The sequence below is a fragment of the Notamacropus eugenii genome, chromosome 1 (genome assembly GCF_028372415.1).
Source record: "Notamacropus eugenii isolate mMacEug1 chromosome 1, mMacEug1.pri_v2, whole genome shotgun sequence".
Lineage (NCBI taxonomy): Eukaryota > Metazoa > Chordata > Mammalia > Diprotodontia > Macropodidae > Notamacropus > Notamacropus eugenii.
In genome coordinates, this window is record NC_092872.1 from 229551800 (window position 1) to 229673695 (window position 121896).

General features: G+C 42.2%; 2 protein-coding genes and 1 long non-coding RNA gene across 13 annotated transcripts; 2 read left to right on the forward strand and 1 right to left on the reverse strand.

Moving 5' to 3' along the window:
* The first annotated feature begins 5643 nt into the window (after positions 1-5643).
* On the forward strand, positions 5644-34581 carry PLAC9 (placenta associated 9). 3 transcript variants are annotated; one of them, XM_072628033.1, is made up of 5 exons: positions 5646-5942; positions 29188-29288; positions 31764-31887; positions 33496-33601; positions 34461-34581. In XM_072628033.1, coding segments are annotated over exons 1-5 (387 nt in total). In that variant the 5' UTR covers positions 5646-5887; the 3' UTR covers positions 34462-34581. The 3 variants fall into 3 exon arrangements, with proteins under 3 accessions (XP_072484136.1, XP_072484134.1, XP_072484135.1); XM_072628034.1 differs by lacking the exon at positions 5646-5942 and adding an exon at positions 28526-28631; XM_072628035.1 differs by lacking the exon at positions 33496-33601 and having other exon boundaries at positions 5644-5942.
* An 11428-nt stretch (positions 34582-46009) lies between these two features.
* On the reverse strand, positions 46010-92992 carry ANXA11 (annexin A11). Of its 5 annotated transcripts, none has more exons than XM_072628028.1 (15): positions 92680-92992; positions 67860-67923; positions 63933-64045; positions 62232-62639; positions 61724-61811; positions 61310-61404; positions 59814-59927; positions 58316-58406; positions 57839-57918; positions 57633-57689; positions 56353-56446; positions 52278-52373; positions 50645-50703; positions 49859-49981; positions 46010-46798 (listed from the first exon to the last, which is right to left on the reverse strand). In XM_072628028.1, exons 2-15 carry the CDS (start codon positions 67912-67914, stop codon positions 46739-46741), a joined length of 1533 nt encoding a protein of 510 aa, XP_072484129.1. In that variant the 5' UTR covers positions 67915-67923; positions 92680-92992; the 3' UTR covers positions 46010-46738. The 5 variants fall into 5 exon arrangements, with proteins under 5 accessions (XP_072484129.1, XP_072484130.1, XP_072484131.1 ...); XM_072628029.1 differs by lacking the exon at positions 92680-92992 and adding an exon at positions 92540-92622; XM_072628030.1 differs by lacking the exon at positions 92680-92992 and adding an exon at positions 91930-92341.
* Positions 92993-106466: 13474 nt separating this feature from the next.
* Positions 106467-120534, forward strand: LOC140517119 (uncharacterized). Of its 5 annotated transcripts, none has more exons than XR_011971479.1 (3): positions 106467-106534; positions 106703-106773; positions 111502-120534. It is a non-coding gene; the product is annotated as an uncharacterized lncRNA (long non-coding RNA). The 5 variants fall into 5 exon arrangements; XR_011971480.1 differs by having other exon boundaries at positions 106510-106594; XR_011971478.1 differs by lacking the exon at positions 106467-106534 and having other exon boundaries at positions 106550-106773; positions 111502-116783; positions 117834-120534.
* Positions 120535-121896: the final 1362 nt, after the last annotated feature.

Genomic DNA, 121896 nt, shown 5'->3' on the forward strand with positions numbered 1-121896 from the left:
TTGTTCTGATTCTTCTTTCATAACATGACCAATGTGGGAATATTTTTAATATGATTGTACATATGTAACCTATATTGTTGCCTTGAGGAGGAAGGAAGAAAGGGAGGGAGGGAGAACAATTTGGAACTCAAAATCTTACCAAAATGAATGTTGAAAACTATCTTTACATGTAATTGGGAAAAAAATACTATTAAGAGAAAAAAAAAGCAATCCCCCAAAAAGCTTTCACAAAAAACAAATATTAAAATTTATTTTACCATATAATGGGAGGGGAAATAAAAAAACATTTTTAAGAAGCAAAAAAAGAAAGAAAGAAAATGGTATAAAAGTCAAAAATGTCAATATTGGTACATTGGACCTATGGCAAATAGGGAATTAGGTTTCCTGAACACCAAAAATTATAATCTTTTGCTACAGGTTGCTGAAAATGCACTTTGCACATATAATTCTTTCTAACAAAGCATTAATTCTGATAATATGTACTTTTCATAACACATGAAATAACCCTTACAATGCAATACATAAAATAAAATTGGTAACATGAAAACATTTTCTCACTAATAATTCCCTAAAATTCTGTGACCTTTTGTGCTAACATCTCCATAAAAAACATCAATTTCAAATAATATTCCTTTTTCCTAACACATGAAATCTATAGTACTATAAATGCTGTACAGAATGGGGTGGAGCCAAGATGGCAGAGTAGAAAGAACTGTTTACACTCCCACGTGGAAAGATCATATTTGTTGTTCTTGAAACTTTTCTCAGTACTTGGGTAGTTGGAGAGGTTATACACACACACACACACACACACACACACACACACACACATACATATATAGACAGAGGGCACAGGGTGAGTTGAATAGGAAGGGATGATATCTAAAAAAATAAAATTAAGGAGTGAGAGAGGAATATATTGGGAGGAGAAAGGGAAAAATGGAATGGGGCAAATTACCTCTCATAAAAGAGGCAAGAAGGGGAAAAGTGGGGAGGTGAGAGGGAAAAAGTGAAGCTTACTCACATCACATTTGGCTTAAGGAGGGAATAACATGCTCACTCAATTTGGTATGAAAATCTGTCTTACACTACAGGAAAGTAGGGGAGAAGGGGATAAGTGGGATTTTGGGGGGGATGATAGAAGGGAGGTCAAATAGGAGGAGGGGGTAATTAGAAATAAACACTTTTGGGGAAGGACAAGGTCAAAAGAGAATAGAATAAATGGGGGAGGAGGATCGAATGGAAGGTAATACAGTTAGTCTTTCACAACATGACTTTTATGGAAGTCTTTTGCATAACTACACATATATGGCCTATATTGAATTGCTTGCCTTCTCAATGGGGATGGGTGGGGAGGGAAGAAGGGAGAGAAGCCGGAACTCAAAGTTTTAGGAACAAATGTTGAGAATTGTTTTTGCATGCAACTGGGAAATAACAAACACAAGGTAATGGGGTATAGAAATCTATCTTGCCCTACAAGAAAAGAGAGAATATGGGGATAAGGGAAAGGAGGGGTATGATAGAAGGGAGGGCAGATTGGGGGAATGGGGAAATCAGAATGCACGGTGTCTTGGGGGTCGGGGGAGGGGAGAGATGGGGAGAAAATTTGCAATTCAAAATCTTGTGGAAATGAATGTTGAAAGCTAAAAATAAATAAATAAATTTTTAAAAAATAAATAAAAATAAAATGAACACACACACACAAAATAAATAAATACCGTACACCAAATAAAATTCTTAAGACCAAAACTTTTTTTAACCCAAATCTTACTTTCCACTGTGTCAGATGGTGGTGTGAGGGTGTTGTACTATAAACCTCTCTACCATCTCCATCCTCTGAAAACCAACGGCTGAGTCCTGTCAGCCAGCACTGCAGCATGGTTAGTTCCATGTACTCCATCTCCAGCCCCTTCTATATTCCAATAGTTCTGGGAACAGAGCCAGTACTCACCAAGAAAGGAGTGACCTCCCTCTCCTAGCTAAGCACCCCAGGCCACGCAGCTGTGTTCTTTCTCTCATTGCCTCTCTTTCCCTTCTTCAGTGTTTGGCTCCAAGCTGAGCTGGAAGGAGCCAAAGGAGGCAGACAACTTTTGCTCCACACTCCTTCCCCATTTGCTCAAAAGACTGGTGGTCTCGGATATCACCTCCAACACTCATCACTGTCTATACTGCACATAACCATGAATATGCCTGCTATCACATCAATGCTTGAAGTTTCAAAAACTGAACTCCAGGAATGTTGAGAATTGGCTGTAGTTAGGTGTAATGAGTATCATTCCATGGATTGTGTGCAGATATACCCAGCCTAGTTCTTGTCAGATGCATAGGGCTCTGGCCATATAAGTTGTTATTGTTGAGTTGTTTCAGTTATGTCTGACTCTTCATAACTCTATTTGGTGCTTTCTTGGCAAAGATACTGGAAGCCATTTCCTTCTCCAGCTCCTTTTACAGATGAGGAAACTGAGGCTTGCCCAGGGTCACATAGCTAATAAGTTTCCGAGGTCAGATTTGAATTCAGGTTTTCCTGACTCCAGGCTTGACACTCAATCCACTGTGCCACCTAGCTGGCCACATAAGACTCAGGGCTAAAGGTTCCTACTCTGAAATGTTGACGTCTTCTAACTGGCTTCCAAAGAAGAGGAAGTGATGATGGTGACTAAGCAACTAAGCCTCTGCCCTCTTTCTTCCTTTCTAGCCAAAAATACTGTAGTAAATAATGTGAGCACTCCTTCATCTATTCTATTTCCTTTCTTAAGTAGATGGCCTTATGAATTAAAAAAAGTTCAAAGATCTATAGGCACTATAGCAACAGTGTGCATGGGATGTCGTTGTAGCAGGTGGAGGAACAGGTGACTTTGGAATTGCCTAGACCCTGAGTTCAGAGGGTAGAGTTCCTTCCCAACAGAGGCTCTCCCTGAGCTAAAAAAAATAGCCACATATCTTGAAGATCCAGAAGAGAAAACATTTGCCATCAAAGTCCTTGCCATTGTTAGATGATTTAACATCAGAAACAGATAGGATTTTATCAGTGAAAATGACATTTAAAAAGAGGCATCACCTTCCACTTTGTTGATGCACCCTACCTTCCCTCTGTTTTGGCCTCTGAACCCTTCCATTTGTGTATTCTCCATTAGAATGTGAGTTCCTCGAGAGCAAGGATTGTCTTACTTTTCTGTTTGTATCCTAGCATTGAGCACAATGATTAAATATAGAAAGCATCTAATACATGCTTTATTCATTCATCATTCACTCACTCACGGTAGGCTCCCTGTGTCAGTGAACATTTCATTTTTTTATGCCTTTTGTCTTTTTACCCCAGAGATCCTCACCCAGGTTGAACCATTTCTTGTGACAAAGAAATATAATTAAGGAATAAAAAGACCATATTTAGCAATCTAAGTGATATTCTATCCTTATAGTCCCCTCCTCCTCCACTATCATGTTTCAGGATTGCTTCTCTGGGACTCTCCTTGGTTTTTTGATTACTCAGAATCCTACCTCTTTTAAATAACCTTTTCACTTACACATGCCCATCTTAAGGTAGGCTGAAATATCCTTGCTGGCCACTAGAGGGAAACTAAAGCCTGAAAAAGCTGGCATTATTCTCTACAGCGACCCCTTTCCCTTTGGAAAAATGTCTTCTATCACTTGTGTGACCTCCTTCCTCAGGTCCGGTCTAGGAGATGCTAAGGGCGCTTCTGTCCCCACCTCCTGGGAGAGCTCACTCTTAGTTCCTCTTCACTCTGTACTAGTTGATTCAAATACACAACATATTGATTCAAACACACACACTGCAATTTTAATGTAAATGTCTAGTTCTCTTATTTATCCTGAGTTAAACACTGTTATTTATTTCTTCCTTTTCTGCCCTCAATTTTCTGTACAGGGAAATCCCCACACCTAAAGAAGGCTCCTAGAAATAGAGAGACTGGAAGAATTATGTCCATTAGACAAAAGATTCTAAATGAAGAGGAAAGGGAAAGGCATTCGGCCCCAGGTATTTGCTGTAGAAAAGTAAAAGAAAGCTGAGGGCAGACTACAGACGTGTTAGCAAGACGTTAACACCCTTTACTAAATATGAACACTTTATTGGATTGGAAGGGGTGTCTGCCACTGGCTGGGCTCAGAGTGGGGGCCATGGCATGCAGGGCTTTAAATTGCTAAACCCAGGAAATAGTTGGATTGCCAGGAAGTTCTAGTCGATCCAGTCTATGCTCCCTTTGTGCTTGGAGGGGTGGGAGAAGGGGGGAATTTCTCTCTCCTCCTCTTCCTTCCCATTGATTATATCACCTAGCAGTAGAGATATTCACTCAGACAAAGACATTCAGTGATAGAACTGTCAGATGTAAAGTGAGTCTCTGCTCATTCAATTATGTTTTTTAAACACCACCTCCAGACTATTCTCCCTAGTTTGCACTTCAATCAATCAATCAAAATTTATTAGGCACCTACTATGTGCCAGGTACTGTGTTAAGCCTTGGAGATACAAAAAAAAAAAAAAAGGAGGAGGAGGAGGAGGCAAAAGAAGGTGTCTGGTCTTAAGGAGTTTACAATCTAATGAAGGAATTTATAATCTAACGATACTTGTACCTGTACTCAAATCTGGGTTGTGTCTTCAGAAGTTGGCTGCTTTTCTTAGGTTCTACGATGTAGTCTGAGGATCCAGGCTTCTGTTGCTGTAGATCAGGAGCCCCCACCCTTATGCTTCCTATGAACAATCAGTAGATACAATTAAAGAAGTCATTTACTAAGATGCTGTAGTGAGAATAGTATCTCCAAAATATCTCCCCTTCCCCGTAAACCTTCCCCGCACACTCTCTCAAATACAAACAGCATCAATGAGTAGGCTCAGACTTATAGGGGGAGAGTAACAAGGCACAGCGCACACCTAAGGAAAACTTGTGGCCAACCAAGGTTAAGTCATAGCTCTGATACCAAAGGGCCTTACTACTGCTTCTTTCTCTTTTTGTGGGATCATCATAAAACATCTCTTTGAACTCACTTCTGGTCCCTCTGAATCATCCAGGGGTCCATGGGAATTTCAAAAGGCAGAGAAAGCAAAACAAAATTCCCATGAGTTACAGATGATTCCCATAGCTGGAGTTCATTTTTTTCTTTTGTAAAATAAGAATGTCAGACTAGATGACATCTAAGCTAAGTATTTTATTAATTCCCCTTAGAGGGGATGCTCTGAAGTCCCAGAGGATTTCCTAGGATCAGGGATGAGAAGCAATGGTGAGTACATGACAGAGATCAGTCACATCTATGTAAATTGTCCCATTAAAACCAACAGTAAAGAGGCCACTGAACACTGATGTAAGTGAGCTAGAGTCAGCAGAGAAGTTGTTTTTAATTAATTAAAGAGTTTTTCAAGGACCTGGAGGATCAATGCCTTCAGGTCAGAAAGTTTAAAAACTATTTAAGTGAAAGGGAGAAAATGCCATACTCTCTGTCTTAACCACTGTTTCCTCCTCCCCACTTGTACAACTGACTTAGACAGGGCACTCCATTCTCTCTGAGGCCCCTTAGTATCACTCAGGCTGGGTCCAGATGGACAAAAGCCTTCCAAGTTTGAGCAACTTTGGCTCTCTGACAGCCCGCCTGCCTTGCTGGAACTTAAAGGGCGTGTGTGAATGTGTGTATGTGTTCGTGCATGCGTGAGTTTGCCCTGGGAACAAGGAAAGGAGGAGGTACAGAACAACATCAGAATGTTGGCTGGACTGTGGAGCATTTTCTCCCTGTGCTTTGGCTCAACCTCTTCATAAAAGCCCAGGGAGAAGGAGGTGGAGATTCCCACAGTTGAAGGGGGAGGGTTTCCTGCGCCTCTCTGACAGGGGCGCACCTCTGCTTTAGAGAGTGGGAGCCTGATCGGGAAGACTGGGAAATCATGCTCTTCATCTGGGCTCTGCAATTGGCCATAGTGCTCCAGGGGGGCTTCTCTGGTAAGTGTACCCAGTGTGGGGAGGGTGGGCTGAGATGTGGAAAGAGAACCCTGAGGAGGAAGGGTATCAGGAGGGGCGGGGTGCCTGGGGAAAAGACGAGAAGAGGTGGTTGTTGAGGATGGTTTGGAAAATGTGGTCATTTTGAACTCTGTGTGTGTGTCTCTGTGTGTGTGTGTGTGTGTGTGTGTGTGTCTATGTGTGTGTCTGTGTGTGTGTGTGTGTCTGTGTGTGTGTGTGACACAAAAGCCCTGCTGGGGGGAAAACCTCAAACTGGGTCCTGTTTTGAAATGCAATGACAAAAAAGAATTTGAGAGCTTGCTGATGTTGCCTGCATTGTATAAACAGCGGTGCAATGGAAGGAGAGCTGACTTTGGAGTCAGAGGGCCTGGGTTCAAATTCTGCCTCTGCCTGGGCCACCCCAGGCAAGGCACTGAACCTTGATGGTCCTTAGCTTCTGTAAAATGAGAAGTTTGAACCAGAGGGTCTCTTCCAATCCTAGATCTAGGATTCCATAGCTTATTGCAGTTCCAAACATTCATTTTGTGGCCCCCAAAGAGAAAATTCCCTTTGTAATTTAAAGGATAAGGTGATCGTTTCCTCACCCACCCATTCCTTGCTGCCAAACCTGTGGTCAGTCATACCAGGGCTTAGACAAGTCACTCTCCTATTTGCTGTCCTCTGGATGCTATGCAGCCTATCAGGGTCCTTCCTAATTTGTGGTACCCACAACGAACGAAATGCAGTCTGACCAGGGTGCACAGAGAAGACTGTTACCTTGTACCTGGACACTGAGCCTCATTTTGCGTTGGCTTCCTTGGCTGTCATGGCATGCTGTTGAGCCAACCATATTAAGCTAGCAGTTCACTAAAATCCTCAGATCCTTTCAAACCAACTAATGTCTAGTTACATTTCCTCTGATTTTGTGCTTGTGAAAGTGAATTTTTGAACCCACACATGACTTTACAATTTTTCCAACTAAATTTCATTTTATTCAATTAGTCCCAATACCAAAATCTTTTAGCCTCTCAGACTGTTTTTTAATGTTGACTCAGTTTGTGAATCTGAACCTCAGTTTTATCATCTGAAAATAGAGATTATATCTTGTATCATTATTGTTGTCAGGAACAAATGGGATTATATATGTGTGTGTACATGTGTATATATATAAAGTATGTATATATGTGTATATGTACACATACACACATATTTTATGTGTATACACACATAAATACACATATTACAGATATATTATACAGATAACATGTCTGTATAATTAATTATATATGTGGTATAAACATGTGTACACACACATGTATATGTGCATGGTTGTGTGTATATGCATACACATACAAAGAAAATGAGAGAGAGAGAGAATTGGGAACCTGAAAACCCTATGTGTGTCAACTATTGTTAACAGAACCCCAGATTTGGGGAGTTAGAAGAGACTTCAGTGACTTCCCCCTAGTCCAACTCTTACACAAAAAATTCTTATCACAGGATACCTAACAAGCAATCATCTGACCTCTCTTCGATGACCATCAAGGAGAGGGAACTTGAGGAGGAACCCTCTTGAGGTAGCTCATTCAATTTGCAGGCAGCTGAAGTTGTTCAGAAGTTTCTCTTGACAACAAACCTAAACAGGCTTTTTTACAACATCCATTCATTGCTTCCAGTTCTGCCCTCTGGGGCCAAATGGAAAAAGTCTCCTCTCCCTTCCACATGACAGCTTTTCAGAAACAGTTGTGTCTCCCAGAGTCTTCTTATCTCCACACTAAACATGTCCAGTTTTTTCAGCTGATCCTTCTAATGTCATGAACTCCAGGTCCTTCACCTTCATGGCTGTCCTCCTCTAGACATTCTCTAGCTTAACAATGAGCTTTTTAACCTTACTGCCTAGACCAAGCAGAAGACAGTGGGATGCCTGCTTTCCTTCTCCCATACTAATGCAGCCCCCAATTGCATTGACAGTTTGGGCTATCACATCAAACTCCCTTCTTCCATTGAGCTTGCTCTCTACTAAGAGCCCCTATTTCAAGTGAGATGGTGTTTATAAAGCACTTAGCACAGTGCCTGGTACATAGTTGGCACTGCATAAATGTTGCCTATCATCATTATTATTATTTAAATGGGAAGGGATTAACTGCTTTCTAACCACACTTCCACCATCTAATATTTGTGAAGCCAAGTTTTCGGTATCCAAGTGCAATACTTTACATTTATCTAAAAATAGAGCAGGGTGCCCTGGGTAGTAATTATCTTCTAGCTAAAACCCTGGGAGCCACACTGGAAATACTAATCCCACCTATCAGAGATACTTAGCAGGATTTGTGCTTTAGGCTGGGTTTGTAGTAGATTCCTTCTGATTCTTGAGATTCCACTGTTCTGAGATTTTGATCATCCAATTGATCAATCAACAACTATGTGCCAGTGTGCCCAGCATGGTGCCAGGCACCAAGGATGCAAATTCAAGAATATAATGTTCCCTGCTCTCAGTGAGCTTGTGTTCAAATGGGAAAGACAGAAGATGGAGGATTTCATCAAGTTATCATAAGTCCCATGACTCATTCATTTGTGTCCCATCCCAAACACAGAACCCATTTTCTCTCCAGAGATGTTACATCAGTCTTGCTTCCCGCCAAGAATCTCAGTTGTGCTGAACTGTGGCTTGGACCCAGATAACGATTTTTACAAGTTCAGCTGTGACTCTCTTGCCTTTTCTCGCAATAGCAAAGAACTAACACATGCTTTCCATTTGACTGGCTTGGGTTATATATTCCTGTCGCTCTTTGAGTCACAGTTTATAACCTGGTTGTGGATTTTATTTTGTCCGACATCTTTTCAAAGTAAAACCTTTTAAAGCTTCCCTATCCCTCCTAGGACACTCAGGTCAGGCTTTGATCATCTAGTCCTCCTATTATTCAAACTCACTTGTCACAGGTTAGAGTTTAGGAAAGCTGGTTCAGAGAGAATCCTCTAAATAATATACTCCTCCATTTTGAACTCCTTGTTTTTCCATAAAGAAAACATTCTATCTCTGGGCATTTTCTCTGACTGTCCCACATGTCTGGAATGCTCTCCCTCCTCAACTCTGTCTTCTGGCTTCCTTCAAGTTCCAACTAAAATCCTATTTTCTGTAGTAAGCCTTCCCCAACTCCTCTTAATTCTAGTGCCTTCTCTCGGTTGATTATGTCCTGTTTAGCCTGTATATAACTTCATTGCACATAGTTGTTGTAGTTGGTGTGTGTGTGTGTGTGTGTGTGTGTGTGTGTGTGTTTCCCCCACTAAACTGTAAGCTCCTTGAAGTCAGGCACTGTCTTTTGTCTCTTTTTGTATCCCTGACGCTTAGCACAGTGCCCGGCACTTAGTAGTTTAATAAACAGTTGATTTACTGACTGACTCCGGCACCTAACAGCATATAGCTCATAGCACAGAAATCACAGGATCATAGCTTTAGAGCTGGAAAGGACCTCCAAGGCATCTAGTCCAATATTTTACTGATGAGGACACAAAGACCAGAGAAATTAAGCGATTTGCACAAGGTCACACTGTCAATAAGCATTTACTAAATAAAATGCTTGTTAAGTTCTAGGCGGGCAGTGCTAATAGGAACACAAACAAAACAGTCCTTGCCCAGAAGAAGCTTACCTTCTAATGGGGGAAGGGAACCCATAAAAGAGAGTTGAAAAGAGGAGGGGAAGTGTTCATGCGGGCATAGCAGAGAAAGTCCTAAGAGTCAGGAGCAGAGCCTGGAGAGGAGTAAAGACTACTTTCTCCTATTGAGCTTGCGGTCAACTAAAACCCCCAGATCAAGTGAGATAATATTTATAAAGCAGGTAGGTGGCACTTCCTGAGTTCAGATCTGGTCTCAGACACTTAGTAGCTGTGTGACTCTGGGCAAGTCACTTAACCCTGTTTGCCTCATTTCCTCAGAGGGAAATGGCAAGCCACTCCAGTATCTTTGCTAAGAAAACCCCTAAATGGGGTCACACAGAGTTTTTCCTAACATCAAGCCTAACATGGCCTCTTGGTAACTTTTGTCCATTGCTCCTAGTCCTTCCCTCTAGGGTCAGGCAGAACAAGGTTCATTAATCTATTCCCTGTGGCAGCCCTTTAAATAGGTCCTTGAACTCTAAATCCAGGCCTCTTTCCATTTTGCCACTCAAATAGGTATATGCTAAATTTAGCAATAAGGATACATTGGTACCATTAGGTAGCCCCTTTATGCTTCTCAACATACTTTCATATTAGTTCTCCCATTTAATCTTTTCTTTATCCCCAGGCAATCTGGGTTAAGTGATGTGCCCAGGGTCATACAGCTAAAAAGTGTCAAATGTCTGAGGCCAGATTTAAACTCAGGTCCTTCTGACTCCAGGGCTGGTGCTCTCTCCACTGTGTCACTAGCTGCTCCTCCCATTTAATCTTTACTACACCCGTCTGTGAGGCAGGTAGGACAGGGATCCTTATTTGACAATTGAGGAAACTGAGGGCAAGGGAAATTGAATGACTGGTCCAACGTGTCGCCAATGGCAGACCTGGAATTGAACCCTTGATCAAATGTGATTCTTCTTTATGTCAATATACTCTGACTTAGAATGAGTAAACCTCAGTTTCCTCATCTGTTAAAGGCAAGTAATGATATTTATACTATCTGGTTTGGTTAAGTTGTGAGTAGTAGTAGAAGCTGGGATTACATGAAGAAAGTGTTCCTTCTCTGGTATGTATTATGTTTACACTTATATATATACATGCGGTTTCTTCATTAAAATGTAAGCTCTTTGAGGCAGAGGGTCTTTTGTCTGTATTTCTAACACTTTTGTCTTTGTATTTCTAACACTTATAATACAAGACAGAGTACATAACAAACACTTAACAAATGTTCTTTGATTAATGGAAAAGTGCCTATAGTTCTACACTAAATGGAAAGCTTTTATTGTTAACGATATTTAGATGAAGACAGACAGACCTTTCTAGACTAAATCCACAAGGGGTCAAACAGGCCATTCAAAATGAAGGGAGGTTGTGCAAATAGGTGTCTGTGAAAAGTGGGGCACTTGCCAAAATGATACCCATCAGGAACACTCAAATTGCTCGTTCTTGAAGTCCCCAGACTGTTACTTTTGTACTCCACCCTGTTTATCTTAGCAGAGATCAGCAGGAATGCCTCTAGCCTTTAGAAGGCAAAAGGGAGCAGACAGCTGAATGGAGCTGTCTGTGTGGTTTGGTTTTTTTTTTTTTTTGGAAAGTTTTTATTGCTATCTTTTATCTTAGATCATCTATATTTTCCAATGTGGTCCTTCCCCTTTCCCCTAACCCTCCAAGAGAACAATACTTCAGCCAAATTCACCAGTCTATCAAAAAAAAATATGCCAGCATATGTGATGTTCCACATGGGTGATCTTACTTCTCTGCAAAGAAGTGGTGGAGGGGCTTTATAGGAGCCTAGATTTAGAGTTGGAAGACACAACAGAGATCATCAAATCCTTGCCCCTCATTGTGAAGAAAAGGAAACTGAGGCACAGGGAGTTTAAGGAACTTGCCCTTCATCACACAGTGTATCTGAATTCAGATTTGAACTCAGATCTTCCTGCCTCAGGGTCCAGAGAACTGTTCTATGCTGCCTTCTTAACATCTCTTCTTTGGAGCCAAGCTGATTGTTAAAATTCTACAGTATTTACCTTCTATTGTTTTGCTCTTGTGTTTTACAATTACACTGTTAGAAACGTTTTAGCAGATCTCTTATTTCACTTGATGTTAATTTGTGAAAATCTTCCCTGTGCTTCTCAGTATTCATCAAATGCTTCATTTCTTACTGCAGAGTGATATTCATGTGCCACTCCTTGTTTGGCCATTCCCCAGTTAGTGAGTATCATTTTGATTCCAGTTCCTTGGGCTTACAAAAAGGACCTTGACAAATGCTGTGATGTAGATCCCTCCATGTGCATTTAACTGAAGGCCACTCAGATTCTACAGCTGGAACAGAATGGTTTTTCAAATTCAGCCTTCTATATTTCTTACTGCAAGTTAGATTTCCAAGTGGTTAGAGTGTTACATATGGAATTAGAAAGAACTGAGTTCAAATTTGGCCTCAGACATTTACTAGCCATACAACCTTGAAATAGTCATTTAACCATTTTTAGCCTCAGTTTCCTCATCTGTAAAATGGGAATAGTAATAGCAGCCACCTCAAAGCGTGATTGTGAGGATAAAATGAGAAAATACATGTAAAGCACTGGGCAATTCTTAAAGCCCTCTACAAATGCTAGCTATTATTATTAAGATCCTTTGTAGACTGTGCCAGCTTTCCAATTCCAGACCCTGCTGGAGTCTATGTTTCTGATGGCATAGTTCTCAGTCTCCGGGATGTGGCTTCTATTACATCTCAAGCATTGGGGTCTGCTTCCCATCAGGATGTGGCTTTCATTTCTTTTGGTTTCCATTAGAGCCCTACTCTGGTGCCACATCATGTCATAGAAGGCATGGTGGGTTCTGGAAGTCTAGGTCAGGGGAACACAACTTTTGGCAGGTTCTGCTCAGCCAAAGTGTTCCCATGCTAGCCTGGCAGAGACTACTCTTGGCTCTCTGGTTGTAAAGCAGCATAACTATGTTCAGAGCTCATCAACAGTGGTTTGACCACCAGGGGACTCATTTTTCTGATCATAGTAACTCATGAAGACCATGCACTAATATAAGATGTGGAAGAATCTGAGGACTAGTTGGGCAATAGAAATTCCTATGCCACAGGACACCATGAGCCCTTAAAATACTAAAGAAGGAGGGACTCAAAGAGAAAAGGTAGGGTATGGGAGTTCAGACATTTACAGCATGGAGTGATGCCTTTCATCGAGTCTCTTGAATTACAGAAAGGTCCTAAAGGCTGGAAATTTGATCATTTCTTTTTTGTTTTTAAGCCAAGAGCAATAATAGCAGGAACATTTTTTCAAATTTAAAGATTTTACAGATATATTTTATCTTTATATAAACTACATTTCTGAATATATCCTTTTCCTTGCCCCTCTCAAGGCAGCCATCTCTTGTAGAGGGCTATGGACTAGACTGAGGACTTCATTGGTATGGGGAATTCCCAGATGAGGAAACTCACTCTACCAATAGAGGTTGGCATTTACTCTGCAATTTATATACTCAAAGTTGCCTGGAACACTGAGAGTGAATATCTTGCCCAGGATCACAGTCAGTATGTATCAGAGGAGAGATTCAGACCCAAGACTTCTTAGACTATTCCATACTACATCTTTGCATCCCTTGAGTCAAAGAAGAAAAAGGAAAGGAAAAAAAAGGTTCATCAAAACTGACAAATATATTAAAAGACTCTGATAATGTCCCATACTCATAGTTCCCAACCTCTGCATAGAAGAAAGGAAGGAGAGAGGGAGGAGCGTTTTTGAATCCCTTATTTGAACTCAAGATTGGTCCTTCTAATTACACTGTATAAATTTAAATTTAAGTTAAATTTTAATTTATATTATATAAGTATAAATTTAATTCATACTTAAATTAATTTAAACAACCTAATTACAGTGCCTTTAAAATTACAGAGATTTCTTTTTCCCGTATTTACATGATATATGTTAGTTTTCTGGTTCCACTGATTTCATTCTTCATCAGTTCATATAAATCTCATGCTTCTCTGAATTCTTCCTATTTCTAATGGAGCAATACTATTTCAAAATGTTCACGTGTTTAGTTATTCCCCACTTGTTGCGGGGGGGGGGGGTTCTTAATTTTCATTTTCTTGGCTACCACAAAAGGTTCTGAGCAGTTTACATTCTCTTTCAGGTTTATAGAGCTTGCCTTTCCATGGCTCTGGAAGGTAGGCAGTATAACTGTAACTATCTCCATTTTAGAGATGAGCAAATACAGTCACAGAGAGGTTAAGTGACTGATCCAAGGTTACCCAGTAAACATCAGAGCTGAGATCTGAGCTCAAGTCTCCTGGGTCTAAATCTGACACGCTTTTCTGTACGCCAAGATTCAAAACGATTTCATTTGTTAGAATCAAAGCTATCCAATGGTTGCAAACCTGGAGATTCCAGAGGGAGTCATCCTCACTCTTCACAGGCTCTCTCACAATTTTTGGTTCTGTTTGCAAGCAACTGAGCTGGAATGGATAAATGTGTACATATACATACATAGTATACATATAGACATATATATATACTTCTAACATGAATATATATGCTAAATATAGATATATACAAAAATATATATTCAAATACAACAAAGATACTTTTTTAAAAAGGGAGCACGTTGTAGACTTTTAAAAGTGACATAAATATGTATTCATTATTATTAAATACTTATAAAATAAATACTTATATGGTGTTTTTAAGGTTTGCAAAGCACTCTGTATGCATATATGTGTGTGTGTATATATATGTATATACAAAATCTCATCTGACATTATACTTAACCATAAGACTATAATTATACTGAATATATTCTAAGGCAGGAGGATCTAGGGAAAAGGATTTGGGAAGGAGGGTGCTTTCTACCCTTACGGTTGAGCCCAGTGTCTTGCAGTTGGCAATAAATGCATTATTAAAGGAGCATAAATGATGGTTGAAAATACTTTTTAAAAAGATTGTTAAAGCAAGAATTGGATAATTTTCTTCTCCTAGAATGCTTTATTGCAGTTTTGTGGGATGGGTTAACATTGATCTTCAGAGATTTCATAACAGATCATGTAGTTAGAGACTACTTCTTAAACAGGCCTATTCACTGAATAGCTGTTACCTCACCCTAAATGAGTACCTGAATAGCCCTTAGTCTAAAGGGGCCAAGGTCTCCCATTGCATCCTGGACCATCTCCAGTCATGCAGATGAATCCAGACGGCTCAGGAGCAGAAAGTGAGGCTGGTGATCTTGTACAGCCCTCAGTCACTCAAAACAAAGTCAAGTGCAAGTCATGTCATCATTTCTTTGATGTCATGGTCTTCTTTGAAAATGAGGGATGAACACAATAACAACAGCTATGTGATCTTGGCCAATTTCCTTAACTGCTACGCCTCAGTTTTGTCATATGCAAAAGTGAGCCAGTCAAAGTGTGCTGGGAGTGGAACTGCCAAAAGTCTAAAAAAATGGCTTTGCATTTTCATTTAATTATCTCATGCTTTAGTTTTAAGCTAAAAATATCATGTTAAGCATAAGCATTGTACTTAAATCTAGTAAAGGTGTTCTTTCTTTGGTTAGATGAGTTCAGAATAATTTCCCGGACCATTGGCTGCTCTATTGAGTTTGCCTTTAAAAATCGATAAATAAAACTTTCCAGTTACTCATCCTGATGAAATGTTCTGTCCATGCCTGCGGTCCTGTTATAAACAGGGATGTTGCTAGGATGAGGTGGCCTGGGCCATCTCTAAGCTTCCAAAGAGCTCCTCTTCCACTTAAGTTCTAATTGTCTCCTTCCTACTCTCAGGGGTATTGTCAGTATCAAATGACATAATATGCACAGAAGCACTTTGTCAAGTACTGGACACGTATGAGGTATAATTACTAGTGAATTTTTCTTTGATGATTCAAAATGCATTTCGGAATCCCAACCCCCCAAGGGTCATCATTTTCAAAATCTTTTCTATTTATGCAGGGCTTCAAAAAGCATTTTGATTGTTGGAGGATGATTTAATTCTGGTTAAAGGAGACTTGGAGGCATCTAGATGGTACAACAGATAGAATGTTGGCCCCGGAGTCAGCAAGACCTGACCTCGGACGCTAGCTGTGTCAAGTCACTTAACCCTGTTTGCCTCAGTTTCCTCATGTATATAATGAGTTGGAGAAGGAAACGGTAAACCACTCCAATATTTTTGCCAATAAAACCCCAAAATAGAGTCACACAGAGCTGGATATGACTAATTGACTAAACCACAACAAAGGGGACTTACTAGAGGTTGTTTTTGTTATTTTTGGTTTTGGGTTTTGGTTTTGGTTTTTTTTTGCTGATAGGAGTAGAGATGATTCTGGGAATATCAGAGAGGATTCTTTCTGACTGACCTAAGGTCTCCCTTTCCAGGAGATCTTGTCCAGCAAGCAAAGGAGAGCAGGAGTAGAAATTTGTTTCTTTAACAGGATGCAGCCAATGAGAGAAAGATGGGAGTCTGCAGTTCTGCTTCATTCCCTCCCTTTTGCTGGAACAACAAGGTTGCCCCACCCATGGCAGCTATCCAATAGGAATGTCTGGCAAGATATGGGAAACTGAGAAATTAGCCTATGGAGCCCAGAATAGGCAATTTCTCAAATGACCAGGAAGCTGGAAAGGAAAGGAAAAAGAAGAGAGAGGCAGCTTTGACTGAAAGCAATTGGGACAGGAAGGAACTCTGACCTGGTCAACAACTGTCATCTCTGCTCGAAGTCCAGTGGCATACGTGCTGTGCAAATCATTGAGAAAGGGACTGAGCTCCTTTTCTCTTAGATTGTCCAAGGGGCAGAAATTGACCTCCAATCCTAACTCTGAATTTTGTAGTGAATTTCCCTGGTTTTCCCTGGGTTCTTCACACACAAGCAAAATAAATTCCCTCAATGAGTGTATGTAAGTGTGTGTGTGTGTGTGTGTGTGTATGTGTGTGTGTGTATGTGTGTGTGAATCCATATATATCACACACAAAACACATGTAGATACAACATACACACATGCATGTACATATATACACGAACATATTCCACACTCAAAATCCATCATGTGTCTGTCGTGGTGCCATGTTTCATCATCGGTCCTCTGGAATCACGAATGGTCATTGTGCTGATAAGTGTTTTCACACTTCTCCTAATTTAAAGATTCATATGAAGCACATGATGCCTTTCTTGATCCCCCCCCCAACTGCTAATTACCTGTATCTAATTTGTATTTATTTGGGATATATTTACATATGTCCATGTCCTCCCCAGTAGAATCACAGCTCCTTGAAAGTAGGAATTGTTTTTTTCTTTATATTCTCAGCACCTTCAGGCATAGCTAGGTGTCCCAGTGGGTCGAGCACTAGGCCTGGGTTCACATCTGTCCAGACACTTGCTAGCTGTATGACCCTGAGCAAGTCATTTAACCTCTGTTTGCCTCGGTTTCCTCATCTGCAAAATGGGGATAATCATAGTACCTACCTCACAAAGTCGTTGTGAGGATCAAACGAGACAATTTTTGTATAACTCTCTTAGCACAGTGCCTGTCACATAATAGATACTATAGAAATGCTAGCCATAAACTATTACTATTATTGCCAGGTACATAGGCATTAATAAATTTTTAAATACATAATTAGTGAAAAAAATAAAATTTTTAATTGACTTTTCGGAGTCAGAAGGTACCATTGAGGTCACCCAGGACAGTGTTTTCCTTCCATGGGTCTATATTTCTTTTTTTCTTTTGTCAACCTCATTGATAACATTCCTTTCCCTTAAAGCTTTACCCATCTTCCCCTGGAAAAAGAAAAACAAAACTCTTGTAACAAAAAAGCATAATTAGCAAAACAATTTCTGTGCGTCTATTGTTTTAGAAGATATATGTTTGTGGGGCAGCTAAGTGGTGAAGTGAATAAAATAAGGGTGGGGAATCTGTAGCCTCGAGGCCACATGTGGCCCTCTAGGTCCTCAAGCGCAGCCCTTTGACTGAATCCAAACTTCACACAACAAATCCCTCTGATAAAAGAATTTCTACTGTAAAACTGAACTCAATCAAAAGGCCCTCACCCAAGGACCTAGAAGGCCTCATGTGACCTCAAGATCACAGGTTCCCCACCAATGAAATAGAGCATTGGCCCTGGAATTAGAAGGACCTGAGTTCAAATCTAGCCTCAGACATTAGCTATGCGATCATGGGCAACTCATTTAACCCTGACTGCCTTCTCTCCCCCCCCCCCCCAAAAAAGAAAATATATCTTTCCTTCTATACCTTGAGCCCTTCATCTCTTCATCAAGAGTCCTCTGGCACTGTGGCTAGGCACTGTATTGTTTTATATCTTTCACAGCTGCTTTTCTTTGCAGTGGTGGTATTGCTGTACGAAGTATTGTCCTGGTTCTGCTCATTTCATTCCAAATCAGTTCATATACATCTTTTCAAGTTTCTCTGAACTTACAGCCCAATAATATTCTACAACATTCATATAACAAAGTTGGCTAAACCTTTCCCCTGTTGAAGAGCACTTCATAGTTTCTAGTTCTTTGCTACTACAAAAAGAATTGCTATCATATTTTTTTATTTGTTTGCTTGTTTTAAATACACATGGGTCCTTTTTTTTCTTTCTTTGATTCCTTTGGGGGTATAAGTCTAATAGTGGTATGACTGGGTCAAAAAAGTAGTGACTTGGAGCACAGTTACAAACTTGCCTTGTTCTAATTCACAGCTCCACTAACAGTGCACTAATCTTGCCTGTTTTCTTTTAGCCCTTCCAATAACTGTGATTTTCCTTTTTTATCATCTTTTCCAATCTAAAGGATATGAGGTACAATCTTGGAGTTGTTTTGATTAGTGATCTGAATCACTTTTTTTCATGTTTATTGTAATTTGGATTTCTTCCTCTATGAACTGCCTGTTCATATCCTTTGGTAATTGATACTGGAGAATGGATCTTCTTCTTATAGGTTTGAATCAATTCCCTACATATCTTAGAAATGAGAACTTCATCTACCTTTTCCACCTCTAGCCCTGGGATCCATAACCAAATCAATATCACCATTGTTTCTGGAAAGGGTAGATCAATTAATTCTCCTAGAGTTCACTTGAGATAAAAATAGTCAGTATTTGTAGCTTGCAGAAGCTTTTGTATACTGTCTCAGTTTATCCTCACAACAACCCCAGGAGGCAGGTGCTCTTATTATCGTTCTCATTTTACAGGTAAAGAAACTAAAGTTAAGTGATATGTTCAAGGTCACAGGGATAGTAAGTGTCTGAGGCTGAATTTGAACTCAGATCTTTGAAGCTAATACTCAGTCCACTGGGCCACCCAGCTGCCTCTAGTCCCAAACAATTTTTTTTTACTACTATTACCCTTATGTGTTATGTCTTCCTATTAAAATGTAAACCCCTTTAAGGGCAGGGACCAACTTGATTTTGTATTTTATTAGCACAGTGCTTAGCACAAAGTAAGCTCTTTCCTTCCTTCCTTCCTTCCTTCCTTCCTTCCTTCCTTCCTTCCTTCCTTCCTTCCTTCCTTCCTTCCTCTCTCCCTCCCTTCCTCTCTCCTTCCCTTCCTTTCTCCCTCCTTTCCTTCCTTTCTTCTTTCTTTAATTGGTAGCATGGATATCACATCCCTCTTCTAGAGATTGATGGATCCATCTGCTGCCTGTATCACAGACCTCAGCTGGACCATTCCTGCCCCCTCCCAGAGTCAAAGGAGATGACAGCTTTCACACCTTCCCCTACTCCATTGCTACACCCTTATCCCCACTCCCTTTGGCTGTCTCCTTGTCTTTCTCAGACTGCTGTTAAGGGTTAGGAGTCAGAGAGTTGGGAGACATCAGAAGCAAGGAATGGGCTACTGTTTCCCCAGTATTACTGTACTTGCACCATCCTCAGGGAGTACTGACAACTTTGAGACTATTTATATCACATCTTCAGTGGAAGCCCCCAGGGAATCAGGGATGCAGGCTGCGCTTCTGGAAACCTCCCCGGAAAGGCAGCCTGGTGCATGGAGAAGGTACTGGATTTGGACTCTGAGGACCTCAGTTTGAATTCCTACCTGTGTGACATTAATTTCTCTGGGTTTCAGTCTCCCCATTTGTAAAATGAGAAGATTGGGCCAGATGACTGAGAAGGTCCCTTCCTTCTCTAAATCTAGGTTCTTGTGATCGATTATAAATCTAAGCTGAATTTAAGAATGAAATCAGAAGAAAGCAGTTGTGACTCTGGAGGCAGAGAACTCTGGTTCAAATCTTATTTCTGACAGTACAGCTAGTGATAGCATGCTCATAATAACAGCTAATATTCATGCAGTTTTCTTTTCCTTTCTCTTCCCCTTCCCTCCCCTCCCATCCTCTTTCTATTCCTTCCCTTCCTTCCTATTCCTTCCCCCTCTCTTTTCATCCCCTCCCCTCTCTTCTCCTCCCTGCCCTTCCCTCCCCACCTCCTCTACCCTCCCCTCTTCTTTTTCCCCATTCCTTCCCCTCTCCTATCTTCTCTTATGCTGCCCTGCCTTCTCCTCCCTTCCCCTCCTCTCTTCTCCCTTCCCCTCCCCTCCCTCCTCTCCTTTTCTTTTCCCTTCCCTTCCCTCCCCTTTCCAATGAGATGATAATATGTGAAAATGTTTTGAGAAGGATGAAGAACATTGAAAGCTGAGGGATTAGTGTTGTTAGTATGAAGAGAGAAGCTCTCTAGCCACAACTTTTCCCCTTAAGGAGGATTTGAGCTAAGCTAGATGCGGTCTCAGACATACAAAGAACAGGGCGTTTTTGGCAAGCTGAGGGGGTCAGAAACAACTTGAAAAACAAACCCAAACCCTACTTGGCATGTCTGCTTTCGTTCTTTGCCCATTTGTGTAGTCTTGGGGAGGGGGGAGCAGCAGGGGGATGGGAAAAGCAAAAGAAGGAGAGAATCAAGGAGGAATGGGAGCAGAGGTCCAGGAAAATGAGCTGTCCCAAATCTGGTCTTTTTTTCTGCTTTGTCTAGCTCCCTGGGCCCCTTCATCAGTGACTCATCCAGACCTTCCAGGGCCAGGGGCACTTGTGAGAGTTGGATGAGATGTGGGGGTTGGAGGGGTGGGGGTGAGGGGAAAGGTCAACTGTAGCATCTATGCAAGCCAGATGCTAGAAGCAACTTGCAACCAACACTCCTATCTGCTGGGCAGAAGTTTGGTCTAGGAATAGAGGAAAAAGCAAGTTATTGTGAGAGGGCCTCTCCTTGCTCTGAGTTCATTTGATTAGAGAAACTTTGGCAGTCCAGTTCTGGGAACAAGCTACAATTAATTGCATCACAGACCAAGCCAAACACTATTTCTCCTGTTCTCCCTTCCCTCTCCCTTCCTCTCTCATCCCCACTTCTTCCTAAACTCCAAGTTGCCCCCAGAGGGATTGGGTCAACAATTTAAGAGGCAGGTATCAATGGCTAGGTGCTAGTGATCCAAAGAGAAAAATTCAACTCTGCCTTCAAGGAGTTTGCATTTAACTAGAGAGAAACACACAGACAAGTAAATACTAGGTATGTGGAAGAAGGATGTTAATGTAGGGAGAGGGGCAAGTGGTTGGTGGGAGGGAGGAGATTCAGGAAGGATATAGCATCTGAGCTAAGCCTTGAAAGAACATGGGGACAAAAAAGAGGAGAAGAGGAGAGAGTCTAGTCCAAGTCCAGGAGCAGCTAGTGTTTCTGCACAGAGATGAAAGAAGGAACATTGCTCCAGTTTGAAAGGGATGTAAAATACATAATGTGAGACAAGAATGAAAGATGGTAAAAGCTAGATTGCAGAAGTCCTAAGATACCACATAAAAAGTTTTTGTTTTTGTCTTAGAGGCAACAGTCATTGTTTTTGAACATTCATTTTTAAAAAAATTTTTGAGTTCCAAATTCTCTCTCTCTCTTCAACCCTTTCCCCACCCACTGAGAGAGAAAACAATGTGATACTTGTTATAAATGTGAAATCAGGCAAAATATATTTCCATATTAACCATGTTGCAAAAACAAAATAAAATAAGAGCGAGAAAAATAAATCTTTTTTTTTAACAGTATGCTTTAATCTGCATTCAGACTTCATCAATTTTCTCTCTGGAGTTGGACTGCACTTTTCATCATGGGTCCTTTTAAATTGTCTTAGACCATCATATTAATCAGAGTAGTTAAGTCTTTCACAGTTAATCATCACACAATATTGCTTTTACTGTGGGCAATGATCTCTTAGCTCTGCTTGCTTCACTCTGCATCAATTCATATAGATCTTCCCAGGTTTCTCTGAAACCATCCCCTTCATCATTTCTTATACCTCAGTATTAAATAGTACTCCATCCCAATCCCAATCCCAATCCCAATCCTGTGCCATAACTTGTTTGACCATTCCCCAATTAATAGGCACCCCCTCAATTTCTAATTCTTTGCCACCAATAAAAGTGCTACTATAAATATTTTTGTACATGTGGGTCGTTTTCCTTTTCTCTCTTTGGGATACAGACCTGGTAGTGCTATTACTAGGTCAAACTAAGCCCCTTAGGCATAGTTCCAAATTGTTCTTTAGAATGGTTGGACCAGTTTACAATTCCACCCACAGCATGTGTTCCAATATTTCCACCTCCTCTCCAGCATTTGTCATTTTTCTTTTCAGCCATGTTAGTCAATATGATAAATGTGAAGTGGTATCTCAGAGTTTAAGTTGGATTCCTTTAATCAATAGCTATTTAGAGCACTTTTATATGACCAAGGATAACTTTGATTTCTTCTTCTGAAAACTATTTATTCACAGCTTTTGACCATTAATCAATTGGGGAATGACTCACTTCTATAAATTTGACTCAGTTCCCTATGTACTTGAGAATTGAGACCTTTATCAGAGAAACTTGCTGTAAAATTTTTTCCCCAGTTTCCTGCTTTCCTTCTAATTTTCACTTCATTGGCTTTGTGAAAAATCTTTTTAATTTCATATAATCAAAATTATCCATTTTACTTCCTGTGATTCTCTTCCCTTAGCCGTAAATCTGACAGGTAAAATTTTCCATACTCCCCTAATTTACTTATGATGTCAATCTTTATGTCTAAATCATGAACCCTTTTTGACCTTACCTTGGTATATGTGGTGTGAAATGCTGGTCTATGCCTACTTTCTTCCAAATTGCTTTCCAGTTTTTCCAGCAATTTTTGTCAAATGGTAAGCTCTTGCTCTCCAAAAGCTTGGATCTTCTGGTTTGTCAAACACTGGACTACTATGGTCATTTACTATAATTATTGTGGACCTAATCTATTCCATTGATTTACCACTCTATTTCCTAGCTAGTACCAGGTTATCTCGATGATTATCACTTTGTAATATTGTTTGAAATATGGTACTGCTAGGCCTTCTTTCTTCACATTTTATTTTCATTGATTTTAACAGGGAGTCATTGAAGATTGTTTTTATTTTTGGTGGTGGTGGTGGTGATGGTGGGTTTTTGTTTTGGGGAGGCAATCAGGGTTAAGTAACTTGCCCAGGGTGACACAACTCAGGTCAAATGTCCAAGGTTGGATTTGAACTCAGGTCCTCCTGACTCCAGGGCCAGTGCTGTATCCACTGTGCCACCTAGCTGCCCCCATAAAGGTTTTTGACTGTTCAGGTGACACCAGAGCTATGATTTCACTGGTTTAATATAATATAATAATATAGTTATAATATAAACTCCAATGATTATATTCTACTTACCAATAACTTTGAGTCACAGAGAGTTTGTCTGGAGCCCTCGAAGGTTAGGTGACTTGTCCAAGGCCACACAACCAGTATGCCCAAAGGAGAACTGGGTTCTGGTTTCTAACAATCTTGGACAAGTAACCTTACTTCCCTAAGACTCAGTTTCCCCATTTGTAAAACGGAGATGTTAATCATTAGAGCTGGTCACAAGGACCCAAACATATGTATTTATTGGCCTTGCAGGCTCTGGCTATCAAGACCTAGCTGGATTTTACTATTGATATAGAATAAGCCAATTCAGATCCCTGGCTGATAAAAGGAAGGCCTCACTGTGTTCATAGTGGTATTCCATCCCTATGGAGCCCATTCCTAAGAAGCCTGGGACTTGTACAGACACAGAGATCCTGGACGGGGAAGGATGCTGGAAAGGAGGGCAAGGGGATAGAGGATGGTGGTTGTCCATCACTCACTTCTACTTATGTCAACCAGAGCAAAGATTGCTGGGGACCATGATCCCAGAGCTTGCCTTCAGGGTAAAACAAAATTCTTCAGCTTGGGTTTTAAATCTTCCATCGTCTAACCCCAAATTACCATCTCGGATTTATGCTGCATCATTCTCCTTCAAACATTCCACATTTCAGCCAAACTAGTCTATTTTCCAGTTCAGTTCCCAGAGAACGAACTCTGCATTCCATCTCCTGCCCTCATTCTTGGCATGGGCCAAGTGCCTGCAATGTTCTCCATTCTTACCTCCAACTCTTTATATTTTTTTTTTTTTGTGATACAATTACGGTTAAGTGATTTGGCCAGGGTCACACAGCTAGTAAATGTCAAATGTCTGAGGTTAATTTGACCTCAGGTCCTCCTGATTTCAGGGCCAGTGCTGTACTCATTGTGCCACCTAACTGCCTCCTCTCCCCTCCAACTCTTAGCAATATTTAGTCTGAAGTTTCACTTCAGGGATTACTTCCACAGGAATCTTTCTTCAATCCCTCAGTTATCCATTTCTTCCTTCTTGAATGATCTTGGATTTCAGTATCTGTTTTTATGTTCTCTCTAGAGAATAAAAGCCTCTTAAGAAAAAAGGACTGTGTCATGTCTCAGTGTCCCTACTGTCTAGAATTATGTCTAGCACACACTAAGTACTTTATAAACATTTGTTGTATTGGATTCCCTCACAGGAGTGTTATGAGGATCAGAGAAGATGATGGATGTGAAAGTGCTGGAAAAAAACAACCAACTGTCTGATATTCTTTCCACAGCATGGTAGGACAAGGCAGGGTTTTGCTAATAAATCTTTAACCACTGGCTCTGCCCCTAAAGTGGCAAAAGATGTCTTTAAGTTTAAATTGTATTATTAACATTTTCATAAGAAAATCTAGAGAATCAATAAATCAAGGCCTGATTTGTAGCATTTGCAGTTTTCTGAGGCTTGCATGTTCACATTGAGAACTGAATAAGAAGTCTTTGAACTGGATCCTCAGAAGGTATTGTCTCCATGGAAGATCTTTTAGACAATTAACAAAGGGCCCTTTTAGGCAGGTTAGTTGAAATGAAAACTCATTCAGCCTCTAAGGCCCCTTGTACCTAGTGAGATCATGTGTGTAAAAGCACTTTGCAAACTTTAAAGCCTTAGATAGACATCACTCATAATTATGGTTTATGGCAAGGTATGGGGGTAGTAACTGATAAACTGTTCGGTCATTTCTGTCCAGTCAGAGTCCCTGTGACCCTGTTTGGGGTTTTCTCGGCAAACATACTAGATTCTAGAGTGGTTTGCCATTTCCTTCCCCAGCTTATTTTACAGATGAGGAAACTGGGGCAAACAGGGTTAAATGACTTGCCCAGGGTCACATAGCTAGTAAGTGTCTGAGGTCACATTTGAACTCAGGTCTTCCTGACTCCAGGCCTGGTGTTCTAGCCATTGAACGACCTTGCTTCTCATAGAAATGGTTAATGCTTGAGTAATTTGAATGTGAAGTTACTGGAGTTACCAAAAAGATCTATGGTGACAGATAAGTGATGGTAGCCATTTCTTTAGGCCATATAAAAGCTGGACTTTTATGAGAAGTAATTTAGGGTATCCTTTTTAAAGTTGGGGAAGCTAGGTCCGAGTTATGAAGAGTCAGATATGACTGAAATGATTGAATGACAACAACCAAATGCTACAAGCAACATTGACAGATCTCTGGGGCTGATCTTACACTCGCATTATAGGACCTATATGGGCATTAGCCAAGGGTTCCACAGAAGGATAGAATGGAGAAGACAATGAATGAGAAATGAGGAGATATGTGTTCTAGGCCTGCCTCAATCACTGTGAGATATTCAGGTTTCTGATCTATCAAATCAAAGGATAACTTACTCTGCTTCCCTTATAAGATCTACAGAAATAATCATTGTGAAAATTCTAGAGATGTAAGACATCCTAATGATACCAGAAGAGCTAATGCAATCTTTTTTTTTCCTTTTAAACTGCTTTGTTGTTCTTTTTTCTTTTTAAAAAAAAAATACAATTGACACTGTCAAATTAACTTCTCCCACTCTGTCCCCTCCTCCCCTGCAGTAGAATCTTCCCTTTTTAATTTGTTAAAATGCTTTTTCCCAATTACATGTACAGATAATTTTTAACATCTACTTTTTAAAATTTTGAGTTCCAAATTTTCTCGCTCACTCACTCACCTTCCTCTTCCCTGAAACAGTAAATAATTTGATATAGGTTATACGTGTGCAATCATGCGAAACACATTTCTGTATTAGTCATGTTGTGAAAGAAGACACAGACTAAAAGAAAAAAAACACACAAAAAAAGTGAAAAATAGTATACTTTAATCTGCACCCAGAGTCTGTCAGTTCTTTCTCTGGAGGTAGATGGCATTTTTCATCATGAGTCCTTTGGAATGGTGTTGGCTGTTGTATTGCTGAGAAGAGCTAAGTCATTTTCAGTTGCTCATCATACGGTATTGCTGTTACCAGGTACTATGTTCCCCTGGTTCTCTTCACTTCACTTTGCTTTCATTTTATGTGTATTTCCAGGTTTTTCTGAAATCAGCCTGCTCATCATTTCTTATAGCCCAATATTATTCCATTACAATCATATAACCCATCTTGTTCAGTCATTTCTTAATTGATGGGCATTCCCCCAATTGATGGGCAACATTCTTTGCCACCACAAAAAGAGCTGCTATAAATACCCTTGTACAAATTGTGTGCTCTCTCTCTCTCTCTTATATGTGTGTATGTGTATATGTGTGTATGGATATAGACATAGTAATGGTATTGCTGGATCAAAGTGTATGCAGAGTTTTATCTCCCTTTGGGTATCATTTCAAATTGTTCTTCAGTATGGTTGAATCAGTTCACAACTCCACCAACTCCATTAGTGCTCCAATTTTCCTGCATTCCACCCCCCCAAACATTTATCATTTTCCTTTAAAATCTTCCCTTATAACAAATATCAAAAGCCAAAGAAAACAATCAGCACATGGCCATGTCTGGGACACGTCTCACTTACTTGTAATGCACCATCTCTCTGCCAAGAGATAGCAGGCATGTTCCCCAATCAGTCCTCTGAAGTCCTAATTAACCACTGAATTAACATAATTTGAGATTACATTAAGAGAGGTGTAGCTTCAATGAATCGGTAAAGTTTTAGTAAGCACTGTATGCCAGACACAGTGGTAAGCTCTAGGGATATGAAGACAAAGGTAAGTCAGTATCTTACCATAGAGGAGGCATAAGCACACAGAGGTATGCCAAAATATATACCAAACAGGGACAAGATGATTGGATTGAGCCTCATATCGGTGGAGGTACTTGAGTTGAGTGTTGAAGTAGACTAGGAATTATAAAAGGCAAAGGTGAGAAAGGAATACATTCTGGACATGATAGACAGGCAGTACACAAGCAGAGATGGAAGATGGAATGTGCAAGAAATGATAAGGAGGTTGGTATGACTGGACCATAGAGTACGTATGGGGAATAATTTATAGAAAGGATAGAAAGATAGGATGAAACCGGGTTCTAAAGATATTTAATGCTAAATAGAGTAACTTATATTTGATCCCCCAGCCTCCTCTCCCTTCTGGTTGGAGGACTCAGGGATGGAATACTAAATGTCACCCAAAACTTTTCTGTATAGAGAGCAGAACTTGGACTTCACAGCTCACTTGACTTTCCATCTGCAGCTCTGGTTTCAGCTTTCAAGAACAAGTTGCTCCCATGCTGGGTACCCTCTGGTGGCCCCTTGCCTTTTCCCAGATTCCTTCAATATTATGTCTTCCCCCATCAGACTGTCAGTTCCTTGATACCATGGACTCTTTCATTTTCTTAATGTATCCCCAGTGCTTAGCACAGAACTGGGTACCTAGTAGGTACTTAATGGGTGGGGGGTTTTTTAACTGAACATTTGATTTTGAGTAGGGAGGGGACATGGTTAGACCTGCATTCAGGAAAATTATTTTGGTGGCTCTGTGACACATTGGTATGGAGAGAAACTTGGGACAGGTAGACAATGAAATCAGTAGAAGACATAGGTAGTTTTGTGGTGGTGCCTTTGTCCTGGTCACACACGTTCTCTGTGTGTGCATCACTTAACACAGGTGCCCTGACCTGTGTTTCCTATCTATGAATGACCCTGTTGAAGCTGGGTAACATATATTTATAATTGATCCATTTCAAACCAATGGTGGCTTTCTCTAGCTTCTTTCTGTAGCCTGTGAATAGGGGCAGAGGAGGTGGAGAGAGTAATCCAGAGCAGAGGTTTGGCAAGGGATAAGCAGGAACAGGAAAAGGGGTTGAGCAGAGGACAGTGTGGCATTGGACTGGCTAATTATATGGTGGGGATCGGAAAGGAAAAAAAGGAAAGCATAGGCAGAGGCAGTGGCTTAAGAGATGACCTGAGTGGTCAATGGATCGGAGATCTTGATGAGATTAGGGTAAGTTTAGGAGGGTGATGTGGAGAAAGATGGAATGATAGGAGGTTTGGGGGGTCAGATAGAGAAATGGTTCAGCTCCTTACTTCTTACTCTGAAATGAACTACCCTGCCTTCACCTAGCCTTATCAGTTCAACGGTCCCCTGACATGTTCAGAAACTCATCTTTAGACTTATCTTATCCCCTCACTGAAGTAAATACCCCAAGGTCTCCATTTCCTTAAACAGAAAAGGGATTAGAAGTCACTGGTAAGGAAAAATGTTTCCCAGCAGTCCCTGTGTTCTATGCTAAATAGCAATTGTTCTGCTGGCTAAAGAATTCTACAAGCCTGTTCTGTGTAAATAGCAACTGGTTAGAGAATTCTGAATGAAACAGTGACATTTTTATTACATCCTCCAGCGGCAGCTGGCCAAGCCTTTTCCTCTGATCACTCTACACATGAAACAAGTTAAAAATGGTACAAGACCGTCCATGATCAAGTGGAAAATCATGGGGCATTGATTTAAGTAGAAAGTTGGTGTAATTGAAAGGCTAGAGGGATGGACTTGGAGGCGAGGAGTTTGGGGTTCAAATTCCTCCTTCAGTACTTACTGTGTAACACTGACCAAGTCACTGAATGGGTCGCTACTCTCTGTCTCAGATTCCTAATTTGTAAAAGGGTGGTGACAATAGTACCTATTTTACAGGGTTTTTGTGAGGATTGAATGAGATGTAAGTAAAAGTGATTCATTAAACCTCAAAGTACATCAGAAATAAGAGCAATTATTATTCTAAGTGAAGAGGACCTCAGAGAAAGGAGAGATCTTTCAGTCTCCTTGGAGCCAAAGGGTCTTGGGAAGCTTTGAGGAGGAGGTGGGTGGTGAGCTGAGCCTTGAATGTAAAGATCCCAGAGTACATACACATTGATTCACTTTGGTTCTTCCCTCCCTTCAACAAGAACCTTCTTCAAGCCCCAGTGCTGTTCTCGCTTGTGAGGAGAGCCTAACCTTAAACTGTGTTTGTGTTTCCTGCAGGTGCACAACCATTTAGGTCCTCCCCTGGGAATGCAGACCAGTGGATAAAATGGTGTGATGAACACAAAGCTCTCCACAGTCGTCTAGACCTTGTAGAAGAGGTACAGGAGCTGTGGGATGTGGTGGGAGAAAAGGGAGAGGGGATGGGGAGGCAAGTCAGGTATTTGCAACTCTGGGGATGGTGGGGGCAGAGGTGGGAGAGATAGAAAAGGGGCTCATGTGTCCAGCTCTGTGTCAACTGCTGAGAAAAACAAGGAAATGTAGAATGGTGGCCATGTCTCTTCTAGCTAGCCGGGAGATAAGACCAATGCATGTGAAATTAGGAGAAAACAATATAAAGTAACATAGGATCAAGTCCTAAATTGTAGACTAGGCTGCTTTGGGGTATCAGAAAAAGCAAAGGTCATCATGGACTGCAAGGAGCAGCAAAGGTCTCCTAAAGGAAATGAACCTTGAAGGATGAGTAGGATTGGGTAGACCAAGAGGATCAAGGGAGACATTCCAGGTAAGAGGACTGGTTCTGGCACCTCCATTGTGTGCCTTGCTCATGAATGAAAAAGAGGTTCACTATAGACCACTGGTAATGACTAGAAGTCAAGGATCATAGAATTACAGACTGAGAGGGAGCTTAAAGGTCATCCAATTCCCCATCCTCATTTTACACTAACTCAGTGTCAAGCACATAGTAGGTGCTCATTATTTCTTGAATTTTATAGTGATAATAACAAATAATAATGGCATATTATTATTATCATTGCCATTATTTGTTTAGATCTGTGATTTCATTAGTACTGGGAGTTTCTCCTTAAGGAAACTTTCCTATGCAGATTGAAAATCATTCTGAGATTGTCTAGGAGGCTGAAAAGTTCAGTGACTCACCCAAGCTCACACAGCCAGGATGTATCTGAATTGGAATTTGAACTCATGTCACCCTGACTTGTTGGCCAGCTCTCTGTATCACGTTACTTCTAGTGACCACATGATTGATTTTCATCATCCCCATGGTTGTTATTTCTTCTTAGGGGAAGCTACTTGTTTCCAAAATGGCCAAATGTGCCACACATATACATACTTTGTTGCTTAATAAATATTTTATTTAAAAGATTATTATATTAAGTATATTAATTATATGTAATGTATTATCTAGTATAAACAATAGTATAATTAATTATATTGTGATAATTATTAACATTAATTTAAATATATTCTATTATTATAAATATATATATATATAATGTTTTATTAAAACTTGAGAGAGTTTAAAAAACAATGCATTTTTAATGGAAGAAAACATTTCAAACTCTAAACTCGTTATTTTCCTAAAAGGCCACTAGAGGGAAGCATGACAAAAATAAAGTGAACCAGCATCCTGGAACTTTCTTGGGAAGGAGGGAACCAGCACCTAATTTCTTGTTAAGCATTTATCTCATTGTTATTGACACCTTTGGACATCATTTCTGAAAACATCCTTCCATTCTTCCCTACCCAACAAGTCTTCCCTTATAACAAATATGGAAAAAAGCAGCCCAGACAAAGCAACCAGCCCAGCAAGGACATCTGATAGTACATGCTATATAGCTCACAACCACAGAAGAGAACTCCACCTCTTCAAAGAAGGGAGGGAGATCCTGCATCCACTTTATACCAAGTATATTAGTGCAAAATCTGAACCCACAGGTTCTTCCCTTTCTGTACACTCGTCAAAAGGTCGCACCCTTTTTCTTAAGGAAATCAGAGATACCTGGACACAAGTAGATGAGCATGGGTAAGGGAAGAAAGGGAATAAACATTTATAAAGAGCCTTCTGAGTGCCAGGTAGTGTGCAAGTATTTTTTACAAGTATTTACAAGTATTATTTCACTCAAGCTTCACACCAACTCGGTGAACTGGTGGTAGTTCAGCATTTTCAGTCCTGTCCAACTCTTCATGACCCCATTTGGGGCTTTCTTGGCAAAGACAGTAGAATGGTTTGTCATTTCCTTCTTCAACTCATTTTATAGATGAGGAAACTGAGGCAAACAGGGTGAAGTGACTTGTCCAGGGACACACTGCTTGTAAGTGTCTGAGGCCAGATTCGAACTCAAGGAAGATTAGTCTTCCTGACTCCAGGCCCAATGCTCTATCCACTGTGTCACCCTATGAGGTTGATGCTATTATTAGTCCCATTTTACAACTGAAGAAATTGAGGCAGCAGATGTTTAGTGACTTGCCCAGGGTTGCACAGCTAAGTAAGTGTCTGAGGCTAGATTTGAACCCAGGCCTTCCTTAGTCTAGGTCCAGTGTTCCATCCACTGCACCACCTAGCTGCAGGGTAGGGTAGATACAATATGATACATGATATTACTATGATACACGATATTAATATGATGCATCTCTTTATAATATAGGTTTGGTTCCACTAGCAATTACATCTTGGGCCCTGACCCTACATATGGCTCAGTGTGATGAGATCCAGCATCAGCATAGTAGCTAGTCTAATGCAGACTCAATCCCGACCTTAGCCTATGGACATTTCACATTTCTAAGCTCCTCTTTTCTCTCCCTTTGCCTTGACTTTTCCACTGTCTCCTTACCAGACCCTGGACAAGACTGTGGAGCACCTCGAGTCTGAAGTAAAGAACCTGCTTAAGCTGATGGATGGGTTAGCATGGAACTTGCCCCCAGAGCCTGGGAGCCCTGCTGAGAACTTCTTTGGAGATGGTGCGTGTCCCCAAGACGGCCCTGAAAGCCCTGGCTGCAGCTCAGCCTCCCATCTTTGTCCCAAGCACAGCTCCAGATGGAATTTAATGAGTCTCAAGGCTCTAGGGATAAAAAGGAAGAGGGATAAGAAATAATGAATAAGAAATAACAATAATAGCTAGCTTGTATACAGCACCTACTATGTACCAGGCATTGTGCTTTACAAATACCATCTCACTCGATCATCACAACCCTATGATGTCAGTTGTTGTCCTTTGTTCTCGAAGGCAACCAAAATGACATCACTATGTCGAGGTCAATGTACAATGTGTCCAACTGTGGCTGATCAGACTGATATGAGCTCAGAAGGCTCTACCACAGATCAGGAACAAAAAGTCCATATGAACATTTGGAATGGAGAGGTCTCTAAAGTTGAACATCTCATGTTTCTTTGTAGCTACCCCGAGTTAAGTGCTATTATTATACCCATTTTATAGTTGAGGAAACTGAGGCAAACCAAGGTTAAGTGACTTGCTCAGGGTCACACAGCTAGTAAGAGTTTGAGGCAGGTTTTGACCTTGAATTCTCCCAGCGCTTTTATCTACCGCACTACCTCAGGAAGTAGGAATAAGGAAGTTGGACAGTTTGGGTGTCTTTCAATGGGAGAATAAAAGGGGTAGGATCCATGGGTAAGATGAAACCCAAACAAAGCTAAAGCCCAAAGGGACCAGGATGATTTTAGGCCTTCATGATAAAAAAGATAAGATGATACCTTACCTCCCCTGAAGTTTTATCAACATTCTTCTCTCCCCTTCTCATTCTCAGTAGTGATGAATACCAAAGGCAAAAAACAGATCACATGAGAAATTCCAGCTTTTGGAAGAAAATGTGGTTCTCAGAATGTGAGATCTTTAGGGGTCTTAGTGTAAGCCAAAACACCTGGTTTGGCTTTGCTGGTGTCTAGAGAAGATTCCTAACCTGAGGAAGAAAGGTGGGAGCAAAAACTGAGTAGACTTTACTTTGTGTATGTGCCTTTACTTTTGTGTGCACATGTACACAAACACATGTACATTTATGCCATGCACATGTATTACATGGGGCTATAAATGCACATACTTTATATTCATGTAACACATACCTATCTTATATATGAAATTCCTTGTATATATCTTATATACACATATAACACAAATATGCTATGCTATTCTATACATATACAGTATACTCTACATATACATACTATATGCATACATTTCTGTGTCATGTGTGTAGTTTTAGACACATGGCATTGTGTCTATCTTATATATGAATATAAATAAACACATGTATTTGAGCAGAGGGAGTTGGTCAGGCCCTGTGATTTCACAGGGATGGATTATTCACTGGTGTGGAAACTCTTTTAGAAATGCAGAATAGGATCTTTCTTGTAATTTGTAGTCTGGAACTCTGAGAGGATCACATAGATGGCATGGGTCAGAAGCAGGACTTTAATCAGGGTCTTCTCAATACTGAAACCCAGCCTGTACCCACTCTGCCAAATTTCCTGTCATTGCCTTTACTTTTGTAAGCATTAACTCAAGCTCAAGGGTTGGGAGGGCACTGAGACGTTACCATTCCTGCTGTCAACAGGAGGAAAACTAGACATGGCTGGATCGTGCCATCTCTTCAGCTCTACTGATGTGCAAAGGGAACTCCTAGCAGTCAAGGAAGAGGATGCAGGGGGAGGGGAGATATGGTAAGCCTCAGGGGAGGATGAATCAGTCAGCATCATGCTCTGGTCTTGCTCCTACTAAGTGCCTTTCTTCATGCATTACCCCCTTTCCCCAATTCCCTGAAGCCTTAACTACCTTTCTGCCCTTGTATTCCTTCTGTAGCCAAGAGGTCCACTCAAAGACATCTCCCAGAGGAGACTGGGAATTTCTGGGGAAAGGTAGTTACATATGAAAACAGGTAGACAAGATCTGCTGCCCTTCTGACTCGACTTCCTTTTAGCAAACTCAGGTTTCAAACTGTGCCTGAAGAAGAAAGAGCTGGGTTCCCCATGCAGAAGAGCAGAGCAAAGGAGAAGGGCTAGGCAAACCTGGGACATGGGCAATGGATTTGAGCACCACCAGCTTCTTAGTGCTATGGTCATTTCCCATCCTCATGCTAGCCTCTTCTCTCAGACACCAGATTATCTCCTTCTTTCTCTTCCCTCCTTAACAAAAGCCTCCCTTAAGGGAAGATCTCTCATTAGTACCTTATACATTGGCATGAATTTTAAGACTTTTGTGAGTCCTCTCTTAGGAGATTTTGCAACTTAAGTATGATACTGAAATGAAAAGCTTTGAGCCCTAGGAGAAGGGTACCATTTGGGCCCTGGTGGGGGACAAGATTAGGGGGTTAATGGAAAGAAAGTTTCCAGTTTTCTGGCTATTCATCTTAACCCCACAATACACAGGAGTTGGAAGGGGGCCTCCCCAAAAGAGGAGCCTCTCCTTCCTTGCAAATGTAGATCCACCCTCTCATGCTCCCACCCACAGGCATTCTAGTCAGCTTTTCCTTCTGTGCCAGTGCTGCTTCCACCAACCATGAGACCTCCTTGTTTCTTACAGAATCCCTCTGAGGACCAAGAGGACCTGGGGCTGAGGGCAGCAGTGGCTCCACGGCTTTTTGGACAACTCATTCCCTGGGTGGCTGAGGCTGTCACGTAATAAATGTGTCTTGTACTGTGAATGCCAACTTGGAGACTCTTGCACTATTGCGACAAGCTGCATGTGTGATGCTTTCCTCTTTGTCTTTATCTCCATTTGCTTTGCTGGATCAGCCAGATTCACGTTCTCCTTATTGTTCAAGGAAATCATCTTCATCCTGGGAGTCTAGGACCCTGAAAATATAGTCTAAAGACCAAGGTTCAAATCCTGAATCTGCTCTGTACTACTTTTGTGACCTTTGGCACATGAACTTCTCTGGACCCATTTTCCTCAACTATAAAAATTATGGGATGAAGCTAGATATTCTCCAAATATGAATTTAACATCCAAATTCTCCATCCTTGTCATCAGGCATTCGTTGGAAGAGTCCATATTTTGTAGATAAGCAATTAAAAACTTGGAGGCATTAGGGACTCGACCCAGAATTACTTGAGACTTAGAGACTCAAATGCACTGTCCCTCTCCTTCCTAATACAACTAATCCCAAGCTAAATTAAGTCCAGAGTCAAGGGATTCTATATTGTGACTTGAACAGAAGTTGGAAGAGTCAGTAAGAAGGGTAGAGAGGAAATCTTGGAAGCCCCAGGCCCTCAGAAGAAGGGCTAAGAAACATTGGCACAAAGGGCTTCAGTAAGGAAAACTGCCTAGGAAAGGAGAGGAGGCAGGAGACCCTGGTGGGAGGAAAAGAGTGATCTGGGAAACAAACTGGCCCAAAAGAAAGCATTGAGTACCTCCAAGACAAGAAAACTCTGGGCACTTTTTTTTTCTTTTCCTTTTTTAAATGTTTGTTTATTTTTGGTTTTCAACATTCATTTCCACAAAATTTTGAGTTCCAAATTTTCTCCCCATCTCTCCTCTTCTCCCACCCCAAAACATTGTGCATTCTAATTATCCCTTCCCCCAATCTGCCCTCCCTTCTATCATACCCTCCCATCCCTTATCCCCACCTTCTCTCTTTTCTTGTAGGGCAAGATAGATTTCTATACCCCATTACCTGTATTTCTTATTTCCCAGTCGCATGCAAGAACAATTCTCAACATTCATTCCTAAAACTTTGAGTTTCAACTTTTCTCCCTTCCTCCCTCCCCACCCATCCCCACTGAGAAGGCAAGCAATTCAATACAGGCTATGTATGTGTACCTTTGCAAAAGACTTCCATAATTGTCATGTTGTGTAAGACTAAATATATTTCCCTTTATCCTATCCTGCCCCCCATTTATTCTATTCTCTCTTTTGATCTTGTCCCTCCCCAAAAGCGTTTACTTCTGATTACTCCCTCCTTCCATTTGCCCTCCCTTCTATCATCCCCCCAACCCCCACTTATCCCCTTCTCCCCTACTTTCCTGTAGTTTAAGATAGATTTTCATACCAAATTGAGTGTGCATGTTATTCTCTCCTTAAGCCAAATGTGATGAGAGTAAGCTTCACTTTTTCCCTCTCATCTCCCCCCTTTTGCCTCCATTAAAAAAGCTTTTCTTGCCTCTTTTATGAGAGATAGTTTGCCCCATTCCATTTCTCCCTTTCTCCTCCCAATATATTCCTCTCTCACCTCTTAATTTTATTTTTTTAGATATCATCTCTTCCTATTCAACACACCCTGTACCCTCTGTCTATATATGTGTGTATAATCAGTCCAACTACCCAAATACTGTGAAAAGTTTCAAGAGTTACAAATATGATCTTTCCATGTAGGAATGTAAATAGCTCAACTTAATAAAGTCCCTTAGAATTTCTCTTTCCTGTTTACCTTTTCATACTTCTCTTGACTCTTATGTTTGAAAGTCAAATTTTCTATTCAGCTCTGGTCTTTTCATCAAGAATGCTTCAAAGTCCTCTATTTCATTGAATGACCATTTTTCCCCCTGAAGTATTATACTCAGTTTTGCTGGGTAGGTGATTCTTGGTTTTAATTTTAATTCCTTTGACTTCTGGAATATCCTATTCCACTCCCTTCGATCCCTTAATGTAGAAGCTACTAGATCTTGTGTTATCCTGATTGTATTTCCACAGTACTAGAATCGTTTCTAACTGCTTGCAATATTTTCTCCTTGACCTGGGAATTCTGGAATTTGTCTACAATATTTCTAGGAGTTTTTCTTTTTGGATCTCTTTCAGGAGGTGATTAGTGTATTCTTTCAATATTTATTTTACCCTCTGGTTCTCAAATATCAGGGCAGTTTTACTGGATAATTTTATGAAAGATGATGTCTAGGCTCTTTTTTCATCATGAAAAAAAGGTAGCCCCATAATTTTTAAATTATTTCTCCTGGATCAATTTTCCAGGTCAGTTGTTTTTCCAATGAGATATTTCACATTGCCTGCTATTTTTTCATTCTTTTGGTTTTGTTTTGCAATTTCTTGATTTCTCATAAAGTCATCAGCCTCCATCTGCTCCATTCTACATTTTAAAGACCTATTTTCTTCAGTGAGCTTTTGAACTTCCTTTTCCATTTGGCTAATTCTACTTTTTAGGGCATTCTTCTCATTGGCTTTTTGGATCTCCTTTGCCATTTGAATTAGTCTGTTTTTAAAGGTGTTATTTTCCTCAGCATTTTTTGGGGTCTTCTTTAGCAAGATGTTGACTTGCTTTTCATGATTTTCTTGCATTGCTCTCACTTCTCTTCCCAATTTTTTCCTCCACCTGTCTTGATTTTCAAAATGCTTTTTGAGCTCTTCCATGGCCTGAAACCATTGCATATTTATTTTGGAGGTTTTGGATACAAAAGTCTTGACTTTTATGTCTTCCTCTAATAGTATGCATTGTTCTTCCTCATCCAAAAGGACGGAAGAAAATACCTGTTCACCAAGAAAGTAACATTCTATAGTCTTATTTCTTTTTCCTTTTTTGGGCATTTTCCCAGCTAGTTACTTGACTTTAGAGTCCTTTGTCAAGAGGAGGGTATACTCGAGGGACCTGTAAGTTCTCAGTTCCTCCAAGGTGGCACAATCAAGGGAGAGGAGTTCACTCCTCTCCTGGACTGTGCTCTGTTCTGGGAGCTACCACAAGATTTTCTGCCTAGAATCTGCTAGTAGAATTCCCTATCCAGAGCCTCCACCAGCTCCACCACATCAGCAATCTTCCTCACCCCAGAACCGCCACTCAGGGCTGAGATCCAGATCAGAGGCTCTATTCCCCCAGGGTCTTTAGGTGGAGGCCTCCAAAAATGGATGCTACCACTTCAGTGGCTGCTGTCAGTGGGGCCAGACCACGTTCCCTTCTCAGTCAAGCAAAAGAGTTTTCTCACTGGCCTTTGAAGCTGTCTTTGGCATTTGTGGGTTGAGCAATCTGGGAACCACCGGGGATTCTGCCCCCTGAGGCCTGTCCCTGCTGTGTAGCCAGTGCAGCCAAGGCTGGGCTGTGTACTGCTCCACGCCTGGTGTGATAGATCTTTCCTGTCGACCTTCCAGGCTGTCTTAAGCTGGAAATCTCTTTCACTCTGTTGTTTTGTGGCTTCTGCTGCTCTAGAATTTTAGAGTCATTTTTTACAGGTATTTTATAGGGTATGGGGGAGAGCTTTTACAGGTCAGTCCTTCTACTCCTCCTTCTTGGCTCCACCCCACCTTGGGCACTCTTGCTGGTGGATTCTATTTCCTAGAACAAAGGTACTTAATCTGAGTTCCTTGACCTTAAAAAAATTATAACTATATTTTAATATAATTGGTTTCCTTTATAATCACATGTATTGAAACCATTATTCTCGAAAGGGGTTCATAGACTCCACCAGACTGCCAAAAGTGGTCCAAGATACAAAAGCTTAAGAGATTCCTGCACAGAAGGAAGGGAGATTTGGATACACCAAAGATAGTTATTTCTTGGAGATTAGAAAGGGAAAATGGAGAAAGGGAGAGGAAATTGGAGAAGGCAGAAAGGAAAAGCAAAAAAAGGAGAAAAAAGAGGGGGAAAGAATGTTTGAAAAGGCAAAGAGTGACTGGCCTCTGATCTGCCATGGAACTATGTCAGGAGTGGGCCCCACATGTGGTCTCTGGGCCACAGGGTCCCCACCCCTGGTCTATATAGTCTTGGGTAAGTATCTCTCAGCATGTTCCCCATGTATGAAACAGGGTGATTGAATCAGGTGATCATTAAAGTTCCTTAACTATATAGTTCATTTACTATAGTAATCTAGTGGTTTCAAACAGTTTTTTGTTCCTCAATCGTGTTTCAACAACAAAAATGGGTTGTGAGTCCCATGAATAATTTAATGCTTGTAATAATATTCTTTTAGACTTATTCATTAAGTGCTTACAATAACCACAATGATAATTCTTGCCCCCCCCCCAAAGCTCTAAACAAAAATTTGCATTATATAATTCTATAATTATGGAAGTTAAATATAAATTTATTAAGCTATAATTGTATAATTACAAATGTTTTATGAGGCATTCTGTAAGAGTTAAAAATAACCCAGCAAGACCACATGTGCTTACTATTTTCTATAAGACTTCATATTAAATTTCCTTATTTGATAAACTTGGTTGAAAATAAATAACATTTTAATGAGCTAAGTTACAGACTGGAAGATATTTAACTTAACATTATGATCACACATAAACTGAAATTCAGCATTGTACTTTTTTTTTACTTAAACAAAGGTTTGTGATATTCGGCTCAACACCAGACACAATCTTAAATCTGTTTGCACATCAAGTTTGTTTCTGTGTTTTGATTTAAAACAAGAAAACGAAAATGTTCATTCACACAAATATGTAGGGGAAAGGGTAAGAGAATTTTACAAGCTCTCTTGCTGAGAGATGGAAAGTCATTTTTTATTTCTAACCAAAAATGTACAGGGCTGCCATTTTTAAGTGATGTTTGTAGTTCAAGCTCCATTGATAGATATGAATTTAATTTTCTTTTTCATCCATTTTCATTTAATCAGCCAGACATAAAAGACATATCAAATGTGTCATGAGTCCAATTAAATTTATTAGAAATTTCAGGAAATTACTCATTGAAAGTCACTTCTAAAAATTTCTGATGATTGCTACTGACTTTCTTGATAACCTAATTCAAAGGTAGTTCACTTTCTAATAAAATTATGTAATATCACAGAGCTCGGTACTATTCTTAATCATGTGGTTCCAAAATTGTAGTGTCTTAATCATACTTCTTACTTCGTCTTGAACATGAAATGTGTTTCTATTTTCACCCTCTAATGATGTGTTGAGTTCATTCGTTTTTTAAAAGATGTCTGCTAAATATGCTAATTTTTGTAGCTACATACACTCAAATAAGAAGTATGGTAACTGAAGACCATCAACTCTTCTCTCAATTCAAACAGATGAGTAATAATTTAGAAGTGGAAAAGTCACCTCTATATGTGTTAGAAATGTAACATGCTCAGTTTTCAACTCTTTTTATCAAGAAACAATTGAACCTTATCTGCAACGTAATTGGGTAATTATTTATTGCTTATGCTACCATTAAAGAATGTTTAGCATAAACCCTTTGGACCATGGTGGGGTGGGTGGCAGGAGGATGACAGGTGGGTTGTAAAACACTAAATGGGAATCACTGGTGTAATAGTTTAAGTCCTGACTTGAAGTAAAAGAAAACCTATATTCAACTCTTGGTTTTCTTACTGACTAGCCACATGACATTCAGTCTTTCTATACCTCAGTTTTCTCAAGGTTAGCTACTGTACTGATGGTAAGTTCTTCAATTTGAAAAGGCCACAAGCCAAGACCAAAGTGGAGGAAGTGTTGGTGCATGATTTTCTATTTGCAAATGATTGTGCACTCAGTGCAGCCTCTGAAGCTGAGATGCAACAAAGTATGGACCAATTCTCTGCTGCTTGTGCTAATTTCGACCTAATAATTAACATCAAATAAACACAGGTGTTCCATCAGCCACCACCACACCATCCATACGTGGAACCATCAGTTACAACAAATGGAGAAGTTTTGAATGCTGTGGATAAGTTCACTTACCTTGGTGATGTACACAACTGACAATGAGGTTAACACATATATTGCCAGAGCTGGTGTTTGGGACACCCCAAAGAAAAGTTTGGGAGAGAAAAAGTATTAGACTGACTACCAAACTCAAGGTCTATGGAGCCCTTGTGCTGACCTCATTGTTGTATGCCTGTGAAACCTGGGCAGTCTTCCAGCACCATACCAGGAAACTGAATCGCTTCCATTTGAACTGTCTTAGGAAGATTCTGAGGATCACCTGGCAGGATAAGGTACCAGACACTGAAGTCCTTGTTCAAATTGAAGTGCCACGCATTCAAACTATGATTCAGAGAGTGCAACTCCTATGGGCTGGCCACATTGTTAGAATGCAAAATATACACTTGCTCAAAAGACTATTTTATGGAGAACTCACATGGGGCAGGCAGTCACATAGTGGTCAGAAGAAGTGATACAAGGACACTCTCAAGGTCTCTCCCAAGAACTTTGGATTTGATTGTGTGACAGGGGAGACACTGGCACAGGATCCCTCAGCATGGGATGCCCACACCAGAAAGGTTAGTCTATGAGCAAAGCAGAATTGAGACAGCACAAAGTAAATGTAGGATGTAGGATTTGGAGTATCCACCTCAAATATTCACATGGACTATCTGTGTCCAACCTGTGGTAGAGTATTCCAAGCTCATGTTGGTCTGATCAGCCACAGTCAGACACACTGAAACTTCACTTTGTCATGGTGATGTCATTTTGGTCCTCTTCAAGAACCAAAGACAATAACCAACCAACCTCAGTTTTCTCATCTGTAAAATGGAAGTAATTATTCCTTGCATAATGTACCTCATAAGTTTATTTTGAGAAAATGTGCCTTGTAGATTCCTAAGCCACCATAAAGGAGTATTCCAAAGAAAGCTGCCATATCCAGCAACATCATTAATATATTATAACAAAATCTCATTGTAACATAGTTAAGTCCTGTCACAACACCATTTAGTCAATGACTTACATATAATACTGTTTCTATGGAACTGTTTGGTGTGATTTTGTTTTGACCTGACATTGCTGGTTTTAAATAGTTACTTGAATATGCAGGATATACTTGTATGTGAGTGACACTGTATGTGGTGAGAAGCTTCATGGAAGAGAGGAGAAATCTAACCTCAAAGGCAAGATCTGAGTTTGAGTCTTGCCTCTGACTCAGCCTACCTACCTAAACATGGGCAAGTTAGCTAAACCCTCATTACCTCCTCTACAAGTTTAACTAGCAGAGGAGTCTCCTCACTTGCGAGTTCTCCGTACAGATGAAATTATGGGTCTGGAGAAACAATAATAAAAATTCCAACAAAGAGTATGTGTTGGGATAGAGTGGACAAAAGAAAAGTCCCTGTCAGAAAGAGAATCCTTCCAACTCACCCAGAGGTATATTTGAATGATTTCTCATCCCAGACACTGTTCCTTTCTCAAAGAAGGGTTAAGAGGAACTATCAAGTCTGTCTCTGTAACCACAGGAAAGGCAAATTCACTTGCCAGGGGCTTATTAGCATAGCCCTCCCAGAATACACTTCTCAGTACACCGATTGTCCTCTGAACCATTGGGTCTACAAAGAACATTTCTCTCTCTTTTAGGCTTTTAAACAGCAAGAAGGCAAGAAATATCATAGATAGAAGAACCAGGAACAACTAGTGTAAGTTTCAGGGGCAAGTTACTTAGGCATGATATAAGGAAAATATTCCCCAAATCAGAAATATCCCAAAGTAGAACGACTACCTCAATTAGTGGACAAAGAACTGAATATCAAATCAGAAGTTCAGATCCTGTGTCAACTACTTACTACCTTCCTGACCCTGGGCAAGTCTTTAACTTCATTGTGACCCAATTTCCTCATCTGTAAAAGGAGGGAGTTTGCTTCTAAGGTCTCTCGCAGCTCTCATTCTATAAATCTATCATAGATAGACGAACATTTCTCAGGTACAACATAAAGGGAATCGTGTTCAGGTACTCATTGGACCAGATGGCCACTAAATTCCTCTTAAATCTGTGATTTCCATTCCATGCCCTTCCTCCTCCCTCTTCCACTCACTCTGTAGGTGAAGTGTCTTCAGACTGCAAAGGGCATCTGGGTAGACAAAATCAGGAAAAGGGCTGTCACTTGCCCACTTTTTGATGGCCTGGGATCCACTTCTCTTTTCAGAATGCCGATCCTCAAGCTATGGGGTTATTTTTTCTCAAATGAATCTGAACTTTGGTCTCATCAGCCACAAGTTCGTTCCCACTTACCTGCAGCTTGCAGGCTACCTTTGTTCTGGGATTGGGTTAGATTCCAGCAGGTAGGATTTACCAAACTCTTGCCTAGGGCAGGCTATGTCTGCAGCTCTTTATAACAAAGCTGTCTCCAGTAAGGAAGAGACCTTGAAATAGGATACTCCAACCACTGAGCAAAGGAAGTCATCCCTTGGTCATTTACAGGTTTTGTTCTCATTTGTGTTTATTTATTAGGTTTTAGCCCAAGGCTCTGCCACAGTCTTCCAGCAATTTACCTGGTTTAAGACTTGCTGTTTCACATTTAACAGGCATCTGACCTCAAATCCCAAGACTCATGACTTGGAAAACCACATGTTGACTTTATATTCTATTGTATTGTTTATTATTTCCCAATTAATTTAACCTGATCCTGTATCACTAGGGATGTTTTACATCCCTGCCCTATAGGATATGGCCTAGTTCAGTCCCTGGGCCTTCCCTCCTGGTTTTGCAGAATAAAAAGAACTCTCAAGTATAGAGAGCTTTTATTTTAAGACAAGAGCCCTGTAGGACAGATTAATAAAAACATTATTCCCATTTTACAGATGAGAAAACTGAGGGTCAGAGAGTTTAAATGACTTACTAATGGCCACACAACTATTAGTATCAGAACCAAGATTTTAACTGAAATGTCCTGGCTTTGAAACCTATACTGCATTTGGCAGAAAACAGAACGGGATCTCAGTTACGAAGATCTTGTTGCTGGCACCTCCAGATCTTTCTCAAGAGTCACACTCCAAACTAACAAAACATTCCACATGTGGTCTGACCACATGACTCCTTCTGGCCGCTATATGTTTATTAATGAAGACTAGTATCAAATTGGCTGGTTGGGCAGCTACATACTAGTATCATTTTGAATTTGCAACCAATTCAATTTTTATTTTCATTCAACTGCTGTTCATCTAGCTCCATTCTTATCCCTTGGTTCTGTAAGTGATTAAAACCTAAGAATAGGACCATACATTTACTGGCTTCAGATTTTATCCAGTGGGGCCTGACTCTTCCATCCAGTGTACTATTTCTTTCAGTAGTTATATGTAAACTTAATAAGTATATACCATGTATGCCTTCATCCGACCCTCACAAAAATATTCAATAAGATGGTGGAAGGAGGAAAGGGGAATGATCCTTGCAGAATACCTCTTCCCATTCATTGATATCTATTTAACTATACTATTGCCTAGTTCTCATATCGTCCAAAGGAATATTGGGGACCTTCTCTGGTGCCCCCTTAGTGCCCCCCAAAAGATAATGATAGTAGCTTGGTATGAGTTGGGTTTAGTAACGCCTAGATCACCACTTCTCTCCACATGCTCCTAGACATGCTAGAATTATGCCAGAGCTTGACCTCGCATTCCCTCATCTAATCTGCAGAATCTATCTTTTGAAACTTTATGGTTGGATTATTGTAATAGCCTGCTGGCTGGTGTGCCTGCCACGAGTCTCCTGACTCTGCTCCATCCTCTAGTCAGCAGTCTGTGATCTTCCTGAAGTGCAGGTCTATACATCCTGCCTTGTCCCCAGTACTCAATAAATTCCAGTGGCTTCTTACCATCTTCAGGATCAAATATAAAACCCACCAGTATTCAAAGCCTTTTAATCCTGACACCATTTTCTTCCTTTCCCATTTTCTATTACCTTATGAACCAAAGGTTTCCCCCTCCCCACGTCACCCCCAATCTTGTACTCTTCAATCCAGTGACATCGAGCTCTCCTTGCTGCTCCTTACCCATGACTCTCCCATCTCCAGACTCTGGGCATTTCCACCGGCTGTACCCCATGCTGGAATGCTCTCCTCTCTTCATTTCTGCTTCCTACAAGTTCCAGCTAAAATCTCCCTTTCTACAGGAAGCCTCACCCAATCCCTCTTAATGCTAATGCCTTTCCCTCCATTGAGGATTTCCTCTTTATCCTATCTATAGCTTGTTTGTACCTATTTGTTTTCATGTTTCATTCCCCAGTAGACTGTGAGCTCCTTGAGGTCAGCGACTCTTTTTGACCTTTCTTTGCATCCCCAATGCTTAGCACAGTGCCTAGTACACAGGAGAGGCTTAATACTGAGAGAATAACAGTTCTCTTGTCTTCTGGTGTCTGTGCCATCCTCTATGGCTAATAAAAGATGACAGTCAGTGGTTCAGTCTGGGGCCAATCAGCAATTTCTTCAGTATCCGGGATGGTAATTTGATTCAATGAACTTGCAGTAAGCACCTACTACATACATTGTGATACACTCTGGGAGGTATACAAAGGGCCAAAACAAATAAAGATGTCTGCTGGGCCAGATGATTTGAACTCCCTGAGAGAACCTAGGTGATGATTAATTCTTAACCTACCTGGGCTTTCAATTTCATCCAGGCCACGTTTGCTCTAGCCTTGGGAGCCTCAAAATTCTTTCTTAGTCTAATGGTTCTTGACCTGGAGTCTCCTCCTCAGCGATCTAGGGACACACTTCAAGGGCGTTAATGAATTTGGATGGGGAAAAAATGCATCCTTACTTTCACTAATCTCCAAATGAAATTTAAAATTCCCTTTAATTATATAAAAAGATTTTTCTGAGAAGGGATCCACAAGCTTCACCAGACATTTACCAAAGGGGGCAGAGGGGAATATGACACTAAAAAAAGTTAAGAACCCTTAACCTACACAAAAAATTGGAAGCAAAACAAAGCTGAGGAATTCTTTGTTTATTTGCATCACATCCTTAGCCCCAAGCACAGGGTCTAGCAGTCCTGCCCTGTTTCTTGGCATTTTCCCACAGGTCCTGGCTCTTCATGACTTTTGATTGAGTGACTTTTTGATCCTCTTTTTAGAGGAGGTGCCTCTACTACTGGTTTCCAGTTTACTTCCTCTTCCCACACCACCCTTTCTATATTATGCCTCAGTCGTGCTACCTCTGGCCCCCCAGTCTCAGCACCTGGACTGGGATCCACTACCCTGCCCATCCCCATGTTGCTGAGGAACACACAAGTACCACTATATTCATGGCTCCATTAGCGATATTTGATTGCCTGACATGTGAGGAGGCAGATCCTGGATCCCCAGAGGAAGCAAAACTAGGGAATATCCACGGTGTATCCTTCCCACTAAGACAGTAGGTTTCTACCTTAGCTCTGATGTCCACCCTCCAGGCCTCCTTTTTTGAAAGCAGCCTCAGCCCCATGAACAGCAGAATCTGCACCACAAACTAAAAAGCAAACCACACGCTACGGCCGAGTAAGACATTTCTAGAAGGTTTAGAAGAGAGATGGTTTTAATTGGATAACAGCTTTCAGCTACAGGCATTCAGCTTTAAGGCATCTATCAAAACAGAAGGGTATCTGTCACTGGCTAGCAGCTGCTGCTACATTCTCATGATTTGTGCACTAAAGACGCAGCACATAAACAGTCTCTCTAAATGCATATTTTAAAAAGTGTTTGGCAATGACAGTTCTCATGACACATTCCCTCCAGACATACGAAATTACATTTAAAAGCCTTTCCACTCCCTTCTCAAATAGGGCATCCACTCCAGAGAGAACCGGTCATCCCTTGCACCAGAAATGTTTGTGGTTTAAAAAAAAAAAGAGACACATGGCAATGGTTATTTAAAAAAAAAAGTAATCATTGCTTCAAAACATAATGAAAAAGTCTAAATGAAGCCAACAGTTTCTGAATGTGTAACAGGAATATGGGACCACGTGAGACTGCGAGGGAGAAAAGAAAATCAATTACGTACTTCAGCAGCAGGAGGCTTGTGGCCATTGTGATGGATGAAAAAAATATCCTGAGAGAGTTCTAAAACATCTATCAAAAGTCCTTCAGTGTGATATGCCATTAGGGAAGGGAAGGGACAGGACAAAGACAGGAATCTATGATGGATGCTTTGACATCTACAAAAGTCTGGGTTTTCTTTTTTGGGAGGAGGAAAAAAACAAACTTTCCCTCCTTTTCCTCTTCTTGGTCAGAAGGAGAGCACACAGGTTCAGTCATTGCCTCCACATATCTTCAACAGGATCTTCCGGTAATCCCCAGAGGTATCACCCTAGCCACAGAAACCAAAGGACAAGTTAGGCAAGAGAAGAAGAACCTTGTTTCCTGATTTCCTCTTATGACAAGGGCTCCAATTCTGAGGGCCATCCCTCCAAGCTCCAGAAGGATCCTTCATGTGCCAATGGAGCTAAGTGCCATCTCCAGGGGGTCAAAGGGAGAGCATGTACAAAGACAAGATTCTTGAGGGTTTGAAGGCTTCCTGGGCATACAAGCGACAGAATGCAAAATAAGACCAAACTAGCCCCCTGGCTATCCACTACAACTATTCTGTCCATCTATATCTGCCCAAAGTCCAAATCCTTCTGGACCCAAGCAGTAAATCTGAACTCAGTGCTCAGAGAATTTTTTTTAATTATAAACTACATGTTCTCTGATATTTTTCAAGTGCCATCAGAGTAAGCAAATTGTGACAAGTTCCTTAAAACAAAGCATTATCTTACTGAGGAAGATAACTTAGAACAATGATTATTCCCTTTTCTTGTTCAGGATTTCATAGGCTTTTAAAAAGAGCTCTGGCGTATTTTAAACCCCTTTCTCAAAGGAGGATTTGCTTTCAAGGTCAAAATGGACAACCACATAGTAGCATGTGTATTATCAGTCAACACAACAAGAACCTATAATGTAACCAACATGAACATATCCTACATAGCTCATCTATCATTCCTAATTTTAGAGGGTCACCTGCCTAAAAATTGTGGTTTACATCAATGATATCAGGGAAGACAGATATTTACTAGAGGAATTTCAACAAAATCCTTTGCATAATTAGCAGATAGAGAAATGAGTATCATGATTTAGGAAGTTCTTCCATTTTGAGTCTATGTATCTTTTCAAGGTGTTGTTTATCAGCTATGACAGCCCTTAAAACCAAAAATCAAAGTAAGGCAAACCTACAACCAGATCTTTGACTTTTCCCATCACGGTGTTCAATAAATTATGATAAAAGAGTAAAGTACATTGAATCACACTGTCCTCGCTAAAAATGACAAATACTTTAACAATAAACTAAATATTTTAAAATTTAAAACTGTAGTACAGTGACCTAACAGAGTACACTGGATTATAAGAAACGATGAATATGAAGAGTAGTACAGTATGGTAAAACTCACATGAACTTGTACAGAAAAGCGAACAGAAGCAGGAGGACAACACACACCATGACAAGAACACAAAAACCAAAGCCACAACTGAACATGGTGCAATCAGAACGACCACTATAGGGTTCAGGGAAGAACTGAGAAGAATGACTTAGGGGAGAGAGGAGCATCATGGGAAAAGTACAGAGGGGAGTGACAGCGATATAAAAAGAGAAGAAAAAATCCAAGAACAGAAGGAGGTTCAGAGACAAGAAGGGCTGGTACAACAAAACGGTGATTACTACTAGGTTAAAGTTAATGAATACTGAAAAGCACAAGCTATAAATAGCAGAGTCACAGTTTCACAGACAATCCTTTTTTTATCTATGGAAATGGCTCAGTTTTTGGCTGACTTTCAAGTTTGTAACAATAAAACCCAAAAAACAAAAAAAGGATTTTCCTCCCCTCTAGACAGAGGCAGGGGACTGGGAGTGTGGTGTGGCACACCGCATACACTCTTAGACTTGGCTAATCCACCAGTTTTGCTGAACTTTTTTTCTCCACTTTCTTTGTTATGTGCAGAGAGTAGTTATTTATTTGGAAGCGAAGGTGATATGCAAACAATATGTAAAAATTAAAGCAAGTCACCTGAAGTCAAAAGATTAAATAGTTTATTAATTACTATTAATAATTCAAAATTATTAAGTGTCAGAACCGGAATCAAAATGCGGTTCTTTCTAAGCCCAAATTCATCATTCAACCCTTGCTCCAATCAGGCTGCTCTCTCTTCACTGTACACTGTACTCCATACATCCCATAATCATGTCTGCCTCCAATATGTTGTTAGACTTTTTATCCCTCACCTGGAACACCATGGTTCCTCCCCATCTTCTCCACCAAGTCAGATCCTCTCCATCCTTCAAGGCCTACCTGGGATGGCCCTTCCTTGGCTACTTCTAACCTCACTGATCGCTCTGGTACTTACTGCACAAGCAGGCCATACCAGAGTTTAGCTCTTAATTGTTCAAATACTTCATTTGTCTCATCACCTGTTCTGGGCATCATAGAAGAAGCTCCATAAATCCTTGGATTGCTCCTCACAACAATGAGCTCATGAGATTAGCAGGAAAAGGATTACCATCCCATTGGAGGGCAGGATGGCCCAACAGAAAGAGCCAAATTTGGGGCAAGAGGATCAGAGGTCAGCTCCCAGCTCTGTCACTCACTACCTGTAGGATCTCGGTAAATCACTTCGCCTCTCTAGAGTTGGACTAGGGGACCTCAACAGCTGATTCTGTGACTCAAATTCAATCCACTAGCAGACTGAAAAGACAAACTGATCATTAAAGATAAGAATTCTTAGACTGGAACTGGAAAGGTCAGTGAATCTCCTATGAGAGCAATTATTCAACTGACAAACATGGCACAAGGTATGAGTGCTGTTGCTTCCCCTACTTTAGGGGAATGGGGTGGGGATAGGGAGTGGTGCTGTGACTGGAAAAAGGTGACTGACGCAGTTTATCATAGTACAGTATGACTTGCCACAGCAAGGAATAATTTTTCTGTTGACCAATAATTTAAGGGAGGTGTTTTGAGAAGACATGAAAGGCTTTTGAAGTGAGCCCTCCCCCATCATTCCTGATGGTCAATCCCAAAAGATTAGGGATGTTTTCCCAATGGATGATATAAGTATTTAGTGATATGAAGAGTAATTGTTTTGGGAAATACAAAGTATTAGGTAGATACCCTGCTCCCAAGGAATTTATGGCCTTATTTAAAGACAAGATATAAATGACATCTGTATGTGGAAGTGTAGGATACCAGAGTATTGCATATAATAAATAACTAAATGATGAGGTTTAGACCTTGAATGAGTAGACTGAAAGACAGAGTAACAGCGAGCGAGACAGCAAGAGAAAGAGAGAGACAGAGAGCAATCTGCCCAGTTAATTCCCCAACTGAAAACTCCTCCTTACTGTAATGTCATGGTATAGACTTTTGCCATAGAGCCTCTTATACTCAGCTCGGATGTCAAGCAGGTCAGTCTCACTTCGAGACACCAAGATTCGGATAAGAGTCCTGTCTTTTGTTCCTGCTCCCTGCAAAGTCACCAGAAAAACATCAATCAGTATCTTTTATCTCCAGCACTTCAAAGGGGTTAGTACATTTGGAAGGGGAATGACATGATAAGGAATACTCAGACTTCTACTCTCAGCCTGACATTGTGAGATCTGTTGACTTCCCGTTTTCTAAAGATGGCATGATAGCTGCAGGGTGGGGGGCGTGACCATCATGTGGGGAGGATCTGGATTCCGGCCCACAGAGGGGCACCTCCCTCCCAGTTACAACTAATTCTTCCAGGTCCTCTCCGTGGACAACTATTAGGCTAAAAGCAACTTCTGTTCCAAGGCCTAGCTACGGCTGAACCCAACAGGCAGGGTTGTGGTTTCTTTGACATTTCCTAGATGGAGTACTGATTAGTGCTTGATTTGGAGTCTGGAAGACATGGGTTCAAATTCTGCCTCAGATACTTTGTGATTCTGGGCAAGTCACTTAATCTGTTTTATTTTCTTCAGCTGTAAAATGGAGAATAAACAGCACCTACCTCTGAGGGTTATTGTGAATAAATGGTTTTGGAAACTTCAAAGTGTTTTTAAAATTATTATTAGTTTTTAAAATTATTATTTAATAATAATTAAAATTATTATTACAACTATTGTTGTAGTTGTAGCTGGGTGCAAAGGTTCTTAGAGCATACGTACCCTCATTGCCTTGTTGAGTCTTTCTGCAAAGAAAGCTGGAGTGTTTTTGAGGCACTTCACTGTAACAGAGAAAACAGGGCTTAATTAGATTAGCAATACATGCAAAGGCTGAGAAACAGTGATTCAGACCTGTTGGGAGGTCTCAAGCACCTACACCACTGCTTCATCCATCCCAGTTTCTGTGGACATGGCATGAGGCCGTTGGTTTCTCTCCATCTCCAGATTCTGATTTCTCATAACCCACCACAACAACCCCACAATCCCAGCTCCATGGCTTCTTGAAAGAAAGGTCATGCAGATGCCCCAATCTGAGCCCCACCTCTTAGTCAGGAAGGCACTTGGTAACCAACTAATGATGAATGGCAAAGAAAACTGGGCATTTTATGTGTCATTCATTGTAAAGAACATGGATGTTCATGAAAAATCACTGGTGAAAGACAACGTGAAGACACCAACAGCAAATGATGTTCACACAGGAAAAGGCAGCAAAATATGGTAGGGATGTTCCCAGAGATGCTTCCTCACTCAGCAAGCCACAAACACCACAGGAGAAACAGAGAAATTAGTGGGGTTTACCCAGCATGTGATCCAGAAAGCTTTGAAAAAAGCAAATTGAAAAGACAGATGTTATTTTTCCAAGAAGGCTTGAAAGGGCAATTGGCAGTTCCCTGAAGAGATAGTGCAGTGTGGACTGTAAGCGTGGAGGACAGGAGCAGATGCCAGCCTTCTTGAGGACAGCCTACAAGAGACTCACTTTAGGGAAATGGGGTGGGGGTGGGGAGTGGGGCCATGCTAGGAAAAAGTCAATCAACTGAGTTCATTACAGTACAGCATGACTCGCCATCACAGGGAATAATCTTTCTGCTGACCAATAACTTAAGGAAGCTATTTTGAGAAGACTTGGCAGGATGCGTGTGATTTCATTTCCTCTGGGAGATGAGCCCAGTGAGCCCTCCCCCATTCTCACTGCCATTAATACCAAGCATGGACAATAGCTGTGTATCTCCCAGAATGCTGGGTCATCTCCAGTTGTCCTGATCTATATCTGGCCGCTGCACCCTGATGGCTCCAGAGGAGACAGTGAAGCTGGTGACTTTGCACAGCCCTCCCTCACTTAAATCCCATTCACTTGTAAGTCATGGCATCATTTTACTGATGTCATGGTCCTCTTCGAGAACAAAGAAAAAACAGTCTCCCAGAACAAAGCTACAAATACAGTAACTTGGCAGAGAAGGACACAGCGAGACGACATGAACACTCAGCCAAAGACAAGGAACCAAACTTCCCTAACTTGGGTGGCAACATGTTAAGTGATGAAACCCTTAGGATTGGTCATCCTCATCCACCCTCTTTTGTCCCTGACACAAATGAGATCAGTTCAGAAAACTGATTATTACTTTGGGATGCACAGCAGCTACTCTGGACACAGCAAGAAGGAAAAGTGACCTACTCCCTGACCTTTTTTAATGTGCAGGTCGGGCATGAGTCTCCCCCCTCCCCCATTTCTAACCCCTAGGCCTAATGTTTCTTACTTTCGAAAAGGTTCCTCCTGCCTGCTACCATCGCTGAAAATTAAAGTTAGAAAGCTTAGCCTTGAGTGTGGCCACCAGACACAGCAGGGGGGACAACATACCCACAGCCAGCATGCCCTGCTCCAAGTCCCCAGACATCTCCCGGCAGATGCTCTTCTCAATATCCCGGTTTGTCATCCGCTGGTACTCATTGAAAACTAGGGTAAGAGAGAGGATACGCGAGGATGAGCCTTTGCCTGGCAAGGTGGAATGCTGCACAACTCTGACACTGACTCCCAGGGTTTCCTCCACTTTACTATGAGCCCTCAGAAACTGCCTTTGGGAACTATGCCATCCTTCCAGCCTCTGTGCCTGCTCTTCTGCCTGCTGAAGGGCACACTCCTTACTCTCTGATGTTTTTTCAAATCTAACCCAAGCTCAATTCAGTTCAATTTAATGAACATGTAGTGAATGTCTATTCTAGCCCAAGGCATTATGCTAGATGCTTGGTTTACCATGATGGAAAAAATATTCCTAACCTCAAAAAGCTTATCATCTAATAGAAGGGATGATAACCCATGGATCAACCAATTAAGAAGCACTGATTATTAAGCACCTATCAAATACCAAGTATTGAGCTAGATACTATGTATGCATATGCATTTCTGTTTTGGGAAGTCTGCTTCTCTAAGGGGAGTAATCAGCCACAAGTATCCAGAAGGGAATTTTGTTGGGGAGAAGACTTCATGGAGGAGACAGAGCTTCTTTCTGACAGGGACACAAACCATTATAAGACAAGCCAGATTTTGACTAAGTGCGCAAACAGCTTGGAGGTGAAGGGTCACTTCCAGAAGGGATCAGAGAAGGTTTCACTGGCCAGGGAGTGGCTGGGGTGGGCCCTGTAGGGAAGGTCTGCAACAGGCAGAGATGTCTGCATAGGACAGGGCCAGGGGAATGGGGAGAATCTATTTCAAGTCTGGAAAGTTTCTTTTACAAAATGGATGGAGGCAGGGGACGAGAGGAAGACTGGGAAAAGTGAGGAGGAGGGACGGAAACAAGCATTTACTAGGCACCCACTAGGTGCCAGGAACTGTGCTAAGCACTTTACAACTATCTAAACAACTCTAGGAGGTGGAGACTTCTTATAAGCCTTGTTTTAGAGCTGAGGAAAATGAGTCAGACAGAATTTAAGTGACTTGCCCAGGGTCACAAAGCTAGTAATTATCTGAGACTGGATTTGAACTCTGGCCTTCCTGATTCAAGGCCCAGTGCTCCCTCCGTCTAGTCTAGTGGTTTTGGTGGCAAATAAGAAAAATGCAAAATAAGGCTGAAAAGGTGAGCTAGAGTTAAGACTGTGGAAGGTCATGAATGCCAAGCTAGAAAATTTGGATTTTATTTGGTATATAATAGGTAAACAGCTAGGTGGCACAATGGATAGAACACCTGGCGTGGAGTCAGGAAGACCTGAGTTCATGCCTGGCCTCAGATACTTTACCACCTCGGTGACCCTGGCCAAGTCACTTAATCCTTAATTCTTCATCTGTAAAATGAGCTGGAGAAAGAAATGGCAAACAACCCTAGTAACTTTGCCAAGAAAATCCCAAATAGGGTCACAAAGACCCAGACACAGCTGAAACAACTGAACAACAAAAAATAGGTACACAATGAAAGTTTTAAAGCAGGGAAATGACATGATCAGATCTATCACTGCATTGGGCGAGTTTCTGAGTCATTGCTTAAAATATCAGATAGGCTTCTGCCAACATTAGAGTGAATGTAACCAAGCCCACTGCAACTGCAGATGACAGAAAGCTGGGAGGGACAGACAGCAACACAGTGAAGGACAGTTAGGACACAACAGCGTCTTGGAGGGCTGGCAGAGTATTGGGCTGAATCTGATATGATGAAAGGCAACAGGAAGATGTATATATGTATATGAGATGAGTGTGTGTATGTATGTATACATGTGTATATATGCACCACATACATATACACATGTGTATACATCTACATACATACACACACATAATCTTATACTAAGATTCAAGAAATCAATTTCCCAAATACAAGACAAGGACAATTGTCTGAAAAAAAAATTGCAGAGTTTTAAAGGACCCCAAGATCAACACTGCAAAAAAACCCAACAAATAAAAAACTAAGGTTTAGAATCCTATCTCCCAGGAAAGCAAGGTGAAAGTCCCTCTGTCACAGACTGCATCTGAGGAATCGTGTTGCACACTGGGCACCATCACTTAAGGACAGTGAAAAACGAGACTAAGATGGTCAAGGACCAAGTCTATGGCACATGAAGATACAGGAAAGGAATGGAGGACACATTTATCCAGGAGACGTAAGGTGCTTATTTGGAGTCAGCTCAGGAAGACATAAAGCAATCTCATGTAGTTGAAAAGCTGTCATGGAAGACCAAGGAGGGACAAGGTGGTACAAAAAGGACAAAATTAGGTTTGGAAACTGTGAAGAAATGACCCCCAACTTATATACCTCCCAAAATGGAATGTGCTGCTTTGGGACGTAGGGGGTCCCCTTCACCAGGAGTAAAAGCTGGATGACCACTTGTTGGGGGTTTACAGTGGTGATTTTTTTACAGATGTAGGCTGAATTTGGTGGCCACTGAGGTCCCTCTTGACTCTAAGCATCTGCAATTGTGTAAAGATTATTCAGGTCATGGTCTGAGAGAAACACCGGAGACCAGTTAGAAACTGTTACAATGATAAAGTGAGAGGGAATGAGGGGTTGAACATGACAAGACAGTAAGAATGTAAAGAAGAGGAAGGACTAAGGGATAGCACCGAAGGGGGATTAACAATCTAGCAACTGAATGGTTGGGAGTGGAGAGAGAAGGTGATGATCAAGTCTTGACCTCAGAACCCACTTCCTCCAAAGAAGCCTTCTCAGGACTCTGCAGGCCTTAGGAGCCTCCCAGCTCTGAACTCCTTGGTGCTTAGAACCAGTATCATCTGGGTCAGTACTTCTCTGTTTCGTGTGTTAGACCTGCTTCTTCAATCAAATTGTACCCTCAAGGCTAGGGACCTTCCTCACCTTATGTCTCCCATAGAACCTAGCTCAGGACAGAGCACACAGGAAATAGTGACTGGTTGAAGAGGAAGGAGGTGGGGGGGAGGGCGTCCTCTGGGGGCTACTCCTTTTTGGAGCCAAGTCAACTATGCCTCGGATCAACTTCTGCATTCCAGCTGGTACGTGTGTCTTTAAATACGTTTGTGACAACTTCTGGGGCTCCGAATAGAAGACAGAATCAGTGTGGCGTGAAGGGCCAGGAAGTCAGGAGAACTGGGTCCTGGTTTTGTCTACATCCTTAATAAGCTCCACTGATCCTGGGCAGGTTGCTTTACCTTTCAAAAAGAATGTGGCCAGAAAATCTCCCAATTTTTTAGCTTTAACACTTGAAATGATTGTATATATAGCTTTTAGTCAACAAGAGACCCTCCTTCCAGGTCTAGCTGATCCCTTGAATTTGTTTTCTTTTGCTTTTAATTTTTATCTGTTCTATTTTTAATTTATGGGATTTCCATGACACAGCAGAATAGAAAAAAATGCCTGCACATGGAACTGCAAATCTATTACGTACAACTCGCTGTTCCTTTTAAACATAAAATAAAGTTACTGTGTAAGTTTCTTTTCTTTTTTTTCCCTCCCCAGTCCCTTCCCCTTCCCCAGAGATGGCTACCATCAGACACAAACCTACATATTGGATTTGATCCTTCTGAGATGAAAGCTTATTATCTTGGGTGGAAGGTGATGATGCTAACTTGCGTAAGCTGGCCCATTTTAAGTATCATCCGATAACCTTTCACTAGGGTAGGGGTTCTTCACGTGGGGTTTACTTATCTCCAAAAAGAAAAGAGGACAGAGTTTGGGGGGGTGTTCTTTGAACCTGGATGGAAAATGTATATCTTCATTTCAATATAATTAGCTTCCTTTATAATTCTTTGTGTTTTATACACTGAAAAATATTATCCTGAGAAGAGGTTCAGTGGCTTCATCAGACACTATCAAAGAGGTTCATGACCTTTGGTTAAGAACTCCTGAAACAAGGAGAGAAAAACAACCTTGGAAAGGCTTGTACCTGCACTATTCCCTCTCCCCAGATGCATCAGGGAATTCAGCTGTGAAGTAAGAAAATAGACTCTGTCTCCAGATGGCTCTAAGCTTCATTACCTGCTGTCAGGTGAGCTCGGCTCCTTGTGCACAGGATGGCATTGAATTTGGATTCATCCGTCCCCAGACGATTCTCTCCAGCTGCGTACAACTCCTGGCCAGAAGGGAAAAAAGGCAAATGTGAGGCTTTTATACCACAAATCTTCAAGTCATCTCATTTCTAGGGAAGGAGGTCAACCATGAAAGTTCCATGGGTTAGCTATCTGGGTACCTGAGGGACAGATGGAAGTGAAAGGAATGGGCACAGAAATCAAGCAACATCCAGTGCAACCGCTCAGGGCATTGCTTCCTGGAGGCTGTCATCAAAGGGGACACGGGGAGTGTCACGGATTATGAAAAGAGGCAGAAAGTGAGGGGCACCAAACCAAAGTGAGACTGGAGGGGATGCAGCAGGGTCAGTTTGAGATCCAAAGAGTAGAGAGAAGCCAATGAAAAGGCAGGTGCTGGACGATCAAGGCAAGCAGGGAGTCAGGGAATAGGCAGATGAACCCTAACCCAGAAGCCTCTTCTGTGTGTCCAGGATTTCCTGGACAATCAAGGTCTGGAAGTGGGAATGTGGGTATTAGGTGGGGGCGATGGTGAGTAGGCAAACGTGGCTAAGGCAGGGAAGCTGGGCTCTGAGATCAGGTAAACACAGACCCTAAGCTATGCCTGAAGACCACAGACTCTTCCCCATCTGTGCAGCAAAGAGCTCCACGCTAAGGCACAATCTAGGGTAACTTTATACAACACTGACTAGGGAGCTCAAGGTCCTGGGTTCTAATCCCAGACCTGACACTATCTATCAATGAGACTTTGGGCAAGTAATAAATTCAGAGCTCAGTTCTGAACTTAATTCTGAACTTAAAACATCAAATAAAATGAACATTTATATACATACATATACACACACACACACACACACACACACACACACACACACACGTAATATAAAGTGGAGCAGCTATTGAGGGAATTGTACATGAAACTTTGATATTATGAAAAGCTGACTTTCACTCTGTGGTTTTTTTAAAAATTATCCTTTCCCAAATATCACTAAAGCTAGCAAAAACAAAAAAAATTCAGTTCATCCCAACTCCTTGCTTTAAAAAATCAGAACTGTCCCTTGCAAAAATATAAGAAAAAGGATGAGTCCATATGCATTTGCTACAAGGGATTGTTGTTTCTTTTCTCTTCCTCAGGATGGGGCAGGAAGGAGGAGGAAGGCAAAGGTAAAACTCGTTAACTTAAAAAAGGACATGAGTCACTTTGGCTGCCCACAAGCGTGGCTTGATACTAACCTGAGCATCTCTTTGAACCAGGGACATATCCACATTTGTGCTTTCATCTCGGTTTCCCTGGAAGAAAAGTTCCATTTGTTACATCTACAGTGTGATGTGCTCCACCACAGAGGGTCTGGGGAGAGCTCATGATTTCTTTGGAACGAAGTGCCCATGTCATACCTATCCTGCCTTAGAACCCAGAGACGGGACTCCTGAAATGTTACCTGAGCAAGTGAGATCAGAAGTCTCTGGAAATGTCCTGATGTGTCACTTTTAATAGCTTCCTCCAAAGTCTTCTTGAATTCTGAAAGTAAAAAAGATGTTGAGCAAATCTTTCCAGCCTCAGAGCAGGACTGACCTGACAGTGGAAAGAAGGGCCTAGGTGGACACTGCGGCTTTAGGGTGGCTGCTGTGAAATTGTGAAAGCTACCAGCTATGTAACACGTGATGGAAGGATCTTGCAATCACAGTGAATGGCAGGGAGGGAGGGACAGATGGATGGATGGATGGGTGGATGGGTAGATGGGACTGGAGTTAGGAGGAAGGAGTCCTGAAGGGAATAAGAGAAAGAAAAAAGGATTCTATCGGGGGATAAAAGGCTACTGGGGCCAATACACCAAAGGAAACCCCATTACCAAATCCATATGTATTCATGAAAACATTGTGAGCGCCCACAGGAGAACCCTCCAGGTGAGCCTAACCTGCTTTGTAGGCCCTGCTGACTTCTCGAATGTGCTCATTGCTGCGAGAGGCGAGGATCTCAATGAGGCACGCCTCATCCGTGCCAGCGCCCTGTATGGGGGAGGGAGGGAACAAACCACTTATCAAAGGCCCACTTTTTGAGGAGACTACCTGACAGGCACTTACTGTCCCTGGGACATTGAAAAAACAAAACAGCACAGCAACAAATACATCCTCGTTGTTTTAGAAGACCAACTGAAAGGCTTTCCTAAAGACCCTTCACACGTACAATCATTAACTTCTGTTGCCTAGAGTGGGGCAAGCTAAGCTTCCTTTCTATAACCTCAGGACCTGCCTATGAACAAGAGGGACCTAAGACAGAAGGAAGAATGGGATAAAAACTCTGGGTGGGCTGCGGACTCCCCCCCACCTCAAGACGGTTCACAATCACCTCCCCCAGAGGGGTTAGACATACACCTGTCAGGAGGTGGCGGGCTGAGGCAGATTTCTCTCTCACAGTTGCTGCTAAGGTTCAAGAACTCTCTCATTCTGTGATCATTAAAGTTGGCAGGCCCCCTTGACATGACCTAGTCCTCTTTTGGGGTGGGCAAAACTGGGAGGGTTCTAAGTAAGCACTGCTCTACCATCCACAGTGCAGCAGATGTACAAGGTGGAGGTGGGGGAGGAGATGCCAACTTCCTGGTGCCCAACACTCAGCACAGCATCTGCCACAGGTCACTGATCCAGCCAAGTCTTCCTCCTGCTGACCCCATTTGGGGTTTTCCCAGCAAAGGTACTGCAGTGGTCTGCCATTCCCTGCTCCAGCTCATTTTACAGATGAGGAAACTGAGGCAAACAGGGTGAAGTGACTTGCCCAGGGTCGCAGAGTTTTGAGGCCAGACATGACCTGACTCCAGACCCAGCACTATCCACTGCGCATCCCAGCTGCTTCACATGTAGTAGATGATTAATAAAGGTCTGCTGACTCCATAGCAAGTCTAATTCTGTTCTGAGAAGAAGCTGATGAAGGGGGATGAGAGATCAGTTTAGGTCTCCTTATGTCAAAAGTCAGGTGAGTATGATATCACAAAGCATGAAGAACAGCTCCTTCCTGTGTCATTTGGACTCTTCCCATGGAAGAAGGAGGAAAGGTGAGGTCTCCTCTATAAAAGCAGTGGGAGGGTGGAGCTGGCCGTATTCACTTCCAGGCCAAGTGACTGAGGTAAAAGGCAGATAATGCTTATCTAGCCTGACACAGGACTACCCCCTGAACAAGTCCTCTTCTTCAGAGCTTACTTGGGGTTCCTGAATTGGACTGTTCCAGCTTCTGATGGCCCTGGCCTTTTCTTTATCATGACCCATCCTACCTAAATCCTCGTTCTCCATCTCAGCCTGTAGAGGATCTTCAGGACCACAACACTCCCAGGAGAAGATCCAAATCCCACTGTGGAAGGATCCCACTCCAGCCATAGACTCAGATAACCTGATACAGTACTCACTGACTAACCACCCACCAACCTTGATGGCTTCCTTTATTTCATAGACATCATAGAGGACGGGTGTCTTCATCAAAGCCAGGATGGTCTTCTCAAAATTCCCTGAGAGTTCTGATTTGAGATCCTTGATCAGGTCCTGGTTGGACAGGAAGGACAGACAAATGAGAAGTCAGAAACAGAGTATACAACAACATCACAATTGTGGAGTTGGAAGGGGCCCCTCCCAGAAGCTGAGTCCACAGATGGAGAAACTGAGGCCTTGAGAAGTACAGTGGCTTACCCCAAGGTCAAACAGGTAGAAAGCATCACAAGTAGGATTTGAATCCAGAACTTATGACTACAGTCAATGTTTCTCCCATTATAACATACCCTAGCACCCAACTGCCTCAACTTCCAAAACACTGACTCACACCTTCTACTTCTCAAAAGAATTAGTACGAGGTTGAAAGGAAAAATAACTTGAATTTTTGGTGTTCAGAAGCTTTTACATGTTTTGTATTCAGTTGTTACAAAAACTGTATAAGGTCAGTAAGGCAGTAAGTCTTACAAGGTAAGAAAACTGAGGCCCAGAGAAGTTAACAGACCTTAATCTGGGAAGATGGCTAAGTGGGTAAACCATATCCAGTCATCTACCCTGCTTTTCTTCATTATAAGATTTCAGAGAAGATAATATTTGTAGAAGTGCTTAGTACAATGCCTGGAATACAACAGGAATTTAATACGGCAAGTGGCCCCAAATTCACAAAACTTTTCTCATAAAGGTGATAGCTTTAGAGATGTGAGTTAATGTATGTACCTTATTTTTGTCTTTGAGTCACTCCCCCCACACACAGCACAGTGCCTGGCATATAGCAGGCACTTAATAAACCCTTGAATTGAACTGAACTGCTATTAACTACCATAGAGAGTCAAGCTTTCATCTAATCAAGTCAAAGGAGAAGGGGGACCCCTAATTGGGTGGGAAGATGCACTAAATGAATTCTAAAGTTGCTAAACTTTTATGTGCTTATAACTAAGGGAAGAATCACATGTGTATGTGTATGTGTATATACATACACACATATGTATGTATGTATATACACACAAACATATATATGTATGTGTATGTATACATATGTATGTCTCTCTATCCAGTCACCTATCCTTCTATGTCACATCTGAAGAAGAATATCAAAGGAACCGAAATAATGTCTCCAGATTCCTAATCCAATGTCCTTCAGTTCCACCATCATAGTTACCATGAACCCAAGGCTTTCTTGAAGAGGTTCAAGATACCCAATTCAAATAAAGAGCTACTAACTTGAAGACTACTGATACAGCAAGAAAAAGGAATTAAATCTAGAGTCCAAGATGGGGATTATTCCCATAATCATGACCCTAGCCCTTTCCCAGGCCCCAGGAAAAATAGGGATGAGCAGGAAGATGAGCTGGGAATCCATACATTGAGTATGGATATGAGTAATGAGTAATGCTGGGCTTCTGGAAGCCCTGATGCCTTTGTGTTTTCTCCAGACTTGCCTTTCCATATGCTGTTTTGAAGGAAAGTAGGATCTGCTGCCTCTGCTTGTTGGAGCGACTTCCAAGGCAGTCGATGATGGCCTGTTCATCAGTCCCTAGGAGAGAAAGGAAGAGGCTGTGAGTGGTCAGGGGGTGGGTGACATTTGTGCAGGTACAAGTCAACTACCCAGAGCCCAGGTTACTCCTTCACCTCATCATTTTAATTTCTACCTTTCCATCACACATAGCAACCCAAATGCAAACTTTCTCTTTCCTTGTTAACTCCAACTCATGTTTTCATCACCAGAAAGGATAGAAAATGGCCTTTAGGTCACTGAACTCAATACCAAGTCAGCAACAGGGGGTGAGTTTAGAGGTCAATGTCCCCACTTTCCACCTAATGTCCACCCAAGCTGGGTCTTCCAGGACACTCACCAAATCCTTTCATAGCTTTCCGCAAGACTTCCGCATCCCTCAGGGGATCAAAGCAGGGAGCATCCGTGATAGTGCCTCGTTTCCCAAACTAGCCAAAGAGAGAGAAAGAGGTTAAGAGGCTTCTCTGAACTCACAAGGCTGCACACAGACACGAAGTCCCCAGAAGCACCTAAGAGAGCCTTCCCCTCAGTGAATGTTTAAGGCAGTGGAACATGTGTTTGCTTTGGGGTCAGAAGACCTGGGTTACAATTCTGCTGTCAGTGCGTGCTCTCCCAGGGAGAAGTCACACAGAATCAGGGTCTCCTGACTCCATATTCATCTCTCTTTCCATTGCACTGCTGACTCCTCATTTGATATCACATTTTAAGGTGGAATTGGAAAAATGGAATTTAGTAAAGGACAACCAGAATGGTGAATTGTCTGGAAATCTTGTTCTGTGAAGTAAAGTCAAGGAAGCCTGCAGAAAAGACTGGAGGAAGGGTACATGGCTACTGTCTTTGAACATCACCTGTGATGGAGGGACAGCTGGGGTGACTGATCCTGAGAATCCAGGGTAGGTTGGCATTGGTTGCTGCTGCCCAGGTGGCAGCACTGGCTGCTGGGAAGGTGGTGGCATTGGGTGTTGCCCTGGATAGGTCATTGGCGATTGACCAGGATAGGCACCCGGAGCCTGCTGTCCAGGAGGTGGCATGGGTTGGCCTGGCACAGGGCCCCCGGGGTATCCTGGGTAAGCTGGCATTCCTGAGGGTGGGTTTCCTCCAGGAGGTGGGTACATTCCATAAGGGGGCACTGGCTGCTGGGCAGGAGGGGGCTGCCCAAAGCCCCCAGGAGGAATGGGTGGGAAACCTCCTCCAGGTGCTCCAGGATACATATTTGGCATGTTGGCTCCTCCAAAGGACCCTGGCAAGTTAGAAGCCTGAGAAAGCAAAAACAGAATAAAGATGTCTCAACAAAGGAGTGATTTCAAAAAATACACAACTCAAAAAATCACTCCCCATAAAAGCTTAAACTATCACCAAGGAGAGTAAGCTCAGCCTGAGATTTATCAGTAATGATCACAGCGTTCCCCACACCCTTCCCTCTCTTGTGAGGCCGATTCTCATGAGCTGAGCTCACACTTGATAATCAGGAAGAAGTCAGAGTGTTCTTTGCAAAGACCAGCTCTCCTCCCATTCCAGCTGCAAGCTGTTTTCCTTGGGCCAAAGACAGGATCTCAAAGTCAAGGAGGCTTCCTTAGGGTAGCTTCTGGAGCTTTATCAGACAGATAGACAGGGAGACACAGGCATAGAGATACACAGATACACAGACACACAGACACAGACACAGACACAGACACACAGACACACACACACACACACACACACACACACACACACACACACACACACACACACACACACACACACACACACACACACACACACACACACACACACACACACACACACACACACACTGTCTCTCTCTCTTTCTCTCTCTTTCCAAAGCCCTGAAATCTTCCCTCCTTGACTTCTCTGTCCCAGACAAACGTACCCCTCCTGTGAGTCATTAGTGCCATACAGTTTAGCACTTAATTGTTTCTAATCAATATTTCTAGGTAACATTTACATCTCACATTATTCAGACACCTCCCTCCACTGCCTCTTCCTTCTCTCTAGTCTCAGGTGAAAAGGTGTCTTTTCTCCTTGAAGACAAAACTCACCTCTAATCCTGTTCTTTTGTTTCTTCAATCAAGACTAAATTTCTTGAGGGCAGAAACACCTTTTCCTTTTTTTATATCTTCCCCCCCCCCTACAAAAAAACAGCCCAAAGGCTTGTCCATTTCTTTGAAATGCTGTATCTTTCTCTTTTCTCCTCAGAACAAGAGGACAGTCTATTACTGCCTGTGTGACCTTGGATAAGTCACTTAGGATCCCTAGGTCTCAGTTTTCTGATTTGTAAGGAATAGATGCCTTCTGAGGTCTCTTCCAGCTCTAGTTCAAGGACCCTCTAAGATCCCTAGAGGTACAGTACAAAGACGCTTTGACTTATGACAAACATTTCCCCCAAACAGTCCAAATACATACCCCAGAAAAACAGATGTTCAATCAACATTTGCTGACTGAATGACACAGTCAAAATCATGGGCCCAAATGCAAAGAACATTTTCCCCTCTCCTGCCAAGATAAATCAATCCTCTCTCATTTCATCCTGAAGGAGCAAGACTTACCATTCCTGAAAGATAACTCTGGTTATACTGCCCCGCATAGTTGGCCACATTGTCCAGCCCAATTGGGGGCATGTTGGGAGGGGGATAGGCTGTGCCTCCCCAGGCATTACCACCTGAAATACAACAGCAAACACTGTCAAACTAGGCCTAACCCTCTGCTGCTCTTAAAGTTGAAAACTCACCAACAAGACGGACCAAGAAAAGGAAAAGAAGAGAAAAGCCCCAATAATGAGCCCTGCCCTCCCTCCCCAAGTGAAAGGGGCCAGCAACCCTCTGTAGGAGAACAGTATAAAGGAACTGAGGCTCTCAAAGAAACATTTCCCAAACAAAGTTTTAAAAATTCATAATGTGAAAAGAATATTCTTCCAAGTAGAAAAAGAGAGACAAGAGTTTTCTTTCATATAAACAAGGATCTAGGCTGAAAACTGGTCACAGAGAGATGAATGCAGATACAACTGGAGGGGCATCAAAGGGAACTCTAGCTTAGATTAGGCTCAGTCTTGCTATGGTGCAAGTAAAGGAAACCAGATGAGCTCAACTAGGTGGCTTGTTAGCTTGGGCATCCTCTGTTTGAGAGCAAATCCCTCCCCTCATATACCCTCATAGAGTACCAGCATTACAGGCATTACCACTTTACAGTATTGATTATGTACCATGCATTATCCAGCCCCTGAATTTTGCAGACAAGAAGCTGAAGACCCTTGAAGGGAGAGCAACTTGCTCACACGGGTAAGAGAATTTTTTTCCAAATTTTTAAAATTTCCAAAATTTGAACAACTGCTTCCTCCAAGAAGTCTTTCTTGATTTTCTCAAAAAAAAAAAAATTGTATCTGTCCCATACTTAATAATCTGTGAATGTACCAAATCTTTCCAATAAACTGTAAGTTCTTTCAGAGCAAAGACTATTTATTTCATTTTTATATTTGTATCCCTGGTATCAAAAAGAGTACCTGGCACATCATGGCAGCTTGATAAATCCTTGCTGATTGACTGATTATACCCAAGAGTGCTTTGGGGCATAAATTCACCATTCTGCTTTCTGTTCCACTCTTATTTCCCCCACTAATTAACCACTTACATTATAGTTAGGGAGTTCTATCTAAGGAGGAAAACCACGTCTCTGCTTTTGCTCAGCCCTGCTAAAAAGTAGGTGCTTAATAAAGGCACTGTGACTTTTGCCTGTCACAGATGTTAGGCTACAGAAGCTAACTAAAATAAAAATTCATCCATTATGTAAATATTTATACTATGATATAGATATCTTTAAAAACAAACAGAAATTCTCTTCAGAGCACCCCTGGATTAAGATGCTCATTCATTCTAAGGCATTATCTCCCTCTCCTGGCCTTGGGTTTCTGTAACTCTGGAGGCTGCCCACCTGCCAAATGTCCAGCTTCCAAAAATCACATGATTTCCCACACCAAGTCTAGAAATAAAATATTTGGAAGGATGTGGAAGGGGATGGGGGAGAATTTGGACCAGTGATCTAACTGGGAGGGAATTCCCAGTGTAGAGATTCCCTCAACTGGACCAGACTGGCATCAGGTTCTTTTAGGGCAAGATGAAGTACTGTGTATCAGAGAGAAAGTGAGCCCATGTATTCCTGGCTCCAAGGCTGATGCCACACGGTGTACCTCAAATCTAGACTTACAGATATTTGTTAATTTTGAGGCATGTCTGAAAAAAAGCAAACACTTTAGCAAACTGCCAAAGTAAGTGTAAGTTTCTAGTATTCTTCAAGGATTTTAATATCAAGGATTTAACTGTGTAGTTTCTTTTGAACAGAGCATAATAAATTCAGAAAAAATTTAACAAATATCTTGAGGAATACTGTTAATGTTTCTACTACTGCTATTTTTCAGTCATATCTGCCTCTGACCCTGTCTGGGGTTCTCTAGGCAGAGATAGTGGAGTGGTTTGCCATTTCCTTCTCCAGCTCCTTTGACAGGTGAGGAAACTGAGGCAAGCAGGGTTAACTGACTTGCCCAGGGTCACAGAGCTAGTGTCTAAGTGTTTTACCAAACAAAATTTGCTGTTTTCCCCTTTAAAGCAAATCATTTTTAAAGGTTTGCTGTACTCTAAAAAGGGGCATCTAAGGGATATATTTTTCTTCCAGTGGAATCCATATCCAATTTTATGAGGAAAATCAGAAAAGTATCATTTGCTAGAAAGTACACTTTGCTGGAATCCATTCTTTGTAACACTACGTGAAATTCACTATTTACTAAGTGCTTCACCCACGTTTCTGCCAAACCAGCCTATCACAAGATCACGACACTTTCTCTTGAAAACGGCCAGGGTCCAAATCTTTTTTATCTACTCTCATCATGTTGTTTTCTTCTTACATGGAAAAGCAGAAGATCTGGGTTAGATTTAAAAAAAAACAACCCATCAATGGAAGCTTTTAAAGGTGTTACTAATTCTAGCCTACTAACATGGCTGTGTCTCTGTGTTCTTCAGTAATAGGACCTTTATAGGGCTTAGTTATTAGCTCAGTAACTCAGAACACGGTGATTATAAGCCCTTCCTCAGGAAGCTTGTGCTGCTTTCCAGGAGAGGCATTTCTAAACCACATCAGTTGTCAAAGAGCCAAGAAATCTCAGCATTAGAAGAAGACGTGGCTGGTGACCTGGTCCAATCATTTGCCTTGGCAGCCTTTCACCACCCTGCTTACGCTGTTCTGCATGCTCTCCACCTAAAATGTCACAGGGCTCGCCTCTTCCTGAGCATAATGTTGCGGCACAGTTGAGTCACTAAAAGGAGCACTCCTTCATCCATTCCATTAAACAACAAACCCGTTCTGTGCCATTTGTTGTTTAACACCTATAATGGATTCACCTCAGATGGAGGTCCATACATGAAAAAGAGACCCATCATAGGCCATTACTATAGCAAACAGACAAATCTTATCTCCTCATAGGGTCTCAATGTCCTCAACTGGGACAGCAAGGAAATTGGAATGGATGATCTATAAGGTCTCCTTCAATTATGAAATTTCAAGATTTCAAAATTCCAGGCCACTAAATGCTGCCCAGAAAGATGCTCAGAGCTCCATGCTGGGATGGAGGCAGCTGGTGCTGTATCATCTATTTCCTCACCTACCCTAGCAAGCCAATACCACGAGAGGGAGAAGCATAAGGTCACTATCCCTATTTCCCCCCTTTTCACAGGTTCCCTGGTGTTTCCTTTCTGACAAATGACTGAGCTCTATTCCAGGAAAAAACAGTAAAGGGAAAAGACTTAGATCCTGGGAATCTTAACAGGACGAAAGAGTAGTTTTCACCTTACGTGGAGAACTAGAAATGAGGTACCCTGTAATCGATGTTTAGGGATAAGTCAAACCCCTGCAAACTGTTATCAGGTCTGCCCCTGGCCCGTCAGAGTCTGTGTTCTAATCTTTCCCGGGGAGAGTGTGAAAACTCTGGAAGCAGAGGCCTGTGAGCATTTAATAAACGCTCGCTCATTCATTCATCTCTGGACACAGCCCCTGGGAGAACGACTCGGCAGGGCCTCTAGGACTAAAACATCATGTCCCACTTTCCATGGCAAACTCTCCTTGTCACCTCGGGGGTGGTGCAGTCATCCAGCAAACAGCACACTCAGATCTGCGGTGCTTCTGTCTAGGGGACCCAGGGATAGAAAAGGAGCGAAATCTCCTCAGGGCTTCTGTTCCATCCTGCTACCCTGAGTGGGTGAAGAATGTTGCCAAACACCTTTGGGCTGGTCTCCCTTTTTTGTGTGGCTGTTTACAACCCCCCTGCCATGTACTGCTCCCCCACCCCCTCCCTGAAGCTTTATCTTTCTAGGTAGCATTTCCCTGTCTGTTGTGAGTGTGATATCCACTCACTGTGTACGCGGTGGTGCTGGAGGAAAGATGGCAAGGGGAGAAAATACTGAATTGTTACTGAGGAACCCACACTCCCTTACCTGGGGCAGCTGGTGGGTAGCCCCCTGCAGGGGGAGGATAGCCTGGGTAACTCATCACTTAGACCTGAAAGGAAAAGAGAAAAAACAAACGTTGAGTTCACTCTTCTCCAGCTCCTGTGGGGGTTGACACTCCACATACTTTGCCCAGTGACCCTTCAAAGAGGAGAAAAGTCACACTTTTGGCATAGCCACATATATATAAATAGCCTTATTTCATTCATGCTATTGGCCATTTTAAAGAGCATTTGGAAACAGCTAGATGGTGCAACAGATAGACTGCTGGGTCTGGAGTCAGGAAGACCTGAATTCAAATCCTACCTCAGATACTAACCAGCTGTGTGATCTTGGGTAAGTCACTTAACCTCTGCCTGCTTCAGCTTTCTCATCTGTAAGAGGGGGATAATCATAGCCCCTACCCCTCTGGGGTGCTGTCAGGACCAGATAAGTTAACATTTTGTAAAAGGCTTTGCAAATCTTAAAAACAAATTACATCAGTACTTGCTGTTATTATTGTTATCATGTTCCTGGTTGTGGCAAACTACAATGTCCATCTGCTAGGGGTGAGCCTGGAGAGAAAAAGAAACTGACTATGGACTCCTGGGTGCACCCTAATATATAGCATATATTATGTAACATCCCCAGATAGGCTGCCTTCAAACATAATGGCTCGCACCAAAGACGGTATCTTTTTGAAGAAATCAGTCACATAGGTATGTATTGAAAAATAATTATTACATTTAAAATACCACCAAAAATTGTCTTATTTCACTGAATTCAAATAAAAATGTCGATTCATTTTTTTCTATCATCCCCCTCTTCAACCTTTCCACCCTTTCTTGTCATTCTCTTACCTGAACTTAGGTGTTGTACAAGCCAGATTTGGTCTGAAGGTACATTTAAACTAATAGAGTATTAACTTATCAGGCCCTTGAGAAAAGTCTATTTTATAGACCTGACAGTGGCCTTTTACAGAGGTAGTCAATATGGAGATCTGAAAAACCATCCCCTGACCCAAAGGTTTTGACCTCATTATCACTAACCTTTCACCTTCATGTTCACTTTTTGAGTATTCCAGAATAACTTGGTCCTTCCAGGTATTTTTATCTTTAAAGACACGGAGTCCCACTCAAAACACCATAGTGGGATGGGAAAATCTGGCCAACCACTGTAATAGGGCCTGGTGCTTCCAAGATCCTCTTTCTGCCTGGAACACCACAACTGTTCTCAGGGGCCGTCAGGTCATGCCTCCTTCCTCAAGCAAGACCCTGGACAAATGCCCTAGCACTGAGCAGGTAGGAGATGAACCGACCCACGATGATCTAAGGGATGCTGTGCCCAATCAAGTCCATGTGGAGGTCCCTCCAACCCCCAAAGATGAAGCACAAACTCAGATTAGATTTAGGAATTCAGTACTAAGGAGAAGCTGTCCCTTACCAAGGTCAGACTCCCCTTCTCTAATTTTACCATTCCGTAAAGACCAGGCCCCACAGATTCCCAGCTTCCTAGCCCTTAAGGCAGGGCTGACCTGATAACCCTGATTCCTTCAAAAGGCACCTGACAGCAAGCCTTTGCTGGCACAACTGAACTTCTTGGAGAAAATCTGTTGCCTCTAGTCTGCCCAACCTCAGTCTCACCTTCCTCGTGTCTCTAGGCCTAACCTGGTCAGGTGACCACAAACAGACCTATCCTACCAGCTCCCCAGCCTCAGGTTCCACCTCAAAAACCCTGTCCCTTCTCCTCCCCTTCACTCTTGGCCTAGGTTGTCTGCTCCAGTAAAGTTCCCTGGAATTTGCTTCCATTAGGTGGGCACCTACTTGGGATTCTGCTCGGAATACTCATCTCGCCTGACACGGTGCGTGGTCCACGATCAACAAACTCTACAGCTGCACCCTAACCTGACTACCAGCCTGGCTTTTTGAACACTAACTACCCCAGCTGGCCCTGCTAACCCAAACTAGCTTCCCACTCCCCTGGAAAGAGACCTGGCTATCCCTGTGAAATTCAGGTGCCCATGGCCCTTCCAAATGGTGTGCACCAGGGAACGGAATTTGACTGCTCCCTATGAATTCTGGGGGAAAGAAAAACAAATTGCAAGACAATTCCCCCTGGAAAGTTTAATAAGCTGAGTCATCAAGACAGTCACAGGCAGTCAGCTCACACCTACCAAAAGCACAGCTCCATCCAAAGCATTCTATTCATAAAGGTATTTTAAATCTAGCCTGAAGGATCAGGGGCTCCCCACCACTTTGGCAATCTACACACACACTTGGTTTGTTTTTCAGTGTTAAAATTAACTCACACTGGGGTCATCAATCCTGCCTGCAGTATTTTCCTCTGAAGCTTGGACCCTGTTTAAGATGACTGAGAGAGGACTAGCCCTAGAACTTACACAAGCTTTCCAGAGTCCCAAGCACTGCTCAGACCTAGATGAGCCTAGAATCTAGGCCATCATTTCCCCCAATGAAGGATCCCCCATTACAGCACTCCTAAAAGGCCACACCATGTTTGATTGATACCAGTAGCAGTGAACTCACTACTTCAAATGGTTCGTTCAAGTCTAGCTCTATTACAAAAAAGCAATTCTTGTATAAATCCCACGTTGGGCTCCCAGCAACTTCAACCCACACTTCTGGTTCTTCTCAAGGGGGCAACACAGGACAAGACTAAGGCCTCTTCCATTTATTAATTCCCTTCAGAGACAGCAAATGGGTTCTTTCCTCCTCCTTAACCCACTTCTCCACCCCCATCTCCTCAAGGTGTTTTTCTCTTACCCAGGTTAATAATTTCCAGCTGTTTCTCAAAATAATAATAATCACCAACACCTATGTAGTGCCTTAGGCTTTGCCAAGTACTTTACATATATCTGCATATTCCATTTGATCCTTAGGTTTTATTATCCTTATTTTACAAATGAGGAAACTGAGGTTCAGAGATAATAGTTAAGTGACTTGCCCAGAGTCACCCACCTAGTCAGTTCTGGGGGCAGAATCTGAACTCAGGCCTTCCTAATCCCATGCCCAGTACTCACCTGTTAAGCCACCTACTTCCAAGACATGATTTTCGAACCTTTCCTTCATCACTATGGTCAACCTCATTCACACTGTTCATTAATGTCTTTGTCAAAATACAGTATCTGGCCTATTTTTTAGCACCAACGCAATCTGAAAGTTAGCAAAAGGTCACACAAGTAGGCAGTTAGTATCAAGAGTCCTGTGCTTTGTAGTAACATTCTCATCCCCACCAAATGAGTAACCTCTTCTCTGTGGGTCTTAGCAGAGCCTTTTCTTTGTGCCTACTGTTTGAACAGTTTCGAGAGAAAATGTCAAATACAAACATGAAATAATCCTTCACCTTCATGGAAGATCTGGAGCTTTCTTTCTCTTCATGGGGATTTTAAAGCTGCAAGATCCGACTGTACACTCCCAAAGAGACTTTATAAACTGAATCACCTACATGAATATCCCTGCCTAGTCTGTCAACTCCTGCACTGGCCTTCTGCTGAGTCCTGGCCACAGAGTTTCCTTGTTTGAATCTTCGGCAGGACTGAGGGCTCCAGTGGATGAGAAATCAAAAGGCACTGTGCTGTAATGGAAAAGGAGTCAGTAGCCCTAAGGCTGAAATCCTGGTTCTGATCCTTCTCAGCAGACTCTAAGGAATTCAGGGAATCCTGAGAAGACAGGTAATAACAGATGAACAGTAAGGAAGCAGGACTAAAGATCAATATAGATGATGTCAATAAAGTAAATAAAGACACTAAAAAGCTGTCAGATTTTGGTCAACCTTTCAAGCCATAGACGAATCTTGGGAAACCCAACGCCTGAGAAATGGGACATCAGATTCAGGAACGTTACCTACAAGCGCTGTCAGACAAAGTTCCTGTTTCAGCTGGTTTAACTGTTCTTTTCTGTTCCAAGAAGGGTTCACTGGGGATGGAAAGTGAGAACTGGGGGAACATGATTATAGGTATCAACAAAGGCATCAACCCCAACAACAAAGATGAAAGGTGCCGACCACCCCAGAGGGGATGAACAGCCCAATCAAAACTCAGAGCCTTGGTAACAGGAGAGCGGAATGAGATGGAGACATCCCCTCAATCACCACCAAGGTTAGTGAGCCATCCCAACTTGGTTCCCTTGCTGAAAATGCCCTTTAAGGTAAGCAAAGGCATGATGTGGGAAGCTGCTACAGGAGAGAAGCAAACACATGGAGCACCTACTTCAGAGCTCCACCTAACAAGAAAGGTAGGGAGCATCTGAGGAAGTCAGAGTTACAGCGTTTCCAGTTTTTTGCCACCGCAGAAAGAGCAGATAAGAATATTTTTGTATATAGGATTTTTTGCCTATTTCTTTGATCTTGGGGGTGATATGAGCCTAGCAGTGGTATGACTGGATCCAAGGCCATATACTATTTAGTGACCTTTGGTATAGGAGATTCTATGAGGCAGAGGTGAGGAGAGAGTGTGTTCCAGCCACTACTACGGCATGGAAGAGTGCTCTCTGTGGATGGGAATCACAGAAAAGGACAGTCTGGATAGAGCACAAGAAACAAGAAGGGAAGTAATGTATAATGAGGCTGGAAGGATCAGTGGGGGTCAGATTGTAAAGGGCCTTAAAAACAAAAACAGGAATTTATAATTTGTTCATTGAGTAGGGTCATAACATGGTCAGACATGTGCTGAAGAAAAATCATCATTCAGCCTCTGGGAGCCTTGGTTTTCTCACTTGCAAAATGAGGAGACTGAGCTAGATGAGCGATAAGGTTCCAGTTCTAATTCTTTGACCCCACCTTCCTGGAAGCCTCCCAGAAGGTTAAGAAGGGTGGGTAAAGCCTCTTTTTCCCTGCCTTTGACAAGATAACTAAATTATTTGTAGTCTTTTTCTGTTCCACACATCAATGTACTCTGGGTTCCAGAGTCTGCTCTGCCCTTACTAGTGGAGTAACTTTGAGAATGTTCCTTCAACCTCTCAGTCTCAATTTCCTACTCTATAAAATGAGGGGGCTATGCTAGGTATGGTATAGATACCACCTACTTCAACATTATCTCAAAGACTCTAGCTCGGTGCTTCTGCAAAAACCTAAGGAGAATAATAACCCTCTTTTCCCCTGCCCAGTTCTGAGATGGATGGACTTAGAGGTGGGGAAAGGGCCAACTAATCAGGGTGAAATATGTAAAGGGGTGGGGCTTTTTTGGAGAGCAGAAAATTCCACTCTCAAGGAAACATTAAGTCCTTGTTTTTTGGGAAAAGCCACGTGTGTGCGTGTGTATTACATGGAAGGCTTGAAGACTCCGGTGGCCAAGAACACACACAGGTGCAATGTTCAAGGTTTATCTAGAACATCAAGAAAGATCTTAAGATAAAGACTGGGATGGATCTGAGAGGTGGTCTAGTCCAACCCCAATTCCTTTCTTTGAATCATTCTCATTCCCCAATACAGTTTTCCTATACCACATACACCCACATCCCCAACCCAGGCCAAGAAGTTGCTCTACAACACTCCAGACAAATGGTCCATGAACCTTCAAGGGGCAAACCATTCCCTACCATAAGAGCCAAAGCCACTTTTCAGACAGATATGACTATTGGAAAAGTTCTCCTTCCATCTGATCTAAAAATGCTTCTCTTAAGGGTGGTAAACTTTACATACGGATCCCTGCATGTCACGTATTAGAAAACCACTTATTAACATCATCTGTATTTTATTGTGTTTTTACTTAGTCTGTTAAATATTTTCTAATGATATTTTAACCTGGTTCCCAGAAGGGCATCTGATACTTCTGTCATTCCTCTCATTATAGCTTAAGATCAACCATGGTTTTGGGCTGCCATGTTGACGTATTAGACTCATTCTGAACTAGCAAGCCAATAGAACCACTAGGACTTTTCCAATGGCCACCCTTCCCCTACCCAGGAAGTGTGAAGCTGACTTTTTGACACAAAGTTAAGACTTTTTGAGATCTGACCCAGCATTCTAGTCTGTGATGCTGTCATCCCACCAGCTAGCTGTCCCTCCTATCTCTGTGGCAGCTGAAATCAGAGAAGGTTGTGATTGATCTTTATTGGCCATCCAACTTACTGATAAAAACGTTACAGCACAGATCCCCAGGCTTTCCACTGGAAATCTTCCAGAGCCACTACCAAACTAGTTCTGAGGTCCATCTTTTCAATCAGTTCCCAATCCATCTAACTCTACTATGAACTATCTCAGGTCTTTCGACCTGATCTACAAGAAAAAAAATCCCTAAACAACATCTACAACATTCTGCTCATTTATCAGTCTTGTAACCTTTTCAAAAGAAATGAGATTAGTCTGGCATGACTAGTTTTAAGGAAGCCATGCTGGCTTTCCATGACTCTTCCTTTTCTAAATCAATCTATCAATTAACAAGCATTTATTAAGAGCTGTCTACTTAGTGCTAGGCTCTGGACCCAGAAGCAAAAGTAATTCCTACTTGGAAGGTTACAATTCTAGAAGGGAAAACACCTTTGAATAAATCTCTCTCTCTCTCTCCCTCCCTCCTAGAACTTCGCCAGAATCAAGTTCACTGCTCTCTATATAGTTTTACAGATTCTTAACAACTTTTTTGAAAACTGGGACAATACCTGTCCTCTCTGGTCAGGGAAAAGAACAGAAATAAAGACATTTAGACAGGGGATGGTTTTGGCATTTCCTGTGGGTAAGGAAGTTAGAGGGATCTGCACACAGACAAAGTCTATCTAGCTGAGCCAGTCCTGATTACATGACCCAGCCCAGGTATTCCCTTCCAGAGGCCACAGCTGCCCAGAAGGAAAAGAGGAGTCACCAGGAAAGTCCCAGTCACCAATACACACTACTCTACTCACCATTTACGGGAAGAGGCCAAGGCCAGTTTTAAAGCACATAGTATGCCTGTCCCTGTGAACACCCCTGACCTTGCTGCCCACCCTCTAAGTAAGGGAGCAGGTGAAAGGTTAAAGCTGAGAGGAAGTGCGGCAGACCAGCAGAAAGCAAGCACTGCACTGTTTGGAGCATTGTTGAAAATAACCCCACACACCATTTGTGTAGCATTTTAACTTTTCAATCACCTTTACACATGGCAGGGCTCTCATCTGAGGCCATGTGGCACAATGAAAATCATGCTGGCCTTGGGAGTCAGACAGCTGGGTTCAGATGTGCCTTCAGTCACTTATTAAGCTATGTGACTCCAGTCACTGAAACCTCCCAGAGCCCCAGTTTACTCATGTGTAAAACAGGGGTTAACAATGCTATACTGCCTGCCTAGAGAGGCAGCAGGTGTGTGCTGATAGCGTTCGGGCCTAGTGTGATATGAGACAGAGCCGTTGGAGGGAGGGCTTATGTTCCAGTCGGTCCTATGACATCCACTGGGTCCCAGACAACTGTTAAAATTTTAATTTGGAGAAGAGCTGCTGATCTTCACTGGTAAACAGTTTCTACTTAGGAGAGCTAGGACCAGGTTTATTGTGAGGAAAGTACTTTGCAAACCTTAAATGAATGAACTGTTATTATCAGACAGGTAAGAAAGTGACTTAGCAAAAGTGGGAATAAATCCAGGCCCACTTATTCCCAGAGCCTCAAGCACTGATAGCTTTGGTTCTACCCACACTCTGATGAGGACTATTTCCTTAGGGGGGGAAGGGATCATGTCTTCCAGACAAATATTATTGGTTGGTTGTTGTCTTATACTCTTGAAGAGGATCAAAATGACACTGCTATGCCAGAGTTAAGTTCCAGTGTAGACAACTGTGGCTGAGCAGAATGTTCTACCACAGATTGGGCACAAATGGTCCATGTGAACAGTTGGGCAGGGGAGGATTCTCTAAATTTGCACATCTCCTATTTCTTTTGAACTACTGCAGTTCTATTTGGCTCATAAAGCACAGCATCTTTTCTGATGAGGGCACATCATGCTGAACAGTCCTGTGCCAGTGTCTCTCGTGTCACACAATCAATTCCAAAGTTAAGAGAGACCTTGAGTATATCTATGTATCATTTCTTCGGACCTCCAGGTGAGCACTTGTCCTGTATGAGTTCTCCATAAAATACTTTAGGCAACATATATTTGGCATTTGAATTATGTGGCCAGTTCTCTTGTAGTGAGTTTGAATGCTTGGCAGTTTAGTTTGAGAAATATTAGAGGTCTTTCAAAATCTTTAATGCATAAACATGGGCAAAATGGAGATGAAACTTGGGAGGCATTTGATCCAACCTCTTTATTTTACAATTGAGGAAACTGCCTGCCCCAGAGGTGGGGGAAATTTGCCCAGTGTCCCACAGACAGTATCAGAGCAGGATCTGAGCCTAGGAGTTCCACTTCCACAGGCCTTTCTCCTTCCCCTGAACCAACCTCAGGGCCTCTTTAGTGGGGGAGGGGGTCCTATGATGTTCATGTCCAACAAAGTCTCAGAGGTGTTCCTATAAACTAAGAGAGAACTGGACCAAAAACAAGAACAACCTAGGTTCTAGTTGTAGGCCTTATTTTTATTTACTAACCTTGGCAAAGATCATTGAGCACATTCTTGTCAATCATATGGAACTAAGAACACCTGCCCTCCCTACCCCACCTTGTCTTTGGGATCAAAGGAGATTATTTTAGTGGAAGCCTAACCACCTATACAAATGGAAATAAACTGACAAGCAAAACCACTACAGTTGCTTAATCTGTAAAATCAGAGATTTAAAATTAGAAGCAGCTAGATGGCCGGGTAGATAGAGGGTCAGGCTGGTGTCAGAAGACCTAGTTCAATTCAGGCCTCAGACACTAGCTGTATGATCCTGAGCAAGTCACTTACTCTCTGCTTGCCTTAATCCACTGGAGAAGGATGGCAAATTACTCCAGTCTCTCTACCAAGAAAACCCCATGGATAGGACTGGCATAGTACAGTCCACGAGGTCATGAAGACTTAGCCACTACTGAACAACCATCGGCCCTTTCCCCTTCTAACAATTCAATAATTCTAAGCTTGGACCCTGGTTACTTAAGCCTTAAAAGCCTTAGAGCCAGTGATATTTTTGCAGCACTATTAACAACCTCTAGCCCCATTGTAAGACAGGATTTTGCCTCGGTGTCACACAAAGCGCTCACTAATGTCCAGCCTTGTCCTACAGGACAAGATTGGGCTCTACTCCAATGTTTTCATACAGGCCTTTTCATCCTTGGTCATCTCTGCCCATATCTTCCAGTCCATGATCTTGGGAACATCCTCTCGATGGTACACACAGCTTAGCCCACATTCTTGCTAGAGGCTTGGTCCCCACCCCCACTTCTGCTCCCAGATAATCTTCAGCTGCTTCTCCTACATAATGATTTAGCAGTACTATATTCCAGTCAAACTCATCCACTACCAAATCAATGACCATTTATCAAGTGCCTATTATATGCCAAGCACTCTGATTACCTTTGAGTAACCTCAAATTTTAAATCAGCAAGATCTGAATGTTCTATACCTCAGAAGTGATAATCATTTAATATAAATTCTGGACTATAATAAAGGCCCAAGCCTGAATTAATCAATCAGACTACTTTACACTAAAAATGCCCTTTCCTATGTCAGCAATTTCAAAGACCTGTTTATGACAGAAGGCCTGCCACCAGAGTTGTGGGATCTCTCTCCTTATTGTATGTCACAGAGAGGAAATTCACACAGCCTGGAATCATGAATTCCAACTGACACTGCTTTGTTAATTGTCTTGTCTCACTAAATTTACAATTTCTTCAACTAAGAAAGTTCCTTTCTCATGGTAAAATGTATTTAAGCCTAGTGATTTCTGTACTGAGCAGTCAGGTTCTGATCCTGGCTCCATGGAATGCATGTACTGTTACTTTAGAGAGAATTTAAAAGAATAATAAAAATGTATGCATTTAACCTGTTGCCTCTACTTTAACCAAACTTTCAGGTTAACAGAAGTCATACAGTAACAGGGGAAAGGGATACATACATACACGTGTGTGTGTGTGTATATAAATACATGCACACAAACACACATATATATACACATTCACATATGTATTTTAAAGATGGACTCAGCACAGGGCTTTGGCACATCATAAGCCCAATTAATCAATACTTATTGACTGACTGGCTGACTTTTGGGAGAAGTTATGGGCATTTTAAGTACTTGGGGTCAAACTCCAAGATCAAACTAGCTAGGCTTCCAGCCCTCTTTCCATTAATTCAATGCCCACAGCAGTTTATAACAGATACAAGAAGTTAGCCCAACACACAGATAGACTGAAACGCTTTCCCTGAGCATACAAGTCATCTTATTTTCATTAAAAGCCATGGATTATATTTCCCACCTCCACCAGTCACTAAACAAATGGAAAACTACCAAAAGAAGAAATATTAAGGCAAAACTCTTCCTGTTTGTCCTTTGTTCTGAAAGAGAAACAAGACATCAGGAAGATGATGCCAACATTTGCAAGTGAACTGGATTTAAGTGAGAGAGGGCCGTGCAAAGTCACCTGGTCCTGTGGCAAGATACAGATCAGGATAACTGGAGATGGCCCCCCTGGTTAAGGCAAGAAAGTTCCGCAAGAAGAGCCTCGGTCCTTAAAAAGGGGCGAGGGGGGTGGCTATAAAGCCCCCAGGTATAAAAAAAGCTCCTGGGCTACCTTTGCTTCTCCGACCCCACCACTCCAGCCACCAAGGGTTTCTGGGCCCAATTTGAACCCTAAGCTCTTTCTACAACTGGGTGACGCAGGCACAAAATCAGAAGACAGGCTTTTGTAGCCTTCTGGCAATTTTCCAGGTAAGAAACAAAGTGGAAAGGAGTAGAGAGAGAACAGAATAGAAAAATTCAAGACAGTCCGATCTGTTCAGACCAAGGCCCGCCCGGCCCACCACCATGGGGACAGAATGAACAAAGTAGCTGAATGATGCATGATTATAATGAGCAGGCCTGTCCCCTCAGAACACTGGAGAACTTGCATCTCCCTCCTTAGTTGAGTGGGGGATGAGGAATAATTCAAGGAAGAGATGCATTTAAGGAAAAGGAAAGAAACACAAAATCTATGGCACCAGAAGGTGACTGACAGGGAGAGGCCCTAGGGAGGATTTATCACAATGGTCAATGTAAGCCCGAACAAAGCCATGGCTCAAACATAGATCTGACTCTTGTTCATTCACTTTCAGTCGGATCTGACTCTTTGTCAGCCCACATGGGGTTTTCTTGGCAAAGATCCTTCTGCAGATCATTTTACAGAAGAAGAAAGTGAGACAAACAGCGTTAAGTGACTTGCCCAGGGTCACCCAGCTAGTAAGTATCTGAGACTAGATCTGAATTCAGAAAGATTAATTTTCATGACTGAAGGTCCACCTAGCCACCCATGGTACCTTGGTGTCTTCTACGAATATTGGAAAAAACATTATCTCAGTCCCAGCATCTCTTCAAACTCAGGTCCTTGGCCCTCTGAAGGGCAAAGAATTAGGAGGATCACTGTATCAACAAAGAAATATACAGCTGTGTGACCTTGGGCCAGTCACTGATCTCTCCTCCCTAGGCCTGTTTTCTCATCAGCAAAAGATCACTACATGATTTAAAATCACTTTCAATTCAGATGGGAGGTGGTGAGTAGAGGGGAAGGCAGGGTGAAAAAGTAAGGATGGGGCAGTGGATAGAGCACTCAGCCCTGGAGTCAGGAGGAGCTGAGTTCAAGGCCCTGAGCTCAAATCCAGCCTCAGACACTTGATACTTACAACCTATGTGATCCTCGGCAAGTCACTTAAGCCCCAACTGCCTCCAAAAAAAAAAAAACGGAGTGAATGACATCCATACAAAATTAGAAATGAGGGTTTTGACCTGGAAATTCCTACAAAAATCAGCATTGGAGAAAAGGGGTGCAGGGAACAAATAACTAAACATCCCTTGGCTAAAGTGGTCATCACCTCCTAGTTTAGACTGAGGGTGGGGCGGACAGGCTAGGCAGCACAGGAGTGCTGCCTCCAGACTCCATCAGTCATATCCAACCTCAGTCAGCTAAGGGTTCAATAATAAGTCTTTAATAAGACTACAGATTCTAAGGAGTGTTTTAAGCTAGAAATTAGCCCTCCTTTGAGTATTGAAAGCTGTTCTTTCACCTTAATTCCAGCCTCTGTGAAGCTTTCCCTGACCGTTCCTTCTTGTTTGTCTATGACCTATCTGTATTCTTGTACTGTTTATACCCCACACATGGCATTCTGTGTGATATTATGATTAAAAATAATTGATATATGGTCATGTCATTCCCTTGCTCAGAAATCTCCAGTGGCTCTGTTTTATACCAAGTAAAATTCAAGCTTTATTTGGCAGCAGCCCAACATTCAAAGCCCTCCAAAATCAGACACCACAACTCCTTTCCGGTCAAGGTTCACCCTACACACCTTGCCTCCTATTCTGGGCTCTGGGTAAAGGGACTGCCCAAACGTGCCCCACCTTCTCCCACCTCCATACTCTGGTTCACCCTGTTTTCTATGCCGAGAAATTCCCTTCCCATGTTACAACCCAAATGAAATGCCATCTCAGTTGGGAAGCCTCTCTAACCACCCCCACCCCCTTAGTCTCCCACTTTTCTGTGGCTTTTATCATGTAGTGAATTACTGTTATGTCCACGTGCCATAAGAATCATAGTATGTTAGAGATAGGATGTTAGCAGCCATCTAGCTCAAAGTCTTCACTTTGCAGATAAGGAAACTGAGGCTAGAGGGAGGAAATAAGTCTTGATGCTGAGCTGACCCCCAGATATCACAGGACTGTCACAAGTTATGTATTCTGCCTTTCGAGTACTGGGCTCCTGCCCACACAGCATTGACTTCTTCTCAGACTTCACCATGGGAAGACAGACAGGCGAGTGAGGCAGAAAATAACTGGTTTCCTTTTCTCAGCTCCATGATCTGCTTGCCTTGTGACTACATCTCCAGTAGGCCCAGACTATCCTAAGAGCCAGAAAGGGAAAACCTGTGGGAGGAGGGTGAGCAGATGGGGAGGAGAGAAAACCTGGCTGTCAATCAGATAACTAACGCTTACTGTGCAGTTCCAAGTGCCCAGGACAGGAGGAGAGGGGAAGTTACATAGCCTCAATGCCACACAACCTGCTCCATTCCCATCCAGATAAAGCATGCTTATGAGGTGCTCCGAGCATGGAATGTCCTGACCTGGTATTCTCTACCTACCTAAATTTTAGATGTAGCTAGATGGCCAAGTGGAGAGTGCTGGGCCTGGTGTTAGGAAGACCTGAGTTCAAATCTGCCCTCAGACACAATTAGCTGAGTGACCCTGGGAAAGTCACTTAACTTCTAGTCTGTCTCAGCTTCCTCATCTGTAAAATGATAAAAATAATAGCACCTAATTCCATAGTAACTGTATCAAATAAAATATTTGTTTTGTCTTTTGCAAACATCCCAAGTGCTGTGTAAATGCTAGCTGTGATTATCACCTATCCTCCAAGGCCCAGCTCACACTGACTACTCTGAAGCCTTCCAGAATTCACTCTAGTTTACATCCTTTATATCCTTTAGAAATCAGAGCTTTACAGCTGGAAGAGGTGATTATTAGGTGATTATGTGCTCTAATTCCTCCATTTACAGATAAAGGAACTAAGGCTCAAAGGGAAACACCTTGTCCAAGGTCACACAGAGAGTTAGGGATACAACCTGGACAAGACTCCAGCTCTCTAGACTCTCAGTCCCAATCTGTGCCACTGAAGCAATACTGTTGGCGTGGGAGGGTCGAGTCAAGTGTAGTTTCAAGACTTGGATTTGCCAGTTGAGTCACTCACCCACTCTAAACCTCAATTTCCTCATCTATAAAATGGGGATAATAGCAACTACCCACCTATACAGAACAGCTGAAAAACATGGCAATGCAAATATGAAGCAATTCTTAAAAATCATTCCTTGCTTCCTGTGTGCAGGTGTTGTCTAAGAACAGAACGCCTGTTGAATGAATGAGCCTCTTTCCAAAGCACAATGTTAAGCTATGAGATCAGCACAGACAATAATATCCTTGCAAGCATGGCAGTGCTGGACCAGCACTGAAGGGCAGCATCTTGGTATGGTGGAGTTCAGAAGACCTGGATGCCAATCTTTCTCTGACACTATCAGTGTGACCTTGGGTAAGTCACATACCCCAGACCTCAATTTCCTGAAATGTAAAATGAGGGTGTTTGAGGTCCCTTCTGGGTCTAGATGCAATGACCTTAAGATCTTCCTTCAAGCTCCCTCCCATGGCACTCTCTATAACACAGATTAACTTCTTGTCTGTAACAGCCAGAACACTGGAGCTGGAATCAGGAAGCCTTGGGTTTGAAACCTGCCATGTGATGCCTGAGCAAGTCACTCAATCCCTCCCTGTCTCAGTTTCCTCACTAGTGATTGTTGGGGGGTAACTAGATGGCACAGTGGATGGAACGTTGAGCCTGGAGTCAGGAAGATTCCTCTCTGTGAGTTCAAATTTGGTCTCAGATACTCACGAGCTGTGTGACCTTGGGCAAGTTACTTAACCCTTTTGCCTCAGTTTCCTCATCTGTAAAATGAGTTGGAGAAGAAAATGACAGACCACTCCCCTATCTCTACCAAGAAAACCCCAAATGGGATCAGAAAGAATCAGATGCAACTAAATAAACAGACCACAACAAAATGACGGGTTAAACTGGCAATCTCTTAAAGTGCTTTCTAGCTCTAAAGTCTCAGGAATCCGATAATAAAAGAGCCAACCTCATAAAGCAGTTGCAAGAAAATCTGTCTAAAGTACTGCACATCATGAACTTATCCAACCAATCTAGAGAGCAATTTGGAACTCTGCCCAAAGGGCTATAAAACCAACTGCCTGCCCTTTGACCCAGCATTATGACTGTGAGGTCTGTAACCCAAGATATTTTTTAAAATAGGAAAAGGATCTATATGTATAAAAATATTTATGGCTGTTCTTTTAGTGGTGGCAAAAAATTGGAAATTGAGAGGATGACCATGAATTGGGGAATGGCCGAACAAGTTGCTGTGTATGAGTATGATGGCATTGTGTTGTAAGAAATCACAAATGGGATGCTATCAGAAAAACCTGCGAAGACTTACATGAACATTGATGCAAAGTCAAATGAGCAGAACCAGGAGAACATTGTATATAGTACAGAAATATTAATGACAACTGTGAATGACTTAGCTCTTCTCAGCAATACAAAGATGAAAAATGCTCTGCATCTCCAGAGAAAGGGAGTCTGAATGCCTATCAAAGCATATTTTTTCTTTACTTTGCTATTCTTGGGTTTTTTTGTCTGTGTTTTCCTTAACAACGTGACTAACATGGAAACACTTTGCATAGCTGCACATGTATAACCTATATCAAATTGCTTGCTTCTCAATGGGGGGCAGGGATTAAGGAGAGAGTTTGGAACTCAAAAATTTTTTTAAAATGTTAAAAATTGCTTTCACTTGTAATTGGGGGAAATGAAATATTAAATTAAAAACAAAAGATTTCACAAACCTTAACACCCCTTATAAATGTTCGCTACTATTTTCATGACTCATCTTCACCACACTCTTCATTCACTCACCACCAAAGCAGCATTGCCAGGAAGTCTTTTGCGATGTAGAAAAACAAAAAGTGATGACATTTCCTGATGTCACCTCGATTCAAGGTTTACAAAACACTCTCTACAATCCCAGTGAGGTGGGTGGTCCATCTACTCCACAAAAATTTCCTTGCAAATCTGAAATAAATTAGGGTGTTTACAGAGAAGGGGGAAGGAAGAAAGGTGGTCAAAAGGTTACTCCCAGAGAGTGGGACCTAGGCTCATTGTGTATCCTTTAGGGAAGCTGAAAATAAGTCCTCAGTAAATGCTTACTTGCAATGACGAATTATCAGTTAAGTAGTCATCATGAGTCATCACAATGATACCTGAAACATTTCAAGTGGCATATAACCTTGCAGTGGTAGAGGTAATGACATGTAGAGCAAAGACACCAAGAAGACACACCCAGCTCTATCAGATTCTCATGGATGCAAATCCTTTTAAGGCAGGGTCCAATTCTCCATGCCAAGGCATAATACTGCCAAGTCAATCAGAGTAAAGAGTTCACATGGCAACCAAGAGGACAGTCCTGCTCTGCCCAACTAGATTGTATCACTGCAAGGTTATCCTCCAAGTGCTTTATAACTGTTAGCTATTATCAGTAAGAATATGATCTTTATCACTCCTTTAGTATTGGGGGAGGGAAAAGATTGAGGATACTGGGCTCCTAATAGGAGGCAAAGATGAAAAATGTCCCATGGAGGGAAACAAAAATACAGAAGAGGGAGTCTGGCCCTGGAAGGACAGAATGCTTGAATTTTCTTGTTGTTGTTCAAACATGTTATTTTTTGTCATAGAAACCTCCCAGAACTGAGGTAGATCAGAAACTCAGTTATCAGTCTAGGACAGCTTCCTGGGGCAATGATGGTTGCACAGAAGCAGAATTTCAATGGGGCTCTTCCCAATTTCAAGATCTCTGGCATATCCACTAGGACACCCAGCCTCTCACTGGATCTCCAGTAGCAGCTAATTAACAATGGAATGGGCTGCCTGGGGGACAGGAAGGGTATACTCAGACAAGTACCTAAAACCATTTTCCCTCGTGGTGGAAATCTTTCTCCCTGGATCATCACTGACCTTAATTTTCCCATCTGGTCCTGGAATACCCAGGATAGGGAGGAGCAGACCCTAATCGATCCTCCAGGTAGACACCTAGGAGGGTGTGCAAACAACATGCTACAAACAGCCCATGAAGCACTAGCTCTTAAAATAAAGCCCTTCTGTACTAGAGCTCAGTCTCCACCCACAAGGTATGGACGTCATAGGTGCCATATAAAAGCAAAGCCAGAGCTCCCAGGTGGCATTCTACCAGCCTGGTCCCTTTCTCCCCCTAGGCACTTAAACAAAAACTCTATTGAGTGTGCCAGTTAAACTGACATTAAACTTTCCACCCACAGACCACTCATTCAAAATAGCTCTGTCAATCATTAGCCAGGCTAGGCCCTGAGCTCTGGTTTATACGATCCCATTTGCGCCCAGCTTTGCTCAGCAATGGCTGCACCCTGCTAGAGAGAAATTCTGCTTGGGCCCTGGCCAGAAGGTCCCAGAAGCAACATGGAGGAGCTGACCACAGCCTCTGCTATCTAAGTCGGCTATGTCATAGCCAGAAATTCCTGACCAAGGGCATGAAAATAGACCATAGCAGGCAGGCTCTGACATGCACTCTTGGACAGTTCTCCAGTGGAATAGAAACCGTAACAACAAAAATAATCATTAGCATTTAGACAATACTTTAAGACTGGCAAAGCATTTCTTTCGTTTTTGGCATTTATCTGACCCTCACTGTAACCTTGTGAGGTAGGTGCTATTATTATTTCTACTCTAGAGGTGACGAAGCTGAGGCTGACAGCGTCCAAGCAACTCAGCCAGGGTCACCCAGTAAGATTGTCTAAGGCAGGATTTTAACTGAGATCGGCCTTTCCGGACTACCACCATTCACCAAGTCATGAAGGGCTCTAGCCAGCCTTCTTTCTGTCAGGGTACAGACTCTGGGAACCTCCTTGAACTCTCCTCCAATCTTGCTACTTAACCTAGCTCTGCATATCCAAATCTGTTACCCTTAACCTAGCCTGACCCTCCATTACTTGGATTGCCCCACCTGCTTCCTACATCAGCCCTCCATGGTTGCTTATCTCCCGAATGTCTCCAGCTGTTTCCTATCCTTGATCAATCACCCCAGTCCCACCTAGGATTCCTCATCAAGATTCTCTCTAAACCCCTCTCTCCCATCACCCCAGACTACTAGACCACCCCCAGATCCCTCCCACAGTCTTTCTATATATAAGTTCCATCTGGCCTCCATGAAGGCACTCAGATTCAATCTGACTCACCTGGCAATACAAGTGTCATAAATGGTGAGGTTTCTTAAGAGTCAATTCAATATGGCCAATCTTTAATAAACTTTGCTTTATTCTGAAAGAAGGCTTGGGTAGAATTCATTTGGGTAGGACCCAGGGTGTCAGTATTTTGGGGTCCCAAGCACCCCAAACCTCAACCTTAGGGTTCCCTGATCTCAAGGGGGTTCCCAGAGTCTGTACCCTGTTGATTCTTCTCCTGACTTGCCCTACCATAATATAGAAGCTCACGTCATCCCTATGGCCCGTTTCTCTGATTGGCAGCTTTTTCCCACAACCTCCATTTTAAAGAAAGCACCCAAACCAACCATGTTTTCACCATTCCCCTGCAGGCTTTACTCTAGACTCCTCAAACTGTCTCTGGGCAAGGATTCTCACTTTCTGATTCTATTGGAACTTCTGGTGCTTGGAATTGGTGCCCAGCACGTAATAAGTGCTTCATAAATGCTTGTTGATGTCACTAGCAGGTAGCAGAATCAAGAAAGGCCTCAGGTAGAAGCTTTGTCTTGAAAGAGACTAAGGATCTGAAAAACCAAAGGGAAATAACCCCTCGGGATTGGGATTGGGATCCCTGCAGGTTCATTCCAGAATGGACTAACTAGCATTTCTCTAACCAGTCTGGGGAAATCACTCGTTAATTGAATGCTTTAAAAATATTTGTGGGCTTTGTGTCTAGTGCTCTGCAGGTAATTTAGAGAGTAGCCCCTCTTCCAGGGCTTCCAGGTGAGGGGGCACATTGCAGCCAAAAGACAGCTAGGTGGCACCATAATTCACAGAGCCCCAGGCCTGTATTCAAGAAGACTCATCTTCCTGAGTTCAAATATGACTACAGATACTTAACTAGCTGGATGACCCTGGGCAAATCACTTAACTGTTTGCCTCAGTTTCCTCATGTGCAAAATGAGCTACAGAAGGAAATGGCAAACCACGCCAGGATCTTTGCCAAGGAAACCCCAGATGGGGTCATGAAGAGTCAGACACGACTGTAAATAACCAAAACAGGGCTCAAACCAAGGCCTTTGTATTCTAGAGCACAAGATGTTTCCTCTGCCTATTTTGTTTTTTCAATAACTAAGTTTCACTTCTCCAACTAGAATAATTCCTTGAGAAAAGAGGTTGTTTTCTTTTACCATCTATAATTAATAATAATAATAAATTTAATATTTATACAGGGTATCCCAAGGGTCTTGGTGCAGTTTTAAACTTTCATAGCTTAAATAAATAAGCCTGTTATTATTAAAGCTTAAAACTGTACTCAGATGGGTCTTCCTGACTTCAGGTCTAGGGCTCTACCCTCTGTGCCACAGAACTGCCCATTGGCTGGAATGTCCCCCCTCAAAAGCCCTTGAAGGACTTCTCTACTCTTTAAATTACCTTCAGAGTGCTGGAAACAGTCAATAAACATTTTTACAGCATTAAATTAATGAACAAATTCCCCAGACTTGTTAGAGGAAAGCTAGCTAGTCCACACTGGAAGAGTCACATATGATCTCATTTGATCCTCTCAACTCTTCAGAGTAGATGCTATTAGCCCCATTTTAGAGATGAGAAAACTGAGGCTGAGGGAGGCAACTTAAAGAAGTCACACAGCTATTAAATGTCTAGGGCGAACTAAATTCCAAGGTACAGAGCTCTACCCACTAAGCTTTCTCCATAGGCTCCAGCAAAGAACTGTGCACACTCTAGACACTCAATTAAGATTTGTATGAATACAAATACAGGTTGTCTCACCCAGTCTAAAATAGCTATGACCTTTACAGTGGATACCAGAGATTCCTACCTGTTATCCCCCTTTATAATCACCCTTTCTTTCTCTCTGCCAGTTGTCATAGCATCCCATCGGCTGCCCCAACCCAAGACATCTAGAAACACAATTCCCAACAACTTTTTTCTCTGTTCTTACAATCCAGGAACTCCTATGGAGTTTCCCCTTCATTCCCATATATAAATTATGCTCACCTCCCAAATCTGTTTCTCATTTTCACACAATGAGCTCCTCCACCTTGAGGTAAAAGGGACTGGGAGGAAAAGAGGAGGGGATCAATTTGGAGCTGTACTTTTATGTCACTATTGGCAGCAACTCTCTCTCTCTCTCTCTCTCTCTCTCTCTCTCCCTCCCTCTCTGGATTAAGTGACTTGCCCAGGGTCCTCCTAACTCCAGGGCCAATGCTCTATCCACTGTGCCATATAGCTGCCCTGTCTCTTTACACTTAATACCATATTCTATCACTTAACACAGAATCACAGAACCTGGAAGGTAGTTCGGCAACCATCTACCCCAACCAACATGTCAAATGAGTTACTACTCTAAGACACTTGCCAAATGATGATCATCCAGCTCTTTCTTTAAGACTTCCAAGGAAGGGGAAATGACCCCTTTTTGAAGCAGCCCAGGGCACTCTGGGCCTGCTATACCTCAGTTGTCGTTTTTATACCTTCCCTCCATTGCTCTCAATTCTGTCCTCTGACGCCCAAGGGAACAAATGTAATCACTCATCTTTCAAATAATACTTGAACATAGCCATTATGTAACCTCCTCCTGCTCCAAAATGCCCCTAAGTACTTTCTTCTTCAGGCTTAAAACCAATAGTTCCTTCAATGGATTCTCTCAGGCCACAGAGAGAGAGCCCATTCCTCCAGAGGCTCTCTAACCAATCAGTGTTCTATCAGTCAACTGTGATACCTCCAACTGAATATGATATTCCAGAGGAGGGTGGAGGGCAGAGGGTGGAGAGCTATGCCAAAGTAGGAGTTTCCAGGAATTTCAGCTGAAAAGAAGAAAGGGAGGGACACAGTACTGACTTGAGGTTTGGGGATGCAACTGTAGTATAGCAAAAAGAACCTCAGAGGCCCTGGGTTCAAATCTCAGGTCTGCTACTTACAATCTCTACAACCTTTGGGGCAAGTCACATAAATTCAACAGATATTAACCCCTATTTTGTGCAAGTTGGAGAATAGAGATTTTTTTTTTAATTATAGTCTCTATATACTTGAGAAACTTAAAAATTCAGTTGGAAGGGAGATGCAAAGGAGGGAGAAATGATACTTATGCACAGAGGAAGTATAATTACAGGGCAAGGCAAGAAAGGGGCAAAGGAGAAATGTAAAGTAAACACTTTCAGCTAAAAGGTTCACAGGGCAAGCTGAATGCAGTGGGAGCCTGAGCGAAGCCTTGAAAGAAGAGAAGGATTCGTAAAAGCAGAGAGAAGAGTAGATTCCAGGCACGAGGAATGACCTTTTGGACTGGCAGGGCTGGAAGATGGTATGCAGAGTTTAGGAAACAATCCAGTTTGGCTGGAATAAAGACTGCATGAAAGAGGAGTAATAAGAAATAAGGCCCAAAAGGTGAGTTTGGAGCCAGACTGGGGAGGGCAGAAGTGATATGGTCAGAGTCATCCCTCCAGGATGGGTCAGCAGCAATTTGAAGAATGGACTGAAGAAAGGAGAGGCTGGAGGTCCAATGACCAGTTAAGAGACTGTCCCAACCTCTTAGGTGAGGGATAATGAAGGCTTTACACTATGGTAATGGAAGTCTCTTTGACATCAGGAGCTGTTTAGGGTTTATCTTTGTATCTCCAGCTCCCAATACATACCTAGCATACAGTAGGTGCTTGATAAATGCTTACTGATAACAAACTTTCTCTACTTCCCGATACAGCTGAGAGTCCACAAGGACTGGGACTACTTCCCCTGAACTTTCTTCCTTGGCCACCAAATGAATTCCTGATCATCTGAGGTTTAATCCCAAAACACCTAAAGTAGGCAACAGTAAATATTTACTGAATACAAATAAGATATAGCACTTGTTGGAGATAAGACATACACCCATGAACCGCTAACTATCATTTTATGATGATATTTGTTATTGCCTCAGTTGTGTTCAACTCCTTGTGACCCCATTTGGGGTTTTTCTTGACAAAGATACTGGAGAGATTTGCCATTTCCTCCTCCTGCTCATTTTACAGATGAGGAAACTGAGGTAGACAGGGTTAAGTGACTTGCCCAAGGTCACACAGATAGTAACTGTGTGAGGCCAGATTTGAACTCATGAAGATGGGTCTTCCTGATTCCAATTCCAGTGCTCTACCTATTTCGAGACACTACATGGCAAGAGCTTAATGAATGATGCAAATATTAAGAAAAAAATAGGGATTCAGTTGAGAATTCTTACAAGCTGGGGTCATGAAGCTGGCTTCACTGAGCTCCAAGTATTGGTCATAAGACCGAATTTGGAGCTGAGAGGGATCTAATGTCACCCCTTCATTTTATACACTCCCAAAAGTTGCCATGTCAGACTGTTTTTCCTACCCCACCAGATAGAAAGCACCTTGAAGCAAAAATCTTATTCTCCTTGGGATCTTCTAAAAAGCCTTGAGACCAGGGCCCGGCTAGTGACTTTCTGCTGATGTATTTGGTCAGGTAGTTAATGCCTGTTAAATGGTAGATGGTAAAATGTGTCACTGGACTCAAGCATACAAAGTAAGTCCAAACCACAAAGGTCAAAACCAGAAGAGGACCCACAAAGATTTCTGTCCGGGGTCCCATTATGAGCTCCAGACTTTCTAGATTTCTTTTCTCCACCATCCTCCCACTATGGGTAGTTCTTGCCTTCTCCTTCTTGCCCTCCCTTTCAGCTTCCTTTTTCATATGTTTTCTTCCATTAGAATGTAAGCTTTTCTTCTATCAGATTGCATGTGGTCATGGGGAGGGGGGTAAAAGAAGGAAGAGGAGAAAATTTAAAATTCAAAGGCTTTTGTGGAACTGAATGTTCTAAACTAAAAATACATTAATTAAAATTTTAAAAAAATAATGTAAGCTCTTCAAGGGCGGGCAATTCTTTATTTTTGCTTTTCTTTTTATTTCCTTCCAGCAGAGAGTAAGTGCCCAATAAATACTTGGTGACTTAACCTGCCCAACAGTGGGCACCTCTGGAGCTCTTTCTCCCTTGCCCTGCCATTTTGAAAATAGTACCAAAGCTCCTGGTGCCCTTTGAGCATCTTTGCACTCAACTCTGGGTAATCTGGTTCAATAAACAGTAATTATCTACCTTAGTCCTTGACTTTGAGAATAATGATAACAGTAGCTAACACTTACATATGGCTTACCTTGCGTCAAGTCCTGTGCTAAGTGCTTTGAAATGAGGATCTCTTGATCCTCACTAAAAGCCTATAGGGTAGGTGCTTTTATTATCCCCGTTTTACAGATGAGGAAACTGAGGCAAAGAGAAGGTAAGTAACTCGCCTAGGATCCCACAACTAAGTGTCTGAGTCTGGATTTGAATTCTGGTCTCCCAAACTCTAGCCCTCCCTCTCCCCATCCAGTGCTAGTCACCACCTACCTTGGTGGAAGGCGAACAGCTAAATTCTTTCTCCTCTATCCACATGGCCAAGAAGGAACTTTGTAGAGACCTACCTTCTCCCCTCTAGCTATTGATATTTGCCCAGAGAATTCAAGCTCTCTCTTTTTATAAGATATTTTACAGATAAATGTTAAGAGGCCAGGGGTAAACAACAGAAACCAGAGCTCCCAGAAATCTTGAACCGCGGGTTCTTCCCCTTCTTACAGCTAGGACTGAGCAGCTGGCAGCCTATTAACAGGTGTTAAGTAATTCTTTTTTTCAGCAAACCGAGCTGTTCCCAATTGCTTGGAATAACTAACTCTCCAGGGGGGCTCCCTGACATATAGACAACCACACTACCAACAATCCCTTCCCCTCCCCCTCCCCCTCCCAAGGAATAATCTTAATTATTTTTTCCTTCAAATTGGAAGGTCCGGTGGGAAAACAGGGGGCAATTTAACGGTGGGCTAAGACAAAGAAAGTATGGTACCTCAAATGTTTCCCAAACCTAAAACGTCCACAGCAAGTAAAGCCTCGAACGTTACCAGCTCACAAAACTTAGCAGGACCTTGTCTCCTTACTGTGGTGGAAGGCAAAGACAACTGAATCCAGCACGCCTGACCTCTAAGGCCACGCAAGCCTCTCCATCTCTCCTGGATGGCCTTTTCCCGCTCACTTGATGGTGAAACACACCAGGGGGTTGGCCAACGGTCGCGAGTTCTAGTCTCGGTGAGCTTTCACTTTGCTCCCCGGCCCTAATCGTAACTCCCAGCCCCAATCATTCATCTCTCCAATGCCTGGGGGAGTGGGAAAGGCGGAAGACGGTCCCACTACCTCCTCTACAGTGTAGGTGCAGGTGTAGACTCTCCATCCAAACCACCGCGGAAACGGCTCAAAAGCCAGTCTGGGTGCCTTCCATTCCTTCCGCCCGTGGCCACGATCACCAAAGCCCAATAAGCTTTCGTAACGAGCTGGCCTTTAAGAGTCTAACCTTGAACACCCCAGCGGAGAGCCAGCCCAGGATGCCCGTGGTAAGACCCGGCCGGGCGCACCTCGCTCGGGCAGCCTGGGGACCCCGAGGGCCGGCCGCCGGGGGGTCCCGGGAGCGGGCAGTCCGTGCCCAGGCTGGTGCGCAGGAGCGCGTCCGTCCGGCACGGGCGGGGAAAGGGCCACGGCAGACCGGGCACGGAGGCGGCGATTCTCCTCCCGGCCCGAGCAAATCGAGCCCCCGGGCCCCTCGGCCCTTTTGAAAGAAGGAAGTTCCGGCTTAGGGCCAGGGACCTGGGAGGGAAGGAGGCCTGGGGGAGGGGGATAGGGAACCCTGCTCCCCACCGTGCCCTGGCCTCGGTGGACACAGGGCACGGCTGTACCTGGGCAGGGGTGGCAGAAGCGGCAAGGGCTGGGGGCAGAGAGCTACCGCCTCCCCACCCCAGCGGCAGCCTACCTCCGCTGACGGGAGCGCAGAGACTCCCCCAACGCACACACAAGCTGTCTCCCGGGGCTGGGGGGGGGGGGGGGAGGAAGAGGAGGAGGAAGGGCAGAGGAGGGCCGGGGCCCCTCACCTGCCCAGCCCCGCGCACTCACCTCTCAGCCCCGCCGTCTCCGGAGCCGATGTCTGGGTCTGATCGTCCGGCTTCCTCCCGAACCTCGGCTCCCTCCCCCGGGCCGTCCTCCGGTCCGGGCGGGGCCGAGGAGGGAGGAGCCCGGACCGGGAGCCCGCCCCGCCCCTACAGGGCGGAAAACACAGCGGGGAGGGGCCGGGGGGAGTGCGGAACAGGCGGCCCCGCATCCTAGCCCAGAGTCCAACCTAGCCGGGGGTCCCCAGACCCGCAGGGAGGTGGCCGTCAAGGTCCCCGAGCCCAGCGTGGGCCAGAGGTCCGGCGGCGGAAAAGAAAAAGAAGGTGCCCGGATCCGGAGTGGACGTGACCCCCAAAGGCACCCCCCTGGGTTTTACAGATGAGGAAATCGAGGCCCAACGTGGGGAAATGACTTTCCTCCAGTCCCACGGGTTACACTTGGCGGAGGCTACAGTGTGTCCCTAAAAGGAAACAGTAACACTGGAGAGAAAGAGGAAGCCCCTCCCTCATCTCGGCGAGGTCTTCCTAGTCCTCTTAGGGAGGAAGACAGCACGGGCCAGGGGGCTGAGAGCACGGGCCAGGGGGCTCGGACCACGGGGCTACGGCTAGAGATCGCTGACCACGCCGCCACCTCTGTACTCTCCGTAGGGTTTAGGGAAACGTGTAGGACAAGGTCTAGGTCTCCCTGTCCCCCCAATCTTCAGTGCACCCCTCCCCCTGCTTTTTCCATTTGCTCCTTTTGACCTCAGCCCCCTCCAAATAGTAGAGTAACCTAGGGTGTTTGGTTACTTTGTGCCCCTACTCCACAGAGATTTGTATGTTAAAGACTCTGCTCAAGGCCAAAGTGTTTTGAGTTTCTGGAATTCCATGCTTCACAACTAGGTCAAGGAAGGAGAAGATGTTGGGGAGGGGAGGAGACGTCTTTGACTCAAATCACATCTAGTTCCTATTAGTGAAGCTAGCCCTGGTACCCAAACCAGGGCACCAGCCAGCTTCCAGTAGGGACTTTGTGTGGGTTAAAAGCAGCTTAGTGTTCTTGGAATGGAGCCACCCCTGCCAACCGTCCAAACCACAGGGAGGTGGCCTGGTAAAGCAGAGAGACTGTGCTCCCTTCTCTTCCACAATCTCTCCTGCTTAGCCTTGCTCTTGAAGGACCTTAAAATAACATCTTGTTCTGGCTGCCCCCAACTCCCAGAGTCTCAGAGAGAGGAAAGAGCCTGAAGACAAATCTTTCTGGGCTGGGCAGCATTTTTGGAAGATGAGTGAATAAAAAACAGGGAGAACCAGAGGCAGGTCCCAGGCTTAAATTCTCAAGCAGATAGCTGAGGCTCCCTTCTCAAGAAACCATCCCAAAGCAACCATACCCAAAGTCTGTAAGCCTGGGGTCCAGAGGGATATACTAGAAGAAAAATATTTTGCTAGGGGCAGTCAGTGATAAAGATGCTAATTCCTTACATAAATGTGAACCTTATTTCTAGAACAACATGTGATATGACTCATAGCTGAAGGTTATGTAAGATTACATTGCTGTGCCCTCAGATTTTGGGGGCAGAATATTAACTGAGTCTTCTACAGATTTTCAACTCACTTAGAATGGCAAGCATCTGCTAGGTACCCACCCTGTGCTAGGCAAAAGGAAAGAAAAGAAATGAAATGGTGTGGGTCTTTAGGAAGCTTAGAGGCCAATTGACCTGGCACTTATAAATCCATCACAAGGTACAAGATGGGCCCTTAAGTCATTCTCAACACTTCCCTCTACCTGACTCTCCCCTATTATCTAAGTTTCAAATCTTGTCACTCCATCTCCACACTGCCCATCATCTCCCCTTCCATTCATATGACCACCATTCTTACTGAGGTCCTCATGACATCTCAACCAGACCACTGCCAGAGATTCCTAACTGATCTCCCTACCTCTAGTTCTCCTTTTTCCAAACTCTCTACACAGTTGCCAAAATAATGTTAGCAAAAGACAGATTTTATTGAGTTACACCTTGGCTCAAAAAACCTTTCTGTGGCTTCCTATTAACTTTAGGATAAGATATAGTCTCCTTAGCATGGCATTTAAGATCTTGCCCAAGAATGCTTGGCACATAGTAGGCACTTAATAAAAGGTTGTTAAAAGGCATATAGTATGTACTTAAAAGGTTATTCATAAAAGGCACAGAGTAGGCACTTAATAAAAGGTTGACTGTCGACTCATCAGCTGCCTCCAATCACCTCAAGTCTTATTTCACCCATTCTGTGTTTCAGCCAAACTGGGCTCAATATTTCATCTCTTATACCTCTGCAAACTAGATCAGAAGTCTTAAATATTCTGTCCACATGTCAGGTCCACGGAGCTACCGAATGTTGCCAAACCAGATTAAAATGTAACTAATATTTAATAAAATAAATAAAAATACAATAGAGCATAGATAATGTTCATATGTGGTTTTCTAAGTTAATATATAGCCCACAGGAATCCTTATGTATGGTTTAGTGGTCTCTGATTCTAGATGAGTTTGATACCACTGGACTAGATGAACTAGAAGAGAAGAATTCAGATTGGAGAACAGTGAAAAAGTAATAAAGCATGATCATTTTGATAAGTTTTAGGTTAGAGGCTCTTAAACATCCTTATGGACCTGGATACACTTAAGGGGACTTCTCACTTCTCTGCCTTATTGCTTTCAGAGTCTGAGATATTCACCCACCATCTCTTGTCACCAATTCCCTTTATAAGGTTCAAGAAATTAACTAGATTATTTATAGGTTGAAGGATGTCAAATAAGGGTCACACAGAGCTCAGTGGCAGTTACAATACCCACCTACAGACAACCATCATTTACAATCATGCTCAGGTATTCTATTTAGTTGGACTTTGCAGAATGCTTCTGAACTGAGGTCTCTTTTCATGGTTCTGGAAGTCTCTTCAATTGTCAATCTGCTGGCAGTTTCCTTCAGCTCCTAGCAGATGGCAATGTTCCTATTTCCTGAGTCACCAGGTTTCTGCTTTCCAGGTGATGATCTCCATCCTCTTTTGTAGGTCTGACCCTTGAAGCATCCTTTGACATCTATCTCCATATCTCTCCTCAGACACCATCAAATGAATCCAATCTGTCTTTTTCCCCACAACCAACTCTGTATTACAAACTCTATGAAAGAAACTTCAGTATGGCTTGGAAAGATTGTTTCAGTTCTGTCCGACCCTTTGTGACTCCATTTGGAGTTTTCTTGGTAAAGATACTGGAGTGGTTTGCCATTTCCTTCTCCAGTTCATTTTGCACATGAGTAAACCAAAACTAACGGAATTAAATGACTTGTTTAGGGGTCACACAGCTAATAAGTATCTGAGGCTGAATCTGAACTCAGGAAAATGTTTTCCTGATGTTAGGCCCAGCATTTCAATCCACTGTGCCATCTAGTAGCTAACATTTATGCAGGACTAACCATGCTAAGCACTTTTTTACGAAGATTATCTCATTTGATCCTCATAAGGACTTTGTGAGGTAGATGGTATCCTCATTTTATAGAAGAGGAAACTGAGGTAAATAGAGGTAAAGTGACTTGCCCAGGGTCACACAGCTAGTAAGCATATGAGGACAGAATTGAACCCAGATGTTCAGACAGTAGGCCCTGGATCTGTCTGTTTTGTCAGCTTGCTTCCCCTTTTCTGAGACCTTATCATACTTCCAACATCACACAAGAGCTAGGATGAGAAACAGAATTTCCACAAAACATTTTTTTTCCTTTTTCACTATGACTTGACAAACATCTTTAAGCCGAAACATTCTAACATACAAAAAGAACATGAAAAGGACTTACGTATGAAATGGCAAACTTCTCTTAGGTACAATTTGTTTTTTAAGGACAGCTTCCAAATAAGACTCAATTCCCAGTATTGGGTGGGTCTTGGCAACTCCATAGTCTGATGTCCTTTCACCCTCAACATCCAGAGATGTATTTCCCACCCATATCAGCACTTGTAATGGGTTTGGAGCAGGGGTTCTTAACCTTATTCGTCTCATGGACACTTTTGGTAGTTGAATAAAGCTTAGGGACACCCTTTCAGAAAGGACAATATTCTTAAATATATAAAATATATAGGGTTGCAACAAAGAACAATTATTTTGGAAAAAACAAAGAATTTTTTCCTCATCAGAGTACATGCACTCCTTGGAATTCTATTGACCCCCGGTGTAGAGGCTCCACCTACAACCTTCAAATTGTTTCTCGAACCCAGTGTCTCTGGAGCTGATTCACAGGATTATGCTGAATCTGCTTCCTGAGTCATTCAGGGTAAGGGTAAGGAATGTAAATAGCAGTTGTTTCTCTTTTGGCCAGAAATCCTGAGGATCCTCCCCTCCCAGACTGATTTTTTTTTTTAAACTAGATGAAGAAGATATTCTCTGCTTCATTTCTTAAGCCTCAATCACTGAATGGGTGTTGCCTCAGTCAAATAGACCTGTTATAGACCTTATCTTGAAAAATCCCCACTGCACTCTGGATCATCTCCAGTCCTGATGTATATCTGGTCACTGGCTCCAGATGGCTCTGGAGGAGAAAGTGAGACTGGTGACTTTGTACAGCCCTCACTTAAATCACTGAAATCCAAATCACTCACCTGTCATGGCATCACCTCCCTGATGTCATGATCATCTTTGAGAATGAAAGACAAACAACGATATGTAATTTGGGAAGGAGGAAAAAATGAATAAAGAAGAGGCATGGGAAGCAGCCTGGGGGAATCATTGCTTTCAGCCCTTGGAACCTAAGGAAGGAATGAAGCAAAGTACCCAAGAATACTGGGGAAAGAAAAGAAGATGGGAACTGGCCTCTCTGGGATGCTGCCCAAGTCATCCCCCCTTTTGGGGCCGCAGTTTTTTCATTTGTAAAATGAGCAGCTTGGACAAGAGTAATCCCTAAGGTCTCTTCCAGCTCTAAATACAACAATTTTATTCTTCCCTATTTTCAAGTAAGGGCTGCAGCCAAAATTGGACCCTAGAGTCTTAGACTCAAAGCATAAAGCTTTTTCTACTACATTATGCACAGAAAATTCTCAATATGATATCCTTTTCCACTGAAATGCCACAGCCTCCCTAGATGCTACTTGATGCCTCATCTTGGCATGGCATGGCAGCAATATTGGATTCTGGAATATTAATTTAACATTTGGTTCTAAAAACATTTAATCCAATGACCAGAAAGTCAACATACTGTTGCTATGAATCATACCAATTATAGATGCTAATTGTTAATATTTGTATCGTACTGTTAAGGTTTTGCAGAGCTTATGTGTAATATCTCATTAAATCCTCATAATATCCCTATGAAATAGTCATTAATACAATTCTGCTATTTACCAGCTGTATGTATATACTATGTATATAGAGCTTATGTTATCTCATTTGATCTTCACAAATTTAGCCCTTTGTGTTGGGTGCTAATAATATCCCCATTTGACAGATAAGGAAACTGAGACTGACAAGGCTTGTTCAGGGTCACACAGGTAGCATCTAAAACAAGGTTTGAGCTTGGCTCTTCGTGACTCCAAAACCACAGCTCAGGTTACCTAACTGCCTTTACTATGAGAAAATCTAAGGGAGATGCCATTAAGTGAAAGAATAGTCTAGGTGTGCCTTGGAAAGGAAAGTGAAGTTAGAAAAGCTGGTTTTATCCTGTGTCCAAGGCAATCATCATTTCTTGGGGAATTTAGTCATCTCACATTGCAATGCTTAGGATTAATATCCACAAAAAAAAAAAAAAAGACCCATTATGCAAATTTTGTATCTTAATCAATGTCTATTGTTGAATATTAGGAGATGAAGTATCCAATAAGAGTAATCAAATTAAATCAACATATAATTTATTACTCAGCAAATTCAAAGGTGAGTATAAGGAAAGTTGGAGAAAAATATGTTGGAAGATATGGCTCAGGATTAAGAAATGGGGAGACCAAAGCTTGTAGACTACAAGTACAAGGCTTGTATTCCTGCCTGTATATCATTAATACTATCTTCAAGAAGAGATTGGGGGGATGTTGGGCATGGAGAACACTGGATAATGTCTCTCACATATATACAGATTCTAACATAATTTTTTAAAATTCTAAACTTAATCACCAAAAAGAATATGCAAAACAGAAGAAAAAACAATTATGTGGAAAATTAAAAATTTTTTATATACATCTCACATTTTTTTAAAAAGTATATAATAAATTCAATATGTTACTTTTAAAATGGTCTTGCTCATCTGTGTTTCCTTCTGAATTTCCTTCTGTTCTCCTCTATCCATTTTTTAAAAGTGTTTCAAAGACCCTCTTTTCTTTTGTAACAAATCCTGGGAACATATATTTTGGGGGCCCACTTGTAGAAGTGCTTGATGGCACAAAATAAATGAACCCAGCTGTCTGCTTAGAAATGTGTACTGGTTTGACAGTTTCCTTGTCTATTAACCCCATGGTAAAGAAACCAACTTTTGACTGATTGATGAATTGAAATTGGGAGCACCACAAAGGACTCCCTGGGGGCAACTCAGTCCTCTTTCCTTACAGACTGCACCCTAGAGAGGGGGGCCAGGACTGCTGTAACCTTCCAGGAGGGGAGAGAAAACAAGTACTAATGGGCAGCCTTTATACATCTCTCAATCCTAACTCTCACTGACAAGTTGAATCTGTAGAGTTGAAGTAGGTTTCTGATCCCAATCAGTTCTAAGGTTACCACAGAGGGATAAGAGACTTTCGTCTAGTGTTATTAGCCCCCTAATTCTGATGTGTTCTCCCAAAGGCAATAACTAGCCACAGATAGTATCTCCCTTATATCATTGATCCAGAGATTATTACTGCATTATCTTATAATCCCAGTATCATTTAATCAATTAATATTAACCAGTTGATAACCAATAAAATAATTTTACAAAAAAATATTTATTGAGACTATATAGCAAGAACAGAAATGCAAATAAAACATTTCTCCCCAAATTCTCTCCATTATAACACTTTAGTCCCTGGTGAGAGTAAAACTCTTAAAAGTTATTGGCACAAAATATTGGTTCACCTTCATATACTGCACAGTCAATGGACAGAGTCAGTCCCTAGCTTGAAGGACCTGCCATCCTGGCTATGGGGACTACTTTGGTCATGGAAGCTTGGCTGGTTACAAGCTTTGGTCTGAATTCTGGTTCCTGGACCTCCTGGTGGTTCTCCTAATCTTTTAAAGTCCTCAAAGTCAGTGGCTAGTCATTTCCATTTCTAATGCTTCTTCATCTAAAGAGGGAAAAAATTGAGCAGAGACAGACACAGTAATGAGGCCTGGTGCTCATGGCTTCATTATTGACCTGGATGGGGACTGCCGGCCACTGGAGCTAGTATTCTTTCCACAAAGCAAGGCCACGTATTTGTGCTTTATGTGGCTCCAGATGAGAAAGGCCTGAGGCCACCTGGAGCTCCATAGCAGATTGTCCTCTTTGGTAGATATCAAGGAAGCAAAACAAGAGTGGCCCTGAGGAGTCTTTTGAATTCACTACCAATTCAGACTCAGCAGCCAATCAGAAGTCTATTTCTTCTCCATGTGGTTGGTAAACAAGAAAACCATCATACCTATCCATGCTCTGAAATGGAGAATTAGGCCCTTTCATTCTTTGTCATCAGATACATACAGAAGCAAACTCAACAATGTATGTGCTGCCATGACTCATTGGCCGAGACTCCATGACATTTTCTTTTCTTTCTTAGATGAGGGAGACACTATTACTACTTCTCTTCATCCCTTCTATCCCCCAACCAAAAAAAAAAAAAAAAGAAAGAAAAATACCATTTTTGTAAAAAACAAATATAGCCAAGAAAAATGAATCCACACATTTGCCATGTCCAAAAATGTATGTCTCACTCTTCATCTTGAGCCCATTAACCCTAATTGACTCTATCATAACAGAAAAAAGCAAGTGATTAATAATGTGAGTCACTTCTGAATTAGTTGTTTGTATACATAGAGTATATGTAATACAGAGTACAAATGGGACAGGGCTTTTCTATAACTGAGTGGAAGGGGAGGGTGTTCCAGATATTCCTGTTGGCAGATGATATTGTACTGGTTGGCTCAAGTCCTGAAACATGGCAGAGACTACCAAGGACAGCCATAATCACTCAAAAGAGTTTGGCCTAAATCCATATAGGAAAAGCCAAGTCAATAAGGAATGCCCATTGTCCAGAGTATAAACATACACACACACACACACACACACACACACACACACACATACATACCCTTGAATAGATACTTCAAAAGGACAATGAACTAGGCCCAGAACTGGACAAGCATAAGTGAGAAAGCATAGCAATTGACAAATTATGTACTGTTTCTAATAATTACAAGCTTCTCGACAGAACAAAAACTGAACTTTTTAAAACCAACCTTCATCTAGTAATACTACATGATAACACATCATGTAATTCAAACATCTCAAAAGAATCAAAAGTGCAGGTTACCAAAAAGACAATGGAAAGATACACAAAGTGCATGTGAGTGGGCTTCAGTCAGTCATCAATGAAGAATTGTGAGGTATAAGTGAGATATGAAAGGAAAGGTGATCCAATAGTATATTGAAAGAGAATCAATGAACAGCCTGCATGCTATATTATTGGACCATTAAATGTCAAAAGAACTAGAGCTACCCCTGTCCCAGTGGATACACTGGGAGAATCCCCTGTGGAGGATTCGCACGAGAGTCACCTACAGGGAAAGTGGATGGATGGGTGCCATTAAAGGAATACCAACCACATCGATGAGCTCTATTAAGGTGTTAAAGTATGCTAGACCCTGATAAGTAGGAAAACCATCTAGTCAAGGCCCAGGACCCGGGGCCACATAAATCCCAAAGCAAAGGTGACAGGTGATGGGGATGATAAGAGAGAATGAGGGGAAGAGGGCATGGCAAGAAGGAGGCGAGAGACACCCAGACACAAACTGAGAGATAGAGACATACAGAGATCCAGACAGAGACAGAGAGACACAAATAGAGAAAGACATAGAGAGAAGGCAAAATTTGAGAGAACAGAAATAAAAGCAGATACACCCACCCTATCTTCAGGGAATATAACTTATTCTCTTTCCTCTCTGTGCCAGATGCTCCCTCTAATCCTCAAAGGCCTGGTTTCTCTATGGCTGTATAATTTGAAATTAGCACAATGGTTGTTTTTGTAACCAGTAAACCCCAGTCCCCAGGTACACATTCCCAGATACTGCTGTCTCTTACAACAGACTCTCAAACTCAGTTCACCTAACTACTGGATTTCTCATTAGTACATGTATCTCTCTAGGGGTCAGTGTCTACTTAAGATGCATCTGCCCCACCATCTCACTCATTATTGGTTGTGATTCTGAGAAGTGACGTTGCCCTAGGTGGTTTGTTAGGCAACCAGCCTTTCCCAGAACTATATAGATTTATTTTGGATGGCACTGAGTAGGGTGGGGGTGGGTTTGGGGTCTATGGAGTTTTATACTGAATTAGACAAACAGAGTGACTGCCATTGACAAATGCACCATTCCAAAGCAAACAGGGTCCAGTCACCTTTGGGTGCACCAGTCAGGAGCAAGACAAAGTAGATTAACACAGGGATTGGTAGAAATTCACTTGTGCCAGGGGTTGAATTTATGGCTCAATCAGTCATTCTAGCAGTTTCTAGACTTCCATCCTTAGGGACAGGAGCCTAGTCTAGCTAGACTGCAGCAAGTCAAGTGACTGAGAAGCCAGGAGCAAGAAGTGAGGAGGGAGAGAAAGCAAGGCACTGGGTACAGCCAGTGAAAAGACATTGAGTTGGAAGATCAATCATGTTGGAAGGATTAGCAAGGAGGCTCAGATAGCTGAATTGTGGAGGACGCACCAGGGAGGAAAGCATAGGAAGGAGATTATGGAAGGCTTTAAAAGTCACATAGGAGATTTTGTAATTGATCCTTTTAGCAATGGGGAGACCCTGAGGATTATTGAATAGAGAGGTCACATGGTCGGATCTGTGCTTAAGGAAAATCAATTTGATAGCTGAGTCAAGGATGGGCTAGAGTGGGGAGGCACTTGTCACTATATCGCTCTTTTCATCAGATAACATTAGTGCAGGTGGAATGTCTGGACAAAAGCAATATCCTGAACACTAGTAAATGCACTAGATTTGGAGTTAGAAGACCCGAATTCAAATCCTGAATCTGCCACTTGTAGTAGTATGACTTTGGACAAATCACTTAACTTCTCTGAGGCCTCAGTTTCCTTACCTTTCAAATAAAGATGGGCTCAAAGGTTTCTTCCAGCTCAAGGACATAAATAGGAAAACATTTTATACACCAAGCCTACCTTTCCAACTCCAACTCTCACATGTGAAAAGTATTTTTGATAGACAAAAATATGTCATGAGAGGTAGCTACAGTGTGTATAGGTCTAATCTTAAAAGGAAATTTCATATTTAGATCATAAAGTTCTAGAGCTGAAAGGCATCTTAGAAGCCAGTTAATCTAATATCCCCGTACCATGACTGATAGTCATGAGGTTATTTATGTATCAAAAGTAAGTATCACATAGGACAGTTTTATTTATGAAGATATCTAATTTTTTATCTTGCTCCCACATTTCCTTATTGTCCTCCTTCCCCAACCCAAGGGTATTCCCTGGTCCCATTCCTTCAGAACCCTTAGACTACCATTCATAGAGTTTTTCAATATGTTTCATGCTTTAAAGTGTTCTGTGACCAAAGTAGTTTGGGAAATCCTGCACAAGACCTCAAATTTGGGTCTGAGAAAAAGGCAACAGTTGTACTATTCTTTCTGAAGTACATGATAACTATCCAAACTCTTTGAACCAATCTTCTCCTTTTTAATTTATTTTAAACTTAAATATACAATAAGAAAAGAAAAAGAAACATATTATAAATCTAAATACAAAATAAGAAAAGAAAAAAAGCACTGCCATGTGCTCAGCAAAGCATAAGAAGATTCAAAATATACAGCAATAAATTTCCATTTCAAGAAAGCCTATATAATAAATACTGCACATTGGGTTCAGAACTCTCCACCTTTTCTTTGCTTCCTTGTAAGTTTTCTTTTGTTCTCTGTTGTGTACTTTTCCCCTTTCCTCCCTCTCCAAGAAAGCTACAATTAAGCATGTGCATATATATACATATGTGTATATGTATAGTATATACATATATATACCTACATACACAAACATATATACACATACACATACATGCACTTATATACACACATATACTTATATATCTATAATCATACTCATATATAGACATATACATTCATATGCATCTGTGTAAGATTCTACTATACTTGTTTGTCCGCTGTTTCTCTGAGGGTGAATAACAACTTCCTTGATAAGTCCAAGTTTTTCCATTTTTTTCTAAGTCCACCAACTCATCATTTACTACACCGCAGCAATATTCCAATTTTATACTGTCTAGTTCTTTTAAATAATCTAAAACAATATTGATGAATATGACTGACATATCCCTATTTTTCTCTTTTGATTAAATCTATTTTAGCTTTAACTTTGAGACTTCAATTCAGCTTTCAGATCTTTCCACAACTAATTCAAATCTGTCTCTCACTGCTGGCCTGAGTAAACCTTCAAATCCTATCCACTGGTTCAGCTCAACATCTCCTAAATGGGCCCTACCAATTCCTCCTTCCATGCCTTTTGTCAGCAGGATTTCCCTGTTTGGAATACTTTTATTTTTTTTTTCTGGGTCCAAAAGAGGGCTTTATTCAGACTATGGAACCAACAAGCTTCCTTACATCACTTCTGAATCCAAAAAGTTGACATCCTGGTATTCTGTCCAAACCACCCAAAAAGATTCTTGAACTTGGAGGGAATGGGAGAGAAAAGGGTGAAACAGTGGGAGAAGTAACATGAAGTAGAAGGAATTCTTCCAGGGGAGAGCAGGGTGACAGCAGAGTAAATTAAATAATTTCATGGAGACATGGATTCCTGATAAAGCTACAAAATTCTCTGTATTGAGCCTATTCAATTCCACTTACATGGCAGTGGCAGATTGCTTGGCCTGCTGAAGAGATTTCTGAATAAATAGATTTCTTTTATTCTCATATCTCTTTTGGAAGATAAAAGGATACATATATACATATGTATATGTATATATGTGTGTGTATCATTTGGGAGAAAAAGGGATATACACAAATTCCTTTAAGGACATTCTGAACTTTCTTCATCCCCTTATCTGGGGCTGATTTCCCTGGGTACAGAGTACAAACGTCCTGGGCAGAGCAGCCCATAACCTAATGACACAAGGATGGCATGAACCTGTTGGATCAGAGCTTTGAGGATAGAGTACAACCTGGCCACACAAAAGCAGGTGGAGTGATGCCTAGCTCCTCCCAAAGGACTCCTATGGGCTGCTCGCCCATGTTGAGGATGCATCAGGAGTTTCAGGCATTTGGAACTGCCCACGAAATCAGTTTTGATAATCAACACTTTCAGCTTTCTGTAGTGATAGAGAAGAAGCTACTGTCAACCCCACCCCATCCTTCACCTATATGACATGTCTAGCTGTAAAGAGATTGCCAGTCATCCTGATGAATATCCAGTCATTGGACCCAGATGGCTCTGGGAGGAGAAGTGAGGCTGGTGACCTGCATAGCCCTCCCTCCCTCAAAACAAAGTCAAGTGCAAGTCATATCATCATTTCTCTGATGTCATGGTGCTCTTCAAAAACAAAAGATGAACACAGCAACAACAAAGAGGTTGCTAAGGTCTGAATGCAGGCACTGATGGGGCTCTGGGCTCCTGCTCCTATTTCCTGCCCCTCTGTCCCCCACCTCTTCTTCCTGCCTGGATACACATACAAAAGGCCACAAAGGAACTTCCTTGGCACTGAGTTGGATAGGTCCGAAGGCAGCTTCTAAGATACACGTGGGCAGGCCTGTTTGGATGGCTTTGAATCACTTAACCATAACTTCTCCAAGCATCTTGGTGGGTATACCCAAGAGGGTGACAAGTAGGTCATGAATTTCATGGTACCACTGGATCATATAAGCAAGTTCTTCATCATCCACAAAGCGGGTGGGTGCTTTGTATCTGGGGATACCCTATTAACATCAAGAAAGTAGGCATACTCCCAACCAACGAAAGGAGTCCTCTGGTAGGGTCCAGAGTTTGTTCAAGTCCAGGGTCTTGCTCTCTAGCTAGATTTGTGGCTGTTCATGCAGGATCTGGGTACTTTCAGGATCCCTCCTCATCCAGTCCCTGACTCCTGCAAAACTTGGTGCCCTGTGGTCTCACCCAGAATAGCAACCATATCATGGCGGTAGGGGATCATAGAGTGCCATGCAGGTGGCATCGGCAGCCATCAGGGCCTTCTGTAGCAAGCTGGTAGGTCTGTGACCTGGGTAGAGCAGACCCAGATGTGTGGGATAAAAAGACCCTTATTCAAAATTTTAAATAAATAAAATGCTTCTCAATAAGAACAGAAAGAAAAAGATTTATTACAATTCTCTAGAAAGGGATATCTTTCCACCAGGTCGGGGAATCTGATGGAAGGAGGCAACTTACAGAAATTGAAGCACAATTTTTATACCTAACACAGAGAACTCTACCTCCCCACTATCCCACCTCTCCATTAGCTGAGAGGTGGGCTCACAATCTCAACGTGAAAAACTAGGCAAACCCCGGGAAATCTTCACCCATCCCAACAAAATTACCTTATCTAATATCTAACAACTGCTGATGTGGCTTTAGAAAAGAGGGGAGGGGGAGAAGCGGGAACTGGTAGTGTTGATGAGGCAACAGTACAACAAACAAAGGGGAGATTTGAGTGACTTCCAAGTTTCAGCTACAGCCCACAGCACTTTCACAAAGAAAGCTGGTAGCTGGTAAGGGGATGGGGAGGGAACCAACTGACCTTCCATAAGCCCTGGATACCTGAAACTCAGGTATTCAAGGAGAGAGGCCTTATGGAAGAGAAATTTTATTTAGAAAATCCAATATTCCCCATATTTTTATTATGAAAAGTCTTCACAGTCTCCTCATCTCACTCACAGACCTGTATCATGGCTGCCAGGGAGAGCCACCAAGTTCGAAGCTGGGCAATGGACATCAAGCTGGAGTCGAGGTAGTAAGCCACGGAACCAGTCTGGAATACTTCTCAAATGAAATATCTCTCTTCCTCTCTGACTCCCAATCATCTTTCTTTATGGAATCCAACCTTGTCCTTGAATCCTTCCCTAATGATCCCAATCCACCATGTTCTCACTCTCTGTTGATTGTCTGCAGTCTTTACTGTCCCTACCACCCTGCTGGCCTTGATCATATATTCACATATGAATATGTGTTTCTGTTGTTTCTCTCATTAGGAGAGAATTTCCCTGAGAGCAAATGATATTTTACCATTTCCTTTGTATCTCCAGACCTTAGTACAACGTCTGGTACGTAGCATTTAAGAGATGTTTGTTGATTGATCTTCTTGATATTTCAACCTGTATATGAAATAGCAATTGCTTTCTGTTCCAGCCAGAAACTCTGAGGATCTTCCTCTCCCAGACTGATATTTTAGTTTACCATAACTAAAAAGGCCATTTTTTGTTTCAGTAATAACCTAGCCCTTAGTCATTGAATGGGCATTACCTCAGACAAACTGAAACCTGGGAAAGACCTTAATTTGTAAACTTGAAAGCACCCTATAAATGCTAGCCATTATTATTACTATTTCTTGAAAATAAAATGTATTGATACCTTTTGTTTTTCTGTCAAAGAGATTTCTAGATTACTCCCCATATAGGAATAAAACTAGTTTTGTTAAATAGTACAACAGTTAAGAAAAAATAATAGACACCCTGTACCTTTAACCACTACCTCTCCACCAAAAGGTTGGGAGATACATTTCACTCTCTAAATCTATGACCAAGATTGTTAACTATAATAACTAGAGTTTGATATCTTTTTTAGTGTTCTTTTCATTTATATTATCGTACTCATTGTTTGCCTACTTCTATGTACTTCATCCTGACTCCTGGGAATCTTAGCAGTTTGTGTTTCTTTGAATTATTCGTATTTATAATTTCTTGCCTTCCAATAATATTGCATTAAATTCATGTACTACATTTGACTCATCCTTTCCCCAGTGGATGGGAACCCATAGTCTCATAAATATAGAGCTGGAATTTTATGTCTGGTTTTTCACTGGCTCAAAAAACATTGTTCTAAGTATTTTAATACAAATTAGTTATCCATTATAAATATAGAATTATATTATATATAAAAATTATGAAATATAAATTAGTTATAAATTATTAAGTTTTTGAACTTGACTTTGTTAGGGTATATATCATGCTGATGGGGTTCAGACTCTGGGAGCCTCCTTGAGCTCCCCTTGAATCTTCCCACTTCATCTGGCCTTGCTTACTCAAATCTAATCTTCCCATTTGTTCCGGCAGTCTCAGGAAGCCCGTGGGCTTTTCATTATCATTCTGCTCAGGTCTCTCTTTCACCCCCCCCCCCCCCCCTTGATCCCATCAAAACCCCATTCCCCAGGCTGCCGACCACTCCCGTCAAGATCCGTATTCATTCTCATACAGCCCCTATCAAGATCTCTGGATTGCCCCACCTGCTTCCCACTCAAACCCTCGATTGTCTGATATCTCCTGATAGCCTCCAGGTGTTTCCAGCCTTTGACCCTCCTGGGATTCCCTCCTTGGACTTTTCCTCAAGACCCTCCCTAAGCCCCTCCTCCCAACACCCGGGATTACCAGACCACCACCCCCAGATCCCTCCGATACTCTTTTCTGTATTTAGTTCCATCTCGCCTCTTTGAAGTGACTCAGATGGAATCCAACTCAGACTCTGTCTACCTGAGATTCTATCTGGTCCACTTTCTAATACAAGCGTTACAAATGCTTAGGCTCCTTAAGAGCCAAGCCAGTCTGGCAAATCTGTAATAAACTTTGTTTTCTTTGGCTTTAAGAAGGCTTGAGTCGAATTCATTTGAGCATGACTCGGACTGTCAGTATTTTGGGGTCCCCAGAACCCCAAAACCTCTTCAATGCTAGGACAGAACACTGTGCCTGAAATTCAGAAAGATCTGAATTAAGATCTGACCTCAAATACTTACCATCTGTGTGACCCTGGGCAAGTCACTTAACCTGTTTGCCTCAGTTTCCACAACTATAAAATAGAGGTAATAATGGTACTTACCTGTCAAAGTTGTTGTGAAGATCAAATGAGGTTTGTAAAAGAGCACTTATCACAGTACCTGGCACATAGTAAGTACCATATAAATGTTTATTTCCTTCCCCTGTGTGCTAAGTGGTGGGTTTAAAGAGACAACGTATTGAAAATTTTAGTCCTTTTCCTTACATAATTCAGATCGCTTTTCAGGAGAGTTCGACCAGTTCACACCCATGTCTTCCCCAGCCCCTCCAGCATTAACTGCTTGTTTGTTTGCTTTTCATTTTCTAAGCCCTGGTTTTTAATAAGCAACTAATAAACTTAGGAGTTTCTGGGTACAGATGGGTCAGTCAGGTAGTCAACACTACATTCTAGTCTCTGCTAAACACTGGGGAGAGAGAGAAGCAAAAATAGCTCCTATTCGCAAGGAGCTTATATTCTAGTGGAGGAGCCAACCTTGGCACCCAGGTGGTGTGGTAAATAGAGGGCTAGATTTGAAATCAGAAAGACCTGAGTTCAAATCTCATCTCAGACACACTCTGCAAAGATCCGGGGTGTCACCTAATTGCATCTGAAAATAAGGGGGTTAGACTTGGTGGCCCCCAAAGTGTCTTCCAGCTCTAAGGCTAGGATAGCATGTAAATAACTAGCTGCACACACACCCCAACATTTATAAAAACAGAGTAGATTGAAGACAGTGTCACAGGGGAGGGCAGCTGGAACATATAATCCCAATACAACAAATAGGAGATGAACAACGAACAGGTTTCATAGGCACCTCAGCCAAAGTTCCTTCAAGGTCCTACTCAAAACCTACCTCCTCCACGACACTTTCCTAACCATCTCAGCTTATTTGTACTGCCTTGAAAGTACTTGGATACTCCCTTCTTTGTCAGAGTTGCTCGTTATTCTTATGGCTAGTTATCTTCTCATAAAAATCATCCTTTGTTGATGGTGTAGAATCATCTCACGCAGATGGTACAGTTTTAGAGTTTACAAAACACTTTCCCATTATCTATGTTAGAAAGAATGTTTTATTTGGATCCAGAGGATTTAAATCTTCCTGACTATATGTGTGACCTCAGGCAAGTAGTTTAATCTCTCTAGCTAGTTTTCTTATAAGTAAAATGAGGGGGTTGGACAACATGATCTCCATGGTCCCTTCAAGTTTTTAACCCCTGATACAGTCCTTACAACATCCCTTTGTGGGAGGCAGGGCAGAGACCCATCATACTGCCAGTCAGGACTCAAACCAGAATTGCCTGACTCCCACTTCCATTTGCAGCTCACTATATTTATTGGCTGGTATCCAATGTATGTCTACTCTGTTCCATTGATCTACCTTTGTATTTCTTAGCTAGTACCAGATTGTTTTGATAATTACTGCCTTGTAATATAGTTTAAGATCTGGTACTACTAAATTTCCTTCCTTTACAGTTTTTCATTAGTTCCTTTGAAATTCTTTTTATTTTATTTTTACCTTTTGTTCTTTTTATTTCTACATTTATATTTTTACAATTATATATTATTGATTTATACAACTATTTATTACTACCTTTTATTCTCCAAAATGAATTTTATTACTTTCTCCAACTCAGCAAAATATTTTTTTGGTAATTGGGATGGCATTGAATATGTAAATTTGTTTAGATTAAATTGTCATTTTTATTGTATTGACCCTGCCTACCCATGAACAATTACATCATATTGCCTTCTTTCCTTACGTAAATAATAAGTGTCTTCAGAATGGCAATCTTGTTTCCTCTCTATAACCTAGTATAGTAGGAAACACAGCAGACATTCAATAAATGTTCACTGAGTGACTGAGTCACAATTTTGTCCCAGTTCAGTCCTTCCTGGAACAGGAGTAGTCAAGGCTGGAGCATAGGGACATCTGGCTCTTGGCTGTGCCAGGACATTTGCGCGTGAACATTAGGCAAGGGTTTCCATTGGCCTTTTGGCTTTGTCTATCCCCTTTGTTGACCACAGATTGATAATGATCTTTTGTTATACCCTAACTATTTATATTTTCTAAAAGTTGAATGTCTGTGTGTTAGGGGTGGGAGTGGGGGTGGGGAGCAGGGTCCCTGGATCCAAGAGCAAAATAAAACCCCTTTGAAGATACAATGATTGAGAGATCAGGTGCAAGGCTTATCTCCTCTTTGGTGATTCAGTAAATAGAATGCCAAACCTGTAGTCAAGAAGATCTGAGGACCTGGCCTCAGATATTTATTAGCTGTGTGGATAACCCCAAGGCCATACAGCAGCTAAGAAACAGGAACTGGAATTCACACCCAGGTCTCCTCACACTAGGCTCAGCCCTCTTTCTGCTCCACCTTAGCTTCCTTGATATGGCACTCCGGCTTAGGCTAGAAATGTGGGACTTTCAACAAAGCCTGATAATTCTCTGGAAATGGAAATCTTGGCCATTGGAATCCCAGGTTTTCCTTAAATATAGTAGTGAGTGAATATTATTCCTTGCTCAGTCTTAATATTTAATATCACCCTTAAAATATGATGAGGGCAGGCAGAGGGCTGGTTCACATACCCTATTTTTATTCTTCAAGGGAAGCCAAGGTAAACTTTCCCTCCACAAGCCTCACCTTGCGTCTCTTGTGACTTCATCATTGACAGAGTACTCAAGCTAAAAGGGATCACTTTGTTCCTTATCTTACAGATGAGGAAACATGTTTGGAGAGAAGAAGGACGTTGCTGCCAAGGCCAGGACAAGAACCACCAGTTCCATTAGTAATTTTTTTTTTTCCATTTTGACCCACTGATGTCTATCAGAGATCTTATCTCCCCTAACCACTTTGTAAGCTACGTAAGCTATCATAGGTAGGACCAGGTACATAGGAACTTGGCAAATAATTCCCCAATATACTCTCTCTTCTCTCTCTCTTGATCTCTCTCTGTCTCTCTCTCTGTCTCTGTCTCTGTCTCTCTCCCTCCCTCTCCTCTAGCTAGGCTGCTCTTTTCACTGCTCCCTTTCCCAAGACATTTGAGTCTTCATTTACTGTGAGTCAATAAACATCTATTAAGCACCTGCTGTGCACCAGACATCGTGCTAAATGCTGAGGATACAAAGGAAGGTAAAAGACAGCCCCTATCTTCAAGGAAGTCATTGGATCATGAGAGAGATACAAGAAACAACTGTACAAACAAGCTAGATACAGGATAAATATGAAATAACAACAGAAAAAGGCACTGGAACCAAGAAGGACTGGGAAAGACTTCTTGTAGGTGAAATTTTAGCTGGGATTTGAAGGAAGTCAAAGGGCAGAAATGAGAAGGGAGAGCATTCCTCACATGGAGGACCCAGAGCTGGAAAATAGAGTGTCTTATTCAAGGAGCAGCAAGGAGGCCAGTGTTACTGACACGTCTAGAACCTCTGATTCTATGACCTCCTTGCTTCTCTCTGCCTACTTCAGTCACCTCATTGCACCCAGGGTGCCCACTGTGACCATCCCAGTCCATAGTGGTCACTCCCTCTCATTCCTCAGGCATTACCTGCTATAGACACTGAACTGTTTTATGTGACTACATCCTGTATGTAGAACAAATCCATTTGTTCTGTGAAGTTTGGATTCAGTCAAAAGGCCACCCTTGAAGACCTACGACTCACATGTGGCCTCAAGGCCATACGTTCCCCACCCCTGGATTAGATGGTGTGTAAGATCTCTTCTAGCTCTAAATCTATGATCCTCCCACTCTCCCTAGTTCTCTGTGTTCATTTCTATACCGAGTGGGGTAGAAGTTAGTTAAAATGGTACACAGGCACCCACTGTCTAGTTAAGGCCTCAGGTTCTGGGAAGGAAAGCTAAATGCTGCCCTCTGTTGACCAATTCATGCCAAGCAGCACCAAAAAAGGAACTACAAAACTTTACATTTCTTTGTGGATGTGTGACAATTTAGGGCTGCAAAGGAGTGTGAGATTGTTGAGTCCAGGGGTTGGGGTTAAGACAGATTATAGATAAATATCTACAAGATAGATCTCAAGGGGTTCGTGAATTTGTATGGAGGAAAAAATCCCATGGTAATTTCCACAAACCTCTGACTGAACTTTAGAATTTTCTTCAATTATATATATTAAAAAACATTATTCTGAGAAGAGTTTCTTCACTGGTCTCCCAGAGGTATGTATCCACAACACGCAAGAAGTGGGTAAGAATTTCTTTTTTCTTTTTTCTTTTTTTTTTTTTTTACAAGTGAAGAAAACGAAATCCCTCACCTACTTTCATAGTCACCCATTTGGCCACATTTAATTAATAGTGGAGCCTGTGAGGTCCCCAGGTGCCCACCCTGCAGGGATATGGGCTTGAATGGTGGGCACTTTTAATGGAAATTTCTCAATTTTGGCTGACTTGCCCCTGCCCAGTCCGAAAACTGGGCCTTTCTTGGTAACTCAGGTGTTCCTTCTTTTCCAGGCCGTAGACAAGAAACAGCACTGATAGTCAATGTTTTATCAAGATAGAAATGAATATTAAAGCAATGAAAACAATACCAGCCACATTCTCACGTGAATAATATTTCTCATCATCTCTTAGAATAGCTGGAGGCTCACACTTTGACAAACTCCCAGCTCTGGCAACGAAGGCCTGGGCTCAGGGTCCCTCACTAGCCACTGTTTTCTGAGCCGAGTCCCAGGGCTGGTGACTCTAGTGAAAGAAGGGCAGAATGATACAGTATAAAGAGCGCTGGACCTGGAGTCAAAGGGTCTGGGTTCACATTTTGGCTGTGTGACTTGGGTAAATCACTTAATCTCTTTGGGCCTCGGGTGTAAGATAAGGGCTAGAGGACCTTTGGCATCCCTTCCTTCCAAGTCTTCCTCTGAATGGATCTGTGTCCAGCATGTCTCCCTACCATGGTGGCCTCCTGCTTGTTCAGCCCCGTCTTTCTCCATGCGGCTTCCCTTGTGCTTTTCTGTTCAGCTCTTGGCCAGCCTTGTCTCAGGTACTGCTGTTTGCAGCTGTCTCCGTGTCATCCTCTGGGTCAGGAATCTAGCAAAAATACTCATTATTCCTCCATCTTGTGGTCTGAAATCTTTTCTGGTCTCACTGCTGCCCTCTTGTGCTTAGAGACAGAACCCAATGCCCCAACTCATACAGAATCAGAATTGGCAATCACTTTGGCAATCACCCAGTCTAACTTCTACGCAAAAGAGAAAACATCTTGTAGGAGGAACAGTAAGGAGAACGGTGTTACTGGAATGTAGAGTACATGGAGGAATAAGGTGAACAAAGACCAGAAAATTAGGAAAGGGCCAGGTTGTCTGTTAATTCTTATAGCACAATAATATTCCACTACATTCATATGCCACAATTTGTTTGTAGGCATTAGTATTATTAAGGAACTTAAATGCTCTGCAGAGGATTTTCTGTTTGATTCTGAAGGTAATGGGGAGCCACTTTATTGAATGGAGGGGTGGTATGGATAGATCTATGCTTTAGGAAGATCATTTGGTGAAGCAATGAATTGGTCCAGCCATTCTGGAAAGCAGTTTGGAACTGTGCCTCCCCCCACCCCAAATGACTAAACTGTATATAATCTTTGACACAGTTGTATCCCGAGTGGGCTTACACTCCCAAAGAGATCAAGAAGCTAAACGTGTAAAAATGTTATGGGAATTATATGTATTGTGTACAATCTTTACAAAAATATCTATCGTGATTCTTTTCAGAGTAGCTCCAAACTGGGAACTACAGGGGAGTCCACTCGATTAGACTGAGCTATTATTTGACTTGACATTCGTTCTACCCCTAGTGCTTAGCACAGTGACTGGCACACAGTAGGTGCTTAATAGTTGCTCTTTTTTGCTTGTCTATTGGGGAATAGCTAAATAAATTGCAGCATATTCATTTAGCGGGATATTATCGTGCCATAAGGAATAACAATATACAGTTTCAGAAGAAACGGTGAAGACCTTGATGAACTGGAAAGGCAGAGGAAGTGAGCCTTAACAGAACAATTTATACAGATATAACGTCAGAGAGAAAAATAACTGGAGGACCTGAGAACTTTTTAGAACAATGTAATGATCAGCCACAAGCCCAAACGACTGAGGAAACAACAAACCACACTTGTCTTGATGGAGAGATGATGGGATTTAAAAGGCAGAGTGAGACATTCATTTTTGGATATGGCTCATGTGGGAATTTGTTTCGCTGGACTATGGGTATCTGTCGTAAGGGTTTTATATTTCACTTTTTTATGGTTCAGTTGGGGCTGGAGTAGTAGGAGGGAGAGATAATAAGTGTTTACAAAAATAAGTTAATTTAAAAACAAAGAGAAAAATAAGGTGTATCTCCAGCATCCTCTTCTGCGTGAAGCTTGTCCTGATCTCTGCAACTGCTAGTGCTTTTGTTACCAGTCTACCCTCTAATGAATTCGCAGATATTTGTGTTTATTTACTTATATTTATATATACGTATATATATAGCATATATACTTATATATTTGTACTTGTATGTAACTGTTGTCTCTCCCATTTGAATGTAAATTCCTTAAATGCAGGTATTATTTCATTCTTTGTATTTGTATCGGTGCCAAGAAAACCCCAAATGGGGTCACGAAGAGTCTGAAAGTATGCAGCAATAACTTGTATCCTCTGCACCTAGCACAGTGCTGGAGAGGTACAAGGTGCTTAGTAAATTTTGTTTTTAGGTCGTTTTTTAGTCGTGTCTGACTCTTTGTGACCCCATCTGTGGTTTTCTTGGCCAAGATAGTGGAGTGGTTTGCCATTTCTTTCTCCAGATCATTTTTCAAATGAGGTAATGGAGGTAAACAGGGTTAAGTGACTTACCCAGGGTCTCAAGGCTAGTAAGTGTCTGAGGTCAGATTTGAACTCCAAGCCCAGTGCTCTCTCCATTGAACCTTCTAGCTGTCCTTGCTTATATGTGTTGATTGATTAAGCAAGACAGATACAGATATGGGTCAGTCAATCCACAGGCATTTCTTCATAGCAGGCACAAAGACAAATTTCTCTATGCTCAAAGAGTTTACAACCTAGCCAGAGGAGACTACAGGTATTTGTACGGGGTAATTTTGGGAGGGAAGGTCCTAGCAACTGGGGGATCAGGACAGAGCTCATGTAGAAAATGGCACCTCAAAAAAAAAAAAGAAAGAAAGAAAGAAAGAAAGTGGCACCTCAGCTGAACCTTTATGAAAACTAGGGCTTCTGTGAATTAGAAGAGAGGAGGGAGTGCTTTTTAGGCATAGGGAACATCTGGAACACTCAGTTCATGAGGGCATTTAAAGAACAGATACACTTTTCTTACTAGATTATGTCCCTAAAACTTTCTTCTCCTTTCAAAATTCTCTGCTTCCTTGTCTAGTGCTGAGGAAATGCTGCTCACATGGAAAGCTGGCCAGGATGGAGGCAGGAAGCATTGCCAGGAATGAAGCTGGACTCAGTGCCCCAATTTAAACAATTCGATGGAGTGAAGGGGATGGAGCTATTTGCATGAGCATATCCAGGGCATTTGACTAGTATGTTTCTGAATTAGGAAAGGTTGAATGTGTGAGTGCTTGCTGCCAGCTAAAGATCCAAGGATGTTGGGTGGTTGTGGCCCTGGGTGTTGTTGGAGAAAGATGAGATTCCTAACCACGGATGTGTCACGGTCCTTTGTGGTGACGCAGAACTACACCCCCACCTCCACATCTGTTCTGAAACCCACCCCCAAGTCACCAAATGAAGTTTGCAAATGTGCTTCACTCAAAGAGGGCTGGGATTTGCCAGCAAGTTTTCTTTTCTTTCTTTCTTTCTTTTTTTTTTTTAATGAGACCCAAATGCTTGGCCAAGAGGCCTGGATTTCAAATGGGTTTGCTTAACATTCACAGATAATAAATAGGCTGTTTCCCACTTCTCTATGAAGGGAATTTCCCCCAGAAGATGGAGCCATGCATTGGGGCCTTCTCCCATCCAAGGAAGGAAAATGAAATCTCTTAACGGCTTAAAATGTAAGAAAAGTCATAAAGCTATTTAACTAGCTCTGCCCTTCCCCCATTAAAAAAAATTTTAGTCACTGATGCCAGGAATCTAAACAAAGCCAAGTCCCGTTAAGGAGAACTTGACAACAGAATTAAACACATACACTTTGGGGGAGAGAGGGTGAGAGAGGGAGGGAAAAAAACCTATTGAACTCTCCTAGGAAATGTAATATTGGCAGAGCTTAGAGAAGCAGCCCTTTTAGCTCATAGGTACGAGCTGTCAAAATTCCAGCAACAAGAACTGATGTCCAGGAACAGCTGAGGTGGGTGGAGGCAGGTGGGTGTGGGGGGGAAAGGAAGGTTTATCAGGGGCTGAATTACTGAGCATACGTAGACTTAATTTAGTCTGGAGTCAGGGAAGGGAGAGGGAGATTAATGAAGATCTGATGCAGTCTTGGGGGTGGGGGGTGAGGTCTGAGGTCTGGGAGGAGCTGGGAAGACATGCCTTTTGGTCCCTCCAGATCCCAGAGAGATTCTTGTGTTGACTAAATGGGCCAGAATCCAGTGGAGAGTGAAACTTCCTACCTAACCTTCTAGGTCCCCAGGCCTACTCCAACTAGGAGTGAGGTAGAGCCCAGCAAAAACTCCACTGCTTTAGACAACCTGTCCAAATAGGGATAGTTCATTCAAGAAACATTTATTAAACACTGAGAGTGTGCTAGAGAAGATATAAAGTCTAAATAAGAAATAGTCCTTGCCCTCATGGAGAACTGCAGTAGAATAGGGTCGTAGTGCCCATGCTCTGGAACCAACCCCAACTGGTGATGGCAGGTTGTGTCCTCAGAGCTTAACTTGTCGCTCTCAGGAAAGCCTGACGTGTTAGAGCTAGTGTTTCCTTTTAAGGGTATATGAACCCCCACGTGGTCTATACATGGTGTACTTTCCCCCAGGATTATTAGCTGATATCACTTTGTCAGCTTGACTTAATTAGCTTTTAGAAGGAGGTATTTTCTACGGTGGTATATTGGGTACAATATCATATGTCATAAAATTACTTCTCTTATTGTCTCTTATCTCCAGCGCTTATCAAAGCCATCTTTGATGAGTTAAGTAAAGGCTTTAGAGAGAGACATTGTGAGTAAAGACTTCTCCACATCCAAACACCAGGAGCAGCAGGGCCAACCTTGTAAGTGGGAGAAGTTGGTCATTTGAAGTGGGAATGGAGGAAATTTCCCATCTCTACCCTGCTTCCCTCCTCTCCCTCCCTTCCAATCCCCAAAGTCAACCCTTCCTCTTTTGCTGAAGCCTAAATTTCCTTGATTAGAGACCCTCCTTAATCTTAAAGCCTTGCTCAATGTTAAAAAAGCACTTTCTCTGGGGAGGGGTACTCCTTTTACAGATTAGGTTTGAGGCAGAGAGAGATTAATTAGCAACTTGCCTAAAGTCACACAGCTTCTAAGGGTTTCCACTCCAACCTGACTCCAAGCCCAGCCTTCTAGTTACTGAACTTTACTGGAAGCCACAAGGGAAAGAAGCCTGAAGCTATTGAGAAAGCTGTCTAAGAAAAAGGGGGACCTTAACGCTATTCGAGGGGCATTTACATCATTAAAGACCAGAGTAAAGCTTAACTCAAAGCTGCCAAGTTGTTAATCTCCAGTCAGTCGGTCAATAATCATTTATTAAGTGCCAGGAGCACTTTTACAAACACAAAAAAAGATAGTTCCTACCCACACGGAGCTGACTTTCTAAAGGGAGAGACCTTAAATTGGGGAATTAGCGATGATGGCTGAGTAAACACTTGAGGGGAGGTTGGAAAGGGAGTCTGAGGCAAGAGAATACAAATTGTTCCCATTTTGAGAAATAATACCTTGAATCCACTTAGACTAGGGAGGGACCCTAAAACTAAATCTCAGGAAACTTTAGCCTAGAAAGGGTGTGACTTACCCCAAGTCACATAGACTATAAGTAAAGTCAGTTCTCTTTGTTTTTAAAAGTCATATTGGGGATTTTTATAAATAGCTTATCCACTCCCCAATCCTCCTTTACAAAGAAGTGGAGTTCATCAAAACGAATGAGTTTCCCGCATCTGCACTTTTAAGGCTTCCACCTCCTCTCCACCATGGTTGTTCAGTCCTATCTGATGATCTATGACCCCCTTTTTTGGGTGGAGCGAGGGAAGGGGTTTCTTGGCAGTGATACCAGAGTGGTTTACCATTTCCTTCTCCAGCTTATTTTCCAGATGAGTAAGTTGAGGCAAACAGGTTTAAGTGACTTGCCCAGGTTCACACAGTTAGAGAGTGTCTGAGGCTGGATTTGAACTCAAGAATTTGAATATTCCTGATTCTAGGCCCAGCACTCTATCTACTGTACCACCTAGGGCCCTTAATCTGAGAAGGGGGCATATTTCACTTCTAGCCTTCCAATGTCTTGATTGGATGTCTGCATTGGATGTCTTTCCACGTTTTCCTTTACATTATGGCAGTTATAATTCAAAGTGCTTTTTCCTAGTTCTGCTTTATCCTGCATCAGTTCATACCAGTATCCCCAAGTTTCTCTGAATTTTTCATATTAATTATGTTTTTAATGGTGCAGTAGTATTCACATACCACTTCCTAACTGACTGGGAATATACTGCATTCTCTACCCCACCATTCTTCTTTCAGTTCTGATTCCATCTTAAAGCTCTACCAAGTGGTGAGCATCAAGGAATTGGCTCAAAGGTTGCTTGCTGTTTGTTGAGTGATCAGAACCTGAGAAATATGTGTACTGTCCTACTTCCAGTGCCTCTAAAGAGGAATGAAAAGGGGGTAGGATGAAGGAAAAAATAAAGAAGGAAGGAATAGGAAAGAGAGGACAAAAAAGAGAGAGAAAGAGGAGGTCAGGAAAAATTACCTAGACAGCTAAGTAGACCAATGGATAGAGCGCTGAACCTGGACTCAGGGAGACCTGAGCTCAAATCTAAAATCAGATACTTCCTAGCAGTGTGCCTCTGGCCAAGTCATTTAACTTCTGCTTGCCTCAGTTTCCTCTTCCATAAAATGCGGATAACAATTGTATCTACCTCGCAAGGTTGGTCGTGAGGATAAAACAAGATAATATTTGTAAAGTATGTTGCAAACCTTAACAACCTATATAAATGCTAACTATTCATAATAGCTAACAAAGGAACAGATGAGGAAACTGAGACAGAAGTTAAATGATGTCAAGACTTATACACCTATTAAGTGTCTGTAGCAGGAAGTCAGTCTAGGTTTGCCTATCCATATCCACCACTTTGTGGAGGAAGAGGACATTTTTGCTAAGGTTCTCTGATAGCACGCAGATTTCAAAATTTTAGCTTGGTCTCTGGGAAGCAATCAGCTTCTTACTTGAGACACTTGGATTCCTTGACTCCATTTTTCCACTTTGTCTTATGGGATTCCCAGTCTTGGGCTATGCTAGGTGAGGCATTTCCATGCTAAATTGCTCTCCTGGCAGAAATGATGGAAGAGAAAATAACAGAGCTGCATTCTAGCAGAGGTTTACTGGAGTCAGCTGGTACTGGCTCTGGAGTTGATTGTTAAATTTTCGACGTGAGGATTTACACCTTGGAAATTGGCAAACACTGCTAATCAGGGTTTGACTTATTGTTTTGTTAACTGTCTAGGCTTAAAAATCATCCTTTTCTATTATACTATGTTATGGACATGCTTGTTTTATTTCATATATTAAAAATAAAACAAATAAATGTGAAAAAAAGAAAGTGATGGAGAAAATAATGTACATTAAACGTAAAAGTCTGTCCAGTGTGCATTTTCTTTTTGTGTTTTTGGAGAACCATTTATTAACATTTACCAGCATACCCCTGACTCCTTATGATCCTAGTGCAGAAGCTACAGTTCTAGTATGCTGCTAGAACTACTTTGGTGCTTAGATGAAGTAGATCAGGGGTGGGAACCTTTGGCCTCTGGGTCCTTAAGGGCAGCCTTTAGACTGTCCAAATTTCACCTTCAGGCCACAGCACAGCTTCCCTACTCCTGGAGTAGATCTTTCCTCCCTGAGATGTGCAGTGTTGGGAAGGACCCCAGCAGCTGCTCTCTCTCTCTCTCTCTCTCTCTCTCTCTCTCTCTCTCTCTCTCTCTCTCTCTCTCTCTCTCTCTCTCTCTCTCTCTCTCTATCTATCTATCTCTCTCTCTTTCTCTCTCCCTCTCTCCCTCTCCCTCTCCCTCTCCCTCTCTTTCCTCTCTCTCTCTCTTCCCCTTGGTCTGCCACAGTGACTAGACTTTGAAGCTTTGGTTCTTTAGGTTTCTTAATAAATCCATTCCTTTCCACCATCAAACTCAATTCTCAGCTTGATGCAGCCTCTTCAGGTTTCTAGCTGCCACCCCCACCCTTTATTCCATAGGCTCATAGGATTTAGAGTGTGGAAGGCTAACAACGCTGTGAGGCCTGTCGGCCAAGTATTTTTATTCCTATTTATTGAGATCATCTCAACCAACCCCCTCATTTCCTGGATTCCCTGATCCCAGCTGGCCCAGAGAAAAGGAGGAGGCCTCTTTCCTCTGCATTCCCTGATCTCTGAAACTAGTGTATATATAACTCCTCTTAGGGTTTCATTTAAAGTTTACTACAGAATGGGATAAAAATATTAAATTTGAAAAAGGGGGGGATAGGGTAAAACATTATATAGTGAGTGGAAGCATTTAGGATTTGGAGTGTGATAACCTGGACTTGAATTCTGCCTCAATTTCCTCATGTAAAATTAAGGGGTCATATTATCTCAAGGGTTCTTAAACTTGATGAGAAAACAATTACATCTTTATTTTCACTAACTTCTACCTGAAATTCATCGTTTCTTTCAATCATTTAAAAACATTGCTTTGAGAAGAGTCCCTAGGCTTCACCCATCTGTCAGAGGGGTCGATGACATGAACAAAATAAAGAAACTCTGGGTTAGGTACAGATGATATGTTAGTAACTGTTTTGATGAGTAGCTCTCTGAAAAAAAATGTATTCAAGATAATTTTAAAAATTTATTCTGCATGAACATTTCCCCCATCTCTTTCTTAGTATAGATAGTCAACAAAACAATAAATTCTGAGCTGCTTTGTTCAGTTTGCCAATTTCTGAGGTGTGAATACTCTCCCTAAAAATTTAACCATCA

Bases quoted from the DNA above. Each gene is read 5' to 3' on its own strand.
- PLAC9 (XM_072628033.1), top strand. From the start codon at position 5,888: ATGCTCTTCATCTGGGCTCTGCAATTGGCCATAGTGCTCCAGGGGGGC. The intron at 5,943-29,187 runs GTAAGTGTACCC...TGTTTCCTGCAG, and splicing joins GCTCCAGGGGGGCTTCTCTG to GTGCACAACCATTTAGGTCC. The intron at 31,888-33,495 runs GTGCGTGTCCCC...TGCTGTCAACAG, and splicing joins TGAGAACTTCTTTGGAGATG to GAGGAAAACTAGACATGGCT.
- ANXA11 (XM_072628028.1), bottom strand. From the start codon at position 67,914: ATGAGTTACCCAGGCTATCCTCCCCCTGCAGGGGGCTACCCACCAGCT. The intron at 61,812-62,231 runs GTGATGTTCAAA...CTCTTTGGCTAG, and splicing joins CAGCTGTCCCTCCATCACAG to TTTGGGAAACGAGGCACTAT. The intron at 49,982-50,644 runs GTACGTATGCTC...GTGACTTTGCAG, and splicing joins GACTCAACAAGGCAATGAGG to GGAGCAGGAACAAAAGACAG.